We start from the raw sequence: 125111 nt of genomic DNA, 5'->3' as shown, positions 1-125111 counted from the left end.
TGTCTCTAACTATACAATACTTCTATGAGACCCAGCCAAAAATTGTGAAAAGCCTGACTCCTCTATATCCGTGGCTTTCCACTAATTTTGAATCATGGGTTTTCAATAACCAGCTTCAAGCTGAGATTTGCTTATGTGTCTCATTGCCCATGAATAGCTGGAGTAGGACTTAGCTCACACGATTTCTGGTGTCTGGGCCCACCAGTGTTTTCTTAGAGTTAAGGGAGAAAAACAGGTACACCTGTCGTGCTTTTGTTCATCCTTTCCTGCCTGCATTTCCATTCCTTTGCTCTTAATATGTCTTGTTCCCTGAATTACAAATGTAAAACACAGCAGGGCAGGTGCTGCATGTACCTCCCTTCCAGTGCTGGGGAGATGAGTGGTATGGCCCCAGCTCCAGAGCCTTGGCTGCTGCCCAAAAGTCTATTGTTTGGAGTCTTTTCCCTTGAGAGGTTGTCTGATTCCATCTGTCATGTATCAGTCAGGACAAGAGCCTGTGAGTGCCCTGAATCCTGTTTGCTGCTGGATGGTTCCCCACCAGGCTAGCAGGGCTTCTCAGAGGCAAGGAGAGGCACGACACCTTAGGAGCCTCCTAAAATGTTGTGCCTCTAGCTCCCAAATGGTATGCACAGCACCTGGTGCCTCTGATTTCCTTCCTGAGCCATGGCAAGGACAGGGCTTGTAACTCAACAGACCAGGGGGCATTTTCATTTAATTCCCCAGCTCTTTCCAGTTGTACGTTTGAGTGTTCAGCTGTTACCATGTGAAATATGAAAAGCTTAGCCAAGAGGTACCTCTAGCTATTGTAGCTGTTGGCTCACTCCTGGGAGAGGCAAGACTGCATAATTTATCTGATATTTCTTCTGCGTAAGAAGAACATATTTTCAAAATCAAAACTCAAGATAGGTTTGTGGTAGGAGTGCTGAGATTCCTGAGATAGTTCTGTGCCAGTGCCCTGGCTGCCTGTTTGATAAACCCTGCTGAAGTTGCTCTTGGCACCCTCTGACTGGCTGGCAAGTGGGCATATTCCTCTCAATGGAGCGATTTTCCAGTACCAGAGCTGAACTGGAAAATGAACCTGAAGGCACAACTCATTGGACTAGCACCTGTGGAATGTGAAAGGAATCCAGACACTTAATTCCTGGGCAGCTCTCTGGAAAATCCCTGCCTTGCTGCTCTCAGTAGCTTTAGCCTGCAAGCCTGAGCAGCTGGCATTGCCAATGGGCATAGGAACAGCTGGGAGAGGGCACACTCATGGGACATTTCTCTTTACAAATGCTTTGTCCCACAGGAGAGAGGCTCTTTCAGGGACCCACTGTTTTCCTGACAAACCTGTAATTAAGGCCATTGCTCTTAGTAATTATGAAAAAATAATAATAAAAAGGAGGAATATGTCTGATGAAATACTCTGTAAAGAAAATCTTGGCTGTTTTAGCAGGCATGAAATGTTGGGTTGTGATCACTCCTGTTGGTACCCCACAAAGGAGGCAAAAGGCACACACCCCTGTGAGCATTTGTCCCTCTGACCTTGTCAAGTGGGACCCCTTTTACAACTCACAGGGGTCCCCCAAAGAGCACTGCACCCCACCTTATCATAGTATCTAGGAGTAGCAGAGTGAATCCCTTTCTACAGGCCCCTGTCTTGTGGGGGAATATGGCAAAGCCAACGCCTGACTTAAAATGACCACATTTCAGTGAGGTGAACCCACCCTCCCTTGTACATAAACATTTAGCTCACATGGCTGAAGCATATGGATTGTTGTTTTTATAAGTTCAATACTCACTATACACCTAATAAGGCAAGTCTAGTTAAAACATACAGAGTAAAAAAGGAATATTTTTCCTTGTGTCACCACCCCTCTCCAGCACCACTGCAAACACCACAAATATCTCTACATACAAGTAGCTCAAGTAGCCCCAAGATGTCGTGGATTTACTCTCGCCTCCAGCTAGAGTATTAAATCAGCAGCTGTGCCTCTGAAATGAAGGTTTGCCATCACTCAGAAAGTTCCTGATGGGTTGTCATTGGCTTCTAAATCAACAGCTTCCCTAAAGAAAAAGAAACTTTTAGAAACAAGCGACTCCCTTGTCAGCAGATGCTTGGCCAGCACACAGGCAGATGTTAATGACTTCCAACAGGGAGAAGGGTCAAACTCAAAAATCCCGTAAATTTCCCGACCTGGATGAGACCAATCTCATCATGGCTGAGAATAGTATCACCATTAGGACCCCAAAATAATGATTGTTGTCATGTTTAGCACTGGTAATGAGAAATATCTGTTGAGTCTGTTTATATTTCTTTGTATAAAGCATTCTTGTCAGCGTGTGTGTTGCAGGAAATTACTTACTCACCGAGCAAATTGCAGTACGAGGTTGGAGTCCGACTTCCCCAGGTGGGAAAGCATTTTTCCCTAACAAAGGTTAATGACTTGCTGGCAGTTCAGCCACCTCGTTGTCAGCGATATCTGGTTGCTGCTAGGCTGGGAAAGGATGGCTCCTGCCCAGCAAAAAAGCCATCAGCATCCTTAGACAGCTGAAGGCAGACACTAGCCTTGGGCAGCAGTGTGGAGAATGTTTCCCGAATAAATGAATACCAATAATCCCAGGAGTGAGAAGTGTCTTAAAGAGAAGCCTGAGGTCCCCAAGGAAGGGGAAGTAAAAGAACTGAGGTTTTCTGTCAGGAAAGAGTATTAAAGACATGAATCTTAGGTAAAAAGTGGGTCCTTAGATACGGCTCATTAGGTGAGCGTGAAGGAAGTTCTTGGAGCTGATCGGCTGATAAGCAAATAAGCGCTTGTGCTTTTGTCTTCTTCCCCTGCCTCTAGGTCCTTTCAGGGTCTTGTTTGCATTTAGGCTCTGTAAATAGGCACAAGTGTCTGCTATGTGTTAGGCTGGTGTTAAGGATGAGGAGAATGTGTCTGAGGCACCTGGCAAACAGCAAAGCTATTCCCTGTTGCACGGCTGCTGCAATCCTTAAACACTCAGTGCCCCAGCTGTGTGCTGAATTCATTTCTGTGGGCATTTAGATGGAAAAAGAGGTGTTTTCCACACAAGTATGGGGGCTGTATATTTAGGAATGAGAAGGAGGAAGATCTGTCTGGACCTTTCCAGTGACCTGTGTTAGCTGGGAAAGGACATAAAGCTCCAGCAAAACAGTAGGAGACTGTTCACACCCCTAGGGCTTAAGTAACAGGCACATGTTAGCAAATAATATTGCATTTCAAGTAACAACACTCCAGTGAAATGAGTAATCAAGCAGGTTTAGGATTGGATGATTTTCTTTCCCTTCAGGAATTTTACATACGAGAATCCTGCATGTTGCAATGGTTTAGGTCATAACAACATATGTCAACATCTTTAAGGCGGGCATGATTTCCTAAGTCTGTAAGGATGTCTTTAAACAAAAGGGCTCTCATTTGCAGACATAATGAGCACATACAGCTCTCAGGAAAATGCCTCTGAAAAAATACAGCTGTTCATACCTGTACTGTGAGTTTGTCCATGCAGACAGGATGGTATTACAATGATCCCAGCCAGCCAAAACTTTGAATTAATCCTAGTTCCTTTCTTCCTCTTTTGTCAGGGACTCATCAGCACATATCAGATGAAGATGTCCCACCTTCAGGTGTGACATCCTCCAGGATGTGGCCACTGACACCCAGGTAGTGGTTCTGGCTGGATTTGGGTTAGCATTCCCCTGGAAGTGCTGTGCTCTGCGCTTGTATCTGGGAGGGTGTTGGTAACACACCACGTGTTGACTGCTGTGAGCAGCACCCACACAGTGCCAAAGCTGTCCTTCCAACACCCCCAAGGGCCGGTAGGAATTCCATAGGAATATTCCATAGGAATATTCCATGCCATATGACATTGTGCTTAGCAATTTAAAAGGTAACAGAAAATGGGCTGGGGGGATGATTCATTACGGAGGCGTTTGCCTTCTGAAGCAGCCACTTTGCATACTGGAGCTACTTCCCAGGAAGTGTCTGGACATTGCCTGCTGATTGGAAGTAGAACATATGTCTCCTTTGCTTTTGCTTTTCTTCTGCACATAATCTTGGCTTGATTCTTTTTTTTTTTTTTTTTTCATTTGACTACCTTTATGTTGACCTATGAGTTTTTTTATCTTATTTTCTCCCGGTGTCCTGCTGAGGGAGGGGGTAGTGAGAAAGCAGCTGTGTGTGCATTTGGCATCAGGCATGGTCAGCCCACCACACCAGTTATGGTACATTTGGTCCCAGATGGCTGAGTGTGGTTTTTGTCATATTCCCACATGAGTGAGTGGGAAAAGTCTGTGTTCAGAAAGACAACTTACAGTTCTTTAAAAATTAAAACAAATGTATGAAGGAGAGAGTACTTCCATCCTGTGTTCAGTGGAGCAAGACTGTCTCTATAGGATTGTATTACCCACTGATTTCTTCTCCTCATGACAACAGAATGAGTAGCCACTTGTGCTAATAAGGCTGCCAGAGGAATGATGTGAGTGGGAGCCGTCCTCTCCTGCAGACCTGTTCCTGTGACCCTGTGGGAATTCTTGAGCACCCACCTATGGCCATGTGTATTTCTCCTGACCAAAAAAATGAGGAACATAATGGGATTCATGTTCAGTTCAGTTAAACTGAAGCAATATAAATCTAATACTATCAGTGGCAGTATTTAGTACAGTGACCTGAAAACCTAATCCAAATTCGTAATTTTTTTACATGTTGTTTTGGATTTTTTTTTTTCATTTTATAAATCAGCATCTTCAACCCAGATGAATTGTTATGAGACTAAGGGACCTGCTCAGAGATAAGAGGTGAGAAATTTGCCAACCCCATGTGTATGTGATGTGCAATTAACTGAATAATTTTAGCATCTTAGTGCCACAGGTCTTTTATTAATAAAGTGATGGTATTTTCCCCTTCCTTCTGTGGAGGGAGTTGCAGAGAATGCTGCAAACACCTGTAATGATCTTCAATGATTTCAGCTGCTATAAAACCCACAGTATTAATGGAGCCTCAAAATTTTGTCCCAATGGAAGCAAGGACTTATTAAAAAATAACATTAATGAGGGCATGTCCCAGGCTCTAAGATGTATTTAAGACCTACATTAAAGACTCCATTAAAATCCTATTGATATTACTGTTGATTTTCCTTTTCAGTCAGAGGGATTGATTCCATATGCCTCATAGTCTTTTAGCTACTATCCAAGGCTGGAGGAGTTGCTGCTCTTTCTTCTTTGCCATAAATATGTAGCTGGAGCTTGTGAGGTCCTTGGCTGCCTGGCAGACTTTCAAAATAAGGCAGGCAAACTGGAGGAGTGTAGCTTCTTTCTCAATCTTCTTATGTAGCCCTTCCTTGTCTGGATTCCCATGGCAGAGCCACTGGTGGTTACTGAGTTTTTTCTCTAGTACAGCAGTCCTAGCAAACACTGAAAGCTGCCAGCTGCCTCTGCCTGTGCATCTGCAGTGGTGAAAATCACCCCAAACTTTTTGGTGCTTCTTCCACTCCCTAGAACTTTAGTGATTCATGGATGTTCATGGAGAGAAAAACACTAAGCATAGCAGTGCTTCGGAGGTATGGTTTCAAACTCGTATCTCTGAAAAGTAACTGGCAGCAGAAACACTGAAGAAATTCAGCTCTGAACTCCCTCCTCAGGTCTCTGGCTTGCTGTGGTGCAATAGTCATTGTAACATGTAGAGCCTTGGAGTAACTAAGTGGGTATGAGTGTGTCCGTGGCTCCTGGACACCTGTTGGTTTCACTGTCAGAACCAGAAAAGCTTATTAAAGGACATGATGTAGTCCATTTATTTTAGTCAAGGGTTTTCAGCCGTGCAATTTGATTGCCTGTGGGATGACAGGTTATACTGGACAGTTCCTTATTCAGCCTCAGTTTTCTAATGTTGTAGACCACAACCTTATCTTGCTTGTTCCAGAGCCCTCCTCCCAGTTTACCCTCCTACACCAGCATACAGTTGCTTTATTTTTAGATAATTAACCTTTTCTTTTGCCAGCAGTAGATAAAGTGCAGGGCTTCATAATTGATGTGCTGTTGTCTCTGACTTCTCCACACCCCCGTGGGAGCTTTCAATCATTGTTAGAGCTGGAGTCTCAGTTTGAATCCACAACACAGTGCTGTATTATTATTTACCCTGAGTAGAAATGCAGCAGAGATCAATGAAATGAATGATTATTATTACCCAGAACTGACTGGAATTGAGATGCTGAATGATGCACCCAAATGAATTTTTTAAAAGGCAGAGGTGCACAGAGGACATGTAACACCAAGTATCACTCAAAACCACAACTCTTGTTAAGAGGTGAACATCTGGCAGCAAATGGATTTTCAGTGCCTAGTTAGCAGAAAAATATGAGACATTTTACTGACTAAAAAATTTCTCAGGAGGCATATTTATAAAAGCAGCACCTAAATATTGAAATAAAAGGTAGTGTCCAAGTCTTCAAGCAGAGCCAGGAAGATAAGCAATGTCCTAGGCAAGTCCTGTCCTGCAAGCCTAGTTTCAACAAGTAGCCTTGGAAATCACTTTATTGGATATTGGCTGAATAGAACTTTTATCCTGGGGTGCAGGGGCTTTTAATCTTCAGATCACTAAGGGGTTTGCCTTTTATGAGAGTTGTAGATAGAATGTGATTCAGGACTGCACATTATCATTTCTTTGTACTTGTGAACACTTGGAAAGTCAGCGTGACCTGGGATTGCATCTGATTTTTCTAGGAAACAGGATTCCTTACTATATCAGAGCCTGACATTGCAGGTGCACTGTAATATAGTGTGCAGATATCATAAAACCTGCTGCTTGCTGTGCTCTCTTAATTTGAGTTAATCTGCACTTGATTAGAAGTAAGCATTATGTGCAGAAGAGAGAAAAGAAAATAATTTTCTTTCTTCAGCCACAGACAGGGAAATTCACAGGTTGTCTTCAGATTCCTTTCCAAACCCATCATCGTTCCCAGTCCTCTGAACAAATACATGATTTTATGGCAGTGGTCAGGACCTGTTTAGATTCACAAGTTAACTGGAAAAGGAAGGTGAGATTGTCAGAACAGTTGCTTGATGCCCAAGACACTTAACTTCAGTGTTTGTTTCTGCTGTGAATGGTTATTCCCTAATGTAGGAAAGAGGGAGAAGACTGTTTATTAGGCTGACCCAATAATGCAGTTGTGCCCTCACACCTCACCCCTAAAACTCAGATTCTCTTTACTCTGCCATGGCTCTGCAGAGCAGCAGCTGTGACCTGGTGAAGGTGTCAGGTGGGAAAGCAAGGAACTATTTGATCTGTTCTCCATCACCTGCAGGTCTCTCCATCTTCTTACCCCCTCTCTGCACCAGCCCTGTATCAACAAAAACACACAAGGGCACAGAGCAACCATGCAAATGGGAAGGGAGACAGAGGGCTTTGCCCCAGCCTTGCTCTGCACAGCCTGTCTGGAATTTTATTGAGCCATCCAGGGGCCTGCCTGCCCACACTGAGTAATTGCATTTTGTTGTGGCTGTTATAAAATACATTGGAAACATGTGTGTCTAGAAGGGCACATTAAACTCCTGTATTTCAGTTAGTGTGCATTTTTTTTCTGCCCTGTTTTATTTCCATTTAACAGGACAAAGGAGACATTTCAGTGAGGAGTTCTGGCTCCCTTGTGTTTCTCTGTTTTCTTCAATGGGCTTCAGGAATGTGTATCAGTGTCAGAGCAAACACAGGGCTTACAGGTTCAAAGGGACTATTTTGTTCAGGCTAAATCACCCCAAATGGCAACCCAGGGTAGCATCCCCTCCCTTTAGGATATTTCCAAATGACTTGTGAAAAGGGGGTTCATCTCTAGGGGAGCATTTGATGTCAGGGCAATACCTAGTGAGGAATGTCTGTCATTCTCAGCAGTGCTTGGTGGATATTCTATCTGTCAGAGTCACATTCCCATATCTACTCATGGGACAAGTTTTCTGCATTGCCCAGGGCTCCTGGCTACCTATCTGAATGGGTTATCTCTTGGTTACTGGCAGTGGCACTTAGGACTGGTTCTATATAAAGCACCTAGGAGCTACCTGAGGTTTTGCAGGATCAGTCCCTGGGTTTATGGACAGGTCCCATTTTGCTTTTGTTCGGCTCCTCTTTGTGCAGCCCTGAAATCAGGAGCTGATCAAGGAAAGAAGCCAGATATGTCAGGTTTCATTATGTCCTCAGCTCCTGATAAAGGATGAGGATTGAGCAGCCCAGTTCTCATAGTTTCCAGCTTTAATCAGCCGTTGTGCACAAAGCAGTGTTTAAAATGTTGCTTACACTCTCCCCTGCAAATAAAAGAAGTCTGTGTCTCCAACAGAAGGTATAAAGTATTATGTTTATTCAGTGAAAGATAGCAATCATGAAAGTTAGGCTGGGTTTAAAAGCTTTGGACTTCTTAAGGGAAATTGACTTCAGTTTAATAGGAAAGAAGGGGAGAGGTGGAGGGAGTGAGAGGAACAAGAGGGAGGTTTCAAACAAAAATGTTCCAAAACCCCGTGAATAAGAGTTTAATTTTGCCTGTTAAGCTTAAACAACCTTCCATTAACATTCCTTATTGAGTACTGTAAATGGAAAAAGCAAATAAACATTAGTCTGTGGCCTGATGTGTCGTCAGTGATGCTGTTCATGATTTTTTTCCTCTGTCAATGAAAGAGAAGGTGCCAGCAGCACCACTGCTTGGCAGGCTGGTCAGACTCTGGGCTGCATTTCTGTGCAGAGCAGGCAAGACAAAAAGCACCTGGAGACAAAAAATGCTGCCTGGAGTGGGAACTGATGTGGCTTATAAAATGCACCCTAATGGTTGCCAAAGGAAAGCTTTCCACCATCACATCCTACATTACCTTCCCTAAGCTGGTCATGTTCTGTTTTGTAAAGTCAATAGTTTTCTGAAACCCACCATTTTCAACTCCACAGTTCTAATAAGCATCTTTAATTTCTTAAACATCTCTTTAATTTCCAGTCAGCATTTTATTGACTTACTTATTCTTATGCCAGGATTCACTACAGTAGTTCCATTCTGTCTCTCTCTCTCTATCTCTCTCTTCTGTTTGGCCCTTCCTTCTCATCACTGGTTTAAAATACATGAACATCAGTTACATCCCCTCTCAAGACACTGAACAAGGTAAAATCCTACCTACATCTCATCATTGCACTCATGTCTGTAGCATGACTCAGCAGACTCATATCACTAAGTCCTTTACCCACTTTCTCATAAATACTTGTACTTCTAATCTCGTCTGGGAATTTGTCCTGCCACTGACGTTGCTTTCTCTATTGCTGTACCTTTCTTTGCTTTGCTTTCCTTGCCGTTGCTATATCTTCCTTTGCTTGGCTTTCCTCTTGCAGTCTGCACAAATTGATGTGTTGGAGAGACACATCAATTCAATCTTGCCCTTTCACCTCTTAGTTTCTTCTTATCAGAAGCAATATTTGAGGGTGAGCAAAAGAACCTTTCTTACGTAGAAAACACTTTTAGGAACGTTCTCAACCTTTTTCAGTCTTCTCCGGACTGCTGACAAAAATGTAGATGTATAAATGTATATGTCTTCACGAGCAAAAGGTGACAAAGCTCCCTAAATATTTACTGGAAAGTTGGAGCTTGATTCAATTGCTTAAGTGTAGCTGTCTAATGCTATTTATGACCTCAAAGGTAATCTAAGACTTCTCCACTAGGCTTGTAGATATGACACGTGAGCACCACACCTTTCTGGAAAAGCATCTCACATAGGTGGGGTCCTCGGGGGCGTCTGGAGGCTGTGCTTTGCTAGCAGGGTCCGAGCAAGGAGCACGGAGCTATTGAAGCACCTGCCTTCCAAACAGCTCTGCAGGCTCTGCTGACACAGGAGCCCGGTGTTCATGAGCCACAGGAGCTGCTGGCAGAGGCAGGAGCTCTGACACACTGTTCCCATGCGTGCATCCAAATACCTCGTCCCTTGGCTGAGTGTCAGCCTGTGTGCTTAACTTAGCTTGCAGGGCTCGGAGGGGGCAGTCCAGAGCATCCATTAACTGGGTAAGGAATTTCTGCTCTTGGAATCAGATGCTTCCACTGAGATCGTATTTCTATGGAGGAGTGAATGAGGAGAGGAGGAAGACAGTGAAAAAAAAAGCAGGAATGGAGGAGTTGTATGGGATCTTGGGTTATAAAACAAGTGCCCTTGGCAAATATTTGTGGAGAGGTGGATTATGAGTCAGCTACTTTTGAGTTAAAAGGCAGTATAAGCAAAGAAAAGCTGCTAAGTAAGAATTTTTTAAATGCTTTATTTAAAAGGAAGAAGCCTTGACAGACTGAAGGAGCTAATTATCAAAGACATCTCACAATTTGAATGTGTGTGTGCGAGTTTCAATGAACTGTAGAAAATACCTTAAACTTCTATTCCAAGAAAGAAGACACAAAAACCAGCAGAGAAGGACTGCTGTCATAACTGGATGAATAATCCAAGATGAAGAATCCTAGAAACAAACAGGAAACAGAGAGAGAAAAATAGGAAAATGAAAGCAAGGAAATGATCTTAGAAGTTATAGAGGTAAAAGCAAGATTTTGCAAACCCAGAGTGAACTTTAGACTTCAAAGGCTGTGAGAAAGTATGACACCTTCACTGATTATACAAAAAACGGAGAAGTAAGGAAGTTGAGCATTGTGGGATGAACATTAAATATATTGTAACTTCGCTTCCAAAACCTAAGTAAATGTGTTGCCTCTTTTTTTCAAGAGCTTGGGGAGAAAGGCGGTGGTTAATGCAAATTAGGTTAACTACATGGAACTCAGGTGTTGATGAATTCATGAATGCATAACCTCCATCACTGGACTTCGAAAGAACCAGCAAACAACACCAGGTTTGGTAGAAAAGTTTTCAAATAAAATTCAGAGTTTAGGGGTGATATTGCAGAAATAGAGAACAGCAATAGTAATACCTATGTTTCAGAAATGTGAAAAATGTGACATGGAAAAACACAGGCTTGTTCATCTGATCTCAGTCAACCACAGGTTCTCAGAAAGAAATAAAAGAATGTGAATATCAGGCAAATGAAGAAATGCAGCACACTAGACTTAAGTGACCCTTCCTTAAGGACAATTAATTTCTTGAGACAAAGAAAATTAAGTAAATCATGCTTGTCTATACTTAAGTGAAGCATTTCTAAGGGAGCTACATAGGCAATTGTTAGGTGAGCTTGAGAAGGGGATTAACAGAAGAAATGTTATAGAAAACTGGCCAAACTTGGGTCATTAATAGAGTTAGCAAAAAAGGCATTATAAGGGAGGCACTCTCTTTGATGTGGCTGGTGATTTAAGAATTTCTTGCTAAAGCAGAGAGAAATCAGAGCATCTGAATAAAAAAGGATGTAATTTAAGGTTCAATTAATAAAAGATCTTGCTGTCAGCAGAGCTTTCTGAAGAAAATGACTGAAAGGCTGGCTGACTAGAAGGCAACTGCAGCAAACAACCTGAGAAGGACAAATGTAATCTTAAACACATCAGTGTATCCAACAAAACCAGGAAAGCAAGTATGCACTTTTAGAAGACATTGGTGAAATTTTATGTGCAATATCTCGTTTAGGTACAACTAGGTTTTATTTGGTTAGGCTTTTTTTAGGGTTTTTTTAGCTTAGTTAGAGCAGGTGACTAGGATGTTTTACAGCATGTTAGATTCATTATTCAGCCAATGCTGGTTTCTCTCACTCCAGTTTTCTTCATGTGCCTCACAGTGTCTCCTTCACATATCCCAGCAAGTCTTGCCAGCACTGCCTGGCAAAAGCCTGTCACCTCTCTCCCACCTCTGCTTTCTACATTATTTTATGTCCCAGATACCAACCATGACTTGTCTGGGAAATGGTAAATCATAACTCTGGATTACGCATCTGTAACTGCAATTAAAGTTATTTTAAAAGCATCCCTGCCTCTCCTACACACGGCATTTGGGGGGGAGTGGAGATTGCAGTGCATCTGAGGCACAGTGATGGCAGTGGGCTGGGCTGGTTCCCACTCAGGCTTTTGCCCTGCTACTGCTGTCTTGCTCACCCACCATATCCTGACACAGCACTGCAGGAATAAACGTCTGCTTTGGCTGGCTTTGCAAACTATTTGTCCTGATGATACGTGGCCATAAAACCATCCTAAAACCTTTGCTACTCAAGGTTAGTGTGTGAATTTGTGTTAACTGCTCCTGAGCAACTTCACAGAGGAGAAAAACAAAGGATGTTTTCAGGTTTTAAAGCTTAAATTGCGACTCTTGAGATCAGACCAGAAAAAGCTGTGAAATCGCTACAGATAAAAATTAATGTCTGGCACAAGTTTTGGTGCAAACGCTAAATCAGAGATTTATCTGCAGGCTCTTCTGGTACATCAGGCTTCTTAAAACAAAAAGCACTTGAATAGAAGTCAAGAGAAAAACTCACCAAAATTTACCTACAAACACAGGCTCTACCTGATAAACAGAGGGCAGCCTCCTGGAAGCAGTGATGAGCTCTCATTGCAAGTGTGGGGTAAGGAAAACTAAAAAATTAATTCTTGCCTGTATAAATAGGCAGGTGATAAGTAAGGAATATGGTTCACCCCTGTGAAAGCATATCTGGTGCTGATAGTCTCAACTTCAGCATGGGTTTCATAAGGAAGGAGACAATAAAGAAAGGCAATAAAAAATTACTCATGGGCTGGGAAAAATGCCTGCAAATGTGAGGTTGAAATTTTAGCAAAGAAAGGGCTAGGAAGTGACTGTACTAGAGTAGGTAATTATGTGGAATAAGTAAAAGATGCTTCTATCTAGTTGCAACATGAGATGGGAAGAGATTTCTGGGAGAAGTGCAGATTCCTGACCCCTTTGCCAGCATATATGGGTGAACTGGTGTATATGGTGCACAGGTAGCACAACTACCTAATCTAATGATTCTTCTTAATCCTAAATCCTGTGAATCTTGGAATCATAAAGCAAAGGCCTCTCCCCATTCAGGATTCCCATTCCTCACCAAAAAGTCCTCTTTGGGAGGTTTTCCACTGGTTTCAGGGGCTATGGGCCAAGGCCACAATATAGCAGTGACATACTTCTCTTTAGAGAAATATCAAATAACAGTAGTGGCCTAAGAAATACCCATGCTTCCAGGGAAGTGAAATTAAGATTTTGAAAGGCAGATTAATGCTGTCTTTCCTACTCACAAAGACTCAGAAAGCCTCACCCGAACAGCCCTTACAGATCCTGGGTGGCATGCTGGGGCTCTGCTGACAAGACTCTGAGCATCTTTGAGAGAATTAGCTCTTCATATTAATTTTCTGGCAGGCAGCTTAGGACCAATCTCTTCTATATATTACCTTTGATCTGCAATTTTATTTCTTTTGCCAGAGCTTAGCTCACTGCACAGCCATATCCTCAGGTAAAAACCATGTGAGCTCCATTGTGCTGCACAGCTAGAGAGATGAGCTTCTCCTCTTGACCCTTGCACAAAGCTCGAAGGTTAAAGCAGTTATGAGCTCTTCACTGGGACTGACTAGCTAATTATCAACTTCAATTTCATGCACTGTTTTTATCCACTTAGCTCCTAATGAAAGGCTTTGATGCTGCATTTAGCAGAAAAATTCCAGCTCATGCTCAATGGCTTTTCAAATCTCCTTTGCCATGAGAGGAGAGATGCACTTTATTTCAGGAGGCTGAGACCTCTCTGCTGAGCTGGTAAATTCACTGTTAAGTGCTATAGCAGCAAGAGCACATTGAGTTTTTCACCATAAGGGCTTTAAACCAGCCATATTCTACTTACATATGTGCCACAGAAAAGGACAAGGATGAGGAAAGACCCAGGTGTAGATTTCTCTGTCTAAGAGCTGCTCTGTGGTGGCACATGAGAGGTGGGCGAAGGAGCACAGTCCCTGCTGTGGTCACTGGTGGGAGATTTCAGTGGAGGTTGCTCTTCTGGAGGTCTCACTCTCCACAGCCATTGTGTTTTTAAATGACATGCCAAATTTAGGCCACTGGATTAGGTGATAAAATTGGTAAACCATGCAAGGACAAGAACAGCAGTTGAAGTCTGGTGCATTCTGACACCATAAATCACAACTGAATTTCACCAGACTTGCTTCTTTGAAGAGTGTCTTCTTAGGACCATTTGTAGGAGAGCACAGGAATAAATACATGTGTAATCCTAAATGCACAGTTCCCTGGGTGCATCAAGGGGAGGAAACTGATTTCCTGCAGTGCTCCTGTGGATGTGGCCAAGAAAGATTATGTGTAACCTCTGTCTGGCAGTGATCACTATCCAGGCTTGTGACCCTGATTTTCCTCAATTATGTCATCAGGATAATTATTTTTCCCCCATTCTGCCTGAAGACACATTTCAGTTCCAATCCGTCCCAGCTGAAAGAGCTTGGCTGGGTTTGGCAAAGAGCAGCCTGAATATTTCATTACACTGGATGTTTAATTCTGATACTGAGTATCTGAATGAACCCTTTCTTTTTTTTTTCATCTTCAAACATAACAGAACCTCCTAAATACCATCTTCCACTACCTCCACAGCACTGCAGAAAGAGTTCTTGCCAACTTCATCATCAGCTGATAGTGGGAAAAATGTCCATGTGATTTCATGAAAGCAATGTGAAGAGACTCTCCTGCTGTTCCCAGGAGAAGATCCCTGGGTGCATCTGGAGACTGTCCAAATGACTGGAGATGTCCAAATGGTAGAGTGGGATGAAGCTAGGCTTGGAGAGGCTTTGAGCTAGGTTGTGTCTGCACATATGGCACAATGAACTCTTCTCTCTGCTGGGTGCTTCTTTACCTGGGGTTCCTCCCAAGGAAACTTCAAATGGAAAGCATGAACAGTCTGGGCCTTTTTTGTCTTTTGCTGTAGAAAAGAAAATGGCTAAGCAGCATAGACAGCTCAGTATCAAGGCCTCTGGGCATTCCTGTTTTTTTAAATTAAATTACCAGACTTCAGTAATTCTTCCTATTTCAGCATAATTTCAAAGCAAGAGTAAGAATCCTAGGGTTTACCTATGACCTAACTGCTCATAAGTGCAATTTTGTTTCCCTTAAAATTCAGGCTAAACAGTTTCAAGCCCCCAGAGAATTTACTTAAGTCTTGTCAGGTTCTGAAATCACTTTTTAAAAGGTAAATAATCTCTACTAAAGTGACTGTCCATCTTGGAGAGGTGTTTATTGGGGCCAACTAAAAGCAGAGCCATAATAGCCTTGGGTAGTACTCCCTTGACACCCCATGGAGCCCCATTCCCCTCCCAGCTGACTAACACTGTTTGAAAGTCTACTGAATCCTCATTTTCTGTGCATGCTACTGGGGCATAAAGGATAAAGGAGAGGCAAAGTGTGCACTGAACTGCCCCTGAAGGTGGCTGGGAAGCTGCAGTCAGTCTGTCACAGCCCACCTCCCATGCAGACCCACAGCAAGGGTTAACAAAATCAGAGTAGATCACAGCACTCCTCTGGAGTGCCTGGGTTCTGCCATGCAGCAGCTGTGCCTCGTGAAGGGAAGGTCTGAAGCTTTAACTGCAACAAGAAAACCTTCCCTACAAAGAAAACACAGAAGCAAAAAGGTGTGAGCTTAAAGTCTGACACCAGTGACTTTAAGCCATGTCTCAATAAGGCAGGCAGATTGTCTGGCCAGCATGCTATTCAGTGGTGATATCAAGTATTGATTTATTTCCAAGAAACCTTAATTACATTGTTCAAAGTCTTGAAAAAGAAAGAAGGTCTTGGAGTTATCACCAATTTGACACCAGACAGCTGATAACAAAACCCATCCATGATTTTGAATTGTTTTAATATACTTCTTGATATGTTTCTTAAGGAGAAAAAAAAACAAACAGAAGACAGTCATCAACAGATATGCTCCTTTAATCTAACTAACCAGTGCAGCATGCTGGCAGCAGCTTGTTTCAGTACCTGCTCACTCTGTCGAGGCTTTATGCTTCACTTATCTGAACAGATGAGCAGACAACCTCTATATCCAGAGCATCCTTTGGATTTTTTTGGTGTTTTGAATTAGTGATGCAAATCTAATTTTGCCGAAACAGGCTTAGACTTCATTACTGAAGGAGCACTTTCTGTGTGGATTAACAAGGCTGCATTGTGCCACTGTCTGATGTAAGGTGCAGAAATGCCCGATTTATCAGAATATTAAATGCAAGATTGTGGTTTCTCTCTAGCCTACAGAGTCTACGTTTGCAGTTTTGCAGCTGAATTCCCTTCATCAAACACCTCATTACCTTGGCAAAGTGAAGGGAAATAGCAACTTAAATACTTCAGGAATATGCTGCTTATACATTAACCCATGAGCTGTAGCCATAGGAATCAGACAAGCACCACAGCGTATCTTTTGTTTAATAGAAAATCAAACCAGAAAAAAAAAAAAATTTCTGTTGAGTCTGGGATGTCACTCCTGACAGAAATGAGTGTGAGGGAGGAGGAATGATGTTGGTAAGGAATTCAGTCTATTTTTACACTGGGTTACCTGAGAGCATGTCTGAGGTGTGTGCTCCCACTCTGTGCTGAAATAAAACACGGGTATGTGCCACCCACCTCCGCCAGGCTCTGCTGTCCCCAGTGGGTGTGCGGGCTGGACAAAAGCTCTGACAGTCTGAAAAGTCTCTCATCTGCACTTCCAAGGGAATATGATCCCACAGTACCCACTATGCTATTCTACCGGCCAATTTAAACAAAGACCAAGTTTTCTTTCTGACTGAGTAAAATCCGAGTGACTTTGTAGAATTCCTTGCTCCTTCGTGGATGGGCTAAAATCAATGCGGGTAATTTTTATTTATTTAGCAGCAGTATTTGTAATGGAACAAACATTGGAAATTACAGATAGATACTCCAATAGAAGGAAGCACCTAGAAACACAGAAGCAATCTTTGGGGTCTTGCAAGCCAACATACCATCGCTTGTGACACTGTCCATTTGTAGTGAAATTGCCAAAAAAGAGAAAATTAAACTGCAAAATATCTTTGTGCAGTGGGGATAATGCATAATCCCTTTATCACAGGATCACTAGGAACAGGATATAGGTCTGCTGAGGCTTTGGAAGTTATATTTTATCTCGAAAAGCTTCTGCCTCAGAGGAATCATTGCACGGAAATTCTGCACCTCTCAGAACAAAAAATGCTCCCAAATTCATCTGGAAAGCCTTTGTCATTGCTAGCATTTTAGCTGTGACAAACAGGGAAGGGTTGCCAGCAATCACCTGAGCAGCTGCTCCACTGGATGAAAAAGCTGGATAGGATGGTGAGCTCTGATTTTGTGGCTCAAAGCTCTGCTGTGCTCAGGACTGTTATACCTGCCACAACGCATAGGAAATAACACTGCCACGGGCTGCTGTGTGCAAACCCAGAGCTGTTATGCAAGACTTAATTTTCCAGAGAGCTGTAAACTCCAGTGAACTGTGTATCTTCTCTGTCTGTTGTTGTTTATGTGCCTATTGATTTCTCTATCCATCCATCCATCCACCCAAAAGTAACTCACAGCTAGAGACTTCTCAAATGTGGTGCGAATGTTTCCATGTTCCGACTTCCATTCTCCCAGGAGTTATTTTTCTGGCAGTTCACAAAACTCTTTGTCAGTATCTATTAAGTAAAAAACTTAATTGTGTAGAACTGATAGTTATTTGCTGATGGAACTCTGTCTACTAGTAACAAAGATTGCAAAATTCACCAGCAACTTACTTTTGGGATAAAAATTGAAACAGAAACTGTGGATTTTTTATTACACTGGAACAAAAGTCACTGCATTTTCAAAATGTACCTTCATTTGTATGTACTGATAATCACCTATTTAACCAAAGAGGAGACCTACTGCAGCAAACCATATAGGGGTTTGAACAACTGGAAGAAAAGGGTATTCTTATCATAGAGATAATGGGAGTAGGTATAGTTCAAGTTCTTTGGTCGTTCTAGACTGCCCTATAGCAGATTCTATAGGGATGCAAGGAACAGAGGGCATCCTCAAAGATACTCGATTCTCACTTTAAATCCCCTTGAAGTTCCTTCCCAGTGCAGAAACCTTTGAGCATCCCAGCAAGTCCTGTCTGTACCACTGAGCTTTGAAGACTTGACCTTGAGAGTCCTTGGCCCAGATTGGCAGACACTTATAACTCTCACTGAAATGGGACTAAACAGGGGTTAGTGAGGTGATGAAGAGTCAGTTCCTCATTTTCACCGTCTAACTCAAAAAAGGATGGGGACATAAAACTGGGGCACTATCAATTGCAAATCATTATGTGAGATCAGCATTGAAGGCCAAATCTAAGGCAGGCAGACCTAATGATGCATCACTCAAAGGGAGTAGGCAATAAAATGTTCTTGATCTTTGGAGACATTATATGCTCATACACTTGCATAAAAATTGTCTTAAAAGGGATGCAATTATTTTAATGATATCCCTAAGCTGGATCTGGGCAGGTGCAAGTGGCAAGTTGTATTTCTGCAAGTGCTTCAGACCTTTCAAAATAATACATTTTTGAAATTTGTGATTATATTGAGAACATTAACTCAGCTGGCATCCTGAAAAATCAGGCCTGAGCAGAATAAAAGCTAGGGACTTTGGAGGTCAAACAAAGCAGTTAGCAATTTTTGCTTGAAAAAAGAGCCCAAGGAAAGACAGAATGTCATTTTTTGGGTTTGGGGGTTTTCCTCTTGTGCGCTGCTTAGGGGGTTTTTTGTGTTTTGAGTTTTTGGGGGGTTTTTTGTTTTGTTTTTTTTGTTGAGTTTTTTTGTTTGCTTTTTGGTTTTGGTTTTGGTTTTGGTTTTTTGTGGTGGTTAAGTTGCAATTGATCCTTATCCAGGTTTAATCTGTTTGTGTGCTTTTCCTCAAGACAGTTTTGCATTATGTAGACTCTCAGTAAGTGTGCCCTGGCTCCTCTTCTTTCTTGTACCTGGTGTGCTTTCCATTTGTACCTATCCTGAGCAGATGTACAAGATTACCCAAGCAGCAGCACAGCTATTCTTCATTCAGCTGGTCTAAGTGTAAATTATTGAATGAAAAGAAACATAATTAAACATACAATTAGAGAAGACTTAGGCCATATATCACATTTTATACGCAGTCTTCAAGCTCTGAAAAACAAAAAGAAATTATGTTTTCTGAAACCATGACTCTTATCTCAATTGCCCAAGATTAATTTCTATGTTCCCTTCCTTCCTCCCCTGCAGCCTTTTGGGCCCAACTGCCTGAAAATTTTCTTATCTCCCTTCCTAAAATGGACCATATCTCCTTCCCACCACCTCTTTCTCACAAGCATTTTTACAGCCTTTCCTTTCCATGGCAGGAAGCCTGAGACGGCTCTGCTCTCCTGATGATTGTCAGAAGAATCAAGTTGTTTAATTTCTGGTTTGAATTCACTGCTGACCCTGCTTTGACAGTCTCTCGAGGTTCCCCCCGACCTGAGTGGTTCTCTGAGACATGCCCTGAGATACTGACCCCAGGATCACCTCTGCTGTTGTGCTCCAGCATTAACCAAAAATGCACATCAGAGCATGGCACACAGAAAGTGCAGGCAGAGGCACAGCTGCCGAAAATCTTTGTGGAGAGGCAGGAGTGGCAGGCCTGAGAGAAATGCTGCCCAGCTCCTTGATCTTGTCAATCCTTTGCACACAGTGAGAGCTGTCTGCATTGCACATCTGGGAGAGCTGCAAGGTGGAAAGACAGACAGGACTTCTCTGAAGGCACCTACGTGTGGATTTTATTGCAACACAAAAATCTGGGAGTTCTACTGGGCGCTGCAGCATGTGTGATGGAGAAGTACATTTGTAAACATACTCACAATGGCCCTGCATCCAAAGCAGACAGGAACATGTGCACTGAAACCACTTATGCCTGGAAAGGAAAGGAACACAAACAAACAGCCCCGGGGCTAGAAGCAGACTAGAAGTATGGTCTAGAAGCAGACTTCCTGTGAGATAAAGAAAACTGCTGAGAGTTTATGGTTTGATGCTGACCTGCTCATAACTCCAGGTTCCCAGGAACTTCAGGACTGATTTGCAGAAAGGACTGAGTCCTCTGCCATACCTAGGTACCCAAATTTGTGTTATGTTAATTACAGCGTTTGGCACTGAGAGGTTTTTCAATCATCTCTTCTGCTGATGATAGATATGCTAAGTCAGAAGTGGAAAGGCCCCAAATGAACTAAGTGGTTCCCTTCATTTGAGGATGACCTATTATTCCCACTCCTGTGAGAAAACACAATGCTCTATAGAAGACTGAGAAATGAGGCTCCATCAAGTCATATCTCCAAAATCCTTTTGAGCTCCTGTTAAGATTAGAAAATGAGGAGCCCATTTAAAGTCATTCAATTTCACCCATTGCTAATTTTATTTAAGCTGAAATACTTTCAAATAATATTTAACCAGCATGCAAGCAGTAGATGTACAGATGGTAGGTAGATAAGTCAAAGGATAATTTATGACCCAGACAAAGCTGTAAGCCAGTTTTACTAGTTATAAATGATGCTCTTTGTGTTTTAGATCTTTGACAATTTAAATCCTAGTTAACATATATGATGATTTAGCCCATAAACCAATTCCACCCCGAGACAATGCATTTCCTTGATTAAAGAGTTTCTTAAGGGAATATTTAATGTATCATATAACAGTAAAACTCTTTTATTTAGCAAATAATTCCAGATAGCAAACCAAAGTTGCACTGGCAATTCCGTATTTGCATCATAGAAACCACATTCTTCCTTTTTTAACTGGATTTTTAGAAAGTAATAATAAAATATTGCAAATGTGCATAAAATAAAAAATATTCAAGCCTTTCTTGGAAACATAAAAAGAGTGCACAAGCAGATGGACATATTTTCAGGTATGAGGATGCATGCCATTTTTTCACAGAAATGGGGATGTGGAGCACTGGAAGGGATCTCAAGACATTTTCTGGCTTAAGTGTACCTAGACTCTGTGACATTTATCACCGAGAATCTGTAAAACCATTTCTAGGATGTTCATGAAGACAGCCCATCTATTTCATGAGATAAACCTATCTACGTAGACAGTTGTAAAAAACCCAGTAGACAATGATGAAAAAATAGGCAACATGAGAGATGCCAGGAGTGTAGGAAAAGTGGTGAGAAAGCTGAAAGAATGGCACTGGGGTCTTGGTGTGAATTAGGTGTGTATATGAGATAAGATGAGGATACAACACAGAGGTAACTATATTGCTCGTAACACTATTGTGATGCCAGCAAACTCACCCAAAAATCTCTTAGGAGAGATTTTTCTAAGAACTGGTCTCTAACCAGTTCTTAGAAAACCCAGTGAAGCTGACTGCTCTATTGTTTTAGCCATTTTCTTTCCAATGCCTTTCCTGCTGATGCCTTATTTCTCTTGAAATAAGGGCTTGATGTAGAAAAATGTTTGAGGCTGGGGACTCAAACAGATTCTTCTACCAGCTCCTCCTGGATTTCATCAATTTCCTGGCCATGCTCGTGCATCTGTGAGCCACTGAGTGCAGGTGGTTTGGCCTCTGTGCAGTGACAGAAACTCAAGTCTCCTGTCCTGCCCATGTCATGGCTCTGTCCTGCTGTCCTGTGCAGGGGTTCTCCCTGTGGAGCAGGGACCAGACCAAGTGAAGCCTTTGTCACAGGTTTGCCACAGCAGCAGCAACCCCAGGCCTCAGTGGGTGCTTCAGACAACTCCTGGCATGTCACCTTTGGTCTCAGAATGCTGTGAGAGGTGATGTATGTCCATGTGGAGGGACAGTATGGATCACTGTAAAGGCAGTCACAGCAGGAGGCCAGATTGGTCAGTCAAATGAGAGAGATTTTTTTCTAACCACTATGTCTTCCTCATTCTGATCTTGCATTTACAAACTTCCGATTTCCTCTTCTGTTATTTTAGCAACCATCTATGTCCATATTTACTTTAAGCACTTAGTAGTGTCTCTTTCTTCCTTTATAGAAAACTGGATTGATATCCAAGCCTAACTGAGGGGTTTTCCCGAATCTATTTTCTTTCAGTGGCTTTAAATATAAGCCTCAGCCCCACTTTCCCCCTTGTATTTCCTTTTCAATCTCCAACTCTGATGTTTTCAGTAATTCCTATGTTTTTCCCCTTAACATTTTGAGTTGTATTTATGCATACTGAACTGCAGTCCACTACCTTTACTGCAGACTGTGTAGTATTAATTTATGAGTCATAAGCTGGAAACTGCTGCTGTCCCATCTTCTCTCTGTTCTAGTACCAGCAAAATTGGATGCATTTGCACCTGAGATTGTGTGTGTCACAAAACTCTGTGGGAACAGAGGTTGTCAGAGATTCCCTGGGGAGCCCAGTAACCATATAGAACAGGCTTTGGTGTTTTTAAATGAAGAAGGAAAAAAAGCTGTTTCCGATCAGTTTTGGTGCTGTGAAGGTGTTCCCCAGTTTATGCTGTGCACCCAACTTTTCACTCAGACCCACATGTTTTTGAAAAGCTGCATTCACAGACATCTAGGGATGGGAATGCAGGGATCTAGGGATGCAGAGGTCAGTGCTAGTGCTCCTTGGGATGGAGAGAGGTCAGCAGCAGCTCTCTCCATGACTCAGCCTGCTTGAAATGACAGCCAGCCTCTTGTTTTGTCCTTCCCATGACACAGCAATCTCAGAGGCAATCTCAGAGGAAAAGTCAGCATCACTCACAAGCCCATGTTCTCTGTGCCCATCCTCAAGTGGCTGGCAGAGATGAGATTGCTTGGCTCAGCAGCTGCCTGTTTTTTCCTGCCAAGTGGAAATGGACCCAATCACTTTCATGCAGGCAGGCTTTACCTTGGCTATGTTCCTTTTAAATCAAAGCATTTGCAGTTCAGTAAGAGCAAAGTATAAGTACAATGGAAGCCAGGAGTTCCTTTCAATATGGAAATGTTTCCCAAAGTGACTCAAATTAAATTTCATCAGAATAAATCCATAGTTCCATGAAATTTATAGGTGCATTATAGACAAAGAAGTATATTGCAGGATAGTTGATTTAGTGTTGATCCTTTGGGCTGCACTCAGCAGAGTAAAGGAGGAATGTGGTTTGGAAATACACTGGAGGGGATTCAGGAGTATGCTGGCAGCACCAAGTTTCATCCAATTTGAGGGGATTTTCACTCTGCTTGGATACTGTAACTAACTGGGTTTACTATCGAATTACATTTCTCTGGATCTCCTGTAAATCTGAGAACTAATGAAAATAAATGCAAATGTAGTGACTTTTGCCTCACTGCACTCCCATTAAGCCTTCAGCTATTCTGACATAATTTGTTTCTCTTTTACTGTCTCTGTTTTTATGGGTTGTGCATGGAGACCAAAGCTTCCATACTTCAGGAGGACACACACAGAAACAGCCCACTGGGGAGAATCCAAAAAGTGCCACTGGGTGAGTTTAAAATGAAGCCTTTTGTCTGGGACCGCTTACTGGGTCTGTGTGTGCAGGTGGGTGAGGCTGACCTCAGTGTTTGGGCTAAAGGAAGGCTCTGGGAGTTTTGGGTGTATTGGGGCCTTTGGTCAACACCTGGCATTTGAAAACAGGACTCTCCCACCTCGGAGGTACAAAAGGTTTGCATGTCTTGTCTGCTGGGCACAGCAGGTGACACCAGCACCAGCAGGGTACACAGCAGGTGTTGCTGTAACATAAACTGGCAATAAAGATAACTGGCAGTCTGGGTGTCTCTTCCTGCCCATTTTGGTAGATGCATTCAGGAAAAATAAAATAGAAAAAGCATTTCTTATTCTCATTAATTAGATGCCTTATCTTCCATTAGGCACCAGAAGAAGAGAGCCAAAGGAGTCTAATGTTGGTGATTGCGGGCAGCTAGGCTTAGCTTAGCGTGCAAAAACCTTGCAAAAACCCACCTCGAAGCCTGTGGCAGAGGTATGGGTAAGCAGACACTTAAAAAGGCTGGGTGCTTGTTAATGTTTAACAAGCACGTCCTCATCTGACTCAGTGGCATTGAGCTTTGTTTATCTAATCCCTGAATTCCCCAAGAGAAAACAACTCTCTTTATTAGCTGATGACAAATAAGTAAAATGGAGGACCTGGAAGAATCTTGCTGAATTTTCTGTGTCATGGTAAAGCAGCCTAATCTACAGAGCCTTCCCTTTATGAGATGAAGCAATATTTTAGACTGATTTAAGCAAACCTTATTCCCTCTAACATGGTGGTGAGAGAGGTAATATTTGTCTGTCCTGGGGTTTGCAAATGGATTTGAGAACTGTCTTCAAATTACCATTTCTGCCAGACTCATCTGTGGTAGAACTCAGGAACAAATGAGGAGGCACTGTTTTGAGCCAGATTTAGTTTAATTTTAGACAGGAGCTCATAGTTCAAATCTAAGGCCAAACCATTCCTAAATGGAATATAGCTGTGGGAAATGTGTAGGTTTTCTAGCTACTTTTCAATAATCAGACTTCTGCTCTGTTCTATGGAAAATATAGGTTCATCCTTTCTCCTCAAAATAATCCTTGTGGAATTCTGTGGGTTCAATCTCCCAGTTTAGGTATTAGGGCAAAGGTTCTTCCTATGGGGAATGACACCAAAATCCTGACTTGGCTGACCAAGGAGTTGCTTTTGAGCAGAATTACACAATGGGTCTCAACCAAGTCTACTGGAGTAGGATCCAGTGTTATATTAAGGGTCCAGATTTTAGGATTTACTTAAGTCTTCAAGGCTCAAGCAGAGAAAAGTGCCACAGCTGCTCACAGCTCTGTTTCATAAATTCCATGTCAAAAGTGGGACCGCGAGTGGATTTCCTTGGAAGCAGTGTGGGCTGCAGGACACGTTCCCCTGTGAAGCAGGATGGAGCAACACCACTCCAGTCAGAGGGAGAATCCCCCATTCCTGACATCTGCTCTAACGGGGTTTATAAGAACTGTAGCACTCAATGAAGCTCCAAGTGCTATTTTTAGCCTATGGCACAAGTAATTCTGCCAGGTTTTTTCGATACAGAGCAGTAATTTTCTTTTTAAAGCCCATGCCTGGTTTTACAATCTCACTGCCCATCCGTGCTTCAGCCAGAGGTTTTGGTTTTGTCTTCCTACTCTGACTTTCATCTTTTCTGGTTGCCGTGGTGATAGCAACACAAACATCTCCAAAGGATGAGCTACTTCCCTTGGAAGAAGAGCATCTTACTGTGCACATCAGGACTGCAGAAATGTTTAATGCAATTTTGACCACATGGTAAATTAGTTTGGTAGGTCATAAAGCACAAATCAGCATCTGGATCCAAAGTCACGTCAGTTCCATTGAGGGAATATTTTATTTTATTCTTTTCCATTCTGAGGACTACATTTTGTTTCTCACTCAGGCCAAATCAGGGATATAACTTATGAAGAATATTTGGCAATCTAAAGAACTATTTATAGACTAAGTAGAATATTTACTGCCAAAAGAAGTTTATCCTTAGATTCAGATTTAAATCAGCTTGATTATATGATTTCAGAAACATGTCTCAGCCCTCTATCTTCCAGTTCATGGCATTTTTCACGTAGGAGGCTGAACAAAACACCTCAGCCCCTCCACAGAGGACTTATAGTTGTCAGCATATACCACAAATGCAATTCCACATCAGATGAAACTGGGGAGAAATTGTGCAAATAACTTGATCAGAGTGCATGTAGGAGATGAGTGTCAGAACCTGGAAAGGGCCTGTGTGTGGACTGCATGGTACCTGCTCCTGTGCTCAGACTGCTTGAACACAGCACTTCAGCAAACCTAGTGCTGGTCTTCAAAGCAGCTTTAACGTGATCAGCAAGGATCTTGCAATGTTCCTGTCTTGGAACAGCATCTCAGTACTGGATGTTTGGTACAGGATGGTGTGTAGCAACCTTCCCACCTCTGAGAATTTGCAGGGTTAAAAAATCTCAAACAGTGCTTGGGGGTGGGCTTCTTCTGAGCTGCTGCATTACTTTCCTATGGGAGGGAATTGTTGGACTACAGCTGCACCTGGGGAAAAAAATGTTTATTGCAAATAAATATCCACGTTGGAGTCAGTAGAAAAATCCTTCCAACATGAAGATGGGTAACCTGGTCCATTATAATCTTGATACAAACCCAGGATGGTATCCCTTCTATTTTTCAGCATAAAAAGAGTTAAAGCAATATGCTTTCAAATGTCCCCAGCTTCAGGCTCACCACCTCCTACTCCTGGTCCCTGCCCTATATTTTGGAACTGTGACTGGTGACAAAGACTCGAAAGGAAAAAAGGAAAGCCGATATTCTTCACATTTGGAAAATGTAAGAATAAATGTTGTTCCCTTGGGGAATCACTTGAGTGACATAATGGAAAAAAGCCCTGGGGGAATGTCTTCCTGCACCATCTGCCTCCACACCCAGAGCAAAGGCCCCTGGGCTTCCAGTAGAATTAAGTCTACATTTCATGTTGCACAAGCAGTACACATCTTGAAGAGATCTAGCCATGAATATCCCAAATCAGCTGGTGCTGCTCAGCATAGAGAGTTAAGCTTACATTGCACCAGATTTTGCAGCAAATGTTCGTCATCTATCTTTGCAGTTCTGAGGTTCATAATTTTATCATAAATTCTAAAAAACCCAAAAAACAACAAAACCCTAATAAGTGAAATATTTTTTAATATCATGTCAAAGATAGAAAACATTCTTGGATATAAGTACATGCAACCATAATCTGTATATCACTAATATATTTACTGTCTGTATTCCTCTGAGACGCATATACAGGGTAAAAAGGAACATGCTACTCAAAGGTTTTAAATATTTTGAAAATAACTCCAAGAAGGTTTCAGTTTGGTATTGAAGTGCTTGTAAACTTCCTTATGTATTTGTGAAAATGGTGGTTAGAAGGTGGCTTTTTTAAATTTACTTGGCCAAAATTTTAATAGCAGCAGCTGTCCAAATATTCTGCAAGACACCCTTACACAAATATACAACACCTACTGAGAGAACTGAACTTTTGGGCTGGTATTTTATTTACAAGCGAATCCAGTTGCTCTTGTACTCCCATCATATACTGCCTTTTACAGTTGGCTGTGTGGGGCTTTTTTTTTTTTTTTTTGTTTAAAAGAGTTTTCAGGGTTTCTAATTCCGATGGTATCTAGAGCTATTCAGGAATTTTTGCGTCTCTATGAGCCTTCCAGGACAGAGAGGATCTTTATTTAATCGGTGCTTGAAAAAGATCTTGTGACATGCTGGATGTAAATGAGTTGTCACTTATATTCTGCTCTTCACACCGGCGCTGGGACATACTGAAGTGAGTCAGACCGTCACCATCTCAGGATACTGGAGTACCCAGGCTGACTGGAAAGGGCTCCAGACTGTTCTGAGAACTTTGCTCTGGAAATCAGCTAGTTTTGACACATAGAGCTAATTAAAATAATTTCCTCTGATATTCACATTTCTGTCTCTCACACAAATGCTGGATTTTGCAGCATTTCTTTCAGGTCTGAAACTTTCACCTCAGTAAGGTGAACGAACCTGATGGGAACACTTTGTACCTGCTGGGGCAAGCAATGACTAACAACTGCCATACTGCAGATAAGCACCATGCAAAATCCCTACTTCCACTCTGGTGCTCTTATTGGCTCCTCAAATTCTTTCAACTTCTTTATTAGCCAGTCACACCATATATAATCTTTACTTTTTATCTGAACCATGCAAATTTTTTGCTATTTAACCATGTCAGCCAATCTCCCTGCTGGTTTAGTCCAGGCATTTATTAATTGCTGTGCTCAGGAATCTTTCAGAGCTGAGAAATGCCGCAGACAAGACTGAAAGTCAGGTGGCTACCCTGGGAGTTTTATGGATCTTCTGGGTAGAAAAGGCCAGAGTAGGTAAATGACTGTGTCCTTTCATAGATGAGGGCTCTTAGGTTTCTATGGCGTGACTCTTTGGCAGCAGCTCTCCAGCAATTCCTCTCTCACAAGGATTTAGAAGTCCTTGTGTCTGCCAGGCTGGAAATGCTCTGTCTCTCACAGTCCCTTGTACAATGGCCTGGGGAGTCACCCCAGTTCTCCTTTTAGGAGGTCTGACTGGTGAAAGCTACTCCTGTGCATATAAAAGGAGGGCCCATGCTCAGGCATCTCCCAGGAAAAACCATGGAGTGAGATGAGGTTGTAAAGAGCTCTGGTTCTTGGAAAATTGTAATAGGGAAATAACCATTTTTGAGGGGCTCCACTGAATCAGCAAAAGCACATACAGCTATTCCAATAACCACTAAGAAGATAACTGCTTTAGCAATAACAGGGAAAAAATAAACAGGGAAAGAGAGAAGCAGAAATACTTCAAGAAAAAGAAGTGAGAGAACAAAGCAGTGAACTCTGGAAAGAGAAGAGGAAACAAGTGAGCCAGAGTCATACAAACATCAGTTTTAGTCTATTGCTGAGAAACTGAGAATGCATCTGCTCTACTCCCACTAGACGTAAGTGGTGGTTTGTCCAGAAGAATGAAAGTGCAGAATGAAGCACCACTAAGTTAAAAAGTAAATTTTTGGAAATAATTAAAATTAAGGAATTTAAATTGTCTACCAAAAAGTATTTTGCCACCACCCCACTGCGTTTTCCACACTGTCATCCAGTGTCTTCCTTATGTGAAAGCAAGAGCTGTCTGAAGGCCATCAAGTAGTCAGCTTGGTGGCATCTGAGCATGGCCTAAATGTGAGCATTCACCTACTTTTCTTATCTATGGAGCTGAGACTCAACATTTCCACAGAACTAAAAAGATACATAGATTAGACATCCATGTGTGTCCCCACTCATGTGGCCTGGTGTCTTCTCCCAGCCACGTACCAGCTCAGACTCAGAGAATGTCACAGAGGTAACCATAGTGATATATGCCTTAAAATGGTTATAGTCATGATAGACTTAACAACTTAGAACAAACAGTTGCATAAGTCTGGCCTAATCCTAATGAAATCCTCCCAAGTGTGGCAACCTAAAATTAGAAAGATTAAAAAAAATAAAATAAAAGGAAGACGAAAATAAAACCCCCATCCACCTACTCAAAACTAGTTTTGCCTTAAAGAGAGGAGAATTTGTGCTCTGCAGTTAGATCTAAATTCTGCCTCCCCAGGAGACAGGGCCTTTGTGTCACAAGTTCACTGTCATATTTTTAGACCCAGACACCGAAAGGTGGGGCCTGAATATAAACCTCATTGTGCTTTGCCAGCAAACAGGAAGCAAATGATGCTTTATGGAGGTCAAGCTTGTCACAAGTTCTCTGGAAGTCTGGGGTCTTGTTAGTTCATTTGTTTGTTTTGGTTTTCCCAGACACTATAGTTTTCTCATTACCTCCCTTCACAGGAAGTTTTTAGTAGCTCTTCATGTGCCTATTATGGTGGTCCCAGTGTAGAGGGTTTTAAAGGCTTCAAGTAACTTTCAGGAAGAGCATCAGTAGTGGTTAAATAACCACTCTGTTAATTCAACTTGAGTCTTCTGCCACTGCAAGCCTGAAGCCATCTTTTGTGGGTCAAGATGTCAGTATCCACAGCTGCACTTAGCTTTGGAGAAAGGTGTTGGCACACCTGTCAGCCCTTGCTGTTATAATGGGACAGAGATGTACAGTACAGAGACAAAAAGGAGAGATGATGCAAAAAGGAGAGGTTATGTCTGGATCTGGAGCTTGTGTGCAGGACCAGCTCCTCCAAGCACATACTAGCAGTACATCCTTCTGGCTATCTAGGGAGCTGTGTTTATGAGGAGAGACTGTGTTTTCCTGTGCTCTTAGGAGCCCACCAGGCTCCACACTTTCCATCTCCCAGCTCTATTTATATATTTCTTATGTCTGAGCATCCAAGGGGACCTCCAACTTCCCATGTGTGAAAAAAGCCATCGTAATGAGGTGTTGATATGTTTGGAACACTATCTGCTGCTATAATAGAAATTATTAACAGCGATAGATCATTTTCCACACCCACACAGATAATAGTGTCTCTCTTGGGACAGCTGACAATCTAATTGTGGCAGAATGCAGGGAGGCCTGAAGCACATTTCATTAGTAGTTATTGACTGGGCTAGTCTGTCTTGTCCTTCAGGGGAAAAAAAAATTACAAAAAACACCTGACAGGAAAAAGGAAAAGCCTGTGCAGTACTTTTTAAAAATCAGCACAGACATAATTAAGGTTAACAATGCAGCAGCGAGTCAGTGCAGCCGGTCGGCATTCTCTTGTTCCACCCTGCACGACAACATATTTTCCCCAGGAGACACTTTGTGAGGTGCAAAAGTTCACCTGCAGTCTGGTAATTCACTTTGAGCTGGGACTGTGATCACTTAATGGATTCTTCTGTGCTGGCTGCTATGGTAACTGCTGCATCACGCTCTCTGTGGGCTTGTTTTCGGAGGACAGTGTAAACTGTGAGAGCAAATCTCAGATGGGTTTGTTACTGGAATCAAAATCCCAGGGCAGATTTGCAAGTCTACACACAGTCTTGGCCCACGGTGCTCTCCTATTATGGGTATGTTTGCTCATTTGGCTTAATTATAAACCCAGTCCTTCAGCATTGTGTGCTCAAAAACACTTCTTAGAATCTAAGTCTTTTGGGTTTGGGCTGGATTGGAAGCATGCGTGAGATGTGTTAAAAAATAAATTAAAGGCACAGAAAAAAATCATAAAATATTTAGATTGAGTGATTGGGTTAAAACATTAAGCCTATCTTGCCTGGTCATCAAGCCCAAAGGCTGCAGAAGCAACGTCCTCTCCAAAAATGAGCAGAGAAATATCCTTAGGAGCTGGGAAAAACAGCTAACTAGTATTAATGAAATGTAACCAAAGCAGAGGTGAATATGCAAACAGTCTGGAGCAATGATCCTGAGACCTGAGAGTAGAGATTTCTGATCTATGTCGTTGGTACAAGATTCACCACGAAAGGTGACATTTGCCATCCCCTGGCTGATCTGTTTGCAGGGAGGGGTGAGGCTGGGTGTCAGGTCCAGGACAGGATGGAGGGTTGCAGGGAACGGGAAGAAGCGCAGCAACAAAGAAAAGGAAAAAGGGACAAGAGAAAGACAAGAGGCAGCAAACTGAAGTGGCTTCCAGTGATCTGCTAGAAGCTGGCAAACATGTTTCTGCAGAAGGATGAGCGAGTGTGGGCTGAGGTCAGGCTGTGGGTGGCACACACGATAGAGGTAATAGCAGAGGATGGGTTCATGTCTGGGCAGGAAGTGGATCTGGAGCTGGAAGGAGCCTTAAGAAATCAAGAAGGTTATTCCTCTGCCCAGAGCAGGACCCTCCCTGTCAGGATCATTCCTCATAGATGCATTCCTGACCAGTTGTTAAAGGTCTCCAGCAGCAGATGCTCCAGGACTTTCCCAGATCTTACAGGGTTTCATACTCCTCATTAACATGTTTATCTCAGAGAGAGTGTCTAACCTTCCCACTCTTTCCCAGATGGATGAGGAGGTGAGATTGATCATATCTTTTCAGCAGTATTTGAAGACAATTTAGTCTATTTTCCTGCATTTTCTTAAAGTATAATGCTGAAGTATTCCAGCTCATACCTTACCAGCGAGCTGCAGAAGGATCTTTGCATGCTATACTTGTCTCAGATTCCAGTGTCTTACCATCTGTTTTTGCAACAACATAAAGTTCCTGACCCACAGTCTGATTCTGATCTACCATTACATTCATACTTTCCTCTCCAAAACTGCTACCAACTCATTTTCCACCACTGTATAATCATATAGTTGATTATTTTAGCCTGAGGACAGTACCTTTTGTACTTGCTGAATACCTTTTGGATTTTTCCTTTCAGACCATTCCTTCAATTTGTTAAGGTAATTCTGAATGTTAACTCCTTCCTTCAAAGTATTTCCCATTACTTTGATCTCTAGATTCACTGTGTGTCCCTTGTAGTCCTTCATCTATTTTAATGAAAGTACTGAGCAGAGATACTTCAAGACTGATTCTTGCAAAGTCAAATTGAATCTTCTCACTTTAACATGAGTCTTCTTCCTGCAAAAATGCAGAAGAATGGATAGGAGAATTAAACAGAAAGTGGGGTTAGGTCAATTAGGGTGAAAAATTCTTGGAGAGGGCATAAAGTAAAATAATAGGGAAACAATTTATTGAGACATTATTCCCTAAAGCCATTAAAGTAAGATACAGAAGCGAATTAAAAGACTAAACCAAACAGGCTGAAAATCAAGGCAAATCAAGGCAACCATAACTGAACTGGTTGGTTTTCAAAGCATTCAATAAAATCAATGCATCAAAACAATTTTCTTGAAAAATCAATATGACAATCAACAAAATACAGAAACTATACATGGTGGTCATTCAATCAGCCCAAAGGAAAACAGTGCTTTGTGAGTAGGTAGAGAGGTGTTTGTGGGCTAGTCCTACAACCACATCAGCCAGTCTGGCAAGGGTGAAAGTGCTGGAGCAGCAGTTTCAGATTGTGCTGTTCTCTGGGGCCTGCACCTACAAACCACTCTAGTCCCATCCATGGGATAAGCCCAAGGAGAAAGGAACATGGTATGAGTGAATATCTAGTGAAATGCAGAGCAGAAGACTGAATGGCAGAAAGTCATCTGATATTAGTCATCAGCAAGAAAATGATGGAGAGCTGCATATCTCCTTGCTGCTGCATTTCTGCAACCTGCTATGTGTAAAACCAAGATTGTCAAAACAGGATCAATCTGCATAGCCCCGAGGAAGACAGGCAATGGAGAAAGAGGGAAGTATATCTCACATGCTGCCCTCCCTTGCTGTCCCTTTCCAGCTGTGGCTGTCAGACACTGAGTCTGCTGTGGGTTTGCCAAGCTGCAGTATCTGGGATGCCCTGACTGCCCTCATCACGTGGCAGGAGCTATTTAGGCTGTGCAGTGACTCCTGAGGTAGGAAGAGCAGCCCGGTATGAGTGGGAGGGCTGGCAATGTTGGACCACCGTGAAGAGGTTTTCCTGGTGTGCATCACCACATCTGTCACTGTGAGGGTGCAATGACAGGTCACCAGGCAGGCATTAAGGTCATGGGTGGGGAAATGACCATTCCAGTGTTCCCAGTAACATGCACCTGCTCCTGACTGTCCCAAAATATGTGATACCTCAGCAAGGACAAACCTCAGTCACTTGCAGTTGGCCCAAGGCCACGGTCACTGATGGTGATTCACATGCTGAGCTACTCTTGCTCACCATGCATGTGAGCCTTGATCTGATGTATATTACCCAAAATAGGAATTCTTTTTTAGCAACACCGTTTTCTCTGGAGTCACGTTTGGGCCTCACACAGCTCAGCTCCTGAGACAGCAGGTTCACACTCCTTGGAGATACAGAGCTCCTCTTCCTCAGCCTACAGACACTGCAAACATCCCAGGAAGCTTTCAGCCATATAGAGCAGACAAGCTGTGGTAACACTCTCTTCCCATCTGTTTTGCCAATTGGCAATTCTTCCCAGGTGCCACCAGCAATGGTTTTGCTGCCCTGTTGTCCCTCTGTGGAAGTTCTTCTGGTGGAGCACAGCGTGAAACGTACCTGAACTTGGTCTGCAGCTGCAGGAGAGCCTGTGCATGCATGAGTTGTACTCAGAGGAGAGGCACAAGAAAATGACACTCAGCAGGCACCTTCTGTGGCAGTGAAAGATACCACTCTAGCATTGCAGTCCTTCAGGGACTCTACTGCTTTACATCCTTCCAAAGGAAAATATAGAAAGGGACCCCTCTGCTCTGGTTTATGCTGGCAACTGCTTATCACCAAAAAGAAGCCCCACACCTGTTATTTCAGAGACCTTGAACTTGCTATCATCCACTGTCCTCCAAAACAAAAGCATATATAGTTGTGCACACAAACAATGTCTAGGCTTCTTCAGCCTCTGCTTTATGCTTTTATGCATGAATTATATCTCAAGGCACCCAAAAGAAACACAAATTAGTCTGAGGCATCTATTTTCCTAGGTACCTGAGCAGAGTTTTCTGTAAGAGAAATATGAGTCTAAAGCCATCTGTTATTTCCTATGAAATATCTCCCCTGTCTGACAGGGCTGACTGCTGCATTTCTTACTTCCTTTACCCATGCAGACAAAAAAAATGGCAGCTCATGGCCACCCACACTTTCAGCTCCGTGTACTGATCTCCACAGTTTCCTCCTGAGTCCCTGCCAGAAAGGCAGTTCAGCTGACTACAGGCAGTTCTCATTAATCTCCCCTATCTAAACAAGATGCAGAATGGAAAATTGCAAAGCAGGAAAGCCAGCTAATTGCACCAAAGCAACATTTTGGGATACCTAAGCAAGATGCTTTTTGCAGCTCACCCCCATTGATGAGTTGTTTCTGAGGAGTTGCTTTTTACCAATCCAAAGCACTCAAATTTGTATGCCTGCAAGGACATTTGGAACATCTCTGGAAGGGCGCTTCCTTCCTTCCGTGTACTGGCTGCTTTTTGCTAGAGTTTCCACTGCATTCAGGACATTAATTAGCTGACCAGGGGCACTGACCCTTCTTATTTCTTCCCTTTTTAAATTGTTTGTGTTTCACAGGAGCTGATAAAAGGCAACAGTGGCAATGCTGTAAGAGAAACTCTGGAGCTGCTATAGTGCTTCCTAATGCCTCCTTTGGCTGCCCTTGTGTTTAAAAACACAGCACAATTTTCCTCTCCATTCCCCTTAGCCAACACTGCTACAGGGAAAACCTCCATCTCCACCGCTGTTTGGCTGGTTCATTTCCCTGTTTGCATAGCTTACGGGTGAGATAATATAGGCAGAAGCATGTTGTGGCTGCTGCATTGCACAGGCAGTCTGCAGAGCAGGCTGGGCTTCTGGCCATGAGGAGGTGGAGGAGCAGGCAGATCCCTTGGCAGGTACCCCTGGCTTAGCCATGTTCCATTTTCATGTCCCATGAAAATGGGGAATCTTTATGGAGAGCAAAGCCATTTCATGGGACAGAGGGTAACAGGTGATGTTGACAAGAAGCACTGCTCAGAGCAGGATCAACTACAGCAGGTTTCTCAGGGATGTGTCAAGTCAGATTTTGAATATCTCCAAAGCTGGAAAGACCACAACTCCTCTGTACAAACTTTCCATTTTCAACCACTTTCATAGCGAGAAGGTTTATCAACAGGAGTTTTCTGTATTTTGATTTGTGTCCATTGCTTCTTGTCCTGTCACTGAGCACCACTGAGAACAGGCTGGTCCTGTCTTCTTGACTCCACTATCAGGTATTTATGTATATGGATACCACCCACCTTAGGCTTCTCTCCTTTGGGCTGAGCAGCCCTGGCTCTTTCAGCCTTTCCATGTATGAGAGACGATCCAGTCCCTTCATCAACTTTGTGGCCCTTCATGAGACATTGCTGATGGGGACGCCAGTGACTGGCAGTTCAGAGTTCTGTATTCTGCCTTCTCACCAGCTCCTCTTGTGCTGTAACCACTCTGTCAGGCTGGAGGAGCCCAGCTGAAAATTGCTCGTATGCTGATGTCTGTATGAAAGATCTCCCAGTCCATGCACATGACGCTTCCCTGACAGCATGCCAGAGTCAGTTCACTCCACTTGCTTTTTGTTTTCCTTTCTCTGCCAAACTCGCAGACTCAGCAGCCACAGAAATATAGCCTCCAAGGCATGAAGTCAGGTTTTTGGTAAAGACACAGAAATCAGTGTTCTTTTTTTTTGTTTGGTTTGCTTTGTTTTGGCAAGTGACATTCCCCATTGCTCATATCCCCTACTACTGTCTCCACTGGCAATATAATGAAAAGGGAGCTGACTCTTCGGCTGTCTCTGTGCCTAGAAACTCATTCCCTTTCTGCACTTAAACATTGCAATTGCTGAGACCTGTAGGACAGATAGTTCTTTTAAATGATTTAGAAACAAGTGGGAAATATTTCCATGCTTTATTTAAATAGCAGCAACCCTGATTCTTTCTCCTTTATTTTTATTTTTTTGCTTTTTAGGTTGCAGTTCCTGCAGAGCATTTGTCCTCTACTTTGTGTTAGCCTAAAAAAAAATCTGTGGTGGTATGATATTATGGGATACATAAAATATATTATAATTCTAGATAGATGGGTTGTTACATACTTCCACACATACATACATACACACACTATTAAGTCTAGCAACCAAAACACAGGTGTTTTTCCTTTGAGATATTCCTGTTAGAGGCACCCAGAGCAACTTCTTCCTGCTTTTTCTTAAATGAAATTACCAAAACAGGTTTCTAAATTTCTTGTCTTTACAGAATAATGCAAAGGGGATAGCTTCAGGACCTTCCAGCTTTCCTGAACGCCGCATCTGCACTGGTTGCAACAGTATCCATAAGTGCAGATGTGCTGGGAAAGGGATGCAATGAAACTGCACGTTGCTGAAAATCCAAACAAAGCCAAATCAGACTGGTCTAACAGGATGTAACTTCGTGGCATTCACATTTCAAAGTTTTCAGGCAAGAAAGGGTTGGTAGTTTGGTAAATAGTGTTAAAGCCCTGTGAAACCCTGGCCAATTTTGCCAATCTTAGCGGAAAGAGGGAAACCAAAACTGTTAGTTCAAACAGAAAGTAAACCCCTTACTAATCAGTCTTTCTGGTGGGAAAGAAAATTATTGTATAGACCTGGCCAGGGACAAACACATATTCCATCAGGGCAATTTCTGTGGCTAGAGACCCACAAACCTACAGTGAGAAGGGGCAGATGGAGAGACCAGCGTGGCCACTGGAAGGGGTACAGCCCACTGCTTTATAGCCACATGCAGCTTTGCCAACTCAACTGAAGTTACAGCATTTCCGAAATCCACGTAATGCAATGAAGAGTTACTGAGTTTGAGCAGACCCAACAGCAGTGGGTGTGACAGCTGTGTGGTAAGTGCTTGACTCAGATGTCTACCACAGAACTTTAGTTTCTCATATATTTCTGTCCTCAGTGAAGACAACAAGCAAGGCTGGAACTTATTGGTCAAGGGCTCAGCATGAGGATGTGTCAGGATGACTAAACACTTGTCCCGACTGTGGCACCAATCCCTGACTAATCTCTCTGTGCCTGAGGTTTTAGTCTTTCCAATTGCTTTGTTCTCAGGAATTGCTCACAGCAGGAGAAGAGTAATATTTTTTCTGGAATAATTCCCCTAGCCTTGGGTTGATCCAAGATTCAGTTAAATGTGTTGTAAGTGATATAGCAATAAAAAAACATGAGGAAAAGAGGGAAGTTGGTTAAATTTGCTACAAACAACTGTTGTCAGCAGCCTGTGTGCACTGAGAGGATACAGCACAGTTTCTGGCAGGACAGATTGGATGTGTCCTCTCATTCTGCAGATCCAGGTCAGCGAGTCTTTCAGCATAACGTGGCACACACATTTGGTTGTTTTCAGGAACTATATCTTAGCTGTGATACTGGGACTGCTCAGATGACTGTACTGTTATGTGGGGCCATATAAACAAAGAACGTCAAGAAGTCCAAAGATCGTGGAGACAGAGTGAAACATAGCACAAAAACACTCTTGGATGTTGTGCTGCTTATAGACTGTGTCCATTCAAGCGTGGCAAAAACTCTCTTTCTGGAACAACTGTTATTCTTTAAGCTCTCTGGTGTAACTTGGCTTCAATAATTAACTTCACTTTTTGATACAGCTCTTTAGATTAGTTTAAAATCTGGGGATTTTTTCAGACTCCTTTTGGTATAGGAGCTCCCTACTCAGTAAAGTGAAGGGTAGTTGGTAACTTCCAGCTAAATAGGCTCTGAGCTTTTACTGTCATTTAAGGAACTTTTTGCCATAGAAGCAGCAACAGAATTTGGTCCTCATTCTGCAGTTTGAAGGTTTGCTGGCTGTTGCTACCAAAGCTGTGGCAGCAGGAAAAAATGCTTAAACGCAAGCATTGTTTTTCTTGTGTGTAGATATGTGTTCAATAAAGCATGACCCAAATTTAGCTGTTAGAGTACACAAGCTAAGTACCCTAAAATAACTAAACCTCATTCAATTTCAGACCAAAAGAAAGGCTTTTGAGCCAAAAAACTCTTTCTAAATGGAAATGGTCTTAAGAAGATATGTGATCACTATCTATAAATATTGTTTGTGGTTTTGGATTATCACAACTATAATAACTCTACTAATAAACTTTATTTTGTGTTGTAAACTCTGGTGTCAATCTGAATCTTGAGTTGAGATGCAGATTGTGCAGTGAGTGGAATGTTTGCTAACAGAGAATCTCATAATGAACTAATGCCTGTTAGTAACAGCAGTTACTGGTTTAACCACATGATTAGCTGCCATCTGCGAGGAACTACCTTTCAATAAGTAACTAGAAGGAGAATTAAAGCCTTTGTCTGTGGTTTGTTTTGCTGTTATGCTCTAAAGGTTTTTGATTCTCCTACCCCTTATAAACACCAGCTAAAACAAGTCTCTGTTTTAGTGACTCTGACACTTATTTCTTTGGAATGCATTTCAGTACATAATACCTGCAAGTGATGAGGCTAAAAACCAGCAGTTGTTAGGGGGGAGCTATTATGCTGACTTTGTTCTTAAGAATCCTTTGATATTCTTAATGAGATGTGAAAAAGTACTAAAATAAGAAACAATACTGTTCTGAATACATCTGCAGGTCCCCCTAGATTTTTTCTGTAGTATTGGAATGCAAAGAAGACACTGATCTGGGACATTAGACTCCTTTATCTTCCTCTGTTGTGCAAGAAAATGGTTGCAGGGCATAAGGAGATGGTTGCATGCTCATAAGGAGATAGTCCTTATACACCTAAAGTGAACCTAACCTGATGTTTGGAAATTTGAGCTGCCCTTAGAGACTGAAGCTCAAGCCAGTATCAGATTCCAGCAATCTTCTGACACAGGCCACAAAGGAAACAGTCATAGATGAGTTTTGTCTGGATCTATATGTTAGGATATACAATAGGGATGACTCCCGGTGTGGCAAAGATGCAATGCCAATAATGTACCCAGGAAAAGAGTATCTCTGCAACACAAGAGATATTTCTACTTGAGCCTCCAGGCCTGTTCTGTCCACCTTTTCAGTAACTTGTAGCCCAAGCTGTATCAGGCACAAGCAGAACTTCCTGCATTCACTCTTGCTGGAAACAAAGAACATTTCTGTCTGCAAACCCATCCAGTCTTGATTTGGAAATTGCCAGTGATGGAAGAAGAAACCACAAGACTGGATAAATGTTCCCAATGGTTAATTATCTCTGTTATTATAAAACATTCCTTACTTCTAGTCTGAATTTGCCCACTTTCAACCACTGCAGCTCATTATATTGTTATTAACAATGTTAAATAATCCATTTGCTCTTTTCTCTAATAGAGGTAGGCATTCACAGGCGGGATTCAACTTATTCATCTTTAGCTGTCAAGCTCTCAGTCTATAATCTAAATGAATCGGGTAGGTCCCTTTGCACTGGTGCAGTGAGATGGCCACCACTGACCCTCACTCCTTGCTGCTAGCAGGCGTGTCTACTTTATGTGACATAGCTGGGCATTCATTCACCTTCTGTCTGCTCCTGCTTGACATTGTATGTGGCCCCGGTGTCCCTGTATGACTCTTGCTGTGACTCCTCCGTGTTTGGCCATGCACAGGACAGAGGTTTTGTACAGGTGATGTCCCTGATGGGGCTTTTACTTCTCCAGGTTCTTGTCTAGCCCGCTTGAAATCCCAAATATATTTGCCAGTAACCTGATTTCTGTGGCCTGCCCACTGAACATTTCACAGAATCATAAAATTATACAATGGAAGGAAGGGACCTTAAAGATCTTTCAGTCCCAACCCTCCTTCCATGGGCAGGAACACCTTCCACTAGACTAGGTTGCTCAAAGCCCCATTTCAACCTGGCCTTGAACACTGCCAGTGATGGGGCATCCACAGCTTCTCTGGGCAACCTGTGCTGGTGTCTCACCACTTTCACAGTGAAGAATTTTTTCCTGATATCTAATCTAAACCTGCCCTCTTTCAGTTTGAATCCATTCCCCTCTGTCCTGTTACTACAGGCACTTGTAGAAAGTCCCTCTCTACCTTTCTTGTAGGCTGCCTTCAGGTACTAGAAGGCTCTTATTAGGTCACCCTTAAGTCTTCTCTTTTCCAGGCTGAACAAATCCATTTCTCTCAGCCATGGAGACATGGTCCATCCCTCAAATCCCTGTGGTGGACCCTCCTCTGGACTTGTTCCAAACAGGTCAATGTTTTTTCTACACTGTGGACCCCAGAGCTGGATACTGGTTGATGAAGAAAGCTAATCTGCCAAATTTCAGGGCAAGCATGCTGTTTCAAAAAAGGTTCCTGAACTCCTTCCTCTTGAGGAAAGAAGTATGATTTTCTCTAATAGAATCCTCAGCTCCACAGTTCCCCAAGGCCCTCATTTTCCAAGAACATCAAGAGCTATTGGAAGAATTTCCTTCTCTTTCCATTTCTGGCCAGCTCAGCACACAAACCACCTCCACAGCCTGCTTCTCTTCTTAAGGAGATAGGAAGATGTTTTCTAGACTTGACCACTTTCGTCTTAAGATTTTTTTACTGATCTGAGAGGGAAAGTCTTTCTTTGACTCTGTTTATAGGAATCATGCTGGTTTAGTATCATTTTGGCAGATTCAGAACAATGGAACCGAACCAAGTCACTAAGCCAGGGAATAGCAACAATAAGGATCTGAATGACCAGGAATAAACGTGTGTGTCCAGCTCAGAGTAGCATATTTTTGCTTTTCCAAAAATTAAAGTTTAATAGCTGAAAACAACAAATGGAGCAATTCAGTGTTGAGAACTTGAAAGTTTCTACCACCTGTATTCTTAGACTTATACGAACCATTTGTACTTTTAGTGCCAGAAATATAGCAGACACTGGAGCAAAAAAAAATCTCTACGTGGGGAAGAATCTTCAGCCCAGGAACATTTAAAAAGATTAGCTGAGGTTTGAGTCTTTGTGAGTAAACTGACTGGGGTCTGGGAAACACTGGAGTAGTAACATCATGCATCACCCAGTGCCTAATGGCAAGGAATTTTGCTGCAGTGGCAATGTGGCCATGGAGACCACACTGGAAAAGTGCTGCTGTTTACAGAAAAATTCAGACTGAGCCAGTGAGTGTGTCTGTGTTTATGTGTGTGTGATCACAGGCACAGCCCATGATGGATATCACATTGACAGAGTACTTTCACTGCTCATAGAAGCACAGATGTGCCAAAAGCTGTGATCCAGAGGGAACACGTCAAAGTCTGAGTGAGAACAGTTAATCCTTCACGTTTATCCCATCTTTTCCACTGTAATTGCCTGCAGGAATGCTGCCTATCACCAGCTGTGGCAGGGTGTGTAGGTGAAACTGAGCTGGGGGATCTCAGAGCACAAGTCCCTCCATGAAAGTGACTACACTGTGATGCTAACACCCTGCAGCTGACATTAGCCCAGCCTGGATTTGCATTCTAGTCAGATGCTATGTTCAGATGGCATCATTTGTGACAAACGTGCATTCTTGTCCACCAAACAAGGGTCATAGTCTCTGCTCCAATGCCCACAAGTCCTCCTGGGTGGCATCACAGTGTGGTGGCAGTTCCCTGACGTGGTTAAAATAGATCACTCAGATTACTCAGAGGTGTAAGACCATAAAGTCTAAAAAACCTGGGATTTAGAAAGATTTTTGAGGGAAAAGCTGAATATGACCTAAACTACTTCTACTTGATCCTCATGTTTTGATACTGAAAGGGCAGTGGGTTTCCTTCTTTACTCATAGAGATCTGAGTTATGGGCCTCTGCCCTCCTCACAAGGATATTTATGCTTTGTATTTCTCTGGAACACCTTCACAGCTAACAAGTATTTGCACATGATGGAGCTGGAATAAGACTTTTAAAGATTTGTAAATAATTTAGGCAGATAACTCACATCTATTTAATATAATTCTCTAGGAAGCATTCAAAAACTCCCAGTCAGGGAATTTAGGAGAAATTTCTTTCTATGCTAAAAAACATTTACATAGCTACTGCCAATACTACTGTGGAAATAATAACACTGTAAGATTTCAAAATCATGTTTATAAGCAGGAGCTGCTACCCGGTGATTCACCAGCACTGTTGTTATGGCTAATTTTCCTGGAAAAGTACATTATTGCAACAAGTTTTCTCTCTCTCTTTTTTTTCTAATCATCACAGTCTTTGTTTCATTATCTGTTTATTTTTACTGCTGGATCTTAGTTTGGCACAGAGATCCTTGTATCTCAAAAGGGTTTTAAAAACCATCAGCATTTTGAAACATATACAAATTGCCAAGGGATTTTATTTTTGGCTTTTTGAGTAATGTTGTGTTTTTGTACTTTTTAGCAGCAATGAGCAATCCACCCTCTCAAATAGCAGAGTTTTCAAGTGATGTTTCAACTTTTCGTGGCTGCGGTCCACTCTTTTATAATGTGGGAAATGCCCTGCCTCTGAACTGTGTAAGTGATACGTCACGCTCTCCACAAGTCTGCTTTTTAACAGGAAGGAGTAAACACCTCTGGGGTTCTCAGGACGTGTTTTTAAACTGTGGCCAGTGCTGGCAGAGATTGAGATAACAATAACTGAGGAGTCAGTAGAGAGAAAACACCAGGTCAGGAGAGAGTTGCTGAGGACAGGGCAAGAGGAGCAGCTTGAAGTAACAGCATGAAATGGAGCAAAGGAAAATTACAGCTTAATTTCCCAGAAGCTGCCAGGCTGCCAGCTGAGCCTCATGGGGAAGATGGTGTGAGTCCCAGAGGATAAGCCATTAACACGGGCCTGGACAAAGCACTGATAAAAGTGCTGCTTGCTGGCAACCCTTCTGCTACATGATGGAAATATGATAGGTGGCCTAAGATGTCTCAAAAGTCACCTGTGAAGCATCTCTAGAGGCAAGACCATGAGCTGGAGGTAGTGGTCAGTCCCTCCAGCTCTTCTTGTCACTGTAGCCTTCTTATCCTTTCCTGTCCCTCCTCCTGCTGCTCATTTCTCCACTCCCTTCCTGCTCTCCCCTATAAGAGCCCCGTTTTACAGCTCTCTAGTTTGTTGTGACTCCCTACAAGCAGTTTGATAGCATGGTGACAGTCTGGGTTGTCACAGTACACAAGAGGTATCAAGATCACTCACATCACCACCACTGTACAACACTGGCTGTCACAGACCTTCATCACCTGCAGCTCGTAGGGATGGCCACAACTCAGCTTAAGGTTTAACTGAGAGAAAATGGGTATGGATGTTCAAAACATCCTGGGATGGATGAGACACAAGGATGCAGCATGCTCATGTGCTCCTCTCCTCTCTGCATGCCTGAGGATCTGTGCTCATGGAACACAGACCAGAACTGTCAGTGTTGGCATGGATGTTTTCAGACATCCATCAGAAGGTTGGTCCCACATGACAGGAACACTGGGAGAGCTTGGAATGAGAAAAAGTGCAGGATAAAATCCCCCTTTTCCATAAAGAACAAGGAAGGAACGGACAGAAGCATTTTAAGAGTGGAGTCAAATTTTTCTCACCCAAAAGCAATCTCTCTGGGTCAGATGTCTCAGAGCAGATTAAGACATCTACATTTAGGCATCCTGGGTGTCTCAGCATCAGCAGGAATAGTAAGCACACCTAAAGGTGGACTTCTCATCTGTAGGCAGACATTTCAAATGTGCTGTGTATTCCTTTGTATTGTCCCAATGGGGATCCAAATGATTAGCTCAGATGTAAATAGTTGTTTTGTAGACATACAGTAGCAGGTGAAAGGGATGCTGTCTCCATGCCCTGACATGCCCTGCTTTTCCTCTTTACCACAGCTGTAGGCAGCAAACCTTCACACCACTCCCACCTCAATAATTTAATTTCCCTTTGCCTTTCAGTTCATTTTTGATTCATGCCTGGACTTCGTGTCTTCTTCCTTGCCACTCCCTATAGGCAGAGCATTTCTCCAGTTGAGGTTTGACAAACATCTTTATTCTTAAAACAGCCCAGTCCCACCCTAGGCATGGTTTGCTCAGCCCTGCAATGTGCTGCTGGCACTGCTAAGGGAGGATCTCTTCTTCCTATTTCACCAGCTTCTGGTTTCAGGGAGGTGCTGGATCCCACAGACATTATAACAAATTTGCTTCTCTAAAATTTGGAAGGTCAAGTCATTGCCCTGTACAGACTGGAAGATGGGGGAAAAGCAAAAGGAGACATGGGAACTGTCCCTCGACTGTCATCAGGTAAATGACTCCTGCTAAAATAAATTGCTCTCTGTGGCCACTGAAGGTTGGAGGAGAAGCAATGTGCTTAAATTACAGCAAAAGTTAGCTGTTAGGGAAAGATTTCTTAAGGAAAAGGTTGTGGGGATCTGTCTCTGGAGACACCCTCTTACAGCTGATTTTAAGATCAAGTTTGTCATACTTCAGTCACAGCTAAAGAGCAGAGTCAGGGGGTTACATGGCTGTTCATGACCTGTTTTCCAGAGGCAGATAATATCCCAATGTGATGAACCACAAGGCAGGAATCTCAGCTCATCTTGGGGCAGGACAGGGGCAGAGGGGGGAGGTTAGCAATTGGTGATGTGGTTTTGTAGCCCTGGGGAATGTTGCTGTTGGGGTCATGGCCCTGTTTGATTTTTCATGAAGTTGCTTAATTCTGTATAGCATACACAGAGAACTGCTGAGGTTAACAAGAGTTGAAGTTCAGGAGAGGGTACAGAGCTGGTAAAAAAGTAAAAAAACCTTAAGATGTGGTTGTTGCTTCTACTAATTGCTCCAAGGGATCTAGAAAATGCAGATCTGACAAGTGATTTTCTCATTTGGAGAAGTTTTTTAAGTATTCTCTGTGTAGTTATGAGTTGCATTCCATTCCTATAGGACAAAGAGCTGCCATTTGAACAGGCTTGCATGTAGACTGAAGAAATATCTGGTTTGATCTGGGAAAACCATATTTAGGGTTAGCACAGTGCTACAGTGCTAAGGGAGAATGGTTCCCTGTAGACAGAGTTGGAAGATCAGATGAGTGCTATCTCATAACCTGTTTCTAACTCACAGCCCAAGAACCACTGCAAGCAGCCCCTCTTCTCATGTTTCTTCCTATTTCCTCAGCCTCATGCAAATTCTTAGGTAGGTTCAAGTGCTCTTTCAGGCCCTGATATCCCTCCTGACCAAAGCTGAGCATCAAAAGCAAATTATATTTGCATCTCCTCTAATGTGTTCTGCAGTCTACCCCAAACACCATATTGCAGTAGCTAAGTGGTAGCAGTACCAAAGCCAGGTGAACTATATCAGATTTATCTCCACAGACTTCCATTACAGTCATATGGATACAGGTAGTCTTAACCTGGCCCCACACAATGCTCTCATCAGGTCTCTTCAATTTCCTCTGTGTCATTGTCCCTTCCCAAAGAAGATTTAATGAATTCTGCAACAATAGGAATTTGATAACATTAAGAAAAGAAATATTTTCCATTCCCATTTTCCTCAGAGATCTCCAAGACAAGACCTGTTTGGTGTCTCACCTGTAGGACAGACACAAAAGATATCTCACACTCTGGTCCTCCCCCAGTCATCAAAGCCAAGGGACCATTTTGAACAAGTCATAACTCCTTTCTAACTCAGTTCCTTTCGATGGAAGCACCTCTGCTGAGTCACATCCTAGGGATGAGCAGGGATTTGACTAGGATACACAACTGGAAACATGAGTGGAGCAACATGCAAGGACATTGACCCAGCAAGCATGTTTCAGCAGGGTCTACACTTGCTTTGGCTCCCTGTCAGGTGGTCATTATGCAGCATTTGACTCTCTAGGTAGGTGTCCAGTTGCTCAGCTTCCTCCTGCTAAATGGTCCCATCTGGCCTGTCCATTTCTAGAACCCAAGGGTAGGATGCTGGCGCTGTTCCAGAGGGATGTGCTCTCTGGAGTGCTGCTCATGTGTGTCTAATGATGTGTGATGCCCCTCACGTGCCGTCAGTGTGTGTCTGGACAGGGAGTCAGACTGGAGTCACACTGCCACATACCATAGCTGTCCCTGTGGTGCTGTGACAGCTGGCACAGACTGCACCAAACCACGCTGCCACCTCCTGAGCCTCAGAAGGTGACATGGCAATACAACTGATTGTGTTGTCCTGCCACAGTAACCACACTGTGAAGGGGAAGCTGTTGCACTGAGGGAAAAAAGATCTCAGGACTGGCTAGAATATTAGGGAGGGATATGGGCCCTAGGCTGGACTACTTAATTTGCCCTTTTGTATTTGGGCATAGACATCGCTGGATGGGTCCAGCCTAGCTCATCCATACAAAACAACTCACACAACCTCCTTAAGGACTGTAAAGATGCCAGGGACACACTCCTTCACATAACATCTTCCTAGGTTTCATCTCCTGCACAGAGGTCTGAAGACAGGCAAGTAGAAGTGGGATTTGTTTCTAGCCTGTGCAGAATCAAGCCCATCTTAGCCCACACTCATGGACCTGGGATGGTTCCAGAACTTCTGTAATCCTTCAGTCAGTCCTGCCAGGACTGGCAGCAGAAAGCCTTCTGAGAAGGGGGTGTGAACCGGCCTCAGGAGAGGTGGAAAGAGGGAAGGACTAGCAAGGGAATTGGCTGAGCAAGGTAAGTCGGGTGAGGCAGTGAATGAATGTGTCATTCCCTGAGAAACCACAAACCAACTCCCCACGTGGTTGCCCTTCCCAGGCAGGAGTGTGTGCCCACACAATGTATGTGGATTGCTGCTGGGGATGAATCCCCTCTCAGGACCCAGCAGATGAGTCACAGTTGACTCAGGTCTTCCCAGCCCTCCTTGCTCAAGTGGTACGGGATAGAGGAGGCAAAATATGAATGAAGCCTGTTAGAATTTTTCTTTGTTACTACTAGTCTTGCTATACACTGTAAAAATTTCACAGGAGTATTTTTTTCTGGGCAAACTTGCCTGCTGGTTGCACACATCAAGCTGTAAATCCAGTCTGTCATAGGAAAAAAACAGCATCTATTTATAAGCATCCCATTAGGCAAGGGCATGCTTCATTATTTGTGGGGAGACCATTCTCCTGCCCACATGTTGAGGTATCTTGGAAGCAGTATGTAGCTCTTTGAGGACCTATTATTAATTTGAATTTATTGAGTGCTGGCAGACATGCGTGGTGCTTTATGGTCACATAAGGGAACCCTTGTGGCTGCAATGTTTCAAGAGAAAACTCTCATGAAAAGGTGGAAGCCCTCTTGGCTTAAGGAGGTTGAAAGACTCTATTCTGGTTTTTGAAATGTTGGCCTCAGAAGCACTCTGCAAAAAAGTGCTGATAAACACTGAGGGGAGCAAGCAGGGACTTTCTCCTCTGCAATCAGATAGGTAATATTTGCTACACTGATTCCGGTCTGCCTGAGCTATATCTGAGGAACACAAACATGCTGGGTACACGGAAATAAAATTTGGTTTCTTCTCGCCTATGTAACCATGAGAAGACTTTATATTCCCTTTCTGAAACTAATTTATAGATTTCATGTTTTCTTTGTTCTTCATTCTCCCATCACTCTGTCCTGCCAAAGGGATGACAACTCCTGTAAGTCTGTGGTTGCTAAAAAAGATGTAGTAATAAAGAAAAAGCATATTCTCAAACTATTTTATTTAAAATTATTCTTCTGTCACTCTGTTTCAGCAGGGATGAGTCAGAATTCAGTTAATGGATGGACACTTGATCATAAAATTCTGGATCTGGGCTTGACACTACAGAGTAGTAAACCATACAAACTTGTGCAAAATAATTATTTTCTTCTGTAAAACAAAACTGAGCATTCTTCATGAGTAGACATTTTTAGATTTCCTGGCTATCCATTTATGAGACATCTTTGGTAGCTTCACAAAATAAAATCTCACCAAACTCTTTACGTCATGAAAAAAACCCTTGAGATACTTAAAATGGCTAAATTGTTGTAAAGGCAAAGAGCAAACAGGCATGCTCCATCCTTGCAGTAGATGGGAGGAGAGGTGAGACTCAAAAGGGCCCCCCACACACATGCTCGTTAAAACCAGTGAGTCAATGACATGTGGGATGGAGTCTAGGAAACCATCCTGCTAACCTTTTCCAGGTACTGAAGCCTGGTGTGTGATGGTGAGGGTGATAATAGTTAAAACAAGAATGTTATGTTTGGGGAGGTGGCATGGCAAATCACTGTAGTTGTTTTTTTCTTTCCCCTCCTACAGGTTAGATTACACTATAGAGAAAGAATTTACCCAAAGGCAGATAATGCTTAAACTATTTAGAAATAATTAATAGGCATTAGAGTCATTGCATACTACAGAAAACTGTGTCCTGAAAGAGTACACAATAACTTGCTTTGTTACAGTAAAGGATGTTTGTTTAGGCTTAGTTGGTGCTTCCAACTACCTAATTACCAGGAAATGAGGGAGCTGTGCTCTTAAGGACTTCAGAAACACATGCTGATGAATGCAACACAGGCCACATAATTTTCAGAAAAACGTGCAAATATATTGGCAAATTAGTTTTGCAGGTGAGAGCAGTGGGTCTTTTTATTTCTTTGAATGTCTTTCATGTTTTCCAAAGGATCAATATAGCATAGCATTTCATCTGCAGAATCAATTCCTTGCTTTGGTAACATCATGCACTGGAATAGAACCTTAGAGATGGCTGATGCCTCTGCTCAGAATATACCAGAAGGCCATGGCCAGCAACAAGACCTCCCCTTACCACTGATGGGTAATCACCATTCCACTTTGGGACTGTGGCACCAGGAGAAAAGAGTGGATTCTCTCCAAACACCAAGTTCCCAAGGCAGTCCCATAAAACACAAAAAGCCATAGAATCATAGAATCATTATGGTTGGAAAACACCTCCAGTATCATTGAGTTCAACCATTAACTCAACTCCACCATTCACCCCCAAAACCCATCCCCAAGTGCCACATCCACACACCTTTTGAACACCTGCAGCCAAGGTGATTCCACCACTTCCCTGAGCAGCTTGACCATCCTTTCAGTAAAGAACTTTTTCCTACTATCCAATCTAAACTTTCCCTGATGCAACTTGAAGTCTTGTACTCTCATCCTGCCACTTGTTACCTGGGAGGAGATCGATCCCCACCTGGCTCACCCTCCTTTCAGGCTGTAGTAGACAGTGATAAGGTTGCCCCTGAGTCTCCTTTTCTCCAGGCTAAACAACCCCAGCTCCCCCAGCCTCTCCTCATAGCATTTATGCTCCAGACCAGCTTTGTCTCCTTTTAGACACACTCAGCACCTGAGTGACTTCCTCATAGTGAGGGGCCCAGAATGGAGCACAGGATTTGAGGTGCAGTCTCACCCATGCCAAGCCCAGGGGAGAGTCCCATCTCCTCATGCTCATTTTGGCTGTCCATTCTCCCAGGGCATGAGAAGTGCTGCTGCTTGGCTGCTGGGAACCCTCACAGCCCAGGGACAGTGCAGCTGGCAGAAAGAGAAGCTAAACAAGTCCCAGCTCCTTTGCTTGTTAAAACAGCACCATGGGGGAGGAAGGGGATACATCCGCTCCTGAGGTTTTGCAGAGGAGGCTGGGAAACATCCCTTTTTCCCCTGAGATTCCTTGCAGCTGCAGTGGTACAGCCCAACCATGTCCCACACTGGCAGCACAGCACAGCCCAGCCTCTTTCTGTCGGTGCTGCTTCCTACCTCATGCTGCTCTGGCACACAAGTCTTGGTTTGGCTCAGAATGGGAAAGGTCTGTCCCACCGAGCTGGGATGTAAACAGGAGCTTAGCTTTACAGCAGCTGTAAGCCAGCTTTCTGGATTTGCTCCTCTTGTTTGCCAAATACTCTCTATTCACGGGAAGATGATGAAAAACACTTAGGTGAGTTTGTGGCTGTCTAGCTCCTAGCAAGCCGTAAATATTAGGGAAGGGAGGAAAACACAACCCCCAAACCCAAAAACCTGGACAACTTACAAACCTTCTCTACAGCTTAAATAGAGGCTTGGTCTAATTCCTCTAGCTGGCGGGAGCAGAGCTTACCATTTCCCAGGCAATCACTTAAGTGCATGTAGCCACTTTAACTGCTGTGCCTGTTACTGTGCTGCGTTCCTTTTGGCCTGGTTGACATGGAGCAATGAAATTACCCAGGTTTGACATTACAAACTCAGACACTGAAGCCAGAAAATGAATGTAAAAGGCAATAAATACCCCGCTAATCTCTCCAGCAACACAGAAGCAATAGCAGCAGCACTTTGCTCCAGAAAACTCAAGATGGTGTTTATTAAGGCTTTTTTTTTTCATTCTCAGAGTTCACCTCATTCCAGTTTTTGAATATACACTTATATTTGTGTTCAAATGATTCATACTGCTAAAGCAGGACTCCAACTTTTTCCTGAAACCCCAGGACTGCATTTTCCTATGACTCTGACATGTCACTTAACATCTATCCGTTACCAAAGTCCCCATCTATGAAATAAGGTTGGCATACTGTACTAGAGTCTCACCAATGGAGCCTCTCAGCACCTCTTCTTATTGAGGGGCTTTCAGGAGTGTAACTCTGCTCAGATGGCTTTCATGGGGAACGTTTCCAACCTTGTGGCTGAGGCCCAGGTGCCCTTGGAGCCCTCTGCCATCCTCCTTTCCCGTCCTTCTGCCGGGGCACAGCAGGAGCCTAGACTAAAAACTTGCCTGGCCAAGGAAACAGCTGGAGTGTCCATTGTCTGCTGCTCATCCAGAGCAAGCACGTTTGTGTGTAACCCATTGTGGCCTCAGACTGCCTGCCACTCTGGCCCTCCTACACCAACACCTTTCTCTCCTACAGAACTTTTGGAAATGGAAAACAAAGGTTCAGGCTGTCTGGAATCCATGCATGGGCGCACGGCAAGATGACATCTATAAATATCAAAAAAATAGTGGCATCATTTAGCTTTCAGAGGAAGGCTTATTTATCTCTGAAAAGGTTATGCCAAGGGTTTCCATGCAGAGCAGAGTGATGGAATAGATATAAAGCCTTGACAGGAGATTTTTTTATACACAAAATAAGATTGTAAATTTCTGGTGTAAAGCTATGGATTCCATCCATGAGACAGTAAGTTGGATGATTCTGGCTTATATCCACTAAGGATTTGCTCTTTACAGACATTTGGAATTGCAATGCTGAATCAGACTGGTAAAAGAAAGTAAGGGAGAGAGCATGCCCCGTCCCCACAAGGACCTGTTGGTGTCAGGAGGCACGGCAGGGGACCCCAGACTGGCAGAGAGCCTGGCTTGCCATCCCAGGAGTTGCACCCATGACCAAGCACAGCACCTGAGAGGAAGGAATGATGGTTCTGTGTAGCCTGGCTGCATTATGTGAGCTGCCTGGGGCACTGCTGCTAGTTCTGGGTGGCAAAATAAAGAGCAGGATCAAGAAAAAGCCTGAATTCACTCAGCCTGAGGCTGGAGTTGGCACCCTGGTGTCTGCAGGCATGCCAGGCATGCAGAGGGTCATCAGCTGAGGACTGGAGAATGGTCTGGGCCATGATTAACTAGTGGAGCAGACTCACCCTTGTTCCAGGAACAGTGATGTTTTCCAGACAGATGTTCCATGGAGATCCATAAAGCTGGTGAACAACCTCCAGGATACAGAGATTGATTCTCATCCCACTTTCTACGGTCTGTTACCAGTAGGACATGACTCCTGGAAGCCCAGTGACAGAGAGTGTTCCAAGTCAGTGAAGAACCTGTCCCTAGCCTACTTCTCCCACAGAAAGGTACCGAATGTATGGCCACAACCACTGGGTTTCTCAGACAGAGAGGGGGACCCCTGTCAGGAAAATGTAAGAAGAATGTCAAGCCAACTTTCCTAGTAAAATTTAAATAGACAAAAGATTGACCAGTGCATACTGGAAATCCCCAGAAGTTGACTCCAAGAAGTTCATTGCAAGCATCCCCCGCCCCCTTCTCTAATACCACTTCAATTTGCATGAAGTAGCATCTCGTGTCCTTCGGGTTAATGAACCAATGCCTGTGTTTGGGTTGAAGACAAAACAAAACAAAACAAAACAAACCACAAATAAACAAACCAAATCCCCCAAGCCCCCAAAGAAATCAGCCAAACCTCAAAACAAAACAACAACCAAAAAACCCCAAACCAATCAAAATCCTAAACAAAACAAAACAGAAAAGGGGAAAATAATAAAAACCCAAACAGTGATTTTCCATAGGGTAACAAAAGGGATGTGAGAAACATCATTACAGTTTTTAGATGTAGGTTAAGCTGGATAAAGCTCTAGGCTCTGCTGTGCCATCCTAACATTGAGGGCTCTGCAGCAGGAGAGGAGATGTGCTCCAGCTGAGACAGTCTGGAGTGAGGGCAGGTGGACTCTCCATGATTCACTCATTGGATAGGTAGAAGAGACAGTGAGACAAAGGCAGAGAGAAGAAGGGATCCTGCAGGGGTTAGCTAATCATATGAAGAAAGGACATGCTTCAGTCTCCTTTCCAGGATGTGTTCAGTGCTGTTATTTAAGAAAAACCTGGAACCCAAGTACAGTGGGCATTTACAGTTGCTGTAGTGGCACTCATAGGTCTGCTTTGACTCAGAGCTGAACATATACACAAGCAGGTACTAAGACACATTTCCTGTCCTGAAGAAGTTTTGGTGCAAACCCACATGTCAGGGTGGAAAGAGAAATGAAGGTCAGACAAGCCTTGTGCCCACCCAGCCCATGGAGGGGATACAGTCAGGGGAGAAGGGATTCCTGTTGCTCTCCTCAGTCTGTCCATAGTTACAGCCTGCACCACTTCGATGGGAAAACTCTATGGGTGAGGTAATCTCTGGTCTCTGAACTCCTTAGAAGCAGATGGTGAGTCTGGAGTCACAACTTCATGGAGTTTTGTCTGGATAATTGTAGTTATGTTTCTGTTTACTGGGAAAAAAAATGTTAACCGAGTAAATTGTTAACTGAGAGTTTCTATCAAGTTAAAATTATACGTCTGTAGACCACCATGATCACCCATTGCTGCTGCACCCAACCAATACAAATGACTTGAGGCTTATAAGGCCCCTTCAATTTAGTGATGGTTTAGCAGCCCTGAATTACACTGTGGAAAGGGAAGGACCGCAGAAAAAGTCAAACTTTGTAAAAGCCATTCTAGGTAAAGCAGATTCCCTATCAGTCCATTCTGCATGCTGGGTTAGCTCCCCAGGCCCTTGGTATAACACTACCATCTCCTTCCACCTGCATTTTCTAGTGCAGAGCAAAAGTGAGATTTTCCCTCTTGCCCTCTGCTGCAGTTAAGCTCAGCAGAAATTAGGGACCACAGCTCCTGCTTATGCAGGTGCAAGCCAGAGCAGTCACAGGGAAGTGCCTTGGGTCTTGCCAGTGCTGCGATTTGCTCCGTTGTGCAAATGGGATCCCAGTACACAACAGGCTTCCCACTCCTTATTCAGTCAGTGGCTTGTCCTGGGCTGACCTGGATGCAGCAAGTGAGAAAAATACTGGACCAAGCCTTGCTTCATCCTGGGTTCTCTTTTAACTTCTAACCAAGCCGCCTCTGTACCAGCATGTAACAGTGAGAGGATGTGGACAAATATATCTGTGCTGAGGAGTGGCAGAGGCTGCAGTCCGCATTTAGAAATGCTGAGCAGTGTGTTTTTCTAAGCTGGCTAATTAGTATGGGCTTGAAAGTAACGGCTGTGTTTAACTGACAAGGCAATATGCCCTTCACCCATCCCTTGAGATGTCAGAATTATTTCTTTCAAAAAGCACGCCTGTTAACTCATTCCTCTCTATCCACTTTGATCTTTTCAATATAAGCCGTTCCCTCTGCACTTGGTTTCTCCCTGTGGAGGAGACCATGGAAGCAAATCGTGCTGATTTGCAAACGGCTCTTCCTCCCTTGCCTGCTGGGCTGCATGGCTGTGTGTCCTGTGCCAGGGACCCTGCTCTCATGTGAGGAAAAGGCAGTACTAAGTGCTACAATTGGTGCAACCCCAAAAAGATGCTGCTAGAGAAACTGAACTGCTGCAGATGCCTCTGTCCTTCTTCAGTGCAGTGAGGAGATCAGGAAGAGACAATGATTCAGCAAGTCACAACTTTCCTCCCAGGTTCTTCCATTGGGCTCTGGATAAAAGTAAAAATTGATGACCTGGCTTTTAAATGGAAAGGAGGATAGAGTTTTCTGACAAACCTCATTAAGATCCAAGTATCATGCAACTCTAATGTAGTATACACCCATATATCCAGACACTTGTGATTTTTCCCCATGCCAAGATCCTTGTTATTACTTGATGAAACCAGGTCAGAGTCTAAACGGAAACAGTGGGAAAGGAAAAAAAGGAATAAAGTAATAAATATACACTGATGTTTAGGGCCAAATCTTGACCTCAGTTTGAAGGGTTCTGTATAACAGTAGGAAATGTATGTAGATATCTGCAGTTGGATACGCTGTTGGGTATATCCAAGGATTGAGATGTTAATTGCCACATTGGCAAATGCTGCACTTCTCAGTTTTGGTACCTGCAAATGTGGACTTGTACAGGAGTCAGAGGAGGTTTTCAGTGTTTAGGTTGCCCCTGAGATACAAGAGGTATAATTCTGCAATATTTTTTTTTATCTTTTGCATTTCCAGAATATGCTCGAAGAGACCCTCTTCCTTCACACAAGGATTTGTTTGGCACTTGAAGAGACTCACTAGCTTTGCATTTCCAAATACAGATGCCTCTATTTTGGCTTGCACATTCAGGGAATTGGCTAACAGTAACTGTATTCCAGAAGTGCTGAGCACTTCTCCACATTATTTAGAGTTACTGCAAGATGCAGATCTTTATGTCTTCACAAGGTCAAGTCACCCGGACTTAAAACACTGCAGCATGGAATTACAGTCCTATTTGGAGCCACCAACATTTTTGCTAATTTTGTTTCAAGACAGCAATTGTCTGCAGTATCATACCAAATTAAAAAAAAAAAAAAAAAAAGAGGAAGAAAAATGTAAGGGAGTTAAAGAGCTTTGGCTGTGAATAACGTTGCTAAACATTTTGCAGCAAAAGGAGATGACTTCAGGGACAAATCACCCTTGTGACAGACTTCCCAAATCACAGGATGTCGATTCGTTTTTTGAAGGCACCTACTATGTATTGCAAAGGACTGATGTGAAAAAGTGCATGCTGTCCCTAGACTAAATAAGTGTCGCTCTGTTTCCAACTTAGAAAAGACAGAAAGAAAGAGAAAGAAAGGAAGAGAGAAAGAAAGCATGTCACAGATGAAAGCACGTTCTCAAAGGTCAGGGCAAAGTGTCCTTACTTCAGCAAATGCTCTGGCGTAACTTCATAATGAAATAATCCTGCTATCTGATACTGCCTGAGAAATAAACAGTGTTTTTATAAAGTTCTTGCCCATTTCACAGCACTTCCCTGTGACACTGTAATAAAGTAGGTTGCAGCAAGTATCCTGCATGCCATGCCTCCAAATGTACCAGTTAATTACTGAGCCCTTTAAACCTACTAACAAGACAAGCCTTGTTCTTTCAACCTATTGCTTTTTGCCAAGAAAGAAAAAAAAAAAAGGGAAAAAAAAAGTCATTGGGCAAATAAATCTTTCCAAAGAAAACAGATTTGTTTCCAAATCAGTCAACTGTGCTGAACTGGAAAGGAAGAAATGTTATTTTTTCCAGGATGAAAGCAAAACAAGATCTCTCCCTGTTTATCCTGTCTCACCCATTTCTAAAGAAGGTCAGTTTAATTTCTTCATTACTTTTTCCTGCTGTCTTATTTATCTTGAAGTCTTCTAGTCTTTTTCAATTTCACTGTCAAAGCCCAGCCTAGTTGGTCCAACACAGGAGTGCACTGTGCTTTGCTCTTCACAGTTATGTGAAGATCCTGAATAGAGCTGGGTGAACTGTAATCATCCAGACATTCTCCTTTCTTACTTGCTTTCTCCATGCTCCTGAAAAAAACCATAAATCTCAAGCGTCTATTGTTAATTTAGTTTCCTTTAAGCATCTTATTCATTACAGATGCTCCAAAGCCTGTGAAAACAATCCCAAATTCAGTCTGCCCCAGCCCTATATATTGTGCTATGATGAAATACAAATCTTTGTACTATAAGCATCTTTTAATACTGGTGCCTGGGACTGAGTTTGGAAGGAAGAAATGCCAGTAAAAATATAAAACAATCTATTTAGCCAGAGAAAAGAGCTTTGCTACCCTCAAAACAGGTAATGTTTGATCTTTAACTCAGAAGGAGCCTTGGGCAACTCTTGGAGGGGTGACTACATTTCAGCTCCAGTCAGTAGAGGCCATCGTGTTTGCCTATGACATCCCAGCTAGAATACAAGTGGTGTTTTGCATGCCGCAGAGTCAAATGCAGAACTAGATGTGCATTTCTTTTAATAGCCATGGTCTGTAAGAGAGGGTCATTAGATCAGTTGGTTTGATCTCTTAGATGTCCACTTAAGGAAAGAAAAATGCATCCTGCTGAATTCTCCTCTAAGTGTTCTCACTGTGCTGGGTTGGTTACACCAGTTTAACCTCTTCTGCAGTCACGTACGCTCCACGGACTTTGGAGCATCAGCAAAACAGCCTGAAGGAAGGTATGCCAGCCTTCCAGCCGATATGCAGGTCTTGGAGTGAAAGGCACCGACACAGGATCAGTGCCCAAGCCTTATCTACAGCCTCTTCTGCCCTTGTGTTACCTCCCTGCTGCCTCGGGTGCTGTGCATGCAGACTCCAGGCAGGAGCAGGGAGCTGGGAGGGGATGACTCAGGCACTGTACTCTGACCAGGTGCCTGTGCCCCAAATGTGTCCAGGCAAGTCTGGAGGCAAACCAAGTTCATGCAGTGCACACACTGAAGAAACTGGGAGAGCCACCACAGGCAAAGGCCCTTTGTGAAACTCTCCAGTGATATGTTGAACCCACAGCTGAGTTCAGTTCTCAGCTTGGTCTCTACACAGCTCTGGTCATAGCCTTGTTGTACTAGGAAATGTGCTACTTTTAAAACCAGAAAACTACAAGATGTGATATATGGCAGTCTGCAGGATCCCATGGCTTTGCTAGCGAAATGAGCAGTAATTTCACATCTTTCATGGCAATTCTAGTTCAAGTGCCAACATTAGGTTCAGCAGTCCTTTCAAAACAAACCAGCGCTCCTTCAAGGCACTCTTTGGTCTCTAGTCAGATTTTGTCCACTGTCCCGGAGCTGCCACTGAATTTATTTTACCATGTTGTTCTTCACCTTCCCAGACATTAAAAGATTAGTTATGCATTTTGCTCTTTTCCAATTTTGGTGGCACAGGATGTAGCCCTTCCTACACCCACTGTTTCATCAGAAATGCTTTCCATCTTTCAGTGTTTCCTCCTTTTAGAGGTGGTGCAGGGCTTTCTGAAGTTGCCTGGGTGCTCCTGCTGGAGTGACAACCTTTCAGGATGTGGTCACCTGCTTATTTCCAAGGGAAATGTCATCCCAGGAGGCACAAATACTCTTTCTTGAGGTGCTGCTTTTCCCAGGGTGCAATACCTCTGTCAGAGAGGCACATATGTTTCTACACACCTCTGGAACATAGGTTTCTATTAAAAGTAATAGCCTTGGTGGTACTGTCTCTAAAGTGGATTCTGTGATGAGAACAATTGATCCCATAATACAAAAGCCATTTAGAAAATGCTGCCTAACTCAGCTCAGGCATCCACTGCTGGGATATACAGACTGTAGTTAAACGTCAACTCATCTATTCTGCTGACTATCCTGGGAATGTATCCACACTCCATCATCAGTGTTTTCAGTTCTCTGGCCCCCTCTGACCTCCAGGGGTTGTAATTTTGAATCTTTGTTAATATTAAAGAAAGTATTTCCATAAAAACAAATGGAGTGGTTGTGAAAATTGTCACACTCCCATTGAAGTCAACAGGAGTTGCCTGAGTGGGAGCAGATGGCACCTGCTTTTTCTTTATAACCAGTGTTTATTCATTCTCTCTAGGTGCCCCTAAAAACTTTACCAACCTTTCTTTAGATAGATCTAACTCAGCTTGCATAAAAGCAGCATTTGCCAGCTGGGCTTCCAAGAAATTACACTGCACAAATAATTACTCCAGAGGAGAACAGCCTTGGCAGCAACTACCCAAGTACTGGAGAAATGCAAGCAGTCAAAGGGCAAGGCTTTGGAGAGCACTGCCGCAAACTATCTGGTGGAGAGTGTTAGAGAGACATTCAGCAAATGTGACTGAGGCCTCTGATTCACTGCCAGCTGTCAGGTTTGGAATTACAGCCATAGCAATTAGCCATGATTGCTTCCCGATGTTGTTAAGTACAGTGCAAAGATCACCAGTTGTAGTAGTTTCTTTTTGTGATATTTAAGTGCAGTGCCAAAGAGAAGTAGCAGATCTCAGGTCTGAAGACTAGGGATGCATTGGCAGGTGTGCTCAGGGAAGAGACAGGAGGATCAATATTTACTGTTTATGTTTAGCAGGTCCTTCTCCAGACAGGCAGTGACAATATATGTTTAAATATTATTAATCAGATAAATAAAGATAATAACCTGAAGTAGTGCTGTAGAGGTTACAAACTCATCCCATGACTGTAGTAGTCCAGCCAGCTGCTCTGTAGTTTGACCATAAGCTATTCTCTTATCAAAAGCATGAAGAAAAGATCTATTTCAATGCACAACCAAAAGCATTAAATGTAAATAAATGATTGGGCTTTACCTATAACTTCTGTCCATCTTTGGAAGGGCACTGCTTTAGACTACTAAAATCTCAAAATTGATGAGCAAGTGTCAGAACTTAAGATCTACATGAGCACCCTTCATACCAGCTAATCAAAAAAAATGTTTCCAGCTGAGGTCCTCTAGAGATCATATCCAAATCTGGGAGAGAGCACCTCTCTAGGCATCTTGGGATACTGGTTGCTAATTACAACATCAGTAGTAACCTATGCAAAGATATTGTTTTCTGAAGCAGGGGTAAACAAAATATTCTAAGCTCTCTACACCTTAATTTTGTATTTCAGTTTACAATTTCAGTGAGTATAAGATGAAGGCTATTTACTCTGAAGGGATTGGGTAACACCATTGTAAAACACTCTTTTCCTTCTTCATTTAAATACTCCCATACTCCTACCTCATATCCTCAAGGCTTTTCTGGAGACTTGGAGAGTGAAGATAGGGTCTGTGTGGAGAGATGAATCCGTTCAGCAGACCATGTTGGAAGACTTACTTAACCCTGTTGACATCAAAACCTGTTGAAATGTCCACGTGTTCACCTGGAAATGCCATTACTCCAGTCACGCCTATTTTGCAAAGTGTGAAGTTGAGGGGTTTGAGCCCCAGCTATTGTGGTCTGTAAAAACAGTCAATGCACACATAATCACTATTTTTAAGACCCAGCCAAATAATGTGCCATCAGTAAAAAATCCAAAGCTTTCTTGAGCACCTTGGCTGCTGGACACCTGCTATCCAAGAAGTGTGATATGGAACTGTTCAGTTACAAGTGATCACGGGAGGCAAAATCATTGTTTACCTTCCCCAATAGAACAGATGTGACTTACAATCAGACATTGGTTAAACACTTAGGAAAGAGCATTTCTGCCAGATCAAATGAATGCCCATGGAAACCAACCGTGGCAGAAATTAATTTAGTTAAACATTTGAACTAATCCTCTCTGAAATTCTTGTGGTACTGTTTATTCAGCTTTAATTGTTTCATGAACACACAACAGTTTAAACAGGGCCTTAGAACCTATGTCAAGCCCATACGGTTCATTTGATACAATTTAATTTGACCACTTGAGGGGCATAAACATTCTTAGCATGTAAATTAAAGGTGTCTCTGGAAGGCATTCAGCTTTTTACTAAATGTTGTTAAGAAGTAGACAGAAGCCAAACAGAGGACTGTTGTACAGAGTCAGTAATCTGATATTCAGCTATTATTGCCATGAAGCTCTTTCTCAGAGTAAAAACACCTTAGACTTGAGATTCCAGGAAGAGGTGATTTTTTAAATATGAAAGAGTAGATGCTTTGTTCTCCCATAATTGATGGAAGAAAAGTCTTGCTGAAGTTTGCATAAGTTTTAGTTACGCAAAATTTGGAGTTATACTGCTCCCTTACAGGACATAACCTCGTAAGTTATTGCTCCCAATGTTACTAAGAATTGTGTGGTAGTGTCAGGTTAGTAAGTACAGAGCAAACTCTTTGATTTTCTGTCTTCTCTGGAGGCAGGAGAAATCAGCAGATAAAAATACAATATGGAAGGTATTCTCTTAGGTCAAGTAGGAACATTTTAACTCTACACCAAGATGAAGGCTCAAGTTTTCAATAAGTTAAATTGAACAAAAAGGCTTCCAAGACTTGTCTGTGGCTGTATGGTTCAGGAAATAAAGATGACTGCCCAGCAAAGTTTGTTGTAATGGAAGTGTGGACATGCACAGCTCAGGGAAAAACCTTGTGCACACACTATGAAGTACAGAGCAACCTTCACAAGGATAACAGTTCCTTCAGGTTCCTGATTTCCTCTTGGTCTGTCCCTGCTAACCAAGGTAGCTGGAGAGATACCTCTGCTTCTGAAAATCCCAAGCACCTGCAAAAGCAGAGGTGCCAAAAAGGACTGACATCTGTAAGGCAAAAAGGCCACTGTGGGCCAGCCTCACAGAGAGTTCTGGGTCTGCCCAGGAGAACCAACTTGGAGGGTGAGCAAAATGCACCTGGTACACTTGACCTCTGGTAGGTTTGTGCATGGGAGAAGTGAGACACGTACAGGGTGTTTCAGCCTAAGGCAAAGTGATTAGAGAGGGTATCTGAGGGCAATTAGACTTCTGGTTTAAATGCCTCAGCACGGGCTGAAAGACAGGATGAATCTTGTTTGCACAGTTCACAAAAATATCTAGGTAAGCCAGTGGTTACCACTTTGATTTATTATGCAAAGACAAAGAGAAAGGGGAAAAACAGGAAAGAGCAATAATCTGCCTTCTGAACTACTTTAAGTAAAAGTGAAAGGACATTTGTCAGTTAGGCATTTGGAGAGCAAACTCAGCACAATGTTGAAAACTGGGAGACAAAAAAAGTTAGGAAGTTGTGTTCACCAAGTGAGCTGCTGTTCTCAAGAACCTTTTCTTGCCTGCTCTAGAGCAATTTGTGACTTACAGTTTGCTGCCAATAAACACCAAGTGAGTGGTAGCAGCACAGTTTGTCCAGAGATATGGCTGTGGATATGATATATGACATGGTCTAGACTTCCTAGAAGCTTATCTAAACAAACAACTATATCTCGGTGTAGCAGTCCTCATCCCCAGATTTGGGTCACCATTTTCTACCCAGACATAGTCTATTTTCCTCTAGGTCTGGATGGGTGGATTTCTATCCCTGGGTAGGGGAAGAATGAAGGGGAAATGTGCACTTATCTACTTTGGCCAAGGGAAGAGCAGCAGTGAAGTCCTTCAAGGATAGGTACAGGGTGGACTTCATAGAGAGATGGACCTCAGGGAGCTGCAGAATATATGAAGGCTGACTTTGAGGGTCTGGGACACCAAGGTTAGAGGGGCAGGTAGAAAGAGTAGGAGGTGAATGGAAGAACAAAGTTACAGCAGTTTGAGAGGCAGCAATACAGCAAATATAGGATTGAGCAAACTGAGATAAATGCTGAAGACACGTTAGGAATGGTAGGTGGGGATGAGAACAGCAGGTCAGGAAGTTGCAGGCTCTGGCTGGGACTGGAGGATAAAGAAGAGAAAAGCAAAGTGCTCTGGTCTCTCAGAGGGAATAGGCTGAGGACAAAAAAGCACAGGGTACCTCTCTCCTCCCCACCTTTAATAGGAATTATTTATATGAGGAGAATGATATGAATGCATAGGATCTCTCTGTCCACTCCAAACCCATGATAAAAGATGCCCACCTTCAGTCTCTTTTTACTTTGACCATTTTGCTAATTTAATTACTTTTAATTAAAGTACTTTAATTTTCAAAGGACTTTTAGGAGAGCTGTACTACCATTGGCCTATGGGAACAACAAGACTATCTAGAGGTATTTATCAGTTCTTTAGGGTGGACCTGCTCTACAGACACCTCTGAGACTGCAGGGAATATATAGTGCTTGCTGCTGTTAACTGCAAACTCACTCAGCAGCAAAAGAACAGAGCTCAGTTCAGGCTGCAAAAACTCAAATGAGAGCTTGAGCAACTGGAACACCTTGCAGCAGAGACACAGGGGGTCTCATTCTTTAAACAGGGAGTTGTAGTGCCGTCTCGGATCCTTGGGGGTACCTAAGAGGTCTAGTCAGCCCGACAAATACCACAGAGGTCTGAAATGCAACATATCCCTTTGGAAGAAAGAGGTGAAAGCCATACAGGATGTGATTTGGCATCTCAGACAGCATTAGATGCTTCCAGATGAGTAAGCTGTCCTCTTAGTTTCTGTAAGATTCCATCTCGACTGCTAAAGAAAAGAAGGCAAGGACTGCTTCCAAGGCCAAGCAGCACAAAGTGACTCCTGCCACTATTGCTTAGGGCTTGTGCTCTCCTGTGTAGCCTGCTTGGTCTTGGATCTCATCTGAACAACATTGTAGTCTTCTTGTGATTCTGAGAGAGAAATACTTCTTTCTGCTTGTTGTTTTTTTCAGTGGGAAGTGTGTGAAATACTCTGACATCTGTGCCTCACTCACCGAAGGGGTATTTTTCCAGAATGCCCACAAAGACACATCACAGCCTGGGGGTATGCTATTAGAGCATGAGTGTGAGGACACAAAACCTCTTGGGCATGGTGGAAGACTGTTTTGGCAAGAGGGAGCCAAACCTGGAGCATTCTGACCTATCCTGCATTTGGGAGGCCTCCAGAGGATTTTTTTTCAGAGCAATATATATCTGTGATCAGCATGTGCATGACCTTTGGTCAGCTGATACAGACCACTGCTAACATCAGATGACATTTTGGGTTTGAAATGAATCACTGCCATTTCATGTCCATTTTTCTTACTGCAGACAGTCTCACTGAACAAACACTCGGTTGTTTGGCTGATTGGGTAGCAAAAAGTAATAAAAGGAAAGAAAAAGTGGTTGCTTAAGAACTACTGCTTTTTGAGGGCTTGGGATTTCCATAGCTTTTGCTGGTCAGCAGAAGCTGCTAAGCAGAACCAGGCGGCTGTGCCCCCCCGTGCAGTGCTGTTGGTTTGGGTTGGAACGTGTTCCCTCGGCATCCATAACCCAGCCGTGAGAACGAGCCTGGCCGCCCTGCAAACCCCCACAACCAGCCCGCTTCTCACTGCTTAATGTAGCTCTTGGCCTGCTGTCATTTTGGCAGCACTTCGACTGCAGACCTCAATTTAATGCAATTATTAAATCTAAAACGAATACCATGTAGGATACTGTCATCAAATCCTAGGCTGCAGGTCTGGATCTCATGAGATGGTGTTGCCGGTCCCCATGCCCAGAGAGTCAAACATACCCCGTGCTACCCCAAATGATGTTTCTCCAATTTATTCCTAAAACCTCCAGCCTCAGAAGGAGCTCTGGTAGGTCCCACACCCACAGCAATGACACAGTGAGCCACAGTGCCCCTGTGCTCACAGGCTGCTGCTCTAGGAATCAGGACTAGGCTTCCCAATTCTCTCGATGATCTAGTGACCCTTACATACTTCTCAAACTTAAGCAAGAAGAAATGATGACATTGACTTTACCACGACAAATCACTTGTATGAAAAGCATTTTTGATAAAGATCTACAGACTAAAAATTTCCTAATATTATTAGCATCTATTAGTGTTAACAATTTTAAATAGTCACTGTTATTAAAATCACATAATAACTCATTTTAATGTCCTTGGAATACAAAGCCTCAGCTAACTTTTTTTTTTTTTTTTTTTGTGGAGGGGAAGTTTTAGGGGACTGGTCCCCTTTCCCTGACTTCTGTAAGATTTTGGCTGCAAGTTGCTTGATGGCAAGGGAGGCAAATCTCTGCTCTTTAGTCTGTTGTTTTTACTCCATCTCTATAGGACTTCAGCAGGAAAGAAAATGGCTCTTTCATAATCAGCTTACTTAATTCCCTCTCTGATAGACAGTCTGTAGCCAACTGTCTCCAGGTAAGAGCCAATGAGCATGGTGTGAGCACAGGGTCATACACACAGTCCTTTGCCTTTCCAACATGGAAGTTTTTCATGGCCCTGGGGATCTTGAAAGTGTTTTTAGAAGGAAGGCTTCAAATGCATTCCTGACTTTCTTTTTTTCAAGAGAAAACCACAATTACATGGGCAGAGTATACAGTGAAGGTTTTTGACTGCCAGGTGCTGGAGAGAAGATCTGCAGGAACACTTGTGTTTGTGTAGCTTGGGGTTATTTAATCTGGAATGTCCTTTGACTCAACTGCCCTGTCCTCCTCTCCATCAGTGTGCACAGAAGAATGGGGCTCTTGGGGGACTTCCACTTCCCCCACACAAGAATTTTGCTTCTGACAGTATGAGGAGTAGGAACAGAACTGCAGCAATAAATAAATACCAAAGTGATTAAAAACAAATGTGTGAAGCATTATTAATGATACACTGGAGAGAATGGAAGCGTACTATGCCAGAAACACCATCAGGAACAGAACAGATATCAAGGGCTACCCAGCCTGATGTTAAAATAGCAGAAGGGGACAAAGCAGTGATTTACTGTGCAACATCTGAGCCTGCAGCTGGATAGTTCAGGGTTGATTTGTGGAGTTGCTTTTTGAACTAGCAGGTCAGGTCAGACTCAGGTCTCTGAAGGTAACCTACCTCTGTCAACAGGAACTGCCATGTTTTGCCTTGTTCTCAATATTCAGCACACCCCCTTCCCTCCTTCCATCATATTTTCTATACTCACAGCTCTTGGAGAACTTTTGACAACTTGCAGTCCATATGTCCCTGCTTTGAAAGCGTTCCTGGAAAGACAGCTGGACTGTCTGGATACCCAGCAAAGCCCTCTATTGTGCAAGAGCTTGGTGATACAGGGGGCTCTCCTTCCTATAATTTTTCCCATTTTTCTACTGATATATTTGAAATGCAACCACCACATATGCAGTGCTTTATTTGAGTAAGCAATTATGTGACAGCTCCTGTTTTGAGCACTCATGCAACTGCGTGCAGACAGAGAAGGAAACAAGTCATTTGCATACAGAGCAAATATTTTGTCATCACCTGCTGTTCATCCTAATGAGATTTTGCCAGACTCATTAGAATGATTCCATGCTTCTTAATACCCACTGGGATTGCTTTATTATTTGATGGAGTCAACAGTTGGCATATGCCACAATGTCTCTGTATTCAGGTCTCTTGAAACCTCTGAAGGGAGCTAAACAAAGGCAGTGAATAACCAGTTTTGTTTGCTTCTTTCTCCCAGGATGTCTTAACGTTGACACCAGTGACTCATAAGCACCACGGTTAAAGGGATCTCTTTATCAGCCCACTCCCACTGGCTTCTGAAGACAGTAGGCATCTTTTCACTAGGGACTGGCTTGTCTCTGCATGGCTGAAAGCAAGGACCCTGACCCCTCCCTGCAGAGGACCCGTGGGGATTTCTGTTTTTCTATTTCCCCTGCTGGTTTTAAAATCTTTTTTCAAAAATCACTGGTGGTGTTTTTTTCTCTCCTCTTACTCTATCACAAAACTACATAAACAACAGGAAGGAGACCTATTAAGAAATTACAGAAGATTTGGGCATGGCCCAAATCCACAATATCCTTTCTGTGTGTAAGTTTTCCATACAAGTTGGCGATCATAGATTAGCTCAGTTGGTTAGAACTGTAATATTAGAACATACTGCTAATAATGCCAAGATTAAGGGCTCAGTCCCTGTATCAGAACACTCACTTAGGGGCTGGACTTGATGATCCTTGTAAGTCCCTTCCAACTCAGAATATGAAATTACCGTGCTAAGAATTACAGTAAAAACAACCCAAAAAATAGAGATTAATGCTTTTTCTCTATTCTCACAACTGTAATATGAGGTGTTCCAATGGGATTAGTGGGATATAATTGGTTTGGGTGTTACTTACAACAACGTGAAGTAAAAACCAAAAATCCTAAAGTGTGATATTGAAGTTGACAGTGTCACTTTAAAAAAATTCATTCTAGACGATTTTTGCTGTGGGAGTCTCCCTTTGCAAACAGACCTTGCCAGGAGCCAGAGCCAAAACTATGTTAATCTTAGATCAGCCTTTAATTTTTTCTACTTCCTTTCCCTTCCCCTTTCCTTTCTATTTCCTTCTAAGACAGCAATATTATAGACAATTTAAATCAGACATATCCGTAGCTGAACAACAAAATCAACAACTGAGAACAATGGGAATAACAATAAACTCAACAGAGTAATTATTTTCACATCACACAAGCAATTACAAAAGCCAAGAAAGAACAACTGAATGCTCTTAACCTGATATTGATCATTTAATTTTCTTAAGCCATGTAATATTAAGCAGGCTAATGTTCCTACAGGGAGCCCTGGCAACAATTAAGCATAGCTATGAAAAAGTCAGACTCATTGCAGGCTTGAGCAAGGGGGATAACTCACTGTTTTTGCCAATGGTAATAATTATGAGCAATGGAAATAGTGAAATGAAAGACAGATTAATACTTAGGCACAAGTTGACCATTTCAGTGAGGTTTGTACCTGGCCAGGTTTGTTTTAACATGACACACTCTGCTTACCTGGCATTCCAGCAAGGCCAGCCTATTGGTCAGTGGTTGCCACAGGCTAACTGGGGGTGTAGCTTCTGTCTACAAGGTGAAGAGAGAACTTGGCAAAAGGTTCACTCGTGAGCATTGTTACACACAAACTCCTCATAGCTTAACACAGGAGGAGCCAAGGAGGAGTTTTTGCTTTTGGGCTGGTTCTAAACTTGAATCATCTGTTGTTCATTCTACAGAGCATGAGCCTCTCTTTAGATCTGGAAATGTGTTTGCCAAAACAGAGGTTCTGGTTGGCTTGAGTATCCTACCTAAAGTCTATCTGCTCCTCCTAGATACTATTAATAACCAATAGTTTCAAATAATGTCTGCCAGCCCGTGTGAATATTGAAATATGAAAGAACACCTGGAAAGAAAATTGACACCTGTGTCTAGGCAACGGGGTTGCACCCCAGCATTTGGTTCTATGTGCAGCTTTTAGATGCTGCTGACTGCACTGACTGGGTTTCAGCTGACTGCACCTGGATCATCCATAGACACCAAGTGTTTTCTGAAACCCTGGAGTTGTCCTGCAATAGTGTGGTTGGCCTCCAGCTGCCTCTCCTGGCAGATATGTGCCTCCTGTGGACCCTGTGCCATGTCTGCCAGGTCAGCCTGAGCACCTCAGCTGTCTCACAGCATCTCAGGTGGCTCACTGTACTGCGTGTGAGCAACTTAACTGAGCTCATGGAGTTTCTGTCAGTGTTTCCAAACAGGGAGACCTTCCAGTGCTGCCCTTGAGGCTTAAACCATGAACAAAGGACAAGCCTGCTTAGAGAGCAAACTCAGACTTGTGTTTAATTTCCAGCACAAATAAACCCACAAGGAGTCACCATGGGAGGAGAAGGAATGGTGAACAGACACTGTGGGGTGAGGTTTTCTTCTCCATGCTTTCATGGTGGGTGCAGTAGCAGTTCCTCAGAAGCATTCTTTCTGTAAGGATCCTGTCAGATATAGAGGAAACACTGAATTGTAACCATATGTGGGGGCCCTGCACAATGCAATCCCATTCCAACTCCATTAATTTTAGTTTCTGTTATTTCATGTTGTACCACTTAAATGTCTCTAGGCAAATTATCATCAAAGTCCCACACAAATTAGCAAAACGTTGAATTTTTCCTTTCCTGATTTATGTCAAGGAAGAGAGTCCTGATTTAGACAGGTTAAGAAACTCCACTTCAAGCTTTCCACTACTTCTACAGGACTTTAAAGAGAGTTCAAAATGTTTGGATGGGTGTGCTTTTGTTTCCATTTCCTGAGGGAAGCTGGAGTAATTGATGTTTGCAGTATTTCTGACCATCACCAATCCCTCTAGCCAGTGAAGGGAAAGAAGGAGAGAAAGGATATGTCAGAGAAGTCAGATAATCAGACATTCCCTCTAGTCAAGGATCATTAATGAAAGATAAATGGATTCTAATGGTTGCATGGTGTTGTAGGAAGCAAGCACAGAATATTCTGGCCCTTTTTTTATTGCTCCTTTCATTTTTGTTTTATTTTCTTTTTAGTTTCCCTAGTTTCTATATAGATCTCATCTTACAGAACTTCATTCTTTTCATGATAACCAAAAATCAAAGAAGCCAAAGAAGAATAAAAGACAGACAGTGACATGAAACATGGGCAGACATAGAAAATCATGCCCTCTTGGATTTCCTGCAAATACATAATCTGCTTGTGGCAAGGAAAAAAAAAAGAAAAAAAAGAGGGGGGGATAAAAAACACAAATTGAAATTTTTTTCTTTACATTAGAATTTGAATTATTTTAAAAATGAGCCTATTTAAAGTTGTGACGAACACATGTTAAAGCCTGAATTTACTACATTCAATCATACAATTTGAGTTATATTGAAAGAAATTTATATTGTACTAAGCACTCTAAGTTCACTTACCAATTTTGAGGAAATGTAAAAAACTCTGAATTTGTGACAGTGGTGGACTAAGCAGAATTTATGGATCTGCTCTACTAGGTTTTGAAACAAAACTGTTTGCTTTGTTTATTCAAGTCCTCCGTAGTATATGTGGTACTCCAATGAGGACATTCTGAATAAAAATAAAAATAAAAATAAAAATAAAAATAAAAATAAAAATAAAAATAAAAATAAAAATAAAAATAAAAATAAAAATAAAAATAAAAATAAAAGTAAAAATAAAAATAAAAGCTGCTAGACAGAGTGTATCCTCCAGAAGAGGGCACACCCCAAAACATATGGCAGCAGCCACTTGGGCAGCTGTGCAGGAAAACAGGCTGGGCCCCACAGAGTTTATGAGCTTAAGCTCACTTCTGTGCAAACACGACCATCCACCTCCTGAACCTTCCCTGACCCTGAAATCCCAGTGCTGCCTGCACAGGACCCTGCACCTGAACCCATCAGCCACGCTGCACGGAGCCAGCTCAGGTCTCTGCACCCACAGCACAGCCAATCTGCATCCACATAAACTCACCATGGGCACTTGGATAAACCTCAGTCTGCCATCTTACTCACTTAAGGCTGACTATATCTGAGACCTGGAGAGCCAGGAGGACTTTTTTCCCACTTCTAGACTCTGGGGGGAGAGGATCAGCTCTATTCATCCAAAATCTTGAAAATAGTAGAGTAGAATCCAACATAAACAACATAAGCAACAACAACAACAACAAAAAAAAGATGAGCGGATCATTCACCATTTCCTGCTCTAAAAAAAAAATTATTAAAGCTATGTTTCCAAAGAAATATATACCATTTAAATCAGGGGCCTCCCATGCTGTGTATCCTCTAGCACCTCTTCTGCTCCTGGCTATCATTAACAAAAAGAACAGAAGTAGTTTAAAGTAGCCATACCTTATTTAAGAGATGCAATTTAGTATTTACCAAGCAATAAGAATTTATTCTCCTTAAAGAAAACAAACAAATATGAATTCAAAACAAGATTAAAATAGCTACTATAGACCAAGGTTCCCTTCTTGATGGTTTAAAACTTGTTCATTTTTATATACCTTATCCTAACCTGTTCATTCTGAAAGCTATCCACATGGGTTCCGTCATAGGATTCCTTAATTACACTTCCTGCCTTATTCTGAGCCACAGATAGTCTTGTCAGTCTTGAACATCTTTATAACCCATCCTTCTCAGCTTGCTTCTTGTAGAAAATTATCTCTATCCAATGTGATATTTCAGGAAAGAAGGCTCCATACAGTCTCCTTATTGACCAACAAGTCAATACTCTCTACCTCCCAATTCAACTCCTGCACAACTGAAATACAGGAAAGTCTTAAATGGAAATCTCCATTGTCATTCTTGCTTTCTGTTTTTTTCCACGAGAAAAAAAAGCCAAAGCATGAGGTCATCCATGCTTTCCTCCAGAAGAGACATTTAACCTCCACCTAAAGCTTATCATTATTTAATTGTTGCTTTATGCAAGCAAATTCTCTCAATATAACCCAGTATCTGATCTTGCTCTACCTTGAACGTGATAAAAGCCCTTGAGAAGGGCTGGTCCTATCTCCATCTCAATCCTGCAGGATCCTGGACCTCTTCCAGTTCAGCATCTAACTGGCATGTGAAACAGAAACAGTGCCTAGTGACAGTGATGAATGGTCTGCTCTTGGCTGTTGCCTGCATTCACACTGCTGGATATCCCTACAGTATTTGATTGCATAAACCCTGAAATCCTTTTGTCCACATTAAAGATGTTTGGTCAGGACTATGAGATCTAAATAATAATCTCTACAGAGGAAACTGGCAAAACTTGTGTCCAGTGTAAGCAGAGAGTATGCAGAGAAAGTCCACCTGTTGAATGAATCTCTCTGCTCTCTCAGTACCATGGCAATCACATGTATGGAATTATTTGAAGTAAACTAATGATTAAAAACCAAATAAAATTGTCCCTTTTTCTACCCCCTCCCACCATGCCATGGGGCAAGGAGAGCTCTTGAACCAGAGATCTTCCTCAAAATCTGTGTTGTATTTGCAAACCCATATGATGTCTATCATCATATGAGTCCACACCCTGACAACTGCCTGAAGGCTGAGGAGATATTTTTTAGGAAAGGGAAGCAAACAGAAAGGAACCCCTCCCCTTTCTGCATGTAATACTTTTTTGCCTACTTATCCTCTATAGAGCCTCAAAAAGCAGCATGAAAGTGATGAGTCCTTTCTGCATGTCAGGTCTGCCTCTCTGCAGCACAAGCTGTGGGTTTCCCCTCACAGTCCCCCTGGCAGAGGGGGCTGTGTCCAAGTGAAGTCTGATGCAAGGACATAATCTTCTCTGAAAAATCTGAAAAAAGCCTCCTGACCCCTGCATGTCTCTTTGAAAACCAGGGTAGGTGCAGGAAGAAAATGTGAAATCAGAGCAGGAGAAGGAATTTGAGTTGAATTGGAATTGGTGGGGGTTTTTTTCATACCCAGCACATTTTGTTAGTTTGTCAGTAGCTTGAGGCAGCCATTTTAATAAAAAACTAGTCAAAGTTTAGGGAAGACAGAGAAAGAAGTGCATGTGTGTGCATGCTTTTACCAAGGCCATTGCTGACAAACCGAGGTTTGATAAAGTACATTTCTTGCTTGGGGGGGAATCTAACTGTACACCTTTTGCCACTGCAGAAAGAAAATGCAAAATATGTTTACAAAGCCACAATAAAAACATGCTAATGTGTCAGGGGGCCTTTTTTGGCACTTAAACCCTGAGAATCTGCCTGCAAACCCCTTCAGTAACTTCTGCCTTGAAGGTTCCCATATGAGTTACCCCACTTAACATCGGAAGGGGTTAAGGAGGAAAAAATCCCAGCTGCAACCCCAGCTTAAACCTGCCCGTGTAAATTGGTCCTGGATTCCTGTGCAGGTGTGTCAGGTATTTTTTTGTGCTTCTGGGCTTGGACCAGCCAAACACCTCTGCTCTATAAGTCATGTGCCTGCCTTTCTCACCCACTCCTCCACCGCACCGATTTCTTTCATGATCATTTCTCCAGCCCAGCTCTTCAGGGTGTTCCCAGTAGAGAGAGGGGAGTGAACATGCAATCCCTGGTTGTTGGGCCAGGTCTGTGGGAAGGCCCCTTTTTCCAGGAGAAAATCAGGAAGCCTGTGTGAAGGAAAACAGTTTGCTGTGATTAGAAAGCAGGCAACAAAACAAGAAGGCAGAAGTTTTCCGGGCAAAGTTTCTCCAGGGAATTGCTGCAAGCCATAGTCCTACTATGAAGATGCATTTCATTTGCAATCATAAAATCATTCAGGTTGCCAAATCCACCACGAAACCATGTCCCCAAGTGCCCCAAGTACAGTTTCTCCAGGTACCAGCGTGTGTACTTCTCTTGTAGAGTAAACAATAATCAAGCTGTATTTTACTTCACCCACGATATATTTCTAGGGTTTTACTTGCCATTAACAAGTGGCAGAAGTGCAAGGAGTATGCACTCATCTCAACAAAGTTTGAAAGGTTCATCCAGCATCCCAGTCCTGGAGGTGCCTGCTGGCAGGAAATAGTCATCAGCACCAGAATCTTTAAATTTTCTTTCCTAGAGTAAACACAGAAACATTGCTCCACTGACACACTGTCCTCTTCTGCTTGGGCAGGCAATTAAGGTTGGGGTTGGTAACTGCAGCCTGTGTGACCAAGTATCTTGATGGGTGATGCAGCTGGCAGGACTTGGATAGGATCCTTCCCCTCAAAAGCTGCAAAAACAAGACTGGCTTACTTTGGATCTTTAGTTCTGCCTGAGCATTTGATAAAACACATGGCATTACAGACAGGAGAGCCTGCCTCTCCCCCTGAGATGCTGCCCAAGGAGTAGACAATAACAAGTAGCGTTGATTTATTGCTGCAGAGGAGGTAGAGAAAGAGGAATGTAATAAATGCTGAGGAGATGAGAAATGCACCCGTTCCCTCACCCCCTACACACTCACAGGCACTCTGGAGAGGGAGAGGAGGTTATCTGCCATGAACCAGCACATTGCTGAAATTCTAATGAAACAAGAGTCAAAGCAGGTAGGAGGTGGTAGAAATGCCGAGCTTGATGCCCATTTATCATCTTCAAATGGTGAACCCAAGTTGAAGAAGAATGTCAAGAGAAGGGCACCCTATTATTTGTAAAAATATTTTGCAAGAAAGATAGAGATAGCTATATCCTATGCATAATTAGAATAAATAAGCTTTATTCCAAAACAAATCAAAACCCCTCTTTGAAAGAATACTAATAAGCTTGGCAGAACAAGCACGCAAATGTTAGAAAACATTAATTTAAATTACCTTTGATACCTTAATGTATCTCCCATATATACAAGAATTATGCAGACATGGTTCAGATTGTCTGATCAGGCAGTATTTTCCCACACAGCTCCTTCCTTCAGTACACAAATTAGACCCACTTTGTGGCTATGGCAGCATCTCTACTTCATGTTATTCCAAAAGCTAGGAGGGAATAAGGAACAGGACTGTGGGACACAGGAAGTGCAAAATTAAGTCCTTGGATATAATCCTTTGCTCCAGAGAGCTGGGAAATACTGTTTGTCCAGGCTTCTCATAGAAGGGTTCTAATAATCTCCTTTTACTTTCTAGGTTCCTGACTTCCAAGCCCAAGTTTGGTGCGTAGAAATGCTGAGCTCCCAGCCTCAGCTGAGACAGGCACAGAGATGCTTCAGTGATTCACACCCTCGTGTCGTACACTAAGTGCTCTGAGAAATCAAGTCCCGGTGGGTTCAGGCTTGGCAGCTGCAATGCTGACTTAGGTGCCCATTTGCCAAATGACAGTATCATATCTCATCACAGAAAAGTTCTGCTGAAATGAACCAGCTAATGGCTGGGGAGCTTTTGTTCTGCAGTGGCAAACACTATAGAAAATCCCATGAAGAAAATATTTCAGGATTCAAAGAGCATGATATAAATCAGGAATACACCGGAAAATAACAGATTGAAATAGGCGCTTGCCAGCTGAGACATGTTTTTCTAGTGCACAGTATGAAGCTGAAGGACTTTGAATGCATGAAGAAACCCCAAATACGTGTGTGCAATTAAAGACAAAATTAAAGGGAGTTAAGTACTGTTGCATGACATCCACATGACTTATCAGCAGGGTAAACACCATGATGTTGAGATTTGCCAAGGCAGCTAAAAGACCACACCTGTGGGGTGAGAGCTGGCTCCTACAGTATGTGGGAGATAAAACATGCTGTCATCAGTGGTTTCACACATAAACACTGATGGCAGTGGACTGGCAAAATTTAGGAACCAGCCTAGTCCAGGCTATGGACTAGTGCCTTCTCTTGGGTGCAAAACATTAAATGGTTACTCTTGTACTTTCTGCCTCACACCCTAGGATTTGGCCCACTGCAATCTTTCCCCAGTCTCAACAATTCAGTCCAGTTCTGTAAAGTCTGGTGTTTGTTTGGCCCATTCTCACAGTTTTACTCATGGTATACTGCCTGTGTCAGTCCACCTCACCCACGCCCTCCCTCCTTCTTCCCACAGTAATCATCAATTTGAGTCGTGCCCACAGAGTCCAATTCCTTGTCTGCTCTATTTTCCTTTCTCTCATACAATTACCTTTTCATTCACAGAGCACTGGAGAGTTTCAAAGGGTAAGTCATATCATTTTTTTTACAAACCAATCTTTTCCCTCAATCTGAGTCTTAGCCATGAGGAACAACTACACGAAGTTTTCCTCTCCACCCTATCTGAAATAATTCAGCCTCAGGCAAACACCTGGACTGGAAAACTTTACTCCCAGTGGTCAAATTTTAGCAACAATGTAAATGACTGGTAAATGAGAAATCTTAATAAAATGCAAAACTGTCAGAGCCACCTGTAAAAACCTTGAACTCTGGACAGAGCTGAGCTGCTTTAGTGTCCCCAGCCTCAGATGTCTGTCCTGGCCACGTGTTGTATGTTTTCAGCTCAGAAAACATAAAACACACGGCTGGTGTGCACCAGCCACCCATTCAGCTCCATCATCTTTGTTTCCATCAAAAGGAAAGCTGCAGTGTGATCTGGATGACTGTAGGGCCAGGACCTCCTTGGCTCTGTTCCATGAGTTGGGTAGATATGAAGCCCAAGAGATGCTCCTGAACCTTTGAGAGACCTACTGACATGTCCCAGTGAAGATAGTGATGGAGCCGTGGACTTCTCATCCCCAGAGGCAGGCAGGAGAGGGTCCCTCAACCCCTAGGGACCTGCTACCCTAACAGGTCCCCAGGGGTACGTGCTGGTGACCAATATGCTCAGCAGGGACTTGCTGTAGGATGTGCTCATCCATTTCTGACCATGTGAACACCCAGCAGTGTCCTGCCTTCAGCACACCATGTTACAGGCTAATGTAATATTAAATATTAACTGGATGTACGTGGATGTCTCCAGCTCTTTCTCCTTACTGTGGACCTACTCTCTGGCCTTGAGCAAAATGCTAAATTTTTCTGGGAACCAATTTCCTCAGTTAATAAAGTCTGTGGTCGGATGCAATGAAGATCGATTTATTCATGTTTGTGTAGCACGAGAACGTCCTTGAGGGGAACGCTCAGGGGAGAGCAGCATTGTTACTCTTATCTCCTCCAAGTTAGTATCAAACACATCTGCTCAGGGTGACTCAGTCCCACATCTAGCCTTCTGCTTACTAGAGAGTATAGCAAAGTTTCTGTAGCACAATGAAGCATTGGAAACAAACCGAGACAGGGATTTATAGCTGAGCTTTCTTGCAATGTGTTATAATAGCCAGCATTATTTAATCACAGAAACATGATCTGGCCACAGCTAACTAGCTTTGCTCAGGTGTGCTTGTAAATTTAATTTGAGTTCTTCTACCTTGTGCAGAAGTTGAATGCAGACTAATGTGTGTGCTGGAAAAATAACAAATCGTATTATGGTATAGAACAGGAAGCCTTTCAGTTTCACAATAAAATAATGCAATTCAATGCATGCAGTATTTATATAGCACCATTCAGAAATATATTTTAAATCTTTTTACAAACCACTTGCATGCTATACCACAGCCAACATGTCAAATCCTATTGAAGAGAAGAAAGCCATTGTAAAACAAGACTTCAATATACATATAAGCAAAGCATTCATTGGAAGAGGAGCCCATTAAAATTGGACCTATACAGTTATTATTAATACAGGTCCTGATAAGAAACTGAATCCATGGCACAAAATATTTATTCATTATGTTCTCTACATAAACACTGGTATAGTGTGTCTTATTTTAAAAACAGTGTCCTGAATATCAGAATGGATTGGTCTGGATGCTCTTTTTCACTTGTATTATCCCAGGAAATGAAAAACGAAAAAAGGAGGGAAAAGAAGGTGGAAATGTGTGACAAACTCAAATCCCCTGCCTCTCTCTAGTGCCTGTGTTTTCTCCATGGTATCCAGTGCCTGCAATGCTTGCTGCTTACTCCATTATGTTCCCTCACCCACCTACTGACACATTTCCATTGATCGCCCACGTAGGTTTAAGCATTTCTACCCCCCTGCACTGAAAGCTTTTGCAAGGCAGCTGAGGTGCCAACCACTGTAATAGGTCGTGTGGTAGGAGGAAGTGTATTTTGGGCCATGCACATCCCTCTGCAGCAGCTCTGGGGTCTGAAAGACCCCTCCCAGCCACCCAATGGGGCAGAGGTCCCTGCTCCTGGGGACAGAGGAGTTACTGCTGTTATGGGGCTTTGGCAGAGAGAAGCACAGGCTGCTTGGCTGCTGCGTGATGTAGCTTCTACACTTCTGCCTTGGCAATGCACCTGTGGTAGGAAACACGGGAGAAAAGCCAGAAAGAAATCACTCTACTGGGAATGTGCAGTTCGATAGTACAAACAGCTGTGAAGAGAGGAGAGGACAAAAAACTGCCCTTGAAGTCTCATCCTGACTTGGTTGTAGGCAGCCTTGCTGCTGCCTTCAGAAATATTTTTACAGTCCAAAATGACTAAGGAGTATCTGTGTTGGATTTATCATAAAAACACAACAGCATATGCCAAAATAGTATGTCTAGCCCTGGAAACAGAAACTACCTAGCTTTTAATCAACTAAGAAGTCAGAGAATAGTATACAAATATTAATTATTACTGACTTCTTTTCAGACACACCTTATGAATAAAACTGGATGCTGGTTCACTTGGGTTCCTGGAAAACCTTATCTCTAAATTGTAATGTTAAATTAATACAGTAAAGTAATTTATAACTTATGTTTCTCAGAGGTTGTTCAACAGCTTGATCACTTCCCAGCAATGCTTTGTCATTCACTGCTTCCCACTGGCATTATCTTAAAACTAATACCAACAGCCAGTTGTTCCAGAGAGCTTAACTGAAATGTGCAATACTGGGAGACACAGCCAGTTCCCACTTTATGTGCATTTACAATTACACAAGAAGTGGTGCTCTCTGAGATGACTCACCTTCTCTCACTCTGCTAAGCCATGCTAACTTACATGTATCATCTATCGACAGCCATATCCAGACCCATCCTCTCTAACGCTGAGCTTTTTGGCTGGGATCCTTCAATTACAGCCTGTCTTTACTTTAGACTCTTCCTAAGTCAGAGCAGGGAAACATGCACCTCATGAAGGGGGTTCTGCTCCTTGGTGGGCTGAATCATTGCTGGAAGGCTGGGCCCCCTCCCCGTTGCTCCATTGACTGGGGAAGGAGCCCCAGGCAGGGCTGGCAAGCCTGCTGTGTTCCTGCCCCAACCAGCCCTCCCTGCTGCTGCTGGTGGGCTGAGAGGAGAGCTTGGAAGGTGTGAAAGCCTGACTGACGCTTGTCGGTGGTGACTCGACTGCTGGCTTGGGCAATTCAGTTAAATAAATAAATTTACACGGCCAAGCCCAAGATGAGTGAGGTGGCAGCCCTGCTCCGAGTTGGAGGGGTGCCCCACCAAGCCCCAGAAGCTGCAGCCAGCCTTTCCCAGCCTGCAGTGGCTGAACTGGCACAGTCAGTGCAAGTCACACAGCCCCTGACCCCATGCAGGCTCTCCCCAGGCTGTTTGCAGAGACAGCCCTCATTTCACCTCTCCTTCCATCACAGCACTTTGCCTTTGCTTGTTTCCAGGGTTCGTTCCCAAGTGCTTACCATCTCCCTGCTGCCTGTTTCCTCAGCTGCTGCCTCACACATGCTTCCTCCACTGTTCTCTGGGTACACCCTCTCCCTCGAGCATTTCTCTCCTGCATTGCTGCTGCTCTTTCCCACCAAGCACGATTTCACCCCTGAGTTTCAGACAGAGCTCCAGACATTCACCATACTCCGATTCTTTGGGGTCATGTTCTGCAGAAAGCATCCACTCTCTCCAGGGACCTCAAGTCCCTTCCTCAGTCATGGGGAAGATGAGAATTAATCATAGAGCTGCAGCACTGGCTTTTGGCTCCAGCCACAAACCAATCTACAGTAGGAGAAAAAGACTGGAATAGCCCCAAGAGACTGAAGCAGCCCAAAGAGACTGGAGCAGCCCAAGGGTGTCACAGATATTTTCATGAAGTAATGGCTCCCCAGTACCTTGATATATGGAGTTACCTTCTCTAAGCCTGCTAAACATCTGATCTGCACTGTTCCCATATCCTGTGTCTTTTGGGTGTGAAGTAAAAATAATTTTCCTTAACTTTAAATGTCTTTAAAATGAAATAACTTGTAGGCTGGAAGTCTCTGCTTGTTACTGTGAAGTTACAGACAGAGATTGAGGAGTTTCTTGTGTAGGTGTGCATGCTTCTTGGCAGGAGGTATATGATCCTAAAATGCCAGCCAGTTTGTGGAGTGATGTGGCAAGTGTGGTGGTCCATAGGGTGTAGGATGCTGCAGGCATGTGACAGCACCTGGCCTGGGACTGGCCCCTGGACCTGGGATGCAATAGGTCCTTTCCACAGCAACAACAAACCCAACTATCTACTTTCCACCCCCTCATGTCTGCCATCAAGCCTAGAACAACTCAGACACTCCATAGGCAATCTCCTGTCCACATTATGGTTAGGTTTATGGTCCCAGAATTATTTCCCCCTTCTGGTCTGGGCAAAAAGTGAAGACCAGGATTTCTGCAGCTAGTCTGAAGAGACTAGAGTCAGACTTTTCATACTTGCTGAAGAGTTGACTACTGTAACTATACACCACAAGCGGGGTATTGAAGTTACAGAGAAAGAACACAAGGCTCAACGTTTGAGGAGTATTGCTCTTAGAACTACAAAGAGCTCTGCATGGCCTATTAATAGATTTGGTCATGGCCCAGTGCAGCTGCACACCCACTGAGCAGGACAATATGTTCTAATGGTGTTTTTAGTTGGCTGATTACAACATCAACTTTTATTTTTTTATCCCCAAGTTACTACTTCGTTTCCCTCATGCTGTTTCATGCTCCTGATTGATCCAGAGCATCCTGTCTGTAAAGAAATGTATTCATATTGCAGCATAACTAGTCTATATTGCCAAGTTAAAGGTGTGTAACAGAGCAGGGCTGCAAACGGAGGGCAGGTGTATTTCACAGCTGCTTCATGGCTGTTGTTCTGCTCTGATGAGGAGCAAAGTATGTGGGTGGGTTGGGGAGTGGGAAGGAGCAGGTCAAAGCACTGTTTGTGTGACATACAATGACAGTCGACTCTTGCATCTGCGTGCCAGCCTCAGGCTATCAGAACACCAGAGCCTGAAAAAACCCCAAAACCTAACCATTTCTGCTCTAATAGGGCATGTGTGTGTGCATAACAACACCTCAGCAGAGAAAAGGTTCCTTTCTGATCATGGATGAAAATGAACCAGTCTACTTACTTGTCCAAAATACAGCACAGCATGGAAGATCCTCTTTATCCTGATTTGTCAGAAATATATATGTTGCCCTCCCTCACCTCCAAACCAGCTTTCCTGGCTTGTAAGGTCTCTCTATGCCTGCAAAGGCCAGCTTTGCCCAGCCCATGAAGAATTGAAAACCCCAGTGTCAGGCTGAGGTGCCTTGATTGTTGGTGATAAAAGCAGGGGAAATCCAGTCTTGTGAGCAGTGTTGGGCACACAATTCACGGATGAGGTAGGCCAATGGTTTGTGTCTTTTTTGGGTCCGCTCCCTGCACAGGCAGAGTCAAGAAATCCGAATCACAGAATAGCCTGAGTTGGAAGGGACCCAAAAGAATCATTGAGTCCAACTCCTAAGGGTATGATCCATACAGAGATGTAATATGCTGAACTGGGAATATGTCCCAGTTCAGAAGAGCACCCAGGATCACAGAGCTGTGTCTGGCTCGTGTTTGGTGATGCAGGCTCTGTAACTTTCCTTAGTACGTCAGAACCCTTTTGCAAGAACCTCTGACTCAGCTATGAACCTTACTGTAAAAGTCCTCGTACGGGATGTTATCCTTAGGAAAACAGAGGTTTAATTTGGTCCCAAAATATATGTATTTGGATCTGGATCCACACACCTGGAGTCTTCTGACAGCAGCACTCATGGTGCAAAAAGCTGCAGAGCTGCAGAGCTGCAAGATCCAGCAGTTACCTTCTGAACCACTTCTTATATGTGTTGAATAGCATCATAGCATCAGGCTGAGGTGATATTTTGAAGAACAGCTCCAAGCTCCTTTTGCCTTTTCAGAGCTGAAGGAGTAGTTAGAGCAAGAGAGTCGGAAGCCACAGCAGCAGCAGCAGAAATGGATGGTGCTGCTCAGGTCCTGCAGTAGCAGAAGCACCAAGTCTCACAGCAAGCTTCTGGCTCTGGCACACCACCATTAACAAAGCAAGAGCAGAGCTCTGTGGCAAGCTCCTGGCAGGGGAGCCAGGATGTGGCAACACGGTGAGTTAGCCCTGCAGTGATAACTCCACAGATGCACGCTCCTCCCCTGAGATAAACGTCAGCTTGTCAGTGCACATGGGATAAGCTGCCTCAAGTTTTCCATGGAGTAAGATTTTGGAGACCAGGCAGTCATGCTGGGAGCTGTTGCTGTTCTAGAAGGTCACACCCAAGTTTGCCACAAGGTCACTTTTTCACATTGCCAAGTCTACATGGGAGAGTAGCCAACCCAAATCGGCAGAAGAATGCAAACAGAGTGTCTCAGCCTGGGCGTCCTCATAGTCACCTCAGCATAACCCCGTGGGTGAAGAGAGGATGAGGAATGAGAAGAGAAAGGCAGGGAGACAGAAAATTCTGTGAAGTAGAAAGGGGAAGACATTTGGGCTTTTTCAGTTGTTGCATGGGGCATTCTTTTTAAGATAGTTATTTTTAAAATACAACTCTGCAGCATGAGATAAATGTCCTGTTGTTCCTGTGGGATATTTAAAAGTGGCTCATTAAATATTTCAATGGCAATGTATTGTTCCAGAGTAGGAAGGCTTGACAGTGAAAGAGAGACTTCACTAAAAATTAGGAGCGGGCGGCAGAGTGTCTGAAAACTCTGCTTTACAGCTCAGTAGGCATCTTGAAATTTAGCTGTATATCTGTTTTTAAAAGTTTGGCTTTATTTACTGGTATGAGTTGGCAGTGGCCTCTTGATTTCCACTGCAGTAGACCGGTTTATACTAGAAGAAGGAATGAAGTTCATAATGTGTGTTAAAAAGAAAAAAAAAAGAAAGAGACAAAAGAAAAACCTGGAGGCTTTGGTGTGGAAAATGTCTTCTCCCTGACGTTAAGAAATACTGTAACACTGCCCCTCCCTCTAATTCCTGTACTAAGACCACACTTTGTATTTCAGGTATAGCATGATGTCTGGAAAGATGAAGTTCAGAGACTTCGAGATGTGATGAATTCGTCATACCCCCTCAGGACTTATTTCAATGCTTCATTAATTGCTGTTAAGATGTGCACCTTTTTGCTAGCTGAAACGTAGCTATCTTCAGCCTCCAGCCATGGGATCTTGTTATGTGTTGCCTGGTAGATTAAAGAGTCTCTGCAATAAAAATCTATGCAAAAAAATCACTTGTTACAGAATAAAAATTGGGTGAGGCATATCAAATTGCAAGTTTATAGGTCACAGGAAGGTTTTTGGATAATTTTGTGCTGATTGCTTGTAGCAAATGCTGACACCACATTTAGAAAAGAATGATAGTTCTTCTCAGTACTTAGGGCAGCCTGAAGGGCCTGGATATGAGTATGGTTTCAGATGGACTGTAAGCCTTACATTTGGAGGATAGTTTCCAGCACTATATTTTTCTTGAAAGGTTCTTCTGGGTTTCTTATCTTCTTTGCCAGGTGAGTCACTTCCAGTTAAAAGTGCAATTGTTACAAAGAGCTCAAGAAGAATAAACAAAAGACATGGGATTGTTCTCCTCTCCCTAAAGTGAGCTAAAATCACAGCCTTGCCTGGTCAGGGCTCGAACACATTTGGAACACATTCACTCCTCACGTCTGCATTCTTCTTGCAAATAATACATAATTATGGAGGCATAGCCCCAAGTGGAAAAGGCTGTTTACACAAGCACACACAGCATACAGAAAATAGTACTTTTTACATGCCTGCTTTAGAGATATTTAACAAGTTAATTTCTTTTTACTTCACTTGAGGTCTGTCCTAGCATGCTAGTAGCTGGGCTCTAAATTGCTGTCTTACAGGGATTTCTAAGAGCGTTGTGCTTTTTATTATTGTTTTCTGAATCTCCTCCAGTTTACAGATGTGTCTTTTGTACTGAGGCACCCCTTTGTCAAACCACCATGTAAGGAAAACCAGTAACGAGGTAGTTGCTGTGTAGCATAACTGTTTTCAATTCCTGATGTGGGAAAAAGGAAAGACAAAGAATAGGATGTGTGACACTGAGTGCTGTGAAGCCTCCAACAGCCAGAAAACCTTATACAAGAAGAGAAGAGAGAGAAGAGAAAAGAGAAGAGAGAGAAGAGAAGAGAAGAGAAGAGAAGAGAAGAGAAGAGAAGAGAAGAGAAGAGAAGAGAAGAGAAGAGAAGAGAAGAGAAGAGAAGAGAAGAGAAGAGAAGAGAGAGAAGTAGTTTGGGTTGGAAGGGGCCTTAAAGACCATAGAGTTGCAACCCCTGCCATGGGCAGGGCCACCTTCCACTAGACCAGGTTGCCCAAAGCCCCATCCAACCTGACCTTGACCACTGCCAGGGATGGAGCATCCACACCTTCTCTGCACAGCCTGTTCCAGTGTCTCACCATTCTCACAGTAAAGAATTGCTTCCTAATATCTAATGTAAACCTGCCCTCTTTTCAGGTTAAGGCCATTCCCCATTGTCCTATCCTTACAAACCATGGTAAAATATCCCTCTCCTGTAGCCCCTTTTAGGTACTGGAGGGTGCCATAGGGTGTCCCTAGAGCCTTCTCTTCTTCAGGCTGAACCCTGAATCATCTCAGCTTGTCTTCACAGGAGAGGCTCTTCAGCCCACTGGTCATGTTCATGGCCCTCTTCTGGACTCATACCACCAGATCCACAACCAGCTAGGCCCCCCAGAGCTGGATGCAGCACTCCAGGTGGCATTTCACAAGAACAGAGCAGAGGGGCAGAATCCCATCCCTCACACTGCTTTGGATGCAGCCCAGAACAAGGTTGGCCTTCTGGGCTGCAAGTGCACATTGCCAGGTCATGCCCAGATTTTCAGCAGCTAACATCCCAAGACTTTTTCCTTGAGGTTGCTCTCAAAAAAGAGGTGACTCATAGCCTACCTGTTTCCTTCAAATGGAGCATGCAATGAGCTCTGCCCCCCATGTGGAGGAAACTGGGTTCTGGTCCCCCATCACCTCAGGAGCATCTCCACAGTCTTCAGTGCAATCCTAAGCACCACAGTCTGAATTTGGGGCTGATGTCTTTCTGACCTGCTCACTGACCTCCATGCGAAAAGGCAAGGCTCACAGAGCCAACAGAGATGGCAGGCAAGCCAGGAAGTAACGATGCCATAGCAAGGGAGTCCCTGCCCTGGGAAAAGAGGAGTGCCAGGGCTGACTCATCTATGTTGCATCATTAGGTAAAACAAATAGTGTTTAAAGTAAGGAGAGGAATTGGTTGGGCTCAAGCATTGGCATGCTGCCTCAGGTTTTGTGGATACACTGCAGGGCATTTTTGAACCTGAGCTTCTTCTTACCCTTAAAAAGGGGACAAGGTACTTTTCTTGTATGTAGCAAAACAACAGGCTCAAGTGGGAACATTTCTACTAAGTGCATGCAGCCCAGGAAGTGACTACAAGACATCCCCAGTGGCAAGAAATCAAGCAAAAGGGGGAGGAGGCCTGCATGGATGAACAAGGAATTGCTGTCAAACCCACACATAAGCAGGAGATACGTGAGGGGCTACCCACCTGGGATAAATATTGGGATGTTGTTAGAGTATGCAGAGATGCAAGTAGGAAGCCCAGGGCTCATCTTGCTAAGCATGACCAGAATAAGAAAGTCTTCTTCAAATTAATCAATAACAGAATTCTAAGGAAAATGTGTGTCCTCTGCTAAAAGGAGCAGGACCCTTGAAACACAGCTTGCAGAGAAGACTGAGGTACTGCATGTCTTTTTTGCTTCAGTCTTCACTGCTGAGGAGAGCCCTCAGGAATCATTGACCCAGTCGACCAGAGAGAAAGTCTGGTCCCTTCCATCCTTATCTGTTCCATGATCTGCTGAACTTCTGGCATTTGCTCAGGCAAGATGAGCTATTATGCCCAGAAAAATCATCCCAGGTGACCACTATAAGATGTGCTCCATATCTGGCAAATGGCCAGGTGACATTTCTGGTAGTCATGTCCTCAGATACCTTATAGGTGATGTAGAAAAGAAAGTCTAATTAAATGTTAAAAACACCTGTTGGGTCTTTTGGCCTAGCAAAATTATCTCTTTGGCTGCCTACTGATTTTCTACTGGAAGACACAAGAGCAAGGAAAAGAGAAGGCAGTCCTGTGAGGGTCAGCGTGAGAAGAAGCTGATGCATGGACTAACTTGCAATGACTATCTTTAAGAAAACACTGTGATTTACATAGAATGTATTTGTCAAGCTGCTCTCAACACTATGGGCACCATCTCTAACATTTGAGGTCCATATCACACACAACAAGACTCTGAAGACAACACTGCTATTGTCTTTTCTCAAGATTTTATTCTCTCAGAATTCATGTGTTAGTAAATATCAGATTTCCAGGACTATACTCCTCAATACAGAAAAAAGAGGACGTTCTGGTTCATCCTCATGTGTCTTGAAACCCAGTTCATGAGCTCTGAACCTCCTGAGTTTGTGAAGCCAAGGCTGCAAATCCCAGGAGAATGGGCACTGCTAGTTTCCAAGCCAGCAGAGACTGCACAGGAATTACAGCTTCTCTTAGCACAGGAATTACAGCTTCTCTTAGCACAGGTTAAACATGCATTCATCAGGGGCTTTGAGATATCCCACTGATAATGGTAAGAAATCACCTGCATGGTCATGTGAGATGACAGAAATCCTGCAACCCCTCTCTCTTCCTCCTCCCATACAATGTACACATCTTTATTTGAAACTGAAAATATAGCAGGTACACGAGAAGGAGAATTCATCTTTTCTGAACATCACCACAAGCATGAACACCTGCCAGCCTCTTATATGAAAAAAATCTTGTCCAGGATGGGAAACTATCCTCAAGCATGCCATTTTTAATGAAGACCCCAGGACTATGTGAAAAAACCCATATTATTATCTGAGGCCTTTGCAGCCAGCCAGATTTGGGAAGAATGCATCAGCACAGCAGGGACCCTGCAAAAGTGCCATGCCTGTTCTGTTGCATGGTCCATAATGTGCACACATTACCAGGTAGGTGTTAGCATTTGAGCAGTGGACATACACGGGAGGTGGTGTTAACCCTTTCAGTCTCTCCCATATGCACAGTTGTCTATTAGCTCTGCCTCTGTTTAAAAAAGGAAGGCTCAATAAATGCAGAAATAGACAAATTGCTGCTGAAGAAAAACATGGAGAGACACCAGCAAGGGGCACGTAAAACATCTGAAGAATTACTCCCTCGGGAGAAGAAAACTTGTGATGACGCACTAGTCAAGACTCCAGTCCAGGCTGGTTTTTTTAAGGCTTTTGAATTCCTTTTTTTCTTCCTGACCTTTTATGAACAGATCAGGGCCTTCTTTGCAAGTGCCATGGGAGGATACATGTGTCCTCCTTGTCTTTCTGCTTGCAGCTTTTAACAGCTTCTCACACTTGTACTAAGTGGGATTTAACGATATGTCAACAAGTGTGCCCAGTTAAAGGAGAAGATAACCCATTAAGTGGTGGTGTTTCAGAACAGATAACCTGCAATTTGGAAGCAATATGCTGTTTTAAAAGCAGGGTAGTTTGTTTACAAGTCATGTCAGGTAAATAAGGTTCTTGTCTCCTAGACGACCAGGACATCCACAACAAACCTTACCTGGCTTATCTTTGGCTACTGTGTCTGTGTAATTAGGCAAAGAAACAATCATGCCAGGGGAAAGCATCCTGACTCATCAAACATCACATATCCTCTTACCTGAGAGTCTGTAGGATTTTGAAAGACACAGCAATGCTTGAGTCACTGATATTCATTTTCAGTGTTCAGGTCAGTTCACAGTCTCCATCAGAAACTCCTGATGGATGGGATTACCGGCTCTGTGTTTGGTTTCCAGAGAAAAGGGGCTAAATGGGATTATTACATACTGCTTCTCACATATAAGAGAGTGAGCTCATTTTTCCCAGCACTGAATAAGGGGTGACCAGTATATTTTCAGAGGAACTGTGCACTTGTGTTTGTTCCTTTCTTGTACAGAGTTGATGATCCTATACCATGTCCTGCCAGCTGAGAGCGGTGTAACCTGAAGGGAATACTGACGGCATCCCTGTAGGTATGTGATAACCCAAGGTTATTAGTAAGCTTAAGATAACTGGAGCTCAAGCTCCATCCTGCTGAAGTACTAAGGAAAGCTTACTCACGACTCAATATGGAAAGTGGAAGCATAAGCTCTCCCTTAACAGTCACAAGATCAGAATCACTGTCAGCAGAATGAAAACTTATTGTTTAGGGCAACATATTACACCAAAAGAGGGGACAAGTCAGGTGCAGGCAGAAGCTGAACCACCCCAACACTCTTCTTCCCTCCTTATTCATCAGGGCGTGTGCTCACGCAGACAGGGCGGTGCGGGTGTGGACATGACAGGGAAAGTTGTCACACCGTTTATGGGATGGTGTTCCCAGGTCCATAAGGTAAATGCTGCTCCACTCCCTGTGACGTTTCAGCTGACCCAGACATCACCCAGACCCATTCCACCACGTCCCCTGGGAGCTGCCCTTGCAGCTTGCTAGCATTACAAAGGCTATTCAGTTTATGTTTTGCTTTGTTCAATTTAATCTAATTGCTCTAAGCCATGAAAGTCCTTTAACCACACTAAACAATTCCTCTTCCTCACTGGAGTTTACACCCATCAAATACTTGTAGATAGTTATCGTGCTTCCTTTAATCATTGTTTAGCCAAGAAATACAAGTCTAATCCAACTTCTGCCGGTGTAACGCTGAACATGGGAGGAATAAAGCCTGCCTGATGGAGAACATAAGGTGGGCTACTTCAGCATAAGGCTTTTTAAGAACTTCCTTCTGGCAGATCATTCACAGCCGGCCTCAAAAGAGGCATTACTAGCCAGGAGGAGGGCAAGTCAAGAGGAGCTAAAAGATGATCTGATTTAGGGCTTTGTCAGTCAGGTTTTAGTGGTTGGAATGATAAAGGACAGATCCAAGTATTCCTCAAAGCTGAGTCCTCTCCAGCTCAGACCAGTGTTGGGAGTGGGTTAACCATCTGCAAACCATGGTGATGCATTGCCTGGAAGAATGCAAGCTGGACTGTGTCTGTAATTGAATGAAAACAGTATGAATGAATGTGAGACACTGTCCAGGCTCATGCCCTGACCATTTTTGGTTTGTCTGCCAGCACACACACAGCCTCTGCCTGGTTTAAGCCCTGAACAGAGAGCTCATAGCAGACCTGTGGTGGACACAACATTCAATCCCTGCTCTTGGGCACACTTGCCCCTGCAGGCTCTGGAGACTGGAGTTTGAAGGACTGGTCTGGAGGACATAGTCTTCCCTGTCACTGAATTCATGTATCCATAGGACATCATACCATTGTTGTTTCTTGCTCTCACCTCACATTCTATCTAGTTTTTTCTCTTTTTTTTCCTTTTTTTGTGTTAATTTCCAGCTGCTGTATTGCTCCTAATTCATTTAAAATGATCACTTTATGAATATTCAGGATTAATTTTTGCAATACTAGGAGCAACACAAAACTTCAGGTAAACAAGAGACACCATTAACTGGTTCCAGGACTGTCTGGAGCAATGTAGAAGAATTTATTTCACCAGGTTGAGCAAGCCTTTGGCCATGTGCATCAATGCTCTGGCATTTCTTGCTAGGAAAAATTAAGCCTAAGTGGAATTGTCATATTTGAACTTCCCCACCCACTGAGGTACATAGTCATTGGCACACTCAAACTAAACACCTGCTCCCTTCCTACACAGTATACCTTTCTTCCCTTGCCAGGCTACAATGGGGACCAGCTTGGTCCTGCTTTTCACAACACACTTTCTAGATGGGTGCAGCAGGCAGCCCTGCTCCACTCCTGGGCCATCTGTTCTGCTGGCAGCAGCCGAGACCTGCAGCACTACTGCCATTTCCAGCAGCAACAGATTTCTCCTCTGGTCTTCTGGACAGCACCATGAAAAGCAATGCTTCCAGCAGCAAACTAGAGTGTTAATATGCCAAATAGCTTCCTTGCAGTCTGTCTCAGCCACAGTTGAGCATGCCTTATGGACATAATGTCGTATTTCAAGATGCACAGAGTGCTGGTTTAGGGCTTAGCCAGGCTTAGTCTTTCATCCTAGTGCCTACTAGGAGCGAAGCCTGGGGTGAAATATGCTCATAGTTGTACCTGAAGGTTATTTAAAAGGAAACCCACTTGATTTCCAACCCCAGCTGAACTGTCAGTAGTGCAAAGTGAATGACTGGAGGACCCTGACCAAGGGTGGTAGTGAAGACAGCTTTCCCCAAACCAGTACATTTCCCTTGAAAAGCACCTGAAAACAAGAAAGTATTTACACACTGAGATCTGTGGCATGCTACTGTGCTTCTCATCCCCTTTTCAGACAGCCCTTCAATATTCAAGCTAAGCATGGTGAGGTTCTCCAAGTAAAGAGAAATTCACTGTGCCCAGGGTAGCTGTTCATGTAGGTTTCAGCTTTTATTTCTCCTGGAGAGGTCAGTCTTCCATGCCCATACCTTGTGGTGAGTCTTAGAGCTGCTGCTTGGACTATTGCATAGAGACCCTAACCGCAACCAAGGTCACCAAGGATGCATCTCCTGATCACACAGAAGTCCTCTCTCACATGCCTCTTGTACAGCCAGGGGGAAAGGTACTTGAACAGAGATGAAGTGAAATGACCAATTCTCCTCTATACCCCACTCCTCTCCACCCACTGGCTTAGGCCAGGTATCAGTTAGGCTTGGAAAGGCTCAGGTGTGGCTCTAGATTTGTCCTGAGTGGTCTTTGTGTCTCTCTCTGTGGGCCTGGCCTCTTCTACCCACCACATTCCTTTCTTGGCTTGCTAGGGCACTCAGCCCCAAAAAGCCATCACTTGTGTTTGTCTTGCTTTAGCCCCTGTAAATTCAAGCTGTTTATTACATGTGACTTCATATTTGTCTCAAATGGCTCCATATTTGTCTGGATATTCTTTTCCCTTTCTGCTCCTTAATAGTTTCCCCAAACATTTTCCTGACTTATATTTTTGGGGATGGCTGTATTAAGAATAGGTAGAAAAGGGAATAGTTTGTTCTCACTACAGATGTACTGGCTTATCCAGAACTAATTTTGGTAGGAGTCTGCCAGCTCAAGGTGTCTGAGCCAGCACTTTTCATTGTGTCTGCTGATTTTTCTCCAGAGAGTAATTTTTTCTAGGCAATGTGCTGGAAGTGCTTCCCCTACCCAGAGGGCACACACAGGTTTGCAGTATAAAGGGGAGACAGAAAGTGCCTACACTGCACCAATACTTTTCCTTCAGAGCCAAGGAAGAGTCACTTTTTTCCTTGCTTTTATTCGGACAAATGTTCCTGAAAACTTCGAAGGCATTTGTCTTGGTCATAACCACATTCTACACACTGGGGAGCTCCTAATAATGTAAATCCATTAGGCTTAAACGATAAAAACAGAAAATAACATCGTATGACAGAAATGAAAAAGAGACTGGCTATTATGGGTTAGATCTATATTTAGCACCTTGGACTCAAAAGCACTGTAGAATCATGGAAATTAAAAACAGACCAGAGCATCTACACCAAATGCAAGAAGTATGGGAGAAGGCAGAATAAACTCTTCTTGCTTTCTCCAGAATCCCTCAAACACAAAGGTAACCAGGGGCAGGGGCAGAGGGAATGGTAAGCAGTAAGTCCAAAGAGAAGAGAGATCTAGTGAGGCAAACAGAGATCAAAGATGATCCACTCAGTTGTGAGTGCAGGGAGAGACACCCAGGACACAGCAGCCCCGCTCACTGCTCTGTCTCCTAGGCATATGGTGAGTAAACAATATGTTATTAATAACTCACAATAACCAGTCTGTTATCATCTATTCGTATCAAACAATGCTGAGGAAGGAACTGTACAGATGAAAAGCACAATATTCTTTAATTACAATAATAATAATAATGTGAGGACACTCTGCCTCCCTTACATAATATAACAGTCAAGGTAAAACAGGAACTCAGTTCCTTGCATGTCATAACCTCCAGATGCCTCGACATAAAAGGCAGTATGTCAGAAACCTTTTTGCAGCATGGTAACACCTACAGTGCCCCAGTCATTGACTCAGGACAGACCCAGGGGCTCTGCCAAGCCCACCTCTGAAGCAGCAGGAGCAGACTGTGTGGTGTAGGTGGGGCTTTGGGGACATCCTGTCATTCTTGCACACAAAGACAAGCTTTCCCTCTGTACCTGCTCTGCAACTGGTGAGCTGGAGAAATTGGATTCCACCAGTGACTGGGAGGTTTCTCCACTGCATGTCCTGGATGCATCTCCAGAAGGTTTCCTTCTCCACTCTGCTCAAAGGGGAACAACCAGAGGCTCTTGCACAGGATGCTGTTTCCACCTTGCCACAGGTGTCTTAGCTCTCCACTGACCAGAAGCAATGCAGCAACATCTGTGTAGACGAATTATGTCCAGGATAATCACAACAGACAAAAACATTTTAAATGAACATTTTTAAGGAGTTTGAAATCACCAAAGAGGCATGAATGACTAAATGAGACTTGGACAAAATGCAGAAAAGAGTCCAAGGCTGAGATAAAGCCCTGAGCTGTATTTTTGCTAGTATCTTTAAATAAGATAAATTCCTCAGTTAATTAGTAGCCTTTTATTTCTCTGTCTGACTTGAATGATGCTCCCTTTGCCTAATACAAGCAAAGCCCTCTCCCTCCTCACTCTCCTTCTAGAAGTTTATTCCAATAACTACCATCACAGTGCAATGAAGTTATGCCTACATAAAGGAAAACGTCTGAATTTCTGCAAGAAATCTCACTTACCAGAAGTTATTAAAGCCTGCAAAAATGGAGAAAGAAAGAAAGAGAGAAAGAAAAAAAGAAAGAAAGAGAGAAAGAAAGAAAGAAAGAAAGAAAGAAAGAAAGAAGAGAGAGAGAAAGAGAGAAAGAGAGAGAGAAAGAGAGAAAGAGAGAAAGAAAGAAAGAGAGAAAGAAAGAAAGAAAGAAAGAAAGAAAGAAAGAAAGAAAGAAAGAAAGAAAGAAAGAAAGAAAGAAAGAAAGAAAGAAAGAAAGAAAGAAAGAAAAGAGAGAGAAAGAGAGAAAGAGAGAAAGAAAGAAAGAGAAGAAAGAGAGAAAGAAGAGAAAGAAAGAAAGAGAGAAAGAAGAAGAAAGAAAGAAAGAAAGAAAGAAAGAAGAAAGAAAGAAAGAAAGAAAGAAAGAAAGAAAGAAAGAAGAAGAAAGAAAGAAAGAAAGAAAGAAAGAAAGAAAGAAAGAAAGAAAGAAAGAAAGAAAGAAAGAAAGAAAGAAAGAAAGAAAGAAAGAAAGAAAGAAAGAAAGAAAGAAAGAAAGAAAGAAAGAAAGAAAGAAAGAAAGAAAGAAAGAAAGAAAGAAAGAAAGAAAGAAAGAAAGAAAGAAAGAAAGAAAGAAAGAAAGAAAGAAAGAAAGAAAGAAAGAAAGAAAGAAAGAAAGAAAGAAAGAAAGATCTCGTGGGTAGTAATGTTGGGTATCCACATTCCCATGCTTAAACTCAAGGGTGATCATTTGGTTTAGCTGTGCATTGTACTTTGCAAAGTTCCTCCACTGTTTCCCACTGGTTAATTAGAAAATTTTAAGTCTCAAGCAATTTGGGCTGGTCTATATTTAAGTCCAAAAATGACAAGGAAGTAAACATGCTTCTGGGATGACCTATTACTATATAAAACAGGGGTGGGGATGGAAAGTGAAGTTTATATACCCTTGGGATGCAGACAAACACTGAGGGCAATAACAATGGCATCTGCTGATGGTTTGGGGTCATGGGCTGTAAACTGCTTGTGTGTACAGAGAGAATTCCTAGAGGCAAGGCTTCATATGCAGCTCAGGGTGGATTCCTTGGCAGAGAGCATGTGAAAAGGGTGTTTGTGGCCACATTTGGCTTGCCCTGTCTTACTACATATGTATATACATAAAATCACAGTTTGTTGAAGAAAAAAAAAAACCCAAGCAAATCTTTTTCTCATCAGCTGATGCACCTGTGACACTCTGACAGCACAACAGAGCCTGCATTGATCACCCTTCTCTGAATGGCTTGCACTTTCTTCATTCATCACACAGGTGCATCTACTAAAAAGGTGGGTGTTTAGACTGTTCCCCCTGGTTTTTTCACTTAAAATACCATTTCTTCCAACATCTCCTTCATTCTTTCCCAAGCACTCACATCCTCCTTGCCACTGCCTGACATGCCCCCAGTAGTCATGGAGCTATAGAGATTCTCCTGAGATCACTTCTGCTGAAGCAGAGACTCAGTAAAGCTGAAAGGTTTGGGGTGGCCTCTCCCAGTGCAGTCTCTGACAGCAGACAGCTCATGGGACAGAGACCACAGGATGAGATGAAGATTTTTCTTACTCTCTCACCTTTTCACCCCTCATCCTCCAGGGGTTTTTTTTCCCTATTAACACCAGGGCCAGACTGGAGAATTGGTCCAGATTAAAAAACAGGAGGAGGGGGAAGGGTTTTGGCAGATGTTCTTTAAGCCAGATCAGTGCCTCAGTTCAATTCAGTGTTGTGCAGAGTGTGCCAGAGAGCTGGGGACTGCAGTGTCACGCATGGGGACAGGGGCAAAGACAGGTATTATGTGTCAGGAACACCTTGGGTTAGCATGGATACTGGAGACTTTATCTCATGAAGTGGCAATATGTATTTAGGCACCAGGAAGGGGAGGTGACAGTGATTGCTTAGATGTGCCTTTGGCTCCCATAAATTAGATTTAAACAATGTGGTTTGAAACAGGTAATTTAAGGCCACCTTGAAGAAAAACTAAAAACACTGGAAGATATTTGAGAAATACCAGCTGCATTGCAGATATGCTGAGGCAGCAGGCTGCAGTTGCTTTTCTCCAACCTTGTTCCTTTAGGAGCAAAAGTCTTCCAACTGTACTTCTGGGAAAATAACCTATAGAAAGGTCTGTGTTGGTTTTGGATGGGATAGAGTTAATTTTCTTCTAGTAGCTGCTGTGGGGCTATGGTTTGGATTTGTGACCAAAACAGTGTTGATAACACAAAGATGTTTTTGTTACAGGTGAGCAGGGCTGACACTGAGTCAGGGTCTTTTCTGCCTCCCACCCCACCACACAAACAAGAGGGCTGGGGGTGAACAGGAAGTTTTGAGAGGGCACAGTGGGGACAGCTGACCCCAACTGACCAAAGGAATATCCTAGGCCATATGGCACCATGCTCAGCACATATAGCTGGGGGAAGGAGAGAGAGAGGGACTTTTGGACTAATGGTGTTTGTCTTCCCAAGCTACCACTACACACGGTGGAGCCCTGCTTTCCTGGGGATGGCTGAACACCTGCCTGACCATGGGAAGTGGTGAATGGATTCCTTGTTCCTCTTTGCTTGTGTGTGGCTTTTGCTTTGCCTGTTAAACTGTCTTTATCTCAACACACAATTTCTCTCACTTTGACTCTTCTGATTCCCTTCCCTATCCTAGGGGGGAGAGAGTAAATGACTGGCTCTGTGGGGCTTAGTTTCTGACTAGAGTTAAACCACAACGATATCTTAGCAAGTACCGAGTGAGAAAAGATAAGAAAGTTTTGCTTTGAACTGTCAACTACCTTTGATGGCACTGTTCCAGCTTTTTTTTCCACCTGGAGTGTAGTTTAAGCTGTGTCCTCAGCTGGCCTGCTTGTGTACCAATAATAAGGCACAATTACAGCCATCAAATGATATGGCTCCAGCACAAATGAATTTTCATATCCATTCATCATACTGAAGAACATCTCAAGCCATGAGGTTTCTGGTTTTCATTATGGAGGCTATGGGGTTTTTTTGTATTGCGCAATGAAGAAGGCAAAATTCAAAATCTGTAGGCAAGAAAATGTCACATTTTCATGGAAAAGGAAGGAGGATGATGTATGTATTTTATACAGTTCATTAACGCCAGAGATCCAAAGAAACTGTTGAGCATAAAAATATTCAATGTCTATGAATAAACAATAGTAATGATTTAGAAACTCTTCCATCATAGTCCTTGTGTCTCACTACTGCCCAAGGCACCATTCATGCCCAGGACATTGCTTGTGTGGGGGAGATCCCAGCTGGGTCAGCTTTTCTGGGAGCCCGATGAACAGCTTTCTGCACAAAGCTGAATAACAGCTTTCCGAATTAAACCTAAAAGCAAAGGATAAAGTCTCATCCAGTTTTCGAGGCAGCTGTTTGATAACAGAATGGATTCTGCCCTGATGCAAACAGAGCTCAGCAGCTCCACTGAAGGCACTGGCCAACAGTGCTGTCCCTCATTAAGTCTTGCTAATTATATTATCTGCCTCTCAGCTGCTGCGTGGGCAGTAGCCAGGAAAGGGATAGTGACAGAAGCGATTCCCGAGGAGGACTCTCTAAATGCACTGACACATGTAATCCTGCCTTGCCAAAGGGAACAGACCAAGTGGCCTTTGGGGTCCTTTTCTCACATTTTGTAGCCCTGGCCAGACTCCCTGAGCCACCTAATGGAGATTGCAGCAGAAGTTGCTGCCAGTTCCAGATGGCAGAAGCCACCTTGCTGAGCTGTCACCAGCTGACAGCAGGAACCCGAGCTGAGCTAGAAACACACTGCCTTGGGATCACTTGGGACACACATCCCAAGGGGTACCCAGAGCATCCTTCTCCTCAGTGCCATTGTAAGCCACAGCTGACTTTGCACCTGACCTGCTCAGGGTTTGCTGGGGAGGCTGGGCAGGAATGCCGAGCAATGAAGTGTGGTTATTCTGAGGCTGGCCTGCTGACACAGGATGCACTACACAGCCACACAGGCCAGGTGACCAGTGCTTCCTCTGGGCCAGCAGGAGCCCCAGCCCTCCAGGGAACCCCCATGTGCCAGCTCAGTCACCCTGGCAGGCCACCAGCCAGAGCCACGGTGTGATTCTTGTACCAGCGCTTGTACCAGGCTGCAGTGTCCCTCCCTCTCCCACAGCTGCAGCAAATGAAGCAGTTAATGGCAGGGGAGAGAAAAAGCCCCACACCAAAAGCATCCTGATAAAAGAGGATCTGAGACTCTCTCCCAGGATTGGTACCACGTCCTGCCATGACTGAGCCAGAGAAGGTCTTCCACAACCCAGGAAGGACCCCTAATAGGGATGTGAGACATGAGTTGACCAGCCTGAGAAGAACTATGGTCTGGGCTCAGGTTCAGCAGCAGAGACTGCTGCTCGAGCAGCAATGACCAGACCTTTTTCTCTTTTTTCTTTTTTCCAGACCTTTTCTCTGCCTTCTTGGAAGAGCCAGCAAAATGCCCTCAAGAGAGCCTGGCCACTGGAGTCTCAGCTCAACCTTATGGCAGGGAGAAATTTATTGATGCACAAAGGGGAACTAACTACTACACTAATTGAAAATGACTTTAGGGGAATATAGGTCAGCAGAGCATAATCTGTCCTGCAGTTTGGCCAGGATACTATGTTGGTGTCTTGACCACAAAAGCTGCCAAGAGAGGTTCATGGATTGTGCATAGTTAAAATAGAGGTTTGTGTTGCATCCTGAAAACAGGCGCAGTGCTAGCAGCCAGAGTTAATAGTCAGAGCCAGATGCTCGCACACCTCCCACTCCTTCTTCCCAGAAAACAGGATGCCTTTCTTGTCTGCTACTCGCTGTTCCCAGCACCAGCTGATGAGGCAGCTCCTTCTGCCCCGGCTGGTACAAAATAGGCGTCCATCTTCCAGGAAAGGCACAAATCTTCTTTGACAAGCAGTGATATTAACAGGGATTAGAGAATGCAAGAGCCACTGCCAGAATTGAACAAAGGATGCAGCCCAGGCAGCCTGGCCCTGGAAGCCTTTTAATCAAGATTAAAGGTTACACTGAGGACGGGGCTGTATTTTCAACCCACTGTGAAACCACCAGCTCACCCATTCAGAGCAAGAATTTCTGAGCAACTGGCAGCCTGTGATAGAGGGGCTCACACCAGCATCAATCCCAATCTCAGGAATGGGTTGCCATGATGGAAAGGGAGCTGACAAGGCAGCTAGTGAAGGCATCACCCCTGATGGCTTGTATTGCTTCCCAGGCTTAGATGGCATCATGACATAGGATATTCTCCTATCAGAGTTTCCTTAGTACGTGGATGACAGGCAAGCCTTGCCAAACCCCACAGAACCCTCTCGTCAGATGAAGGTTTTCCATTCTGTCACAAGCAGTGGTTTTGGTAACTTGCATCTCTCTCTACTGCTCATCTCCACTCATGTCCCTTGCAGCAAGTCCCCACTGTGTACCCAAGGCAAGGTCTGGACCTGCACAGGCTGTAAATAAAAGTGCCTGCAAATAATAAAATCCCATGTCAGTGGAATTTGTGGTTTGCAGTGTTTTACCAATATTATTTTCTAGATGCATTCAAAATATTTTTTTTCTTATATCTGAACTCTTTTACTTTTAAATGCTCCCTCAGGAACATTTGCCATTTGTTTGTGGGATGAGAAGTGTAAGCTTGAACTCTTTAGCAACAGCTGCTGTCTGAGTACCATGATCACACTTGGGGCTTGGACACGCATTTGTGACACTTGATACTGAAGTTTCAATGTCTTGAAGTCATGTGTGCATTAACATAGCCACAAGATCATATTCAAAGACTTGGAAAAAGCAAACTCTTTAGTTTTTGCAAGGAGCAGGAATAATCACTCTGACTGACACCTAGCTCAGATAAACTCTTTAAAATACTCAGTTTTCACAGCCATTTCAGCTGTGGCAAAGTGAGTCTCGGCACAGGGAGCTGAGAGAACATTCAGGCTGAGCTTTCTTCACCACAGCTGGGCTGCTGCTGGCACCGCAGCCAAACTGGGTGCAGTGTAAAGTATGTGTACACTGAGGGGTGTGCCTGTGTGTGCGTGTGTGTGTGTGCACACATTACTGCATGTGTGGCAGCAATCCTCGGTGTGTTTTAAAATGCCACCCCATCCATGTGATATACTGAACTACGAAAACAGTAACACACGAAGTTACACGCTGACTCTTGTCTGGATTTGGGGCTGGTTACACCCAGCCTTTGGTTTCTTGTGGTTTTAAATGAAGGTTTTCTTCCCCATCCTTAGAAGCGCCTCTATAGTCAAACAGGAAAGAGGAGAGGGAAAGAAAACAGACAAAACCAGGGATGATTCAAGGCACCCACCAAAGGCAGCTGTCTCTGGTTACTAGGTGTCTGTTATCCTGTATCAGTCATATGTGGACAGCCATTAAGTACATGTGTAAATAATCACAACTGCTGAGCCCCTTATGGGTTTTAGCAAGAAAAATTGCCTTTGTGAAATTGCCACAGGATGTGCCTTATTCTCTGGTCTGTATTCATTATTCTCTTGTATAAAAATTTCATTTACGTAGACAGAAACAATGCCATGAGATCTAGGCCAGAAACCGCACACCCTAACTAACCAGGAAGAAAAGCCAAAGCAAATATTCCTGGGCTCTGCAATACACAGCACACACTGGATAATTACCCACCCAAAATATTCAGAGGATAACAAATACAGTATTAAAAATAAATAATGTCAGGATTGGTCCCCATTCAGCGGCCAAAAGCTGAAGTAACAAATCTTGATTTTGAACCAGTTGCTGGCAGGGTCTGTTCAGTGCCATGGGGGCTGTGGGTCCCCCCCAGCGCTGGTGCCCTTCCTGCCAGCTCTGAATAACCACCCAGCCCATGTCAGCACAGCCTGCAATGCGAAGAGCTCTCAAAAGCCAGTGTTGAGGACAGCAGCTGCCCCGAGAACCCCAAGCTGTCACCCTGCAAAGCAGTGCCTGGGCTTGTGCCAGCCACATAGTGCTGGACCCGCTCCCATATGTGTGTGGACTGACTTCCTTCAATGCAGTACATTTGGTCCCTCCTCAGGATGCTGAAATAAATAAGGTTACTTGCACAAACACACCCTGTTTATCTTCCTCGCTGACACCAGCTCTCACCCTCTTCAAACAAGATTGCTATGTCCCCACTCACGTAACTTGCTCTGAAACCCCTACTCTGGTCTTCCTCCTAGCTAGACAATGCTGGTTTTGCTTTGCAATCAAAAGGAATCCCAAGAAGTGGTCCTGCAGCTGGTAAGAAATGAAATGTTATGATGTCTTAAAGGCTTAGGAGAGGGCAAGGGTCAAGTGGATTACCCTCCTCATATAGCTCACAGGTTTTCTATTAGGAAAATCCCCCTCCAGTTGTCAAGAAGGCAAGTTATAGAGATCACAGTTTCTTCTCGAGACAGCACCTCCCACCTCCTCCCTCTGTCCCTATCTCCCACTGACCTCCACCAGTTAAAACCTCTGGGCGGCTTACTTTGGAGCAGGTTGCAATTTCTAATTCCAGTGCTCTCCCATGGACTCCAGGTGCCGGTTATGGTCTGAATGAATAAATCATGTAAACAGACACAGTTAGCTCTGGGTTACTTTTGCGAAGAGAGGTGTGAAGGCATTTCCCTAAGATATACATTAAGCTGAATGGAAAAGACAGAATCTAGACTCTGTCTTTCAGGGTTCAGTGCTTAAACTGACTTATTAGCCTCCTAACAGATTAACTGCTCATTTAAAAAAAAAAAAAAAACCAAACAAAAAACCCCAACAACAACAACAAACAAAACACAGACAAACAAAAACCCCCAAACCATAGCTCTTATTAGTCTAATGCATCTCAGCATTGATATCTCAGCATCGCAATACAAAATTTTCGCTGCTTGTCATTCCATTTTCAAATCGCATTTCCTCAAATTTTCCTGAATTCTGCCATGAAATCCTAGATAGCTGTACCAAAGCCACTGCCATTGAATGGAAGTAGCCAGTGGATAGATGTGAGCTGATTTGGTCTCTGAAGCACAAGATCTGCCCAATGTAGAGAAGCTTATCCAATAGAGCACTGTGATGATTTGTATTTAACACTCCAGAATAGCCCATCAGGCACCCCGTGGCAAAGAGAAAGGAGAATAAAAACTGACATGACAGCAAAAGACAATTTTTCTCCTGATGCAGTCATTAATCTAATATTGTACATCAATCAGGGGCTACTAACTGGCCAGATCTGCACTCAGATTGTTTACACTGATATAATTGAAGGAATCTTTCAGCTCAGCTTACTCTTATAACAGACTTGGTGTCCTGGGGTACAATGCAAAAATGTGTATTCTATCACCATCTGTTAAAATGTGGGAGGGGTGGTGATCCTTATCTCTGTGGGAGATATCCTCTGCTGATGTGCCATCTGATAAGATGGGGGGATGATCATCGTTATCTATTCACAACCCATCCCTCCTCCAGAAGATATATTCTGTTAATGGGCCATTAAGTCCTATTGTGTGACTGATAAGATTACATCACCCCATTGGGAGATGCCCCAACCAGGGGCAGGAGCCAAGCCTTTCCTACCTAGATAAAAAACTGGGGTTTGGGACCCGAGGGCAGACCTTTCTACTGGATCCCAGAGGAAAGTCGGACCTTTTTCCACATCATCGCTGGATCTTCGGAGGAAAACTGCACCTTCTACAGGAGCACTGCTTCAACAGAACCACATCTGTCATCCAGGAGGACTGCAGCCACCATCTATACGGACTGCTACCAACACCCTGACTGACAGGGTGTCAGGTTGTATTTCTGACTGTGTTGGTGGTTGTTTCTTTTATATTATTGCATGTATTTTATTTTTTTCTCTTTTCTCCTATTAAATTGTATTACTGACTTGGAGTCTCGCACTGGTTTTACTTTCAAACCAACACATTAATTGGCGCCCAACGTGGGGCACGAAGGGTGCTGAGGAAAGTCAGTATTACAATTTTGTTTTCACCATGATTCTCAACATGCTTACATGGGTTTTATATCTTGCTCTCTATATTTTTCCACACATGGGGAACTATCTGCCAGCTGTAATGCTCCTGTGTAGACCAGGATATGGTATAAAAATTGCTTTACTGGCCTATTATGTCTACTGCATGATAACCTCTGAGGCAATGAACATAATCCGGAATATATACTCGACTTTGTTTGCTTGTCCTAGTCTAGGTTGCTACATCCGGGGTTTTAACAATCACACCCAGCCCTTGGGGGGAGGGGTAAAGGATGATTTTTTCCAATCTTTCCGGCCTGATACAGTAGTTTTTGGAAATGTTGAGTTCCCGCTGGATGCTAAGGACAGCACAATATTGTTGTTAGTTCTGCTTTGTCTCCTCTGCACAGCCTTTACAGCCTACAACATGCTTAGAAACAGAACACTACATGGCGTATTGATGCGTATTCTTGAGGAAGAGGAAAAAAGAAACAAATCAACTTCGTCCACGACTGCACAGAATGTCACAAAGAGGAGAAGAACCAAACAAAAAGCAACAGTGCCCGTGTCTATGCAGACTGCCACAAAGGAGGAAAAAGCCAAAAGCGAAGCAACAGTGTCCGTGTCTACGCAGACTGCCACAGAGGAGGAAAAAGCCAAAAGCAAAGCAACGGTGTCCGTGTCTATGCAGTCTGCCACAGAGGAGAAAAAAGCCAGAAGCACCATCAGCATCTCCACACAAACCATCACTGAGCCAGAACAGCCTAGACCAGTAGCAGTTGCGCCCGTTCAGAAGAAGAAATCAAAGAGCAAATCAGTTCGCATAGTGACTGACGAGGACGTGGCAGGACCTTCGCACCCAGCAGAAGTGACAGAGCCAGAGATCATCACTCGCTCTCTATCCCTGGGTGAGCTGCGTGACCTGCGGAGGGAATTCGCCCGCCAGACAAATGAGTCCATCTTGACCTGGCTGCTCCGCATCTGGGACGCTGCAGCCAATGACACCATTCTGGATGGATGTGAGGCCAGGCAACTGGGATCTCTGTCCCGGGATGTGGTCATTGACCAGGGGATTGGGAGAACCCAAGAAACTCTCAGCCTCTGGCGGCGACTGCTGACAAGTGTGAAGGACAGATACCTTTGTAAAGAAGATCTTCAGGTGCACCAAGGAAAATGGAGCACAATAGAACAAGGTATCCGATGCCTGAGGGAATTGGCCGTGCTGGAGATCATTTTCTCAGAAGATGAGAGATTTCCTAAGAGCCCAGACTGTGTCCGGTGCACGTCACAGATGTGGTTGAGATTTGCACGACTTGGACCAGAGATGTATTCCCGTTACCTGGCAACACTGCAGTGGAGGGAAGGTGAGGACATGGTAGGCGTCTTGGCCAATAAACTAAGAATTTATGAGGACACTGTCACAGCCCCATTTCGTACCCATGTCTCATCCGTGGAAACACGGCTGGTGGAGCAAGTCCGAAGCCTGATTGAAGAGGGCCATCAGAAACTAAAAAAAGAACTTAAGGAAAACAACTACCAGATCTCTCCTGAACCAACAAGAGTTTCTGCCATTAGGAGCCGGCGTTCCTCAGGCAGGGAGAGAGGACACACTCCACGAGGTAACCTCTGGTTTTTCCTTCAGGAGCATGGAGAAGACATGAGGAAGTGGGATGGAAAACCCACCTCCTCCTTAGCAGCCCGGGTACGGGAGCTGAAAAGAGGGACACCTACCCCAAGAAGTTCATCTAGAGTCAATGCTGCTCCAGTCTCTCGTGTACAGAACTCCAGACAGTATCAGAATGATGATATGACTGATCCTCTTGAAGGAACCTCAAGAACCTATTTACAGGGAGAGAGCAACGTGTACCAGGATCAGGAATAGAGGAGCCCTGCCTCTAGCCAGGTAGAGGAGAGGGATAATCGGATCTATTGGACTGTGTGGATCCGATGGCCTGGCACATCCGACCCACAAAAACATAAGGCTTTGGTTGACACCGGCGCCCAGTGTACTCTGATGCCATCAAAGTATGTAGGAGAAGAATCCATCTCTATTTCTGGGGTAACAGGAGGATCCCAGCAGCTGACTGTAGTGGAGGCCGAAGTGAGTTTAACTGGGAACAGGTGGCAGAAACACCCCATCGTGACTGGCCCAGAGGCCCCATGCATCCTTGGCATAGACTATCTTAGAAATGGATACTTCAAAGACCCAAAAGGATATCCCTGGGCTTTCGGGATAGCTGCTGTAGAGACAGACGGCATTAGAAAACTGAGCACCTTGCCTGGTCTTGCAGATGACCCCTCTGCTGTGGGACTACTGAGAGTTGAAGAGCAACGGGTACCAATCGCCAGAACAACAGTACACCGCCGGCAATACCGTACTGACAGAGACTCAGTGATTCCCATCCATGAAATGATCCGTAAACTGGAGAGCCAAGGGGTGGTCAGCAAAACCCACTCACCCTTCAACAGCCCCATCTGGCCTGTGCGTAAATCTGAAGGAGAATGGAGATTGACCGTAGACTATCGTGCATTGAATGAGGTGACTCCACCGCTGAGCGCTGCTGTGCCGGACATGCTGGAACTGCAGTACGAGCTGGAGTCCAAGGCAGCAAAGTGGTATGCCACTATCGATATCGCCAATGCATTTTTCTCCATTCCTCTGGCAGCAGAATGCAGGCCTCAGTTTGCTTTCACCTGGAGGGGTGTGCAGTACACCTGGAATCGTCTGCCCCAGGGGTGGAAGCACAGTCCCACCATCTGTCATGGGCTGATCCAGGCTGCACTGGAGAAGGGTGAGACCCCCGAACATCTACAGTATATCGATGACATCATTGTATGGGGCAGCACAGCAGGGGAAGTCTTCGAGAAAGGAGAGAAGATTATCCAGATTCTGCTGAAAGCTGGTTTTGCCATTAAGCGAAGTAAAGTTAAGGGACCAGCTCAGGAAATTCAGTTTCTAGGAGTCAAGTGGCAAGATGGACGTCGTCAGATCCCAACAGAGGTAATTAATAAGATCACTGCTATGTCTCCACCTACCAACAAGAAGGAAACACAAGCCTTCCTAGGTGCCATAGGCTTTTGGAGAATGCACATTCCTGAGTACAGTCAGATTGTGAGCCCTCTCTACCTGGTTACCCGCAAGAAGAACGATTTCCACTGGGGCCCTGAGCAGCAGCAAGCCTTCGCCCAGATCAAGCAGGAGATTGCTCATGCAGTAGCCCTTGGCCCAGTCAGGACGGGACCAGATGTGAAGAACGTGCTCTACTCTGCAGCCGGGAACCATGGTTTGTCTTGGAGCCTGTGGCAGAAGGTGCCTGGTGAGACTCGGGGTCGACCACTGGGATTCTGGAGCAGAAGCTACAAAGGATCTGAAGCCAACTACACTCCCACAGAGAAGGAGATCTTGGCCGCCTATGAAGGAGTTCAAGCTGCCTCAGAGGTGATTGGCACAGAAACACAACTCCTCCTGGCACCCCGACTACCAGTGCTGGGCTGGATGTTCAAGGGAAAGGTGCCTTCCACACATCACGCCACTGACACCACATGGAGCAAGTGGATTGCCCTCATCACTCAGCGCGCCCGTATTGGGAATCCAAATCGCCCTGGGATTCTGGAAATAATTACAAACTGGCCTGAAGGTGAGACTTTTGGATTGTCTTCTGAAGAAGAAGAGGAACAAGTGGCACGTGCTGAGGAAGCCCCACCATATAATGAGCTACCGGAGGCTGAAAGACGATATGCCCTCTTCACTGATGGTTCCTGCCGAATTGTAGGCACTAACCGGAAATGGAAAGCTGCAGTATGGAGCCCCACACGACAAGTTGCACAAGCTACCGAGGGACAAGGTGGATCGAGTCAGGTCGCAGAGCTAAAAGCCGTCCAGTTGGCTTTGGATATTGCTGAACGAGAGAAGTGGCCAAGGCTCTATCTCTACACTGACTCATGGATGGTAGCTAATGCTCTGTGGGGTTGGCTGGATCGCTGGAAAAAGGCCAACTGGCAACGCAGAGGGAAACCCATATGGGCAGCTGAGATTTGGCAGGACATTGCTGCCCGAATAGAGAAACTGACCATAAAGGTTCGACACGTGGATGCACATGTACCCAAAAGCCGGGCTAATGAAGAACATCACAACAACGAGCAGGTGGACCGAGCTGCCAAAGTGAAAGTATCACAGGTGGATCTAGACTGGCAGCACAAGGGAGAATCATTCCTAGCTCGTTGGGCCCATGATGCCTCTGGTCATCAGGGGAGAGATGCGACGTACCGATGGGCCCGTGACCGAGGGGTGGACCTTACCATGGACAGTATCTCACAGGTCATCCACGACTGCGAGACCTGTGCCGCAATCAAACAGGCCAAGCGGGTAAAGCCTCTGTGGTATGGTGGACGATGGTCAAAGTACAGGTATGGGGAAGCCTGGCAAATTGACTACATCACCCTTCCCCAAACCCGCCAGGGCAAACGCTACGTACTGACCATGGTGGAAGCAACCACAGGATGGTTAGAGACCTACCCTGTGCCTCATGCCACTGCCCGGAACACCATCTTGGGCCTAGAAAAACAAGTCCTTTGGAGGCATGGTACCCCTGAGAGAATTGAATCAGACAACGGAACCCATTTCAAGAACGGTCTTATCAACACGTGGGCCAAAGAACATGGCATTGAATGGATATATCATATTCCTTACCATGCGCCAGCTGCCGGGAAAGTTGAACGGTGTAATGGACTCCTTAAGACTACTTTGAAAGCACTTGGTGGTGGAACCTTCAGAAATTGGGAAATGAACTTGGCCAAAGCCACCTGGATGGTTAACACTCGAGGGTCCATCAATCGAGCCGGTCCTGCCCACTCTGAACCCCTGCACACAGTGGATGGGGACAAGGTCCCAGTGGTACACATGAAAGGTATTTTAGGAAAGACTGTTTGGATTAATCCCACCACAGGCAAAGGCAAACCAATCCGTGGGATTGTTTTTGCTCAAGGACCTGGTTACACTTGGTGGGTAATGCAGAAAGATGGGGAAACCCGTTGTGTACCGCAAAGAGACCTAATTTTTAGTGAGAACTGTATGTAAGGTTTCATTTTGTATTATATATCTGTAAGAGGGTATTGGTTTGGGTGTGATGTAGATGGTAATAGAATAAGGGGTGGATTATGTCCTGGGGTACAATGCAAAAATGTGTATTCTATCACCATCTGTTAAAATGTGGGAGGGGTGGTGATCCTTATCTCTGTGGGAGATATCCTCTGCTGATGTGCCATCTGATAAGATGGGGGGATGATCATCGTTATCTATTCACAACCCATCCCTCCTCCAGAAGATATATTCTGTTAATGGGCCATTAAGTCCTATTGTGTGACTGATAAGATTACATCACCCCATTGGGAGATGCCCCAACCAGGGGCAGGAGCCAAGCCTTTCCTACCTAGATAAAAAACTGGGGTTTGGGACCCGAGGGCAGACCTTTCTACTGGATCCCAGAGGAAAGTCGGACCTTTTTCCACATCATCGCTGGATCTTCGGAGGAAAACTGCACCTTCTACAGGAGCACTGCTTCAACAGAACCACATCTGTCATCCAGGAGGACTGCAGCCACCATCTATACGGACTGCTACCAACACCCTGACTGACAGGGTGTCAGGTTGTATTTCTGACTGTGTTGGTGGTTGTTTCTTTTATATTATTGCATGTATTTTATTTTTTTCTCTTTTCTCCTATTAAATTGTATTACTGACTTGGAGTCTCGCACTGGTTTTACTTTCAAACCAACACACTTGGCATGTGCAGCTTTTGTTTACCTACAAACTTTCTGGTGAGAAATATGTTGGGAAGAGGTTTTGTTTGCTGTGGTTTGCTTTTACAGTGCTCTGCTGGTATCTGTTTTGCTAGTATACAGAGGAAAAAACTTCATTGCAATCTGGCATGGCCCCATTTCTCAGTTTTCCTCCTCCAGCAGAAATTTTGAACTCAGCCAATTCATGGTTATTCCTGATTTTCCCAGCTTACCTTGTTGTTGCTCTGAGAGAAACGCATGCCTTGAAACAGGAGTGTGGACAGGATTCATCTCTCTCTATCAAGGGTGATCTCTGGAGGAAAAAAGAAGGGTTAAGCTGTAAGACTTCATCAAGAACCGCCTTACTGAGACAGTTTCACTGCAGGTGAAATACCTCTGAAATGGGTGGAATTGCACATGTTCAAAAGTGGAATCTCCCAGTAACCCAGCTGAGGGCTGTCCATGCTACACTCCTTTGAATATCCACACAGGGAATGACAGATCACAGTGCTGCAACTTGCAGTAATAGGAGAAAACAACAGATGAATGGTGGCTTCCTAATCTGTTTTGATCTGTGCTCCCCTATTTCAGCTCACAAGGCAGTACTTTGTGTGCATGGCTGGAGGGGACCATCCAGCCTTTGTGCTTTCATTGTCTAGGAGACTTAGTCTCCAGCCTGAGCGTAGTCCAACACACATTTTACCATCTGCTCTCTTTCCTATGTGCCTATGAGATCATTTTTCTACACGTGAAATTACAACATGAAGATTCACATATGCTTACACAGCTTATATCTATTATTATTTGTTAAACACTGAGAAGTTTCTTGGCATAACACAGGGCCCAGCATGAAGACATATCAAGCCCTGAAGCCATGCTTCATGTGAAGTACACCCAAAATGGCTATTCTGGCTGAAAGAGCAGTGTTAGGAATTTCAAACCACTTCCCTTCCTTGGAGTTCTGAGCAGATTCATGACATTTCTGGCAATGCAGCTTAAAGAACCATTCACAGAAATTTGTGCTGCAGTCATCACAAAAGCTTTCTTTTTCTCCACTCATGCAAAACCTGATTTTCAGTGCAAAATATACATTTCAGCAAGTTTAAGATAGCCCATAAAGAGTTTGGAATGCAATTTTAGATCAAAATTATAATAATAAAATGTCGCTGTTCCTTTTTTAGTTGATAGTTATAATAATGCTGATTATTTGTGAAGAAGTTCACATCTCAGAGAAACTTGTAACACACATTTTCCCATTTCTAATTTATTGTGTTATTCTCCTCAGCCTACATCTCTCACATTCCTTGCAGGAGCATTTAAAGAGAGCTGAAACAACATGGCTGAAAAGGAGCTCTCTGTTCTCTTTCCTCTCTCTTCCTTTTTTGGTTTCCATCCTCTCTTTCTGGTTCCTCATCTCTCCTGGAGACAAGGGCAGAGGGTGACTGGATGCTGTCCCAGATTCATAGGGTGCCATGTGGCCATCCATGTCCTCTCTCACAGTCCCACTCCATGTGCAAGGAGGATTTGTATCACCTCCCCTGACGTGTCTAAAATACAGATGTCTGTATCTAGGCTGTGCGCCTGAAGCTCTCTCAGTACCAAGAGGAAGAAACAGGCATGGATAAATGAGGTGTAATTCACCTCATCCTAGGTAGGGTAGTGCCCAAAATAGGTCAGATGAATCATGGCTTCAAAGTGCCACGCTCTGCTGACCACAAAGAGAGCCTAGATGATTAAATGTTTAGTGTTAGCTGAGACAAAGCCTGTCCTCAAGCATCTTTCCTTTACGTGTTATTCTGTCTATTCCCCTGTTGCTCCAAGCACGTTATCCTCCTGAACTGTCCATCTGGCTTTCCTCCTCCTGAGGGGCAATGCCCAAAGAAATGGTAACTTTCTTCCAGCTGCTGCTCTGAAGCAATTTCCCAGCCTGGGCTTTCATCTCAGATATCTCACTGATGTAGCATTTCATGGAGTGCCTTGCAAAAATCATTTGCAAAAGCTCCTAGCTAATATTTCACATCTCTTTTCAGAACTCACCTCTACCAGGATGCACACACTAGAGATTGCCTACTGCTAGCAGCTATGTAGGTGGTCTGTTGGGAATCATTAACATTCTTCCTCTTGTGCATTAACCCCTCAAAAAAAAAAAACTTTTAAGAGTGAAACCTGCTATTATCCTATCACCAATATTCTAGGGCTGGCAGAGCCATGGACTTGAGCCCCTCAAGTCTACAGGGTAGGTTTATACAAGGGTTTACAATAGCTTTCTGACACTGTGTGAATGGCAGCTAAGTTACAATGCAGAAATAGATTAACAAGATAAAGTGGTTTTACTTCTTCTTTAAATAGCCCTTACAAGCACCAGAGTTCCTCTACAGATTCAAAGGAGTCTTTTCTTCTTACTCCTCCACCTTCCTCATTTTAAGCAGGTAGCTGTGAATGGAGTACACATTGTGAAATGCCATTGCCTCTTCATCAGGTTACAGCACTAGAGAAAAAAAAAATCCAAATGAAAATCACTTCTCTTTCCAGTCTCACTCTACCTCAGAGTTCCCCCTAATAGCAGAAAGGGATTAAGATCTTAAATAACTTGCTGACAAAACCACTGTACAATAGGACCAGTTGGTAACATCGGGAGGAGATGTTCAGCTTTGTTTTTCTTCATGCTCATAGAGGGTCTGATTAAAATCAACTATTCTTCTAGCCCATAAATAAATGCAAAGCCTGATCCAGTTGCAGGAACTCCCAGCACAGGGTTGAGGCTTCTAAGAGCATGATTTCTGGAAGCAGTTCTTCCCATGTGGGCACAGCGGGTGCCAGCAAATATCTGCTTTGGCAGGAACAGAGCTTGTTAATCTGAAGTGCCAAATGCCCACACATCTCACAGAAATCCATGAGATCCCAAAATCCAAGAAAATGGGAGATGGGAAAAATCTTTGCCGTTGGGAGTAAGCCCATAATAATACAGCATGTTCCTGAAGAGGCTGAGAGCTCACAGAGCAGTAGCTTTCATCTTCTGTGAAATGTCAAAAACAAATGTCCAGTACTATGAGCCTCATCCTATCACTGCAGCACCTACACATCCCAGCTGGCATTAGGACACGGCTGTAGCAGCTGGCAGGGATCCCAGATCAGAGCGAGCATGCAGGCACAAGCATGGAGCTGAAATAATGCTGAATCTAATGGAAAGGAGGCAGGACAGCAAAAGCACAGAGATCTGTACTTCTGCCCTTGTATTCCAACATTGTTCAGACTCAAATAGAAGCAAGTTTCAATTTTGTATACAACAGAGGAAGTAACTAACTCTAGGAGAGGGATTAAACTTCTGCCTACCAGTTTTCAAGAGTAAAAACTACCTGTACAAGGCACCCAGAATATCCCTCAACATCAGCAGTTTTTGCTTTGCACAGCCTGGCGTAAAGTAATAAAAAAAAATCACTGAGTTGTTGCCAGCTGCACTTCTGCTACAATTTGGAAAGCCAAGACCAGCTCCATGGCAGGATCCACAGAACAAGCCAAGGACCGGCATCCATTGCTCCTATTGGTAGCTCAAATTGGTGGTCTCCTTTCTACATGGGTGGTAGGAACTATCTGGTCCCACTTAGATATTTATAGGAAACATGTCCAGGTCAGAGCAAGTCCTTACCAGGATATTTTTCTAGTTGAGAAGGGGAAAGCGGTACCTCCATAGATAAAGCCACCACATCCTAAGGTAAGCTCAGCTAAATGAACCTTGCTTTCCATGGATGGCAAGGAGAACCTCAGACTCATTGGAATGCCAATGAGTGGCACAATGAATCCTACACATAGTACCTAAGCCTTCCAGACCTTTGCAACATCACTGCTGAACCTTTTAACTGCAATTGTGTTTTGGAAACTACAACCCGAATAGACCAGATTCCCAACATCAACATCTTCCACGTATTACCAGCCACACATGACTATGCCTAGGTTTGTTTCACTACAAAATCCTCATTTCTGCCTCAGCTTTGGAGGTCTGACTCCTCTGTGTGACTATCCTGGTGCACGTGCTGTCCTAGATAAAGAGGCCCAACCCTGGCATTGAAGAGGAATGATGTCCATATGAGTGCTGCCCTCAGCCTGTACCTTCCTATCCTTTCCTTTCCACTCTGACTCCACTCGGGTGGCTCCTATAGAGACCGCAATTGTAAGCATCACTTTTCAGCTTCCACCTGGCAGGGTGGTGTGTGTCTTCAACCCTCATCCAGAGCTCAAGATATGGCCTTCAAAATGCATTGCAAATACATCACCTGAGACTTCAAGCTGCTCTGGCTAATGCCTCATTAAGCTGCACTGTGATAACAACTGTGAAATCCACATCTGAAGCCAACTGGTTCTCGTGAGATCTACTTTTGCCACTGGCCTTATGCTGCCTGCAAAGAAACACTAGGTTAGCACAAACAGAAGAGCAAGAAAGCATCACTACCAGGCAGATACTGAGCAGAGAGTGCCTTTTCCCTGTGGTAATTTATAGTTTTCAGATTTGCTAGTCTATTTCGGGTCATGTTGTTTCAATGTCTTTTCCCAAGAATAAATACAGCATGAAAAGTCTCCTAATGGACCCCTGTAGACAAATCTAACTCCAGGTCATAGAAGCAGCTGGCAAACATACTCACAAGCTATAACATCCATATGACAAACCTCAATATTCACCCATGCACCATTAGCTCCACCATTAGCATGAGCCCTGTGCTTCCAACAGCACGGGTAAGGGACCCTGGGGAGCAAGGTGGAGATGTCCCAGCCCTGTGCCTGGGTACACCCAGCAGTGGGGACCAGGGCTGGCCAGAAACATTCACATGATGCTACTTCCCAACTCTGTACAGAGCCTAAATCCAGCACTGGATATTCAGAATTATAGAATCATTTAGGTGGTAAAGTACTATCAAGCTCAACCATTAACTCAACATTCCCACCAATAACCATGCCCTTAAGTGCCACATCCTACATGTCCTTTAAATACATCCATGGATGGGGACTCCACCACTTCCTTGCACATCTTTTCCAAAGTTTGATAACCTTTTCAGTGAATAATTTTTTCTAATATCCAGTCTAAATCTTGCCTGACACACCTTGAGGCTGTTACCTCTTCTACTGCTTGTTACTTGGGGGAAGAAACCAAACCCCTCCTTTTCTACAACCCCAGATAGTTATAGAGAGTGATAAGGTTCCCTGTAAGCCTCCTTTTCTCCAGGCTAAACAATCCCAGCTTCCTCAAGTCTTCTCGTAAGACGTGCTCCAACCCTTCTCTGGACTCACTCCAGCCCCTCAATATCTTTCTTGTAGTGAGGGGCCCAGAACTGGACAAAGGATTTGAGGTGTGGCCTCATCAGTGCCAACTACTGGGGACAATCACTGCCCTGGTACTGCTGGCCACACTATTGCTGATCCAGGCCAGGATGCCATTGGCATTTTTGGCCCCCTGGGCATAGCTGGCTCATGTTCAGCTGCTCTTGACCAGCACCCCCAGGTCCTTTTCCAAAGGGCAGCCTTCCAGACCCTGTCCCCAGCCTGTTGCACTGCCTGGGGTTGTTGTGACCCAAGGGCAGGACCCGGCACTTCACCTTGTTTTTCTTCATAAAAATGGCCTTGGCCCATCGATGCAGCTCACCCAGATCCCTCTGCAGAGCCTTCCTACCCTCCAGTAGATCGATATTCTCACACAACTTGGTGTCCTGTGCAAATTGACTGAACATGCACTCAATCCCCTCACCCAGATTGTTGATAAAGAAATTAAACAGGACTGGCTCCAAAACTGAGCCCTGAGGACACCACCTGTGACCAGCCATCAGCTGGATTTAACTCTATCCACCACTCTTTGGGTCCAGTCATCCAAACAGTTTTTTACCTAGCAAACAGTGCACCCGTCCAAGCCATGAGCCATCCTCCATAAGGATGTAGATTGTCCTTAGCCCTCCTTGTGTTGGTGATGAATTGATAGAAACATTTTTATTGCTTTTATGTCACAGTCAGATTAAGCTCTAGCTTGGCTTTAGCCTTTCTAATTTTCTTCCTGCATAACTTCACAACAGCCTTGTACTCCCCCTTAATTGCCTGTCCCTTCTTCCAAAGGTCATAAACTCCCCATTTTCTCCCGAGTTTCAGCCAAAGCTCTCTGTTCATCCAAGCTGCTTCTTTCCCACTGACTCATCTTTCAGCATACGGGACAACCTGCTCCTGCACTTTTAAGATTTCCTTCTTGAAGAACGTCCATCCTTCCTGGACCCCTTTTCCCTTTGGAACTGCCTCCCAAGGGACTCTCACAACCAGTGTCCCAAACAGGCCAAAGTTACCCTTCCAGAAGTCCAGGGTTGCAGTTCTGCTGACCTTACTTTCCCAAGAACCAAAACCTGTGTCATTTCTTGGTCCACTGTTCCCAAGGATGCCTCACAGTGACCATCACATCACGTGCCAGCCCTTCCCTGTTCACAAAGAGCAGGTCCACTGGGACACCTCTCCTTGCTGGCTCCTTCACCAGCTCTGTCACCAAGTTATCTTCCACATACTCCAGGAGTCTCCTGGACTGTTTTCTGTCTGCTGTGTTTTATTTCCAGCAGATGTCAGATAAGTTGATGTCCTCCACAAGAACAAGGACCAGAGATTGTGAGACTTCTTCCCCCTGCTTACAGAATATTTCACCTGCCTCTTCATCCTTATTGGGTGGTCTGTAAGAGATTCCCAGCAGGATACCTGCCTTGTTGGCATTTCCCCCCTGATTCTTACCCATGGGCACTCAACTCCCTCATCACCATCTCCAGAGAGAGAGAGAAGACAAGCAGAGCCTGGGATGGATGCTGGTACAGTAAACTGCAGGAAAAGATCAAGCTGTCAGCTGTTATTAGCCTTAACAAAACCCATGTCTTCTAGTTGAGCCTCAATTAATTCACAGGGTGGTTGAGAGCCTTCCTGTTGCACTGTGAAATTACTGTCCCTATCTCCAGCCTGGCTAGCCTGCCTGTCTCTCCTCCTGCACCATTTAAGCATCAGTTATATTTTTATGGTTGAGTGGTTAGTGAAAGGATGAATGAACAAGTGTTTGTGCTAACTGATCTATACAAAGATGCCTCACTAAGCAGAAACGGATATGGTTTGATATGATTTTCATGTGGTCTTGGCTTACTTTTGGAAATTTATTTTCTGCTAGAGAAGTATTGAGAAACACGAGATGTTAAATTTGATCCTGTTTCCCTCATTTTGAGCACCTTGCTCAAAGTGTATCAAAAAATGAAGCGCCTCTAGAAGTCAGAGTAATGATACATTCAAAACAAAAACAGTGGTCTGAATTCCCTTATTTGTGGTGATCAGCATGGTGCAAGCAAGTTGTTCCCCCTAATTGCTAAACATCATCATATTCCTGATATAAATCTATCCTCTTACTTCATCAAGGGAAAGAGGACTCCAGAACACAGATGCATTTCAATGTAGGATTAACTAACATAGTACCAAGGCCAGACACCAAAAAACAAGCCCCCATGTCCATGCTAGCACTGCAATCCCCTTCTCTTTCTCATCCCACTGCCACCTAGAGAATTCTCAGTGCTCAGACCAGAAAACAGTCTATGTCTGTACAAGGCCTGAGGGGAGCTGAGCATGCCAGGTACATTCCTTGCCCTTCTGAGGTCTAGGAAAGAGCAGATGTCCTGGAATCCAGCAATACTTCTCAGCTCCTAGCTCTGCTTCAGTCACTTCAACCAGCTCTCTCCAAACCAAATCTGCTGTTCTGGAGTTCAGAACTAGCCTGTCACCTCAGAGGGCAGGTTCAAGTCCTGACTGAGAAACATAAAGGCAGTCATCAAAATGCAGCTGGTTGGATGAAACCACAAGGCTTGATCAAGAAAAGATCTTCCTTTGCTTGGGACTCTACAAAGAGTGTGGGAGAAGTCCAGGCTCAAACTTTTGAGCTGAGCCAGAAGAGAGGCTTGACATGTCTCTGAAGTCTCCATTGGTCATTACAGAGCTGTGTACTGTGGCTGGGGAGAATGGCTCCAAATCTCTCATTTTGAAGCAATTTGATTTTATATACAAGACTAAATTCATTGAACCAAAGAGGAAGATTGGTCAACTGATCAAATATTAAGGAAAATTTAATGAGAGATGGAGCTGGTTTACACTGGTGAATTATGAATCAAGATGTGCATTTAGACCATAACCCAGTCCTAAAATAGGAAAAATTTCTAGCAGTAACCTGCCCTTTTTCCTGCCAATCTTAAAAGGAAAACCTGGGTCTTCAGGCCAGACACCTGTTACCCCAGACTTTGGCCAGAGTCCTGCTGATGACAAATGGATTATCAGAATTTGGGTGGATAATCAGTGAGATCCACAGGTCTGCATAGGAATTTCAGAAACAACTGTCTCAGTAGCAGTCCAGTGCCAACAAGCACTGAGAGGAGTCCTTTCTCTGCACTCATTGTTGTGGGGTGTCTGTCCCAAAAACCCTCTGAAAACAGGCCCAAACAGATGAGCTTTGCAGCCCACACAAGTGACACATTTCAGTTCTTTCAGGTGATGAAACTGAGAAAGTTTGCAGAATCTGGAACCTTCCTTCAAAGGAAAATAAGATATCTCCAATACTTCTGAAAAAAAAAAAAAAGAAAATACCCCCTTCCATCCAGGCAAAGCACACGTTAACTTGCATGAGAAGGAATGAGAAAAGCCTTCAGGAAATTGCTAACAGTTTCCAAGTCTTTCATTTTCACAGACTCTGGCTTTCTTCAGGGGAAAAAGTGTCCTTTTTAAATGTGCCTGACCTTGGGCTCTGTTCCTACAAACATTGATTCAGGGAGGTACTTTGTTGTTATTTATTCTCAACTAATGACTGAACGGGCACAGCTCTGAAGAAAGGGTATATCAAAAGCCCAGCGTCCGCAGGCTTGTTCCTGTTCCCTGCCTGAATTCTTCCTGCCCTTGGCTAATTCTGAATTGCCACAAACCTCCATTTTGGCTTAGCTGGGGTAAAAGCAGCCCCAACATCTCTTCTTTCCATGCACTCCGAGGCTGCATGTACAAGTTTGCTCCCTTCACACACCTACTGAAATCCACACAGATTTGTAAGGCTTTGCCTCGCTGTGTATTTCTGGGAAGAATGGCTGCCCATGTTTATATATATACACAGAGTCCTTTCTTCATTTGAGTGCCTCTACCACTTCCTAGGACACTGAACATGCCCATGCACGTTGTCTGACACCAAAGCTGTCCTGCACACAAGGGCCTGTAGCCCTTCCTAGAGGCTCACATGTCCCAGCACTGCTGGGGAGGGCAGTAACCCGTGCAGACTCCACCACTCCCTGGACCAGTCCAAGAGTTCTGCAGAACAGAAAGTCACGCTCCAATGTTCAAAACAGTGCAAGGCTTTGTTTCATCTGCCAGTCTAGGGACAGCCTGCAGGATCCAAGTCACAACCAACTCCTAACTGAATTGAATCCAAAGCTCAATATAGCTGAAGGAGCCAAGAAAACTTTTCTCAAGAGACTGGTGCCATTTGCTAGAGTGGGAAATGTGGGTCCTCAGCTTTTCAGATGCTTGGGCTCAGTGCAGCCTGCAGCAGAGCCTTACAGTTTTCATACTTGCAGCTCAACATGTGGCTGCCCATGTTTGTGGCTAAAAATGTGCTTTCTCCATAATGAAACTGGAATCAATAACCAATCAAGGCAGTATGTGCTTCTGTGGAACAGCTTAAAATAGGCTCGCTTGCTTGCTTTCTTAGCAACTGCTCGCAGTGAGCCCAACCTTTCATTTCTTCCACTGAGCTGAAAAGAGCTCTGCAATCACATCATCGCAGCACAAGGCAGTCACAAATATTCCACATCTTTTAAAGCCAGAGAAGTACAGGGAACTGAAAGGCAGCAAAACACTCTATACAATAGGAAAAAACCCCACTCTTGTGCCCATAGAGCAGCAGCAGAATTACAAGTTGAGCACTCCAGAAGTAAGGCATGTGTAAATTAAAGTTGCTTGTGTAATATCACTTCACTCCCCCACCTCCTTCTCTACATTTGCATCCTGAAACAGCCTTTAATTGTTCGAATTGCCTGCTACTGCTGTACCTCTCTCACTCTGTTCCCAGCACTTGATTAATGAGCAGCTATTCAATATCTTGTTTTCTTCTCCAGCACGTGGTCTCATGCTTCATCTTTACTGCTCAAACCCTGGAGTCAGAAGCCTCCATGAATCATGTAGGGGTGGATTTTTTATTTTAATAGACATTTATTGCTCGGCCAAATTCGGGTAGCTTTTCCAAAGAAGGGGAAGAGGTCAGGCATACAACACAAGCTCGCTGAATCCAGTTCCCTATTCCAGATCGTAATGGCATGAGCAGCTCTCAGGAAAAGACAGCAGTGGTTTTCCCTGGGGACAACACAACTTACTTTTCTTCTAAGATGTGTGTGAGATCATCCCAAGGGAGTCTTCTGGGAGGATCTCACCCTGATGGGTCAGGATCTGAAATGCTCCCTGCTCTGGCTGAACATGCCATCAGCTGGTAAGATCACATCTAATTCCCACTGGGAAATGTGGTACAGGTGTGCTCCTGACTGTTCCTCTTGGAAAACTGCCACACAGTCCTGCCTGCAGATGCACGTTGTAGCACTCTCAGTAGAGGAGGCACTGACATTTAAGAGAGCAGGAAAAATATGTATTGAAATACATATATGTTTAACAGCACTGGCTATTTTTAAAACTACCAAAAAAAGAAATTGCTTTCATTTTACTCAGGATCAAGGGCCTGTTTGTAACTGGCTCCCTTCATTAAACCTTTGCTTTATAACATATGACTCTGTCAAATACCAACATTCAATAACATTTTTTGTGAAAAGGGAGGAAAAAAAAACCAGTCATACTGATTGGATGGACCATCAAATAACCACCTGATGGATGAAAAAGAGAAATGGAAGTGCCATCTGCATTTCCAGTACACTCCAACTGATCAGCCCACTGGGAAATAGCAAGGGAGGAGGATTCAATATTCTCTATGTGTCTGCAAATCACTATTACACACCAAATTTTGCAGGAGATCAATACCCCTCTAATAATTCTGCCACAGATGCCAGAGCTCATTAGTAGGATGTGAATAACTATGGAGGTTGGAAATCCTATTTTACTTGTCTGTCTGAAGGATTTTGGTTTCTTACCAGCTTAGCTGGGGATTTCATGGCCAGATTTTACAGTCTACATAGAGCCCTTACTCAGGTAAAATTTCCTTATCTAAAAGTGGAGTTTTGCCTCAGCTGACTCAGCAGGAGCCTCAGAGTCCTTTCTTCATTAGTTATTACCATTCCATTTGAATGAAATGCACAGGAGAGCACACCAACGTGACCAGAGCTACTGGTGGTACCATTCTGCCCTGAGAACTGCTTCTTTTGATCATCCAGAATTTCTTGTTATCCTTAAAACGCCCATCCAAGTGAAAACAAACAAACAAACAAAAAACCAAAAACCAACCAAAAAAAAAAAAAAACCAACAAAAAAAGACCCCAAACAAACAAAAAAAACCCCACCCAAACAAAGAAACGAAACCCAACACAGTCACTTTTAAAAATAGGGAGTGAAACCAAATCCTACTTCTGTATTATTGCCTTAGTATTTGAACATTTTTTTTCTTTTTTTGATTATAGACATTTCTCCCTTCTGCCTCTTGCAAATGAAGATTCCTCAGAAGTCGTGTCATTCTGACTTGCATCCTTGGTTCAGCTTTCAAGATAAAATATGTTTCAAAAGCCATTATGGTCCCAGAAGAGCTATAAATAGGATTTTTCTCAAATCTGGTTGTAAAATATGATACTTCTCTTTCATTATAGGGCTCATCCATCTTTTAGCTCTGGGTTTTGAAGGAGCTTTGAGAGGAAAGCCTAGGACACTTCAATTGATTAGGCTAATGAGTCAGTGCTGGTCAGCTCACTCGGAGCAGCCAGGCTGCTCAGACAGGATCCTGCAGGATGCTGAGCTTCCTGCTGCACATCCCAAGCCAGACTGGATTTTGACAAAGCCACCCAGGTCCACAAATCTTCATTGGTGCTGAAATGCTGTGCCTGGGGAGCAAAGCCTGGCTGGCAGGAGCTGCTGTGGAGCCGTGGTGCACAAAGGGCAGGAACACCAACCCAGCCGAGGACCCTGCACAGGGCTGCAGCCATGCCTTGGTTAATCCACTCCAGAGAATTGTTTAATCCCACTGCAGTGCTCCCAGTGCAACAGCTTGCCATGGGGTGACTGGAGGATATTCCTGACATGTACCCTCATTTTGCAATGGCTGGGAGTATTCACTCTTGCTGCCCGTGTTGCTCCCGGAGGAAGTGCCTTTCCCCATCGCTGATTTGCAGAGCCTTTATGCATTTACAGGAATTTTGCACAATGGAGTGTCTTTTCATTTCACACATTTTCCGTGTCTGCAATGTTTTTCTGTCCTTGTAAATAACTGGCCTGCCCAGCCTCATCATGATTTTGAAATGATGGTAAAACTGCCCACCCTCAGTTTCTCCAGAAATTCACACTGCACTTGCATTTCTGGTCTGCAAACACACTTAATAAGAATGGAAAACATTTTCATGCAAAAATGAGGGAAGGGAAAGGGAAAGGGAAAGGGAAAGGGAAAGGGAAAGGAAAGGAAAGGAAAGGAAAGGAAAGGAAAGGAAAGGAAAGGAAAGGAAAGGAAAGGAAAGGAAAGGAAAGGAAAGGAAAGGAAAGGAAAGGAAAGGAAAGGAAAGGAAAGGAAAGGAAAGGAAAGGAAAGGAAAGGAAAGGAAAGGAAAGGAAAGGAAAGGAAAATATTTTGTTGAGAGACCTTTGATAAATCCATCCACAACCAGAATTACGTAAAACATATATTTTAGACAGTAAGCTATGCAAAACCTTCACTCAAACGTAAATATTTGCTTTATGTGAAGGGGATGTTTTAAGCACCGAGGCCAGCATACAATCTGAAATTACTTGGTTTTTTGCTGCTTGTATTAAAGGGAACGAGAAGGCAGATATTGGGGGCTAGATTTTCAAAGACATATTGGCATTATTTGTGTAATTACTTGGAAATTTTTATCTAGATGCATTTTAAAATACTTCTGAATCCTGGCATAGACTCTGCAAGTCCTGTGACTTAAACTTTCTTCAGAATCCAAATTTTACTTGCCCAGTTTCATAAATTTAATCTTTTTAATTTGGCCAGGGAGTTTTCAAATGTTTCTGGAGGATCTAAGAGCACAAGTTCTAGGGAAAATCAAGAGGCTGTGTTAACCTAAAAATCCTACATTTTAAAATCTTTCCCAGCTAATCTATTTCACATGCCTAGAGGGTTTTGACCACACCAGTATGAATCTGCTCTTCTTGGACCTCAGAACCCTCAAGAGGATTTGATTTGATAGTAGACTTTTGAAATTTGCTATAAACTTGTCTGAAGTTCTGAAGAAGCGTGCTTTTACAAGTCCTGCATGTGAAGGAGTGTTTTGGCAGAAGTGCTCTTGTCTCTGAGGCTGGGATTAATTTAATTTAATGAAGTTAGTTAGGTTGGCAGTCTCAGCTAATCACCAGGGCTCCCTTGTCTGGCTTCACTAGTTAGAAATAGGCACCTACTGCAGACATGGAATAAATTCCTTTCAGATATTCCTACCTGCCTCTTTTTCTCACTTTATTAATAGGAAGAGTCCAACTGGCTAACTTGACTGGATGCTCAGCTTCCAAGTAGCCAATGTTAAGGCAGATCATCACAGCATATGTTGTTATCTGTAAGGCATTAAGCACTATGCTGTGACTGGGCACCACCGAGATTTTTGAATAGGTCATAAGTTCCCAGAAGTGCCCCCATGAACAAAACTTTAGGTCCACACCCACCGTCTGAATTTGTTATCCAGTCTGCAAAAAAAAAGGGTATCAAAGCCATCTTTTCAAGAACACTGTAACTCTCAACTCATAAGGACTACTTTGTTCTCCATATAAGCTGTTTCAGGAAGAAACTTGTCTGAACCAAAATCTGAGGCTCCACACAACATCTGCAGAGACGTGAAGCTTAGTCTGGAACAAATTCTCGCTCCATCAGCAAGTGTGCTCATCTGAACACCAAATGTGTTTTTGAAAATCTGAGAAACAGGCAGGTTCTGCATTGACAAGTGTGTATTTGAGGGTCTGATACATTTAGTCAGATTCATCCAGGAGTAAATTTTTCATTGTTGGGGCAGGACCAAATTGACTAGGAGTTTTATCATATGTTCACCACATCTTTTATTTTCATCAGCTGCAGTTTGGCTTGCCACAAGTTAATATGCTTATGTATTAGGTCAGGTTTCTTCTATTCAGACTGTTATAGCATCATCCAAAAAACAAGGGTAAAAATAATTTTGGAAATGAGAAAATCAGTATAAAACCTGTATTTATATTTGCGCTGGTGCAGGACATTCAAATCTCTCAGGGAAATCTTCAGCTGCCAAAACTGAGAAGAAAGATGTGTGACCTTCTGCTACATTTCCCATGTTTTTTGTCTTAATTAAACTTGTCATGAGTCATGTTTACAACACCCAACTTACAGCAGTCCTAAACAAACAAAGGCATTCAGCCTCTGATGTGCGTGTCCATACTCACCAGGGATTACTGCTGCTGTTTTCATCACTTCCTGGACGTGGAAAATGCAAAGGCCAAATTTAGAAACGGATCACAAGTCTCTGGACAGGTTGTTTCCAAGAAGGCCGATGAAATCTGCTTTCTTATTTAGCTTAAACCTGTCTTCCCAAGTATTATCTTCCTGGAGACTTTCAGACATGTTTCCATCCCTTAAGCTGTTAACTCCTGCAGCATTAGGGCAAAAAGAAAAAACTGACCTTTCCAAAGGGCCAAAAGACAGATGGGGGATCACAGCTGCCATTTTTTAGCTCAGAACCCATGTGTGTGAAACCCAGCAGGGCTTCCTTTGTGTACTTAAATCTAAGAAAATTATGTAAAGCTTATGCTTATAAAGATATGCTTATTATCCTAAAAATACTGAGCTTAAAAGAGTCACTACCCCTCACGATCATGCTTCAATTTGTCCATCTTCCCTGCTTAGTAGCTTCAAACTTAAAGTCATTAATATGATTATATTGGGTCAAAGAGTTTTGGGGTTTTTTAAAAGTGTTTCATTTTTTTACTATTTGATCAAAACACCATGGAGCTGCATTTGAGTTATCCAACAATCCACACACATTTCAGATTACAAGGGCAACTACTTTTTAGAGACAGGTTTAACAGCATTCTATGTGAAGCAAATAAATGGGATGAAGTGCAAAAGGAGCAGTCAAAAAGAATCAGATATTATAGAGGAGCAAGAACTGTCATTAGCTTGGGTACTGCTATGATTATCAAAGCTCTCTCACTGCACAAGACAGAAGGTAAAACCAGCCACTGTCATGAAGAACATCATTCTCTTCATGAAGAAAATAATAAATAAAAAGTTTGGGGAGGCACAAGGAGGGGAGGATAATTCTCATTATTTTATTTGTATTTTAAAATCATACTTTTAACTCTTAATGTTTTAGGGTTTTTTTAATTAATGTGTCTCCATCTCATTCTTAGCTCCAGGTGTTGTTACCCTCTGGAAGAGGGTTTGGTGTCAGGCATTGCCATCCCAGCCAAGCCCAGACACCCGGTGGGCTCAAACCAGGACAGGGCGAGGGGGAGGGAGGGAGGGAGCACCGGGTCCTGGCAGCCAGCCCCCCGCAGGACCTTGTTTTGATTTTGCTCCACCAGCTGCATCTAGCAGGGATGCGTGTGAGCTGCAGGGCTCGGAGCCAGGCAGAGCATCCCCCGAGAATCCCACGGGCATCTCCAGACACAGCCAACATCCACAGCCAACAGAGGAAATTCCGGCGGGACAGGACCCTCCCTCCCTGCCTCCCTTCCTCTGGGGGCCTGGCGCCGGTCACCGACAAATCCTCTCACTTCTCAAGATCTTTGTGTCAGGCTGCAGCTCCTATTTTCGAGCTGACGTTCCCCGGGTTTAATCCACTTAGCCTGTGACCACCTCCATCAGCTTCCCGCAAGCACAGCACCAGGCGAGGCTGCGGGATCCTCCCCCCCTCGGGAACCTGGGTTTATGGAGAGGTGGATTAGGAACATTACCAGGCAGGTCACAGGGTGTCAAGCTGCTCTTTCAGGGCTTAAAATGGGAGGCTCACTCAAGAGGGAGTGCTCGGTTCCTGTGGAAGCGGCAGGGATGATTGCTGCGATGCACTTGCAATTTACTCTCTTAGCAGCATTAGTGCTTCAGTCTGGAGCATTTGGATCCTGTAAACAAAGCAATCAGCATGTGTAGAAATGCTTTGCCTTAATTTTCCTTTTTTTTTTTTTTTTTTTTTTTCACATGGGGAAATAAAGGGAGTCTTTTTTAAGTGCAACGAATGAAATTCATAAACGATGCAAATCCACCTCGCAGTGAGAGGGTGCTGGGTGATTTATACCTGCCAAGCAGCCCAGACCATCATCCCCTCAGGGCTGGGCGCCCCAAGAGCAAGAACCCCAAGTTCTCATCGGGCTGGGGGAGAGAAGGGAGGTGCCCACAGAACTGCCACCTGCCAGGTGACATGGGAAGCAGAACCCAACAGAAGCCAGCCCCACAATGATGTCCCAATGCCCGAGACCACGCACAACGTATTAGACACCGTCAAAAACACGTCGGGCCAAGCTGTGGCTGCAGACTGTGGAGAAAACATTCCACCTCAGTGCAAGGTTCTTGCAGCTTGTAAATCAGGAGCAGCCATTTCCCTTCGGTGTGCTGCAGGGATCTGCACGAAGGCAAATCCCAAGTGCTTCGTCACTCTGCTGAGCTCTAATCCCGTCAGCATCTCTGGCCATCCATCAGTCGGATTAGAATAAGGCTGAAAGTCGTAATAGGGCCGGCTCGCCCCCGGGGAGCAGGTCCTGCGTGGGCAGACACAGCCGCCGCCATCCGCCAAGCCCCATGCTGCTGCCTGCAAGCCCCAAGGCTCTCACCTCTGCAGACATCTGGGTGGCCAGAGCTGCAGACAGGGCAGCCCATGCTCAGCATCACCACGGAGAGGCGGGGCTGTGTCCTCAGCCCCTCCTGCCCCTCCGCAGCCTCTGTGCTGTTCGTGGATGAAGTAAGTGTGGCACGGCTGTCAGAGCCTCTCGTGTTCGTGCCCAAAGTTAGCCAAAAATGTTCCGGCAGAAAATATTTTCCATGACAAAGTGCTGCTTTAACAGAATCTAACCCTCCTGGTGGAGACCTGTCAGCTGCTGTAACCTGTGGTAGAAACCAGATGGGTGTAAAAATAAGGATCCTGCCTTCGTCCTGAGACCACTGGCAACAAAACTAAAGATCCATTCAAGGTCTCTCTCTTACTTTCTCTGCCTTTTCCCAACTACAAAAAAAATTTCTTTTAAAAAATCTTTCTGTCCCATTTTTGAAAGCTTTAATTCCTTCTGCCACCCTAAGGAAAGCACAGCATATGTGGGAACTGGGTTCTGCCTCCAGCAGCTCATTTCGTGGTCCACATGGGCACATCCTTTCCATCTCAGAGAGGAACCAGGTCTATGACCTCACACCAGCATGGCCCAAATGAGGACTCATGGCTTGGATTTGGCCCTAAAGCCAGTTCCAAGTGGCCAACTGCTTTTGCCTGGCTGGTCCTTGGGAACATATACCTCATCATACCCAAACACATAAAACAGCAGGTCCCCAGGGCTGCCAGACTGTGTGATGCACAAAGAGGGGCTTAATACCAGACTCAAGCCCCATCATCCCAGAACACCAGCATGAACCCCTCTACTTTAACTTTTCCTGAGGGTTTGGAACATCATCAGGGGTCAAAACTGATCTCCCATCCATGAATACAAAAACTGAGACCACCCCTATTTCACCTGCTCCCAAAGTTACACCATATGGAAGCCTGTCAGCTCTCAGAAGCTCCAAGGACTTCCACAGCAAGATCCTGTCTGTCTTAAAAAGTTATCCTGAGACTTCATCTTTTCTGAAGGCACTTAGTGACAAGCAAAGTCAACTTTCATGGTGTTCACAGGGGACAGTTGTTGCTTCTGCACAAAAGCACATAAAGACAAGATTAGGGGAGCCAAACTACCACCTCTTAATGACTTACAGAAACCCTCACTCTTTCTATTTATAAAATCACACTGTCTTGGCAATAGGAAAGAAAGAGTTGGCATAATTTTTATATTTTTTAGATCTGCCTAAATTCAGCCTTACTGTTTTTTCCACTGTACTTTTCTCCAGAAATCAGCCCACACTTCCCACTCACCTATAGATTTTTCTTTCATTTATTTTCCCAGTGGGCAATTGCTCACAGAAACTATAGGAAATATAAAGCTAAGAGACTTCTCAAGATGTCATGTGAACCGTAGCTTTCTCCAAAAATGCCCAGACTCTACCAATCTACATTCACTCATCACCTCCACACAAAGATAGCAGGTTCCTAGTGCCTTGAGGACTGGGCTGTCTGCACAGAATGTAGGTGACACCCTGGACAGTTTGGGAAAATCAGATACATCCCTCTTTTCCCACTTTTTTAAATGGCAATATAGAGAATTAAAGGCTGTAACTGTGAGTTTTCCATAGTCCTGTGAAAAAGCCTGCATAATTCACTTGTAGGGGGATAAATTCCACATTAATTTATTCCACTAGGTTGATTCAAAATATACATTAAAGAGATGATCACAGTGTGATACAGATTATGAATCCTTCTATCCAGATTCCAGATGTGATATTCTTCATTATCTCAAATTTGTCTGAAGTTTCCCCACCCCTTCCCCTCTCACTTAAGAGACCTTTTGCTGTATAAAATCCTCCTTTCCAGCTCTGCCCTGTAGGTAGAGGTGGTGATCCTGCAGCTGTCCTGGCAAGGTCCCTGGCTAAGGTCTGACACTTGGCCCCGATGCAGCAGCCACCCAGCGTCTTGTATATCGGGGAGAACCAGCACAAATGTGTTTGATTTGTAACTTTACAAGGACTTTCACACTGAGGTTTAAGTTTCTTTTATTAGTAGACCTAAAAGAAGGGCACCATTAACACATAACAAAGGAGGCAGAACTAAACTATTACCATAACAGCAGTGTTTTAAAAACCCCACTACTTAGAGGTTTATAAGGTTCCTTGGAAAGATTATTGCAGAAGCCACAAAATGGAAACAGAGGAGAGAGTTTCTCAGCTGCATTGTGCATTGTGCATTGTGCATTGCCTTCTGCCCTATACAGAGAGACCTGCCTGGTTAAAACACAACTGAAGCCTCTCTTAAGCAACCTGCTCACCTTGGGGCCACCCAGAAGCTTTCCCTGCACCAGGAGAATCCCCTGTCACGATTTAAGAGCCCACTGTTCCATTGCTCCAGGACAGTCTTAGCAGAAAAACTGAAGGGATAATTCAGGAGCTGAGACAGCCAGTGTTCCTCTCCCAACCACCTTGTATCAAACAAGACCCTCTGTTCAACCTTTTTTTTCTGTCATACTTTTCATATGTTACTTTCTAGGTATTTTGAATGAAGGGTATCCAGGCCCTGAAAATTCACCAAGCAAAACATCACAGTGTTTCAACATGTCTAAATGAAATGCTGTATCTTTTCTAACACTTTCATATTTGTTTAATACCCTCCATCAGAAAAAGTGTTCCCAACATTGTTTATCCAGTTCAAGGTCCACACACTCTTAGGCTGTCATAAAATAAAGGCATCAACAAAGGCTATATTATTTCAAGACATTTCCTTATA

The 125111-nt window shown here is 43.7% G+C and overlaps 2 long non-coding RNA genes across 3 annotated transcripts; one reads left to right on the top strand and one right to left on the bottom strand.

The window, feature by feature from the left end:
* The first annotated feature begins 55305 nt into the window (after positions 1-55305).
* On the top strand, positions 55306-81161 carry LOC148224811 (uncharacterized). Of its 2 annotated transcripts, XR_015801492.1 has the most exons (3): positions 55306-55409; positions 72856-72989; positions 80922-81161. It is a non-coding gene; the product is annotated as an uncharacterized LOC148224811 (long non-coding RNA). The 2 variants fall into 2 exon arrangements; XR_015801493.1 differs by lacking the exon at positions 80922-81161 and having other exon boundaries at positions 72856-74751.
* Positions 81162-89202: 8041 nt separating this feature from the next.
* On the bottom strand, positions 89203-122984 carry LOC148224810 (uncharacterized). The gene is made up of 6 exons (XR_015801491.1): positions 122093-122984; positions 121498-121662; positions 119986-120189; positions 105643-105722; positions 98160-98223; positions 89203-90319 (listed from the first exon to the last, which is right to left on the bottom strand). It is a non-coding gene; the product is annotated as an uncharacterized LOC148224810 (long non-coding RNA).
* Positions 122985-125111: the final 2127 nt, after the last annotated feature.

This window comes from Sturnus vulgaris, chromosome 2 (assembly GCF_052056855.1).
Source record: "Sturnus vulgaris isolate bStuVul1 chromosome 2, bStuVul1.hap1, whole genome shotgun sequence".
NCBI classification, from domain to species: Eukaryota; Metazoa; Chordata; class Aves; order Passeriformes; family Sturnidae; genus Sturnus; species Sturnus vulgaris.
This window is presented reverse-complemented; position numbering and strand designations above follow the sequence as displayed.